Source organism: Podarcis melisellensis, assembly GCF_964234715.1.
Source record: "Podarcis melisellensis genome assembly, chromosome: 3".
NCBI classification, from domain to species: Eukaryota; Metazoa; Chordata; class Lepidosauria; order Squamata; family Lacertidae; genus Podarcis; species Podarcis melisellensis.
This window is the reverse complement of record NC_138530.1, coordinates 60,335,389-60,467,887: the sequence shown is the minus strand read 5'-3', so window position 1 is coordinate 60,467,887 and position 132,499 is coordinate 60,335,389. Positions and strand designations below refer to the sequence as shown.

The 132,499-nt window shown below is 43.0% G+C and overlaps 4 protein-coding genes across 4 annotated transcripts; 2 read left to right on the top strand and 2 right to left on the bottom strand.

Moving 5' to 3' along the window:
- Nucleotides 1-600: 600 nt before the first annotated feature.
- On the top strand, nt 601-8,205 carry ABRACL (ABRA C-terminal like). Its single transcript, XM_081907237.1, has 3 exons — nt 601-810; nt 4,781-4,847; nt 6,230-8,205. Exons 2-3 carry the CDS (start codon nt 4,787-4,789, stop codon nt 6,412-6,414), a joined length of 246 nt encoding a protein of 81 aa, XP_081763363.1. The 5' UTR covers nt 601-810; nt 4,781-4,786; the 3' UTR covers nt 6,415-8,205.
- Nucleotides 8,206-20,719: 12,514 nt separating this feature from the next.
- Nucleotides 20,720-47,679, top strand: HECA (hdc homolog, cell cycle regulator). Its single transcript, XM_081905407.1, has 4 exons — nt 20,720-21,354; nt 35,491-36,531; nt 41,026-41,180; nt 42,105-47,679. Exons 1-4 carry the CDS (start codon nt 21,123-21,125, stop codon nt 42,267-42,269), a joined length of 1,593 nt encoding a protein of 530 aa, XP_081761533.1. The 5' UTR covers nt 20,720-21,122; the 3' UTR covers nt 42,270-47,679.
- A 10,139-nt stretch (nt 47,680-57,818) lies between these two features.
- On the bottom strand, nt 57,819-84,427 carry TXLNB (taxilin beta). The gene is made up of 10 exons (XM_081905177.1): nt 84,233-84,427; nt 79,955-80,410; nt 78,730-78,821; nt 75,223-75,393; nt 70,020-70,214; nt 68,392-68,511; nt 65,212-65,286; nt 63,223-63,315; nt 61,160-61,255; nt 57,819-59,509 (listed from the first exon to the last, which is right to left on the bottom strand). Exons 2-10 carry the CDS (start codon nt 80,394-80,396, stop codon nt 58,904-58,906), a joined length of 1,890 nt encoding a protein of 629 aa, XP_081761303.1. The 5' UTR covers nt 80,397-80,410; nt 84,233-84,427; the 3' UTR covers nt 57,819-58,903.
- Nucleotides 84,428-95,146: 10,719 nt separating this feature from the next.
- Nucleotides 95,147-98,159, bottom strand: CITED2 (Cbp/p300 interacting transactivator with Glu/Asp rich carboxy-terminal domain 2). The gene is made up of 2 exons (XM_081905307.1): nt 97,826-98,159; nt 95,147-97,157 (listed from the first exon to the last, which is right to left on the bottom strand). Exon 2 carries the CDS (start codon nt 97,148-97,150, stop codon nt 96,437-96,439), a length of 714 nt encoding a protein of 237 aa, XP_081761433.1. The 5' UTR covers nt 97,151-97,157; nt 97,826-98,159; the 3' UTR covers nt 95,147-96,436.
- Nucleotides 98,160-132,499: the final 34,340 nt, after the last annotated feature.

Here is a 132,499-nt window from a genome sequence, read left to right as displayed (position 1 = left end):
CCAACACCCTCCTCCCATGTTGCTGAACTACAGCTCCCATCATCCCTGGCCACTGACCAGGCTTACTGGGGCTAACGCAGTTGTAGTTCAGTAACATCTACAGGATCTATGGTTCCCCACCTTACCTAAAGTAGCTCTACACCTCACTTGTGAAAACTCCACAAACCCTTTCCCCAGGAGAACTCTGCAGAAGTGAATCCTGTAGAAGAAGCTTTTCTGCTGAAATCCCCTCTTTTACATTGGGCAGAAGGCAGATCTGGATCAACTGGTAGATCTCTGTGTGATTCCCACCAGTTTAACGACGGCAGCAACAAGATGAGTTCCCCCTGCCTTACACTATATAGAGAAAATATATATATTCTCTCTCTCTCTCTAGGTTAAGCAGGAGTGGAAGGACTGTGGACGTAGTTCAGTTCTGGTATTCAAAATGAATTCCTGGGCTTACAATTCTTTAAATTCTTTTGAATCAGGTTGGGGCATCTCCAGGTTCTGGCGGGGCCAAAACAGATCCCGCAGGTATGGCGTCTGCCCACGCAACACTAGCAACAGAGGACAGGGCTTCTGTACCTGTTTCTCTCCCCCCACCTTCTCTCTCTCCCTCTCCCAAGAGAGCTTCTGTTCCTTTCTGTGGGCGGCACCTACCCTATTCTCGTGCCTTTTTTTGGCAGCAGCTTCCCTCCTTCTGACACTCCCTCCGAACACCACACTTCCTCCTGTACTTTGCTTCCGAAGGCGGCTCCTTTCTAACCATTCAAAGAAACCGGAGGAGGAGGAGGAGAAGGAATCCTGCCGTAGGGGAATCTGATCAAGGTGAGCGTGGAGATGGGGGCGCACCACGAGGGTGGGCAACCGGTGGTGGGCGGCGGCGGAGGCATGGAGGGGCTCGGTGGTTGGCCAGCCCGACTCAGAGCTGGGGCTCATGGATGGGGGGACGGGGCTTGTGGGGGGCAGGCGAATGCATGCAGCCATTAAGTAAAACCTGCGTTTTTGGCGCTGAGATCCAAGCCGGTGGCGATTTGGGGGAGCCCGGGGATCTCCCGCCCTGGCCCTGCTTAGGAAGGAGGCGGCGTGTCAACCTGCAGTACTTCCGCACCGGGGTCCCCCACGTGACCTGCTGCACGCGGTTGGGGACTGAAAGGAAGAAGCCGCCGGTGTGCGTCACGTATTATTTTTTATTTTAAGAAAAAGGGGTGGGGAAGGGGTCTAAAGACTCCTTCCCTCCTTTTCTTAAATTAAATAATAATAAAAATCCGGATTCTTTGCTACTGCTAAGGGTTTGTGATGGGCTCTCACCCCTATAAGGCAACAGCAGCGCTCGGAAGGGCGCCCTGGTTTCATATGGAATCAGGGCTGATCTTCTCCCTAGTAAAATAAAATAAATCAACATGCTTTGCGGGACTTAACGCTCGGCATAATGGCAGCACCAGGGTGGCATTCCTAAGCAAGCTTATTTTGGGTGGGCGGAGTGGGGCCGGCTTCCAAGCAAAAAAGCCTGGGGTCGGGGCTGCAAGGCTCGCTCCCGGGGCGGCACGTGCGCCGCCGTCTGCTTTCCTCCAATCGGCGCCTGCGAGTTGTTTCCACGCCAACAGTTCCCACTTCCCCGTGTCCGCCCCGCCTCCGTCTCCTCATTGAGTCTCCAGCGCAGGTTTCCTCACGGAAGAGCTGACGCGCGGCGCGCCTTCTGGGCTTGCTGCTGCTGCTGCTCTTGGAAGCAGATGACGAAGAAAGCAGAGTGTGACCTGTGGGGTGGGGGAGGCAAAGAGCTGTTTTGGCGAGGTAGCCTGGGAAAGGAGGGTTTGTGAGAGACCAGGGAAGCAGCAGCAGCAGCAGCAGCGAGGAAGGCTCCCTTGGTGTGATCTGAACCCAGAGGCAACATGGCCAAATTAGGGTGTGCAAAGCATCAGGAAGGAAGTTACTCAGCGGCTGGTTTGCAGAGCGCTGAACCCACACGAAAGCAATCTGTGGTCCTAAACACAACCAACCCATTTCCTGCCTCTCCTGCACTCCTAAGACCAGCATCCTAAGTCAGCTCCCCCACTAACATTTAGCTGTTGCAGGGGTGAGGAATCTCTGGTTCCCCAGGCTCCAGTTTCCACTTTTCCCAGATAGCATGGCCACTGGTAAGGGGAGATAGGAGTTGCAATTCTACAGCCTCCTGATCTATTGGGATCCAACTTCATGCCTGTGAAAATTTTCAGATAAATATATCCTTTCAACACCTTGGGATAATGTGTGAACAGAAACATATTCAAGTAGACATTGGCCACTTCCCGCCACATTTATGCTATTTCAAGTATTCCAGTCTTCAGCCGGGAATATACTTGTTCCAAGTTGTTATTGCATTTCATGTAATTGTGGAAGCAGGATCATGACAGGGATACATGTGTGTGTAGCGGCTACAGTCATTTACTCACTTGCTGGGCAGTAAGTCTCATTGAACTCAATGGCTCTTCTGAGTAGACATGTTTAGGGTTCTACTTCTTAACTGAAAATATGGCAGTTTCTTAGCCATTGTGGTTATGGTGAACAGACAGGAAATTAAGAGACAGTCTGCTAATGTCTCCGTCCTGCTTCTAATACGTTCTGTGTTCAGTGTTAAAGTGATAAGGTGAATGTCTCTATTGAAACATTATCTGGGGGCAGTAATAGTTTGTGGACTGATTCTTGAAGAACTTGCATGTCTGTCAACTCCTGTTAAAGGGTTTAATTCTGGACATTCTGTGGGAGATATCCAACTAATTTGTTCCATCAGCACAAGGATTTCTGCTGGCACAATGAAACTCAACCCCCCAGCCCCTAAATCAGTTTTGGGATTTCCACCAGTTCTCCAGTACAGATTTTGGATGGGTGTGGGGTATGTGGGCAGGAGAGAAGACAGGGAAAGTTCTGTTTTGTAAGCAGAAATCCTTGTGCTGACTGGACATGTTAGGGCCGTATCCAGATATGCAGTTCATATACACAAACAACAATTTTATCCAGTAAAAATGCCATTGGTTGGCCTAAGAAGTAATTTGCTTCAGCGGGTCAGTATCATTGGAGTGCAACACAGCACATTTTGAAGAGGTGGTGATGTTACAGCATACATTGTCAGGATGCTGTGGTCTGCAACCACCTGCCTATCTGTGATAAAATCATGTTTTTGGTGTTTGGCCATTTTACTCTTCCACTTTTTTTCAGAGGAACTGTGAAACCACTTCGTGTGCAATGTTTCTTTTTAAAATGTACACCTAATGAGACAAATATGTATGGAAACACTTATATTCCACAAGTATACAAAATCAGAGAGACAGCATTGATTGCAGTTCTTTGCTGATTGTACTCTCAGTGGCAAATCCTAGTTTACTGCTGTGAAATGTGTGGCATAATCCTCATGGCACGCTACCAGCTTACACAATTCCACCATCAACTGTAACTTCATTGTTTTTGGAAAAACAACAACTTCTCTTTTCCTACCAGAGGAACAAAAAAAGATAAAACTAATGGCTGGCCTCCACATGTTCACTTTGCATTGCTTCATGTGACTGCCGTTACTATATAATGAAACACTTGTGTTCAGGGCTTACTACACAGATTGGGTCATTTCTCTAATGCAGAGCAAATTATCATCAAAGTTTGATGTGGTAGCATGATAAGCACTGCCTGATGCACATGGTAAGCTCCTCTAGTGCTGTTTTATGTGCTGTGTGGAGCACGTTAAAGTGACAATAATGTGTCAGCAGCAACGCTTAAACCTTTTCTCAGCCTATGGGCAGATATTCTGTTACAGCTATTCTGTTCTATGTATTACAACCTGTTGCACTTTGGGTGCCACACATGCATGTTCACACACACATGCCGTTTCTGAAAGCATATGGAATACAATCGTTTAATTAGCCATGCTGGAATTAAATATAGCACTTCTCTCCATTTTAGACCAGAGCTGAAGGAATAAACCACCTGTGGTCTCAAAATTAACAATGCTTATTCCAATATCATGAGCACAAAATGCACATGGGCCATAAAATATCTAGAACCAGTAATCAGAGAAGACTGCCAGTTTTTCCTTGTGTTTTGTCTAGGAAAGTAGTGATTTACATCCTGTGGGTTGTATCCAGCTCAAGTCATACTCCAAGTAGACCCACTGATATTAATGGATCTAAGTGAGTTAATGGTGGCCAATTTTAAAAAATAATAATGTAAAAAGATGGCGAATCACAGAATCATAGCATTGGAAGGGACCTTGAGGATCAACTACTCCAGGGTTCCTGAACCTCGGCCCTCCAGATGTGTTGAGACTACAATTCCCATCATCCCTGACCACTGGTCCTGCTAGCTAGGGATCATGGGATCCCCAGCTATAGGGAGTTCCTACAATCCCTAGTTGTAGGCCAAAAACATTGAGGAAGCCTGAACTAGTCCACCCCCCTGCAATGCAGAAATATGCAGCTGTAATTGAGGCTGTGCATGAGACTGGGATCGAGGGAAGCATGGCTGCTGCATTCCCACACTGCCCTCTCCAAGAAGCCTTGCAAAGCTCGGATCCACAGAGGGTGCCATGAAGAGGGCACAGCAGCCATGCCACTCAGCACTGTTGTTTCTCCAGTGGTGGTAGGGGCTGGGCGGGCACAGTGGACTCTGTTTGTGAACACACGCACCCATGCACACATGCACCCTCGTGGCATGGAGACACTCTCCGCCGCTGGCACTGAGTCCACAATAATCCAGTGTGGTGTGATCTGGAAAAGAAAAGAAAGAAAACTGAATGGAACAAGTTGTAACTCATTAAATAATTCATTTGTAGGCAACAATGAACATTGAACATGAAATCGGCCTTTTAGTTGAAGAGATTCGGAGACTGGGGACCAAAAGTAAGTACCTGGAACTTAGTGGTTAAGAAAGAAAGAAAGAAAGAAAGAAAGAAAGAAAGAAAGAAAGAAAGAAAGAAAGAAAGAAAGACGGTAACGGTTTAGGCATCTCAAACCGTGGGAGACTGGATGCACATCAGTCAAGATTTCTGCACTTAACTTTTTGAGAACAACTCAAATGTGATAGGATACGGTTACAAAATTTGTTCCAGTCTGGAGAATTCTCTTTAGCACCTCTGTTTTGGGGTTCACCTATGAAGTGTCTTTAGGAAGTGTCTTCAGAACTCCCATTTCCAGTAAATGTTTATCCAGTTGCCATTTTCCTGGGTTCTGATCTAGCAAATTCCTAGCTAGCTATTCTAACAAGACGAGCACAGTATGTGTGTTTGGCTTTCACTGCTCTGCATTTGGCTTCTGTGCTACCTAAATGTGGAGTTTACAGTGAGAGGAAAAAGTATTTTATCCCCTGCTAAATTTGCCCATTTGCCCTCTGACGAAGAAATGACCAGTCCATAATTTTAATGGTAGGTTTATTGTAGCTGTGAGAGACAGAATAACAACAGGAAAACCCCCATAAACCCAGAAGACAAAAGTCCTTCAACTCTGATTGATGATATACACCAGGCACCCTCAACCTTCGGCCCTCCTGATGTTTTGGACTACAATTCCCATCATCCCTGACCACTGGTCCTGTTAGCTAGGGATGATGGGAGTTGTAGTCCCAAAACATCTGGAGGGCCAAGTTTGGCCATGCCTGCTTTATGCCATAATAACTTCTTTTTAGTTTTTAAGGTGTCACAAGAGTTTTAACAGTTACTCCTGAGTTACTTTAGCTTAACTAGGCCTAAATTTTGGGTTGTATTAATAGTACTCAATATAGAATCATAGAATTGAAGTGTTGGAAGGGACCATGAGTTCGAATCTGCTTTTATCCTTCTAACTTCCTGTGAGTTGAGGGGGGAAAGGCTTCACCAATTTGCCATCTCACACAGATCCACTTTTTTTGTTCCCCTTAATGGCCCATCACCCAGGTGATCACCTCATCAGGAGGCTGGACTGACTATTCCAATAATTAGAAGCCTTGATTGGGTTTTAACACTTGCTGTATCCTTAGAAAGGTCTCTGTATGTAGTGTAACATCCCAAAGTCATAAAAGTATTTTTCAGATCTGCTTTTAAATGAAAACTGTTCACAAGGCACTTTATAGCAATTCCAAAAATGTAAGTAAAAGCAATTCATCCAAAGCACAAAAAACCAGGACAACTAAAATAATAAGACCAAAAGTGTAAAATCATGTATGAAAATCATGTAAAACACAATGAATTAATGCCTGATGAAATAAAAATATTGTCTATAATCACAATGTAAATATTTCTTTTGTCTAGATCCTGATGGAACACTGAGTGTGAAGTTTGGTGTGCTCTTTGCTGATGACAAATGTGCCAACCTTTTTGAAGCTTTGGTGGGGACTCTTAAAGCTGCAAAACGAAGGAAGATTGTTAGTTACCCTGGAGAGCTGCTTCTGCAAGGTGTTCATGACAATGTTGACATTTTGTTACTGCAAGAATAGCATAGCTTTCTACGTTCGTTATTTTTTCAGACAAATGAATATACAGAATTCTCAGACCAAGGCCAAGTTTGCATGAACGTGTATTTTGTTATATATCTTTATAATGAAAATGAATGTACTTCTTTGGGGACTTAAGCCTTTCCTTTCCCTTCTATCATTTTGTGAATGCATTACTGCAAATGAGTGTTGGATAAAATGATATAATGATCTCCCTTTTTCTTTTGTCTCAGGTATTGCATTTTTGAGCTGTCCAAATGGTTATTAATGTTTGAACAGGAGATTTTACAAATAATTTAGCTGTGTTTACTAGCTAAAGGCACGAATCCTCAGTGGCCATGCTTTTGTTGGTTTCTTTTTTTGTTTTGCTTTTATTTTTTTATCTTTGTAACTAGGGTAGCCACTAAGATATTGTCCCCCCCCCCCCAGGACACAGATGTGTATGAGCAAGTAAATAAATAAAGCTGCAGATTTAGAAATAATTACTGTAATTTAAGTAGAAATACAATACCTCTCGCCATAGTGGGGAGTGAAGACTGCTCAGTCTGTTATCTAGGTGCTAAGCCCTGAAGGGCAACTTCAGGGCACTTACTGTTCTTTATCTTGAAGCCAGGCTTGGACAAGGCAACCCTTTAAATGGAGGAGGCCTTCAAACCAGCATCAATTACTCTAGGCAAAACAAAGTAATAGAGCAGAAGGACAGACACACACAAAGAAGCTTGAAAAAGTCTGTATTTAATAGACTCTTCCCATGTGACATTTGAGAGGCACAACATAGTAGTCTTATGTGATGTATCTCACATTTCAGAGGGATTGTGCAAGGGATAGAAAATGTCTTAGAGGCCCGATAAACAAAATAACTGCACAACGCTTTCATTTTGAATGACCGCAGTGTAGGACAATTATTAGAGAGCCTGATTCCTCTATAGAACTTGAGGGTGCTGCCCATCTGGGAAAATGGGCAACTCACACCTGTTTTGCCCCAGGGAAATTGAGTGGACTCCTATAGGCTGGAGGCTGCTGGAGGTCCAGCCCTTGGTCCGTTTGAGAACACCAATGAGTGTATAAGGGAGAAAGGGCTCCCTCTTTCTAACCTGAAGCCTCTGTGGAGATTGTAGTTTCTTAAGGTGCATAGAATTGTAGATCTGAGAGGGATGTGTGATGTGATTCTTGGGGACGGTGTGTGCGCTTTAAATGTGCTTTGAATGATGGGAGGAGCATCTCATGAAAGAAGAAAGTGTTGTACTGGAGAATCAGCCAAAACAAACAAACCAAACCAAACTGTTCTATAAGCACATTCCATGATCTTCCACTTCTCTGCTCAGGATAACTGAACTGTTCTTCAAACATGTGTCATTTGTTCAGAGAACTAATATGACATTTCTGTCCCAATAAACATTCAGGGGGAATATCCAATAGTTTTAAGGAAGTGGCAGTACAATAACCACCCATATTTTGCTACTTACCTTCTAAGTCTGTGGTGAACTTCTCTCCATAGTTCAGTCACGAACTTGAAATGCACTGATGAGTCTGTTGGTTTTGCACTTTCTTTCTCTACTGAATCAGTGGCAAAGTGGTCTTCTGTGAAAGCTTGCCAACAGTCCTGAAAGCTCCAGCTAAAATAGTAAAAAAACAAAACAAACATGATAGTTATTTTTGCCATCCTTTCTCTGTGTAAATAAATTAGCTTTGACTCAAGAGACTTTACTTTGTATGTTTGCACCAGCAGAATTTGGTTCAATAAAAGTTTCAACTTTCCCCCTGCTCTACGATAAATATTTTCAAGTCTACAAATCTCAGCAGTATTCATGTATTTCTTTCAGTACTGGAAGACACTTGCGCACAGGAACCTTGTTCTGTTTTATATAGATCCTCCTCTCCTATTCTACACAGATATTAACAGCCTCAGGGCTGATTCACACATGCAGTTGAAAATGGCGTTTCCTTCCTTTGAGGAATATTGTCTCTCCATGTTAGGTGACGTGAGTGGAGCAGCGGAAAAAATAAGGGGGAGAGAAATGGAGCTACCAAGGGTGGCAGGTAGAGGGAAGAAAAAGGGCTGCTTCAGGAGTCGGGGGAGATAGAGCATATGGAAGTGTCAGAGACAGGGAGGGGCTGGAGCACCAGAGTGAAGGCTGAATCTGGTAAAACATTCACATAAAAATATTTTTTAAAAAAGTGTCACCCTCCAATTAAATTACAAGTCACATGAGTTTTCATTAACTGAACTGTAAAAACCACAGATCTAGTATGTTACAACACTGGGATGGCGGCGGGGGGGGGGGAGGATCCCTGGTGTGGCTTGTTGTAGTTGTTATAAGAAATACCCTCAAAACCATAATTTGATCATAGGCTACCTCCATGGCCTACATGTTTCCTCTGATTTGTTGGTGCGTTTGTTGCCATCCTGTGTAAGAATAATGAAGATCCATGAGGACCTGTGCCTTGGGTCAGTGTTTTTTGTGGTGCTTCCAGCCCCAGATCTGTACTGTGGGTACCTGCCCACAGGTGGGAATGAGATCTCAAGTCTGGAACGCAAGAAAGGCTAGACCTGTGGCTGGCAGGAACTTGAGCTGGTCACTGGGAGCTAGCAAGTACTCCCAAATAGCAGATCTACACCACACTGTTGAATACAACCCCAGTCTCTGAGCAGTACAAGAGTCCAGGGATTCTAGGCATTTTCTGGTATATACATTACTCGGGGTTTGTGTTTCTTTTGGAAATGAGGCACAACAGAGACTGTGGTGTCTTTAGGATATATGGTTTATTTATGTATATATAGTATATATAATATATACAAACTGAGCCTAAGATGGAGGCGTTCACAGCATTAACACCCCAAGGGGGCCTTGCTTCCCCCACAGCCACAGCCTTGGATTCAAACATCAGTCAAACTTTGCTCTATCTCTCTCTTTCTTCCCAGTTTTATGCTTTGCTTTTAGCTCACATCACTCCAATTCTCTGCTTCCAACTCTGCCGTTGTCCTTCCAACTACCTGCAAATTGAGGGAGAGGAGCCGCACCCATTTGTTGTCTCACACAGACCTTTGTTGACCTTTATTTTGTTCACTCAGGCTATCAACTCACCAGGAAGTTAGCCTGAGTAGTCCAATAATGAGAAGGGGGCCCAGGCATCCAGCCTAATCCCCCCAAACTCATAACAATACATTTAAAGCACATCCAGTGCACACTTCAAGCCCATGACTTCCCCCAAAGCATCCTAGGAACTGTAGTTTCCCACCCACAGAGCTACAATTCTCAGCCCCCACAACAAACTACAGCTTCCAGGAGTCTTTGGGGGAAGTCATGGGTGTCAAACATGTGTTGGATGTGCTTTGAATGTATGGTGTGGATCTGCCCTGAGTTTCATCTGATCTGTTACAGACTTTCAAAGGCTCCTTCTCTCTGCTGAGAAAGAGAAATAAGAAGAGAAGGAAAAAGGGAAAGGTGCATGGTGGTAAGGATGACATGAGCAGGGTAACAAGGATATGTATGTCCTATGAATAGCAGTTTTTAATCAGCTATTGCCTTCTGGATTTAATAAACATGTGCAATGGAAGTGGAACACATAGACAATGTTCCATCCTTGAGAAACAGGCAGAAAGTATAGATACTGCGAAGGTGTAATTGCAGGGGTGGGGAAGGCTATGGTGTTAGTCATGTGTTTGTCAGAGTTGCTCTAAAGAAGCCTTCATAAATTCAAGTTCCCGATTCCATAAATAAACAATAACTTGACTTCAAATCTTGTTGAGCTGAACCTTGCTAGTAGAAAACCCGCGGGAGCAAATAAGAAGAACTGCCAGAAAGCAAGGAGCTATCGGTGCGCATGTAGGGTAAATCAATTGCAGTCCCTTGAGAGGCCTTTAGTTGTCTGAAACATCTTGTTTTAGCTGGTATATGCAATGTTTGTTCCCCCATCCCTGTGTTCTCTTATTGTTTCACTGCTAGCAGTCTTGTGGGTTGGCAGGTAGTCTCTGGAGAACATAAATGCAATGAAATTACTGAAGGAAGTAGGCACAGTGGAGACTTGGGGTGTTTTCACACATGAGGCTAAAGCCGTGCTCATTTCAATCGATTCAAGCCTCAGCTAAGATGTGAAAAATGCTCTTGGAGGTCTGCTGAAATCTGTTTGGAAAAATTCCGAGCACAGGAAATGTGGTTAATAGAATCTATTTGGAAAATTTCTGAGCAAGGGAAGGTTTTGTGTGTTTTAAAATAGTGGTTAACGAATAACCCCCTACATTCTTAAATGCTGCTTTGAAACCAGCCAAGAGCATTTATTCTGCCTCCCTCCCTCATTTTTGGCTAAGAAAAGCCCCCCTGTCAGTGCTGGGGATGACTCAAATGGAACAAAATTTACCTGCCTTAATCAAAGACTTCATGAAATATGCCTTTTACTTTATTTCAGCAGGGATTATAGGTAAATGTTTCTCATTTAAGAAATTTAATTTTAAGTGATTTTATTCTTTGTATCTCTTTTGTAACCACATTGTACATGGTTTCAGAAACTATGGTGTTAAATGGTATATACTTTGTTGAAATAAATAAATAAATAAAATATAAAATAAAATAAAATAAAATAAACCAGATGGTGCTGCTGCTGTAATGTCCTGTGCTCTGTAGTCTCTGCTTACATTTCCTGAATGGTGCTGTTTCACAGTTGACAATCCCAGGAAGTGTTTTATCTGGCCTTTTCACAGTTAGCTTCCAAGAATGATGATTTCCATTGTATTCACCTTATACTGTTTTGCCCATTATTCTGCCAAACCAATAATCCCTTCAGTTATTTCTGTCGTATTTCAGGGACACACAAGTCATTACACCAACAAACATACAGCCTCAACCCACATTTCTTTATATATTATGTTGTTGTTGTTGTTGTTAATGCAGGAGTAGGATGCTCTTCCAGGGTAACATTTGCAAGCAAGCAAGCAAGCAAGCAAGCAAGCAAGCAAGCAAGCAAGCAAGCAGTATGGCCACTGAACCCTGTCCATTCTTGAGCCACAAACAGGGTTTTTTCAGCCAGAACTCACAGGAACTCAGTTCCGGCATCTTTCAGGTGGGTGCCACGGCCATTATAAAAGAATAAGGAAGGCATTCATGGTGAGTTCTGGCACCTCTTTTTCTAGAAAAATAGCACTGGCCACAAACCACCTCCCACACCCCCACAACCAATGAGCTTGGCTCAGTTTCATCCCTGTAAATGCTCCCCAGCCTTTGCATGACATCATGAAAAGAGACACAGGGACCCCTTGTTTCCTTCCGCCAGGAGCTGCTGAATTTGTGTGCTCTCCTTGGTGTGGTGAACTACCAAACAGCAGGTGGCAGCTTGTTGGAGAAATACCTGCAGATTATGATCTGACTCTGTCCACCCAGGCTGGCCAAACGGATCATCCGGGGCAGGCAGGAAGTAGTATAAAGTGCTTCCTGTTCCAAGTTGAGCCTTGCTTGAGCCATGTGGTCTTCCTGAGCTTTGGTGTATCCCTGACTTCTGGTTTGCTCTTTGATTCTGCCTCTTGGTTTGCCTGTTGGTTCTGACTTACTCGTCATTCCTGACTCCTGGCTCAACCCATGGCTCCTAGTTTGCCTCAGACTGCTACCCACATCCAAGCCCTGATACCTTCATAGAATCTAGTTTTTCCCTCAGTGGTATCTGAACAGAAGCAGCTGGCAGGGAATGGCGACACCATGGACCTGTGCTCTGAGCAGAAGCATTGCTGCCCCAGACCGAGATGGTGCAGGGACGTGGCAGGGCACTGGTGAGGTTGGGACAGTTTGGGTACAGCAGTGGAAATTCTGGATTGGCTTGTTGCCCTGCTCTGCTCCTACACTGTCCTGATACGCAGCAGTGACACCACCATTGGGGTGCTAGATTGACTTTTCCCACACTAGATCTATAGCACCGCCCTTCCCTGCTACACAAGCCTGCACAATATGTGACACACCAACTATGTATTGTGACATGACAGGTGCTCTAAATTTCCCTGTGGTGCCAGTTTTGGGTGGGCAGAATAAATATTGAGCTCCTAGTAGGCGACTCTACATGACTGCTGAGAAACATTTGTGGGAGAGGTAAGTATCTCCAAAATCTCATCCAGCAATGTCGCCTGAAAAAATGTGCAAGGTTTCTCTATTGCTGTTTTGTTAACAAGAGGGATGCACAGTCTGGTGTTATAGAAAGCGGAAATAAACAGCCACATTAGGGAATGTTAAAAACAATCACTCTCTTGGAATTCAGAGGCTTATATTTCCTTCCACAGCAGGAAGGAAGTAAACTGAATTTTCAGGGACGCATACAATAAATATGGGAATTCCTCTTGAGAATACATTAGCCAAAATTAGACCAGAGGGGGGGAAAGGTTTTATCCCTTTCATCATCATTATTAACTGTAGTGACTAATATAATATAATTCTATGTTGTACAAGGTGTGTTTTTAATAGGCAGCTTTTAATTGGGAGTATGTCTAACAAATAGAAAGGAGGACATTTTAAGATCTGAAATTGATGTATGCAAGGACAAATATAATTACATTTTTATTTCTAATTTTGTTTATACTTAATATTTAATGTTTTTCCAGAATAAAACTTTACATTTTGCAACAGTATTGTTCCTTCGTGCAGGCCTGGATAGGATAGGATAGGATAGTTGTTGTTGTTGTTGTTGTTGTTGTTGTTGTTGTTGTTGTTGTTGTTGTAAGGGCATATGCTCTGGACAGCAGGTTAGGGGTGGTCTTTACTGCACTTTAATCATTACTGACCCTGTGCCAGGAAATGAAAAAAAAAAAGCCTTTTGATAAGAGAGGCCAAACTAGCCATGACCGTTCAATTTGATTATGACCCATTCATCTAATTTATAGACTGAGTGGGTGATTGTGGGACACCTGTTAAAGACCAGCTCCTCCACAACCTGTGTTAAACGTTCGGCCCTGAAATGTGTGATGTCAACATAGAAATAGTGCCTTTGAGCATGTGCAGAATGCCTCTTTCTTGCTGCTGAGGTAGCTGGGTTGGTTGATGGGAAAGAGATGAGCCTTCAGTAAGTCTTGACTTCGCTTTTCATCTTTTTTAAAAAAATTAAGCACTGGAGAGGCTTGTCTTTAAAAATGACTAGCCTGGAACCTTTCTTTTCCCTGCCTTCCACCAGGGAGAGACTACAGAGCATACACCAAAGTATCTTTTTTAAAAAACAAAAATCGAATTTATTTGATTGCTGAGATTTACAGGATACAGATGTTGCAGAACTTTCATATACATTGCAGGATGACAGATCAAAATGTGAAAGGAGATACAAAGGCAACTTCACCACTGGGTGGAAGTTTTCACAAAATCGTTCCTTGCTGGTTTGATTAGGGTGAGACCTACTCCAAATGACGAAGGCAGGCGGCTCGGTTCTCCAGGTGCTTTTCAACACAGCCCACTCGCACCAGCCTGCAAATGGCAAAACTATTTTCCAGGTAATCATCTTTATTTACTCCTCAGCCCTTGGACTGAATTGACCAGGTTCAGTAGGATTCTTTAATGTCTTTCTCCTTTGAAACATTTTTGCAACTTGTCAAGGATCATTTTGTTCATGTGTGTGTTCATCCTCAAAATCCCCGTTCTTTTCCATCATTCCTGACATGGCTAACTTGCTGCTGGTGCTTGGATGGTTTGTGAATGGGAGAGAAGGAGTTGGGAACAAGCAACCTGCTATTGATATATTTTACAGATTATAAATATTCAGATAAATAGAAAGACTAGACCCTTGGCGTTCATAAAGAGAGGTGGTTTGTGTGTGTTGGAAGTGCAGACTTTTGCCCCCTATGGCAATTCTTTTTTAGATCTGGAACTGCTTTCACACATCCCATTCTTGGGAGTTGAAATCTAACATTTAGAGCAGTGTTTCCCAACCGGTGTTCCGCAGCACACTGGTGTGCCGTGAGACCTTGCCTGGTGTGCCGTGGGAAGAGCGAGAGAAGGCGCCTGCGCGGAAAGAGGAGCGAGCAGTGCGCCTGCATGCCGCGGCGCCCGAGATCGCTTCTCCCCACCGCCCCTTGCTTCAAAAGAGGTCCGGGGACAGCGGGAAGCGCTGCCCCCGGACCTCTTTTGAAGCAAGGCTTTGCGGGGAGAAGCGATCTCCCCGCAGCCCCTTGCTTCAAAAGAGGTCCGGGGGCAGCGGGAAGCGCAGCACTTCTTCCCCGCTGCCCCCGGACCTCTTTTGAAGCAAGGGGCTGCGGGGAGATCGCTTCTCCCAGTGCTCCGAAGCGGGGCGGGGGGGGGGCGGGAACACCTGCCCCAGCCGCCCCGCTTCGGAACGCTGCTCCGAAGCGGGGCGGGGGGGCGGGAACACCTGCCCCAGCCGCCCCGCTTCGGAACGCTGCTCCGAAGCGGGGCGGGGGGGCGGGAACCTCGCACCCCGCCGCCGGGCATCGGAACGATGCCCCGATGCCGGGCGGTGGGGCGGGAACCTCTCCCCCCGCCGCCCGGCATCGGAACGATGCCCCGATGCCGGGCGGTGGGGCGGGAACCTCTCCCCCCGCCGCCCGGCATCGGAACGATGCCCCGATGCCGGGCGGTGGGGCGGGAACCTCTCCCCCCGCCGCCCGGCATCGGAACGATGCCCCGATGCCGGGCGGTGGGGCGGGAACCTCTCCCCCCGCCGCCCGGCATCGGAACGATGCCCCGATGCTGGGCGGTGGGGCGGGAACCTCGCACCCTGCCGCCGGGCATCGGAACGAGGTCCTGGACCTCTTCTGAAGGCAGGCGGGGGCAAAAGTCTTTGCTCCCCCCGCCTGCCTTCCCGGGACAGCGGAGACTTCTCCGCTGCCCCGGGCGATCTTAAAATGCTGGCGGGCGGGAGTGAAGCGTTCGCTGCCGACCCCCAGCATTTTAAAATCTCCTCGGGGCAGCGGAGACTTCGCTCCCGCCCGCCAGCATTTTAAAATCGCCCCGGGACAGCAGGGGCTTTTAAAATGCTGGCGGTCGGCAGCAAAGCCCTCCTGTCCCCGGAGCTTGCGGGGCGGGAGGTGGGAAGAAGGGCTTTTCTTCCCACCGCCAGCCTTCAGAACAGCCTTCTGAAGGCTGGCAGTGGGAAGAAAAGCCCTTGTCCCCGTCCCCCCCAGCCTTCAGAAGAGGTCGGGGGACAGACTGTCCCCGGACCTGGTCTGAAGGCGGTTTCCCTAGGATCGCATTAATTGATTTTCAATGCATTCCTATGGGAAACCGTGCATTGCAAGACGAAAAACTCGCAAGACGAAGAGACTTGCGGAACGAATTAATTTCGTCTTGCGAGGCACCACTGTACTTTTTATATAGTCAATATAGGCACAGAGTTAATTTTTTTAACATTTTCTAATGGTGGTGTGCCTCGAGATTTTTTTCATGAAAGAAGTGTGCCTTTGCCCAAAAAAGGTTGGGAAACACTGATTTAGAGGACCACCCGTGAGCCATTCCCTGCTGTGTCTACTCAGATGTAAGCCCTGGCGAGTTTAGTGAAATAAAAGCCTGCTTCAAAGGATTAGTGCTTCCACATCTCTAGAAAGATAAGATTTGTACAAGCCCTAACAGTGGATATACAGCTGAAGTAGATTCACAGGATCAGGGACGCAAGGATTTATTTTAAACTCAATTATTGTATGCTCACAATAATGCAAGTCTCTGCCACTGCATAAACACAGTAAAGAACGGGCCTCTATCTTCTAGATCTCTTCCCTGGTCTTCTAATATGGAAATATGTCAAAAATGCTTCGCAAGCTTGTCTGCAACAGATTTAAGGCTTTAGCTGAGTATCTGCACAGACATGTAGGCCCCTAAATGTGTTGTGCATTTTCAGAAAGATTAGCCTGGATTAGCTCTCAAAGATCATTTCTCAGCAGCAGCTAGAACGGCTTTTTTCCTGCCATCGATAGGGTACAGGTGGTGTTGTTTGGATATAAAAAAGAGAGTAGCAGTGCTAAAGAAATAAAACTTCTTTATTGGCATTACAACTGGGCAGCGGTTTTAAACAGATAATTGAAAAAAGACAATCGCAGGGGTAAACAAGAGTAGGTTGTTGTTTAATACCTGCACATAAAACGAATTATTCTAGCTGAAAACCACAGTACATATATTTTAAGGTGTAATGAAAAATATATTGAGCTGTATTGTGCAACCAACTCCTCTACTAATTTCAAAAGATTTTGAGTCCACGTATGGCTCAGGTGAAACAGCAAAAAGAATCTTTTATTGAAAAAGCAAATTATAAACATGTAGATCAAAGAGAAGACATAGAATCTTCTTGCATTTCAGGTTATAACACATTTTGAGCTGCATATTTTATTGGCTTCAGGATCATTGTGTTTTGTTCACTGCCTTTGCCAGCAAGCACCAATAAGAACAACAGCAACAACAAACAGAGACCCGTTTACCGGTATTTGCAAGAGAAAGTGAAAAAATAATAAATACAGACAGTGAAGCCAAAGATCTACAAGGAAAGGCAAGAGATGCAAAATTTAAGTGTTATACTAATTCTAAACAAAAAGTAATCCTATGCTCCCTGAGAGGGCAGATGGGGGCCACATAGGAAGTAGTGGAAGGGTTGCCCCACCCTCAAAGAGGGAGGCCAGCTACTGGAGAAACCTCCTAGCATGGTGGTGGAAAGCTCCTTCTCCATTCCTCTCCTGCTAGTGGTGTTCTGCAGGTTGTGGAGCTGAAATAGAGTCTCTCACTAGGACATGACAGAGTCTGTGGAACTGCAGAATCCTTTGATCCCCTCCAAACAGGGCCCAAACTATGCCAGCCTTGGAACTGTCTCAGTTCATTCCCTATGGCTTTTGGACATAGCTAAGATGGACAGGGTGTCAGGCTTCAAGACTGCTGCCACTACATGCTCCAGTGAAACAATGGGAATCAACAAAAATGCCATGCTCATGACTTCATATTAGCTTTTCATGCCCCTTCCAAGGGTAGACCTTCTTGATTGTTGTTGACTCATACTTAAAATGGTTGGAAGTGGTTTCTGTTTCATCAATGACATCCTGTGTTGTTGTCAAGGCATTATGCAGACTCTTCATAATACACAGGCTGCCAAACACCATTGTTGCAGTCAACGGGGCCTAGTTCACATTTGTGGAATTCTGTCCATTGGACTGATCCAACAGGTCACTTCAGCAGCCCCTTTTCATTCAGCATTGAATCGCCAGTCTGAGCAGATGGTCAGGACAACAAAGGATGCATTCAAGCTGATTTTTTAGGGTGACTGAGACTGTTGCCTTGCAAGTTTTCTCCTGACAGAACACATCACACCGCATTCCACAACTGGAAGGAAATTTGCCGAGCTATTAAAGAACAGGAGGCTAACAACTCTGCGTGATTGTAGGGCCCTGACAATCAGCGTCAGGTGCAGTCCAAAGACCTGCGCATATGTTTGCCCCGGACGACCTTCTGGATGTCCGAAACTATGGCCCTTATGTTACATGGATTCCTGCAACTGTGACCCAAGCTACGGACTCAAAACACCAGATGGCCATGTGTTATTGGCATGTAGGCAAGATGACAGGGTGCTTTCTAGATCTACCAGTTAGCTCTGAACATGCTGGGGATGCTCAAATGGAAAGAAACAGCAAGACATCGGCTACTTATAGGGTTGCCATATTTTGAAGAGCAAAAAATAGCACACATTTGTTGACTTCTACTTTTAACTATGGATTGCTATGACAACTCTCATTTTACATACGCATGAAAAAGAGGATGTGTCCTGGAAAAGGAGGACGTATCCTGGAAAAAGAGGATGTATGGCATCCCTAGAAGAGCTCTTGTGCTTGGACAGTGGCAAATATCCAAATGAAGGGTTGAGCAGCATGTCAGCAGCACCATTTCACAGCTGGCATCAATCAACCCACACAACAGCTTGCTCACATTATCTTCAGGACTATGTGAGCTTAGCGGTCAGGGTGTGGTGTACGTGAAGCACTGTCTTTTTCTGCATCACAATCAATTGCCTGTTGCATGATTTTTTTACCTCCATAAACTGTTTGTATTTACACTGGTTTTGTTGATGCATTATGTGTGTGACTGGCAAACTCTTCACAATTTCCCCCCAAAAGATTGCACTATGAGCCTCCACCACTGGGTGGCTTCTGCTTTCCTTCACAGTTTTTTACACAAGGTGGTATCCTTGTGTAAGCAACAGCACTCTCCCGCTGAAGGTTGGAAACAGAGGGAATGACTGGGCCATTTAATCATTCCTAGTGCAAAGAAATGACAGAGTCACCCCCTCTAGAAGGAACTGCTGTGTCTCTCTGCATGACTCACTACTCTGGGCTTGCCTCTTTCTAGACAGCCCAGACCAGTGATTCACTTGGCATCACTGAGGTTTAGCAGCAGCAAATAGCTGGTCGTCCATAGAACCGGTCCAAGATATTTTGTCAGGTTTACTGGGATCAGTTTCTTGACTATTTGCCTTCCTGATCCTTGTATTTCTTGAACAAGAACTAGCCAGTGATACTTGGCTGCTTGGGTCTGGAGGTTAGTAGAGACCTCTTTGTGTGAGGGGTTGAGATGCAACCTTTATGAAAGCGATGGTGGTACAGTTCCTTCTCAAGACATCCTCCTCTGAACCCTAAGGTGTTTGACAACTCCTGGCTAGCAGTGAAATGGCTGTGGTCATCCTGGTTGGTTACCTATACCGAGTGGGGGATGAGGTGAGTGCAACTCTATTCATTTTCATTTATATCTGTGGCTTTTGATACCATCAACCATGGTATCCTCCTGGAACAGCTCTTCAGATTGAGAATTGGAGGTATAAAGTTATATTGTTTCTCCTTCTATCTGCAGGTCTGCTGCTAAACAGTGGCATTAAGGAATTTCTGCTTGGCCATTAGCTTCTGGCCTGGTGGATACCAGAGTTTTCCATTCTGTGCCCCACACTACTTAACATTTATATGAAAGTGGGTGTTGCTTTCTGGGGATTTGGAGAACTATGACATCTGTATGCAGATGACAGCCAGCTCTCTTTACCGATAACACTGGCCATGTGGCTTTTTGTCTCTTTGTAGCATGACAAGTCACTGAACACTGAGATATCAGAATGAAATCTGGAACACATGTTGATTCTACATTTGAAGTCTGAATGCCAGCTAGACTACCATACCAGGTTTTTTGAAAGACGATAAAGCAAAACACAACTCAAGCCCTACCCCTCCTCCCAAGACTGGTATCAGATTGTAAGATTGGAATGCACAGTTTGGGTTACAAGAGTGGAAACCCATCTCAACCCTTGCCTTAACACGCAGCACATCAAGAGATCTGCCCAGATATTCCAAAGGTTGAAATACCGGAAGCAAAGTTGAGATAAAGATCCAGGAAAAGGTTTTGCATATTTCTGAGAAAACCCACCTCAGTCCCCACAACAAATTCCCAGAGGGCTAGGAACAAGCAACGCCTCTGAAATGCTATGATTATGGCAAGCAATCCTAACATCTTCAAAAATAATAAATTTGTGGGAATAGAAACTGACTTGGCAGCGGGCTTTCTAACCAGTTATTTTGAAGAATAGACAACATTTTGAACTTCAGGCTCTCTATCCTACTAATTTTAAAGCATTTGAATGAACAGTTAGGAGGACTCTTCCTTCTATCAATGTTCAATCCCACTGTTAACACGTCTTACTTGTCCTGCTTTCAGTGTGCCCATGTCACCTCCGTCTAGGCATCCATGTAGCGGAGACATTGACACACGTGCTTCCCTAGATGCTGGCACATTCTGCCTTGGTTGCTTCCAGCTGGGCTTGGGGCAATCCCTGACATATTCTGTTGGTATTCACCTGTGCAGGGGGAAGAAAACGCCTCTTTCGCACACCTAAGATCGCACTTCTAAAGCCCTCCGCTAATCTGGACTGACGCCTCCTGGTCCTGTTCTCACAAAGCAATCAGAATCTCCACCCGATTGGGGGTCCCTGTGAGAGCAGAGGACGCGGGACTAGATAGGCCTTTGGACTGATCCCGCAGGGCTCTAGTTCTGCTTTTACCCCAAAATGTGAACTGGGGGTCGGGGTGGAGGCATCCGGAGTGAGCATCAAGTCCACACCACGAAGGGTGCCCACAACCAAACCTATCCCCACAATGATCACGAGACCTTGGCGTCCCGACTCGAGGGACGGATCCGGCCGCGTAGCTGGAGGAACCCCTTTCCCCGCGGGCAGTGAGCACAACCCTCAAGTCAGCTCCGGGCTTTGGAGAGGAGGGGAGGAAAGCCGAAGCGCCTCCCCGCTGCCGCTAAGCCCGGCCTCTGAGCCGCGCCTTCCTCCGTGCCTCCCTCCCTCCCCTTTCACTTGCTCTTTGCTTTCCCCTGTCACCAAGGCCTGGCGGGCGAGAGAGAAGCAGGAGGAGGAGGAGAAAGAGGAGGCAGCGGCGGGCGGGGAAAGGAGCGCCGCGGAGCAGGCGGGGGGGAGCAGCAGAATCAAAACAAGCGAGACACGCCTTTCCCGCTCGCTCGCTCGCTCCCTCGCTCGCGCGTCTTCCCGCGGCCCGGCGGCTGGGGTGGGTGTGCATGCGGCGGGGCCGTGGAGAGCGCGCGGGAGGGCGCCTTTGCTCCTCCGCCTGACAATGGAGCTGCAATAAGCCGCGGTCGGTGGCGGAGCCCAGCAGCCGAGCAGCAGCAACAGCGAGAGAGGAAGCAGCCGCCTCCGCCACCGCCGCCTTCTCCGCCTTCCCGCTGCCGCGACCCGCTCCTCCTCCTCCTCCTCCTCCCTCGGCGATGCCGAACCAGAAGAGTAGCAAGGGCAAGAAGAACAAGCGCGCCAACAGCAGCGGGGACGAGCAGGAAAATGGAGCCCTGGCGGCGGCGGGGGCGGCGGGCGGAGGAGCAGCGCTGGCCGCCGTGGTGGCGGCGGGGGGAGCCAGCGGGCCGGCGGCGGCCGCGGGCAGCGCCGGAGGCTCGGGAGGAGCGGCGGCCGCCGCGGGCTCGGCGCCGGGAGACTCCAAGAACGGTAGGCACCCGGGGAGGCCGAGAGGGGGGCGGCCAGGCGGCGAGGGCGGCCGCGCAACTTCTCCCACTCTCTCGCTCTCTCTCTTGCGCGCACCATCTCGCTCGCTTCCTTCCTGCTCCTGCGGATGGGCAGGGCGGGCAGACTCTGACTGGCGGCGCCCTAGTAGTTGCGAAGCTGCCCGGGCCTTCGATGGCGCAGCAGTCCGAGGATGTTTAAAAAAGAAATAAAGAAAGACCGGGGGGGGGGCGAGCGAAAGGAAAGCGCGGGCCGTGCTCCGAGGGCGGCCGCAAGTGCGTGCGCGGCCTGCCCGCCCGCGCTCGCCTCGCTTGCAAATGCACATGGCACCGAAGCGTGCACTGGGAGACCCTGCCTCCCTCCCTTAATTGCAAGGGTCCCTATCTCGGCCACCCTCCGCCGCTCTTTATTTTCAAAAGCTTGCGATTGACGCTTGGAACCGAAAGCAGGGTGGTCTGCCTTTTCGGCTCCCATGCCCGGTGTGGCATATTGAGACACTGCTGGGCCTGAGGTGTCGGACTCACCATGAATGGATTTGAGTCATCCTCGTGCAAGGCTGTGTGTGTGTGTGTGTGAAGTCGGGAGATGCGGGGAAGTGGCCTAACATCTACTAGCATGCTGCACACGTGCGCACCCCGCTTCTGAGGCCTGCAGTTTTCGGCAGCTGGCCTTTGTTTTAACACAGCCGGAATCGTTTGATTCTGTTGAAAGAAATGTGCAAATGCTGGGGTGCTGTTTGTTTATAAGACTGGTCGGTAGATAGTCCCGTGTCCATACGTTTAGTCCTGACTCTCCCATTATGGGCGTCCCTGCCCATCAGTATCTGTTACCTGAGGCCCCACTCATCTGCATGCCGTGCAGCGCTCCCCTTACTTTTATTAAATATATTAGGTGCCGAGTAACAAGGTTAAACAGTGAATGCTGAATAAGCATTAGAAGGGCAGAATAGAAATTATTTGTATTAATAGGGCAGCGTAGAAATTTTTGTATAAAGATCCTGTCCATGATTATCAAATGTGCATACCTAGCTGACCACTTTGAACATGCCCTCGATTCTGAGCAATTGGTGTTGATCCTCAAGCTTTAGCCAGGTTGCTGAGCCTTTTTGGCCAGCTGACCTCATTGTACCATAGTTTAAATTGCTGGGAACAAGAGATTGATTAAATAACTCCTATATATGCAGCAGGACTGATGTGTGGCCCAGCTGCCACTGTGCCATTGATCTCTCTATACTTACCTACCACCATCTGTAATGAACAGGAACTATTGCTTTCTCTTCTCCCTGACCCTTCCCTGTAGGTCCTGGGTGGAGGGGGGTGGGAATGGTTGTGCCCATAATAATATTGCATTGTGAGTCCTTCAGGTTTGAGTGGAATGGGATGCCTATTTTGTAGGTGAATTTTCTTCTTTGGAAAGGTACTGGTGGGTGCTTGGATTGCTTTGGTCCAAGGGTGTGTGTAAATAGAAACAGAACTATTGGACCCATGAATAAAAGTTTGGAAATTAGCGATGTAAAACTTCTGCACCTAGACATGGTTATTGGCATGCTTTAAACATTAAGAATAGGGTTGGTATTCAACGCTGGTTTTATTTTAGAGTAGAGCCACTGAAATCAATGGACATAATTAACTGCATTTCAGTGGGTCTTCTCTGAGCTGGACCAGTGTTGAATAGATCTCTAGGAGTTTGAAGGAAATTGGAAGAATTTGTGCTTTGCTTCTCCTGCCTACTACAGTGATGTGCACAATAACTGCTGTCTCCTGTCATTATTAGTGTCCTTTCCAGCAAAACAAAATCAGAAAATTTGCAGTCACCAGGAGTAGCTTTTGGCACAATGCCTGCTAGTGATGAAATATAGCAATCCGATAGTTTGTGCTAAATATAGGACAGATTTGGATGAGGTTTGATAGTGCATGTGTGTAAGGATGGCTATTTTTGCATCTCAATAAGGATATGTTCCCAGACTTTGGCTCCTCTTCCTTAAGCTGGCATGTTTCGAAAAGAGTGTGTAGAGAGAGTGGGTGAGTGGGCGAGCATGAGAGGAGCAGGAGTGGGATTTGCTCCCTTTGCAACTTGTACACTATTGAAGCTTCTAAAAATTAGGGAGGTACTGTGGTCCTTTCCCCCATCCTCCACCTCCTATCTATTGCACTACTTGGGGCACAAATCCATTTGTTTTTCAAACAGTACTTAGTTTGTTGTGGAGCATCTATATCCTACAATAGTATTAGCTCTCATGTTAATAGGATTTCTTTTCTGATTTATTTTCTTACAGTTTTTGTAGCAAAATTATATTGGGACATGGCCCAGAGGCTCCCTGGTAGTCATCAAAACACTGGTGTGATGCTTGCTGTATGCTTCTGGGTTCCTGACAATTCCAGTGTGCAGATTCTACAAGGCTTGCTGTCTGTTGTAGTGGCTTAGATAAATTTGAAATGTTTAAATGGCACAGAAAGTTTCAAGAGAAACACACCCACCCACCATGAATCAGAAAGCATTTCCTAAAGTTACAGTGTTTAAAAAAATAGATTGTGGTTTGGAATCCTATAAAAAAGTAAATAAAAACATGTGTGCAGATTTCTCCTATCATGGTGTAGAAAAATCTCCTATTAAGTTTTAAAACAACTGGCTCAAATTTGCAGGTAAGAATTTCAGAGTTAAGTGTACAGTGCAGTATGAAAATAAGTATCTGATGGAAGATTAGAAACAGGTGAATGCAAATTGTCTGGAACCCTTCAGGCCCTGATATATTTTCAGCTGAGTCCTGAGGTCAAAGAACCTGTTAACCTCTGCCTGGCATTGTATTCCTCGCTACATCATCCTCACTCACCTTGAATATTTTTTGCATTGTTAAAGCACTTGTGGGTATTCTGATCTGCCAAGATTAATGAGACTATGGGGGAATCCAGACATGCATATCAGTGGAGCACAGAACACTAGGTAACTCACAAATGAATGTGTTCACTGATGCTATTTAAAAGAGAAATCATGGTGTCTTGGATTATATGGAAGTTCTACCTGTTGTGTGTGATCACTGATGGGTCATTCACACGTGCACATTATAACGATTGTTTACCACCATCAAGTGGTGAGCATACTGTGTGAACTAGCCCTGTATTTGCCTTAGTGGTCTTCTCAGCAACAAACCGAGCCAAAGTTACTATACACTACAGCAGGCTTAATTGTAATGTGTACTATACATGTGTACTTTTCTATGATTCTATAGGAGTGCTCTGATGGTGTTTCCTGCTTGGCAGGGGGTTGGACTTGATGGCCCTTGTGGTCTCTTCCAACTCTGTGATTCTATGATTCTATACTGTATTACACTTAACAAAAGATTGCTGTTTAAAATAGGTTTGCAATGAGCTTTAGTCCCTGTTTTATGAGCCATTAACTTGTTAAGTTATAAATGGGAAGGTACATGTTTGTACATAATGATAAATCAAGAACCTTGGCTTAATAAACCATACTTAATATGCAGTCTATGCTCCCACTTTGCTCTTTCAGGAAAAAGAATCATGGTTTGTTTTCCATTAACAACCCAAGATTTGTAAGCCAACAATAAACCTTGGTGCAAGGCTGGCTACCCCCGCCTCCAGCTTGTTAGGGAGAAACAAACTAGGATCCCATATTTGGATGTAACACTAAATTATACCCTTCCTGGTTTGTTTACCCACACATTCAAAAGAAGGGAAGTGGGAGCAATTGTGCTGCATGCATTAGCCTGCAACTCAAGTCCAGTAAGGTTTTTAAAAGCCAAGATTCTTGGTTTATCACAGGGGTGGCAAGCCCATGGATAATATCTGGCCGGTGACCTGCTACCCCTCCAAAAATTGGCTCTCTTTTCTGTTTACTGAGCTGTAATATCTTGCAATGATGTTGCACCAGAGGGAAAAGAAGAAGGAAAGAGTAAATGGAGGGCTTTCTTCCTAATGCAACAGTAAGCTGGGAGGAGAGGTTAAACTGTAATGGGGAGGAACAACAGTGTTGCCTGCCTGCCTTAGTGTTTGTGTGTGTCATGAGGACGTGCATGCACATGTGTGTGTACATGAGTGACTGTGTGTGTGTGTGCATATGTATATGTATGAACAAGCGTGATTGCGTGTTTGGGCTGCTTTGGCCATGGCCACGGCTGGCATATCACACTTGGAGTGTTGACAATCCTCAGTGTGGCCCTCGGACCAAAAAAAGATAGTCACCTCTGGTTCATTGTTACATACAAATGCAGCCAGCATCTCATACTTTTGCACAACCTGTTTTCTATAACTTGTCACTGCTGTTGTCTTAAGCTTTTAGATCTTCATGAAATGTTCATGGCTGCTGTAGAAGTATATTGTGTTGTCAACTTCTTTTGCTAAAACCCTCTCGACTGGAGTTGAATCTCCTTTTAAAATATACATGTTGGGTAGATTTCTTTTTTAAAAAATAATGACTTTGTGGATTGTCCGTATGTGAGGGATGAGGAAGTCCAGATGTTCCTGGACTACAACTTCCATCACCCTTGCTCACTGGTTATGCTGGCTGGGGTTGATGGGAGTTGGTGTCTGATTATATTTAGAGCAGGCTTCCTCAGCCTCGGTCTTCCAGATGTGTTGAGGCTACAATTCCCACCATCCCTGACCACTGGTCCTGCTAGCTAGGGATCATGGGATTTGTAGGCCAAAAACATCTGGAGGGCTAAGGTTGAGGAATCCTTATCTAGAGCAGTGTTTCCCAACCTTGTGCCTCCAGATGTTTTTGGCCTACAACTCCCATCATCCCTAGCTAGCAAGACCAGTGGTCAGGGATGATGGGAATTGTAGTTCAAAAACAGCTGGAGGCCCAAGGTTGGGAAACACTGATCTAGAGGGTCACATAGCCCATGTCCTGCCATATATATCATACAGTACCTAGGTATATACGCAACTGCCTTATACTAAGTCAGACCAGTGATCCATCAAGCTTCAATGTTCTCTTCATTAACTGGCAGTAGCTGTCTAGAATTTTGGACAGGGATCTTTCCAAGCCCTACCTGGAGAGGCTGAGAACTGAATCTGGGACCTTCTGCCTGCAAAGCAGATGCTCCATCACTCAGTTGCAGCCCTTGCCTTTTTTAAAAAAGCCCTTAATTAGCCCCTACTAAAAGAAACGTGAAATTGTAGAGTAGTTGGACTCCTTTTGTTTTGAAATTACGATTTGTTCTTACACCTATTCTACTGGCTGAGAGCTAATTCAAACACGCAACTTTTAGCACGTAATACTGTCTTCTCAAGGCTTTCTACCAGCTCAGTATTCAGGTACTGGGTGTTTGAAAACACCCCACATCACTTTATAAGCTTCTGTATGTATAAAGGTAGCATGCCACCTTGATTTCCACATGAATGGAGGTTTTGATGTTTTTCAGGGGTGGTATAGGCACATGAGAGGGCTCTACCAGTGTGTTGGGCCAATGTCTTAGACCAATTTGGAATGAATGCTAGCAGAGACTTGCTTTATTTCTTCATAGTTGTACAGAAGCTGCCATTTTTAGCTGATATTAATCAGCATTGCAAAATGTTACAAATCCCTGACAAGTACGGTTTGTTTGTTCAGCTAGTCAACAAAACAACCCCAGACCTGCAAGGTTTGCCTTATATAGGCTGCATTCAAGGTTGTCCTGAAATGCCATTCAGTGCTATCTTACAGTTCTCTGACTTAATTATTGTTACTGTTTCTCTGCTTTTGAGCAAGGGTGGAAAACATGCAGCCTTTGACCCAATTTCAAAAGTCTTCTACAAGCACTCAGATCAGATCTCCTGGTTGCTTCCTCAGCAGCCTGCTGGGCTTTAAGGAGTAGAAAGAGATGGGGTGACCTGATTCACTTTTGGTTCTGGTTCACCCACTGCTGGCTTTCATCCTGCCCGTAGCATGTGGTCCCCAACATACTACTCCTGAAGAAAGGCAGCCATCAACAGACGAAAGGTTGCCTATTGCTGCTTCAATTCGGAGTGAAGGCTCCTGATTGTCCCTCTGCAAGTGTGGGGCTCTCACTCTTGATTGTTCCTTAGCAAGCGTGGTTTGCCTTTGGTACTGTTAAATTGGGTGCTGAATGCAAGCTGCTTTGGTTTGCTTGGGTTTGGAGCCCCCTGATGTCATATGATGTCATATGATTAACAGCTGGGCAGCCATGGAGGGTTGGCCGTGATTGCTTAGACATTGGGCCATACGTGGGCTGATTTCTGCAATGTATGAAACAGTATCTTTTGTTCCATTCCTGTAAGTGACTGAAAAAATGTTGTATTCATTATACAGTACTTCCCAGAATTGCCTCCAGAGGCTGTTGTACTATGGGGATAGAAATGAACTTTCAAAGTTGAGTGGCAGAAAATGAAAGCACAGAGCAATTCTAAATCATGGTTTGCTTGTTCATACACGAGAAGGTTCAAGCTGAGGTGGTGTTTGAGTTGAGTATATGCCGGCTTGTTGAATCCATCCACTGTACCTTGTCACTTAGAGAAAAGAAGCTCATGCAGCTTTTAATCCTTCTCTCTCAATATATGGGTAATAAGGAACGTGCTAAGGATGCACCAAAATTCCCTGTTGCAGTTCATGCTCTGGCTGGGATGCTAAGAAGCAGTATGGGTTAATTATGGGTGCGTGTGTATAAGTGCACATGCTTGCCTGTTTGCAAGGTGGAAAGACTTGGAACCATTTCCTGCTCAAGATACAGCTATCATTGGGTCACTATCTTAGAGGAGAGGGCAGCAGGAAGTTAATGTGGATTTGAGTTGAAGATCAGCGATAAAGCAGCGCTGGTAGCAAAGCTTATGTGGGCATCTAAGAAGTGCTTGGTCCAAATCAAAAGCTGGAAATTGGGATCTGCTCCATTCTTGGCAGTAGGACTTTTTGTTGATAAAATGTAAAGGGGGAAAGTGTATATCTTGAGCTCTTTGGAGGAAAGGCTGGATATAACTGTAATAATAATAATAATAATAATAATAATAATAATAATAATAATAATTAATAATAATAGATTAACCCTCCTCAACTGCATTGCCCATTTGGAGATTTTGCTGATGGGGTGTGTGTGAGGGTGTGTGCAGATGTGCGAGTGTCTGCCTATGGTTCATCTGTGTGGCAAACTTTGGTCCCAACCAACTTTTGGACCCCACCCATCACTGGCCTTCTTCTCTTGGATTGATGGAGACAATAGAATCTGACCTTCAGGATCAAAAAAAGGTTCCCTACCCCTGGCCTGGAGAAGAGAGGGTTTGATTTCTACCTGAAAAATGAGAGAGGCACGTGGGTGAACCAAATACTTGTCATTGACAGCAGTACTTGGTTTAACCTGAATATACCCCATTTAGAACTGTTTTCTTTTTACTGTTGTAAATGGAATACATTTGCATTCATCCTTCTTTCTATAGAAGCTTGATTGCTTTTAGAGCTCCTGTGCAAGCACTAACCTGTTTTGAGTTTTTTGAGTGATCTGATTGAAGGGGATTTGGCTAATGCAACATTTAAAAACTTGCTTGTCACTTTATAGTTACTAAAAGCTCCACTGTTGCAAGTTGTAATGTACGGTATGTGTTACCTAATTAGGCCTGTACTTAGCTGCTCCTTTTACTATGTCTCTTTTAAGAGCTCGTGTACGTACTATATTTCACCTTATAGCTGTCGTACAAAGATGTAATTGCTGTTGTGGTTATAAAAGCTGAGCTGACTGTTTCTCATTTCTAATCTCAAAAGTAGTGATTTGGGAGACCCTGAAAATCTATCGTTTTTACCTTTAGCCTCCATGACTGGGTCGGTATTTGCAGTTTATCAGCCTTTTGCTGCCTCAGTAGCTACCCCCCTTTCACTCTCCTCATGTGATCCCACCTAATCAGATCACTGGATGTGATGATGCTACAATCCTGTGCATCCATTCAGACTTGGCTGCTTACTGCACTAAGAGCAGATCAAGTCCATTTACAGAGAGGCAAGGCTTCCTATTCAGGTCACAATCATGGATCACAGAACTAATATTTCTGCTGTCCTTTTGACACAATTCCTGAAAAAACTGCCCAAATGTGGTGTGCTTTTTTAACATTCTGATTAAAGTTTTAGCAAGACATTTGGGCACAATTCTATTACTTATCTTTGAACGATTACAAACTACTTTAGAAGCAGTAGCTGGTGGTAAGAGATAAGCAAGAATCTGATCAGGCCGCTGCTGTGGTTTGGGAACAGCAGCATTCTTTGGGAACATGGCAGTTTCGACTAAGTCTAATTTATTGAGTCATACAGTATAAACCTAACACCACAAAGAGCAGATGACAACAGTTTAAAATATCTAACATTAAAGGTACCAAGTGAAGTGAAAACAGCAATGTTCTTACACTTGAACACACACACTTTTTATACTGTCTAATAATCTCCCTCCCCTTACGCTAGATGGGCAACTGCTACCTTTTTGCAAGCTATATCTGATCATTAAGGTATGTGGAGTATTGCTTTGTGTAAGACTTGGTTGTTTATGAACAAAGGTGGTAAAGAGAATTCTTAGAATATTTACTTCAATCTTCAGATCACCTATTTTGGAAGTTCTGAGATAGATTTGGGAAGCAGGAGTTCAAGACAAGAATAGTGTAATGTTAAATTCCAGAGCTCACTGCTTTCTTGTCTTCAGAGAGCTGCATGTTTTCTGAATTCCATGTTACAAAATTGCTTCCAACATATATGCCAATCTAAAGCTATTTTTTCTGTTGAATATCACTTCATATTATCTACAAATCCTTTCGGAATAACTCTTGTAAGAAGATTGCTTGACTTACATCATCATCTAGCCTCTTGTATTGCTACTGCATAGTTGACATGTAAAATCAATCTCTATTCACCTTTCTTACAGGATGCTACAGATACATACTAGGCTTTCTTCATAATTTTGTAAGAACACATCTTTGTGTAGTTTTCTGGCCCCATTCCACCCCAGTACTTGGCAGTTTTTTAAGTAGATCAGATGTCAGGGCTATGTGTAAAGAAACTATGACCTTATTGTGTTCCCAGTGGTTAATGTCCAAAACATAGTCTTGAACAGAGTCTCCCACCATTCCACACACTAGAAGGAAGTGTATCCTCATACTGAGTGTTAATAATATGCATAGATGCAAGAAACATGACTTATCTGAATCTGTTTCCCTTCTTACAGGCAAATTATGTCATAGTCCCTTTGCCACCAGGTATGATAAATGGGGATTATAGACCCCTCCAGCGGTCTATACAATTTAGAATGTGATGTTGGTGAGGTAAAGGTAAACCACTGAGTCCCTTGGGCTTACCAATCAGAAGGTCGGCAGTTCAAATCCCTGCGATGGGGTGAGCTCCCATTGCTCTGTCCCAGCTCCTGCAATCTAGCAGTTCGAAAGCACACCAGTGCAAGTAGATAAATAGGCACCGCTGCGGTGGGAAGGTAAACGGTGTTTCTGTGCACTCTGGTTTCCATCATGGTGTCCCATTGTGCCAGAAGTGGTTTAGTCATGCTGGCCACATGACCCGGAAAGCTGTCTGCAGACAGATGCCGGTTTCCTCAGCCTGAAAGTGAGATGAGTGCCGCAACCCCATAGTCACATTTGACTTAACCATCCAGGGATCATTTACCTTTACCTTTTTTTTTTTGCCTTGGTGTTGATTTTTTCTGAACAGGACATGTACTTGGGTTTGGTGCTGAATCTGGAGTGAGAAATGGTTTAAAGTGAATACCTTTTAAAATATCACTGAAGAACAGTTTAAATGTGGTCCTAGGCAGGCTAAAATTGTTTACCTAGGAGGTGAACTCCTAGTTCATAGTGCATAGTGCATAGTGACTGAGGTCTTGATTTAAACATGAATCTGGCAGCTTGGAGTTCTACACTAGTAAGCATTTTAAACTTATTTGGCTTCATGTTTTAATCAGATTTCATAGTTCATGGCTTATGTTTATTTGCATGCTAGGCAGTTTTCAGTGGTTTTAACAGATTCTGGAGTGGCCAGTTGCTAATGTGGCTTCTTTTTGAAATACAATTTTCCAACAAAAATCTGCATATGTAATTTTGATGTTGCATGTATTTTGTACCTTAGGACTACTCGTATCTTGATAACATTTAAAACGCCTCTTCCGAGCCCCTTCTTCCCTTTTCTACTGAATTTGTTATGAACAATTTAAAATAAAATATTTTTTTAAAAATACACATAATAAAATAACAGTGTTCAACACCTTATAGACAATATTTTATTAAAACCATGGGGGGGTGGCATAGGAATAAATTAGTGAGATTACAGTACAATCACTGCTCCCCCAGCCCTACTTCATAGGGACTCCATGGGAAGTCAGCTGTGTCCTGCTGGTCCCGATTGTGGAGATGAAAGGATACTGATTTTGCACACACAATGATGCTGTTGTCGAATAGCAAAAGCAGCCTTTCCTGCACCAGGGGAAATGTATGAGGCAGCCACACCCCACACTCTTGCATGCACATGCAGTTCACACATGCATCTCTCTGTGTATATGTCTGTCTCTCACACCAAGCAATTTCAGATACACACAACCACACAAATATGTCTCTATTTCCTCAGGTACATGTCTTCCTCTCTCACACACACCGCCCATGCACATAAACCTCCTCTTCCTCTTTCTCTCAAACAAACACACTCCCTCTTTGCCCAACTACATCTGACTGCATTAGACCACACCCCTTTGTTTCACATGCACACAGAAAACATATATATCCTTCCCTCCATCAAACATCTTCTACAGCATCTCACCTGTATATTTGGGTATACACCTCTTCAAGTTGTTTCCAGTTCTCTCTGTTGTTTGCTTGCTGCATCCACACAAACCCTGCTGTTAGTTTTAATAGTCCATCTATCACATATATTTCCGTCCATATGGTCTGTTAATATTGCAGGGTTTCCACACCAGCACTGCTTTTGCTCCATCAACCTGCATGTGACTGTTTCAACTTTGCAGTCTTTCCCACTTGCTCTGTAACTTTTTATCTTGGTTGGGTCCAATTATTAGTTTTTCTTTATTTTAATGATGCGCCTAACATTCCTCATTCCGGGGCATGTTTCATTGCTCTTAACCTTTTCATGTTCCTTTGTGTCATGGTCCAGTTCTCTGCTCCATAACACACTAGGGGTAATATACATGTAATGAATGTGTGCATAGCTTTCAGATCTGAGGAGACATTTTCATTTTTCATTATGAAGCTGAGTTTTCCAAAGGTGGCCCATTATTATTTCCTCCTCCCCCCTGCTTTATTCTTCAGTTTGATATTCTCTCCCCAGTATATATATTGTCCTAAATAGATGTACAGTGGTGCCTCGGGTTACAGGTGCTTCAGGTTACAGACTCCACTAACCCAGAAATAGTACCTTGGGTTAAGAACTTTGCTTCAGGATGAGAACAGAAATCGCGCAGCAGCAGCGCAGTGGCAGTGGTAGGCCGCATAAGCTAAAGTGGTACCTCAGGTTAAGAAGAGTTTCGAGTTAAGAACTGACTTCCAGAACGAATTAAGTTCTTAACCTGAGGTACCACTGTATTCTTTAACTTGCTCTGTTTCCATCCAACATAAACACCACAAATCTCTCCCGACTCTCTATCACAAATTACACGTATGTATCTCTCAGTCACAGATGCATAGAAAACAAACTGTGAGAGAAGAGGAACAGGAGAGGCAAAAAGGAATGTGAGTAAATAATGAATGTGAGCAAATGTAGTTACTTGCTTTTGTTTCAAGTTGAGATGAGGACAGCTTACAGGGGTTCAGAACATGGCAGTCTGATCCATTAGGGGTTTGTTGTTGTTTAGTTGTTTAGTTGTGTCTGACTTCGTGATCCCATGGACCAAAGTACGCCGGGCACTCCTGCCTCCTGCAGTTTGGTCAAACTCATGTTAGTACTCCATTAGGGGTAGCTAACCTTTTCTGGGATGCGTTCCACATTAACCCATGGTCAGTGTGCCGAGGCCCATGGTGCAAAAGTGGGTGTGACTAGTCTTTATTGAATAGTATACGTACTCAACCTGGGAGTTCCATTGAACTAAATGTAACATGTATAGAAATGCATTTGTAAAAAGTTTACAGAATAATACAGTGGTACCTCGTTCTGGAGGTCCGTTCTTAACCTGAAACTGTTCTTAACCTGAAGCACCACTTTAGCTAATGTGGCCTCCTGCTGCTGCCATGCCGCCGGAGCACGATTTCTGTTCTTATCCTGAAGCAAAGTTCTTAACCCAAGGTAATATTTCTGGGTTAGTGGAGTCTGCAACCTGAAGCGTATGTAACCTGAAGCGTATGTAACCCGAGGTACCACTGTATATTATCTGCTGTGCCTTCCTAGTAGGTCTGAGATTAATTAATTAATTATATCAAATGGATCGCTTTAAATGACTTGAAAGTTTGAGCCATTTAATTTAACTTATAGTATGTAACTAATCAGGAAATGCTGCTTTTTAAAATTAAAAAAACCCTTTTTTGTATACAAATGCTTCTAAAATTGCAAGTTGTAGGGATAATCTTAGAAGAGGCATTTCCTCTTTTTATCTCGCATAGGAAAGTATATATCTTCTGGGGCACCTATGCAAAACTAGGTTTGAGCCATATGCAAATTTAATTGATTTGGATTTCTTTAATTGCCAACTTTGCAATGGTTCACTAGTTTCAAGAACTGTATAAAAAGGGGTGTTTCCTCTCTGAGCACTTCTTTTACTTGGGTGCTAATGGATTTTATGGTCTCGGTCTGGAAGAATTGGTAGAACCTTAGCTAGCCACCTTATGTTTTTATGCAAGATATTTAACTCAAATTATTTCCTCATACCTCTTAGTCTTCCTAAGGTACAATTTTCTTCACACCAGGAGGTCTAATTTCTGAAAGTGAAATTGCAAAGACTTTTACTGTTGGAAATCTGTGTTTTATTAGAACAGCTGGTTGAAGTTCATCAAGTGTATTAAAGGCCATGGGAAATTCAGACATTGGAATGCACAAGCTTTTAGTATTGTAGAGCTTGAAAACATCTTCTCCCTCTTAGGCTTGTCTTTGCTTAGTCGTAGGCACAATTTTTTAAAAGGTGGATTTAACCCATATGGCTTGATTGAATAAGTTCTTTATGACATGCACAGTTTGGAGAAGATAGCAATCAGAGTTTAATTTTGTTTCTGATTAATTTTGGGCTCTAAAATAAAAACATTTAGGATGAAGGCCGATCTGGAAATAATGAGCTGTGGGTCCTTTTATAAAGGATGCCTTATGTTTAGGCAGCAATGCAACATAGAACTTGTTAAATTATTTTGTTACTAATTCAATGAACATGGTGTTGCAATTGATAATGTTACTTAACGTTGTGAGTCACATTGAGAATTTTGTTATGGAGTGGGTTGTATAAACACCCTAAGTAAAATAAATAATTGTTGAACCTGGTATCTTAAACAAGACATTCCTGGTGTCTTCTGGAGGAATTTTCACTTAGCCACTGTTGACAGCAAAACATACTGTATTTTTCCATGTATAAGACGCCCCCATGTATAAGATGACCCCTATTTTTTAAAACCCAAAATTAAGAAATTAAGTTGTTTAGCTTTTTTGGGGGGTGGGGGAGGTCACTTCCACCAATTGCTCACCCGCCTGCCCCCCACTGTTGAATGCTTGCCACAGCCACTGCCGATCGTACACCTAGCCGCAGCCGCCAATTGTTTGCCCACCTTTGCCATAGCTGCCAATTGCCACAGCCAAAGCCAGTCGCCAGCAGGTCTTGCCGCATGCACCATTCACTCACCCAATTGCTGCTGCCGATCGCCTGCTTGCTGCAGCCGTTAATCACACACCCCCTCTCTGCATTCACTATCTGTGTCTAAGACGACACCCAATTTTTGCCTTCTTTTTTTTTTTTAAGCAAAAAGCATTGTCTTATACACGGAAAAATATGTTAAGTGGCTTGATATCTCCCTTCCTTGAAACGATATGGATCCCTCCATTACACATTCCTCAGTTTGTAGAATAGTACCAGTGTGTTCATGCAGCTTCATTTGTGTACCAGAAGCCCTGGATTGTCTCAGGATAACTTGTTCTTGAACCCTTTGAATAACAATGGCAGATACTGATTGCATACAATACAATTGATACCTTTATCTGTTCTTTGTCCTGCAGAAGCTGCTTGTGCTACCCCACTGATATGTAGCTTTGGACGGCCTGTTGACCTCGAAAAAGACGACTACCAGAAAGTGGTATGCAACAATGAACATTGTCCCTACAGCACTTGGATGCATCTTCAGTGTTTTTATGAATGGGAGAGCAGCATTCTGGCCCAGTTCAATTGCATCGGGAGAGCAAGGAGTTGGAATGAGAAGCAGTGTCGACAAAACATGTGGACCAAGAAGGGATATGATCTCGCCTTTCGTTTTTGCTCTTGCCGGTGTGGACAAGGCCACTTAAAGAAAGACACCGATTGGTACCAAGTAAAACGGATGCAAGACGAGAAGAAGAAGAAGTCTGTGTCCGAAAAGAGCACTGGGAGGTCAACCTCGGAGTCCTCGGAAGATGTTAAGAAGTGCAGACCTGCCAACAAACCCCAGAAAGGTTTAAACCACGATATCCAGCGGCGGCATTCGATGGATCGGCAGAACTCTCAAGAGAAAGGCACCGCTAGCAGTAGCTACCCAGTCCGTTCTCCCTGTGGTTCTCCAGGCCAGTCCCCTCCCGCCGGCTACTCTGTCCTTGCCCCCACACATTTCAGTGGGCCTCGCTCTTCACGATACTTAGGAGAATTTCTGAAGAACGCCATTCATCTAGAACCTCACAGGAAGAACATGGCCAATAGCGGCATGTTCCGGAATGCCCACTTTGATTATGGGGCATCTGGGCTACAAGCACACAGGTCGGGACATTTTGATGCCCCTGTCCAGTTTTTGAGGAGGCTTGACCTATCAGAACTTCTTGCTCACATCCCCCGGCATAAATTGAACACTTTCCATGTTCGGATGGAAGATGATGCCCAGGTTGGTCAAGGAGAAGATCTACGGAAATTCATTCTTGCAGCGCTCAGTGCCAGTCACCGAAATGTTGTCAACTGTGCATTATGCCACAGGGCATTGCCAGTATTTGAACAGTTTCCTTTGGTGGATGGAACCTTGTTTCTTAGCCCATCAAGACATGATGAAATTGAATATGATGTTCCCTGTCACCTTCAAGGTATGGGTTGCTTCATTTCTTAATGAAAACTTTGCAATTTGTATCTCATTTACTGTGCTGCGTTTTCTGGCAGAAATATACTGTATTTTTCGCTCTATAAGACGCACTTCCCCCCTCCAAAAATTAAGGGGAAATGTGTGTACGTCTTATGGAGCAAATGCAGGCTCCAACGCTTCAGCGATAGCAATGTGAAGCCTCCAAAGCGCAGTGGGAGCGCTCCCACAGCACTCCGGAGGCTTTGCTTTGCTTTTGCTGAAGCCTGGAGAGCAAGAGGGGTCGGTACACACCGATCCCTCTTGCTCGCCTGGCTTTGCTTTGCTGGAGAGGCGCTGCACAGAGAGGGAGAGAATTTTTTTTCCTTGTTCTCCCCCTCTAAAACAAGGTGCGTCCTATGGTTGGGTGCATCCTATAGAGCGAAAAATACGGTACCTAACCATGGAACTGTGTTTAACTGCAGAGAAGCTCTATATTTGTTCAGGTGTAAGAGAAATGGAGGAATATTAACACAGGAGTGGGAACACGGGGATGAAGATGTTAGATCCACCTCTATCACCGTCAGTCCATGCTAGTTACAAGTCTGAAGTGGGCAAGCTGCTTCTACTTGTGAAAGTCCTTGTTACAGAGCGGGGCTTCAAGATTCAACATCACATGGGTTGTCTCCTTGAGAGGCTCCTCTGCTTCATACAGTTGAGGACAACAGGGATTACAGGGGTGGAAAGAAAGTGGATCTAGTGTTGTGACAGTGGCCTTTTCATGTGCCATATTCTCCGATTTCTCTTAACACCTGAGTCGGGCTAGTACGTGAAAGGAATATGGGTTGCTTTGCTCTTTCTCTGCCTACTGTTAGGCCTCAGCCCTCAATTACAGACTTTTATTTACTCTCACAAACATGTGGATCTCTGCCAGGGATGAAGTGATATGGGTAGAAGAGTTGCTGGGGGTGGGGTGGAATGTCCCTGCAAAAGAAGTGAAAAATGACATGGTTAGGGACAGGAGAAGAAGAATGAAGTTGTATGCCATGATGGATATATGAATGTTCAGAGAATATTCCAACTACATGTTTCTAGAGAGGAGGAAGGTAGAGGTTGTGGTTTTTAGTTCATTGTGCCTCTGGTTCCCTGTATCTACATTGAGCAGTGTTCAAACCAGAGTTTGAAAACTACTTCAGATCATAGTTTGAAGTTGCGTGTTAATCATAGTTCACCCACTTCATATGTCATGAAATCTGCTCACAAGGATTACTCTTGCAGCATGCTTCCAATCCTGGTTTAGAGGATTGCAAAATAGTTCGTGAATTGGACCAGTCTGGAGTGGTGAGAGTGGTGGGGCACACTGGCAGCCTCCAGAAGGAAGATAGGGTTTGAGTAACCTGGGTATTCTGAATTGGGTAGAATTGTATAGACATTGCACCACTTTCCTGCTTTCACATTTGAATCTTCTCTATATTTACACACCCAGCCCATGTACAGATTGATTCATTTCTTGTGGTCTGAGCTTTTCTTTTATTTCCTGGAACTGAGTTAAAGCAGTGACTTTGTGGTATGGAGAAATGGCATACTTTTTGGTCAGTGGGATACTTTTTGCGTTTCCTGAATACTTCTCTTCTCTAAGGGCTTATATGATTTTCTGTTCTGCCCAACCAGGACATCTGTGTAAGACCTTTATTTCATTAATTCATACTAACCTAACTTGGCAGATGTTCATGGCAGCTAAATAATAATAATAATAATAATAATAATAATAATAATAGTTGTAGTAGTAGCAGTAGTAGCAGCAGCAGCAGCAGCAGCAATAGCAGCTTGGAAGAAATTACATTTCTCTTCCATGATTTTGTTCTTCAAGGGGCTCAAGGTGATGAACATAATTAGTTTTAAAAGTTTGGTTAGCTAAAAAAGCCAGCTTAATAATCCATGGATTGAACTTGGCTTGTTTCAAAACTTAGTAAAGTTTCTAGTAAGTCAGGATTCCTGGTTTGTACTACAAGAGGAGCTGCTCTTCCTTCAAATGGAAGCTAATCTCCACAGAAGTCCTTTTCCTGGCCATGCGGGAGGAGGAGAACAAGGGGAGGGTACATCATGTCCATGTACAACTCTGGTTTGAATCGATATGTGTAGAAAGGTCAAAGGTCATGCAATGCATTTGATGCTTGAGTGGGAATTCAGACTCTGGTCTCTTAGATCGTAGTCTGGCATACATGCTAGCTACTACACCTGATTTCCTCAATCTCAGCCCTCCAGATGTTTTGAGACTACAATTCCCATCATCCCTGACCACTGGTCCTGCTAGCTAGGGATCATGGGAGTTGTAGGCCAAAAAATCTGGAGGGCCGAGCTTGAGGAAGCCTGTACTACACCATGCTCACTTGTTGGTTCTTAGTGCTGTTGATCTACATGATTTACTTTTGTAGCATAAATGCTAAACATATTTTCTGCAGAGTTAATTTTAGACAACTTCAATGCTTGCATTTTTCAAATGTTTAATCATAAATTAATATTCTAATATTAAATGTTTAGATCTGAACATTCACATTACTGTTTTTAGAGAGTAACCTCTGCTGAACAATCCACAGTGGGTAGTGAAGTCAGGAATTGCCGATTAATAGCAAAGCAAGGAAGTGACTGCTGCTGGTGGGATTGGCGGTAGAGGAACTGGCAGGTAGAGAACTACAATCCTACAAAGCCCAGTTCATGAGAATATTCTGAGAAATCTCCTTTTTTTTTTTTTTAACTTCACCGGTACATTCTGGCCATTGTTTTAAGACTGTTGCTTACTAACAGTCAGAGTGTGAGCTACTCTTTGAATAGTTTATAGTCCACTGTGTAAAAGGCTTATATGTAGGTTTCAAGCTTTGGATGCACTCAATGGGTTTTAGCCAAGGAAATCATTTTGTTCACAGAAGGCGTTCCACTTTTGCAGTACAACGTCCCCTCCCTCTTCTCCCAAATCCGTTCTGTTATTTTCTTCACTTGGTGAATTTTTTGTAAGACAGAAAGGCAACTGACCTACCAAATTAGGCCAGTCATGGAAATTCTCAATGTATATATTGCATAATCAGATCAGAATAGCCATGCTAAATCATGGCAAAGCTACATTTAGGCAAGCATCCTGTCTTCAGCAGGTCCAACCAGAGGGCCTTAGGAAGCTCAGACTGAGGACATGCTCAGGGTAGACACCCCCTGTTTGTTTAGAGTAGGGCTGAGGCATCTGTGGCCTGCCAGTTACGGTTGGATCCTGTTAGCCCCAGCCAGCATGGCCAGTGGCCAGCGGCCAGCCATCATGGAATTGGAGGCTACTTCAGAGGCATGTCTATTCCCTGTTTCTAGTCTAGAGCTGCTGGTATCAGAGGTAAACCTGCCTGGCTATATCAATTTCTCTGTGGGCTACCATGACTGGACACTTTTAAAACTCTGCAATAAACTTTTAACTTTCTTGTATGCTAATAGCCACCAGGGTACACAGTGATGAATTCCACCTATTCTGCAAGTTACTGTTGATTGTTAACTTCCTGCCTTCTTTACAGGATGAGCTCCACTGTTTCAAAACAGAAAATCATTTCTCTCTCTGCCTTTACAGGCCATTTATAATCTTGCAAAGTTTTATTACTATACGACCTAGTTTCTCTCCCATCCACACTTTAACAATTCTCAACCTCTTGAAGTGGCCCCCCTATAGCCAAAGATACTGCATTTCCCTTGTTAACTTCAGTGGCTGTCGTTAATATTCTAGAATAAAAAGTGGGATGTGAGAATAACATTTCATGTTATGGTTATGTTTTTGGAAGAGTAGCGTGTGAGATTTCATGTGCCCCTTATTTAACATGCCAAATGGGAGCACAGAGGGGTTCCTTTATGTGTGCCAAAAGCTGGGTATTTCCCAGTAATTTTATATGTATATAATTATTGCAGTACCTCAGTAGATACATCTAAGTAGACACATGCCTTGAGGTACAATTTCCAGAAATTATTAAGGTACTTCCAGAGCACAGACCTGAAATTTGGTAAACCTGTTGTGTAACATACCTGTTGTATAACATACACAGTTTAAAAGGGCAGTTCTGCATTATATTTTTTTAGATATTATATACGGCACAAAAATGAACTTCAGGGAAGTGATCACAAAAGTATAAAATCCACAATACAATATTAAAACAGCAAAAAAATGATAGGACATTCTAGAGTTCAGGATGCCACCACATTCTCATTTGTACACACACAGCGTACGTCTCTTACAAGTAGAAGATGGGATCTTTCTCGGTCTCTCTCAAAAATTTCCTAAGATCTGCCCCTATAAAATGGCCAAACTAACCATGGATGGATGAAATACTTCGCTGTTGCAGTTCCAAAGTACTTTGGGAGCGGTAGCTGGAAATGTCTGGAAAATGGAACTTCCCCTTTTTCGTTTATTGTACCCAGGAACATACCTAACATTTTCAGAATGCATTTCCTTACCAATAATGTCTTTCAGAGTACCAAATCTTTGTTTTCCTCTTTACAGGAAGGCTCATGCACCTCTATGCTGTTTGTGTAGACTGTTTAGAAGGAGTTCACAAAATTATCTGCATAAAGTGCAAGTCCCGGTGGGATGGAAGCTGGCATCAACTGGGAACCATGTACACGTATGATATTCTAGCAGCGTCTCCCTGTTGTCAGGTTAGTATACAGAATTACAGTTTCTATCTTATCTTTAACTAAGCAGAAAAGAAGAAGAGTTAGATTTCTGATCGGTAAAGTAAGACAGTTGAGATTTTCATTCAATTTATCTAGATAAAATGCATCGGGGGTGGAGGAGAGGGGAGGGCGGCAATAATTAGAAAAGATGCAAGGAACCACTATATATATGTTACGCATGGGGATTTCCTGTAAGCCTTCTGATGAGGGAGAGGCAGAGTCTGTTCCATCAGTGGTCCCTCCTCCTTGCCTTGTTCCTTTTTATACAGTTGAATGCTTGAAAAGGGCCCATAGATTTATTATCTTGGTAACAAGAAGGTCAGAGACCAAGACAGAATACATAAAAAGGCACTTCCAATCCCTCCCTACTCAGGACTTATTCTTACTTTATTTCTTTGTATTTCGGCACATGTACCTGAAAACAAAATATATGCACAGCCTTTCAAGTACGAAAGGTGGGCATATGTAGAAAGCAGTGTGTAACTTGTTGGAAAACCCCCGCAAAACAAATCCTGACAGTTTCTCTTTCGGTGTTTCTGGGCTGCATCCAGCACTGCTTGCGCAGATTTCTGCTTGCACAGCAGAACTTCTTTTTCCTCTCTTATCCCTGTGCCCCTCCCCAAACCTGCCCTGGAGGGTCCCCCCCACCCCCTGGAGCAGAGTTTGAGGGTGTGCTGGGGGCTGCAGGGGAGAGGAAAGGAGGAGGAAGTTCTGTTGTGCAAGCAGAAGTCTGTTGCAGAAGCAGAAGTCTATTCACACTTACTGGGGCACATATGTCTGCCCGAGTGCAAAGAATTAAGTGAGAATCTGTATCAAGTTCCTGGCTGAATCGCATGCGAGTAAATGATTTTTGAGACATCTCTTGTTTTGTCTCCCTGTCTCCCCACACCCCACACCCTCTTCCAGGCTCGACTGAACTGTAAACACTGTGGGAAACCTGTTATAGATGTACGTATTGGAATGCAGTATTTCTCTGAATACAGCAATGTTCAGCAGTGCCCACACTGCGGAAACTTGGACTACCATTTTGTGAAGCCATTTTCGTCGTTTAAAGTTCTGGAGGCTTATTGACAAAAGCTTTGCCATAGTAATAGCTATTTTATGAGTATTGTTCCTTTATTTTACATATCTTTTATAAGATCTGTTCTGTGAGGGGGAGGGGAGGGGGCTAATTTTTTTTTTCTAACTGAAAGAAAGTGCAGCAGCTTTGTGTGATTGTGTACATGTGTTCCTAATGTAGATATGTGTCATCAAAACCGTGGTCCTCTTGCCATGATCTCAGTTGAAGGCAAGGGATGGGGCAACAGATTGTCTCTCGCTCTCCGCACTCATCTAAGCAAGGGGGGGGGGAAACACCACTCTCTTCTAATTAGGGCAGAGTAACTTCAAGACATGGAGAGAAGTTATGGAAACCAGCGACTGGTTCCAAATAGATTTCTTTTCTTGTTGTACGTGTAGATTTGGAGGGAAGGGGGAGGATCTTCATAAATGGCTCAAAGAAGTGGATGGAAAATCCTATGACTGTCCTTACAGATGGATGGAATATTATCTATGGAACAGGGTGATAGGACCTCCTAGCTAAGGAGCTCTTGGTCGTTATTTCTGCCCTGGCCCCATGCACTCAAATACACTCCACATCCCAGTATGATGTGTGGGCCGCTGAGAAGAGAAAGAGGCATTCTGAAGGGTCTCAAGTTGGCATAATCTCTCCATGGGTTAAACCACAAAGGCTCACATCTTACCCTTAGATCCACTCTGTGCATTTGCTGTGTCTGCATGAGGTTGGTGGTTAGGCTGGATGAGATCCCAGTGTTTGCCTCTTTCGTAAGAGAAACTCCCACGTTGTTCCCTGCTGAATTTGCCATCGTCATCCCTGGGAGCAAGATCTTGTCTTGATAGTATAAGTAGTGCTAGCTCATATACTTTGAGGTTCTGTCTGACGAGGTGAATTTAAAACGTTGACAAATGAATGTAATGCTATGTCAGAAAATGCACTGTTTAAAACAAAAAACCAACCCCCCTTATTTTTGCATAGTGTCTTCCTGGAGTATATATTTGATAATCGGAGCTACTCTCACTGACAGATCATACTGTTTCCGCTAACATTGTAATTCTAGTAGTCAGGGAAGTTGCTTCTACCAAAACAAACACTGAGATCTTAATTAGTTGCATTAGTTCAGCTTCTTTGAAAGCATTAAAAAAAATTCTTGTGGTTCTCAGAAGAATTATTGAGCTCAGTGCAAAACCTGTTATTAAGAGGTTCCGTGCATCGGTTGGTTTGACCCTTTTGTCTCTTACTGCACAAATGTAGGAAATGAGGTACAAACCAAATGGATTGTGTTGCTTAAAGTGGTCAACTCGGATGCCTGAATTTTCCTGTAGGGTAGATAAACTAAATGAAATACTACATTTTAAAAAACATAACCCTTCACTCGAGCCAAGCTGGTATGCACCAGTAGTACAGGGTTTGTCCAAACATCCCATCTTAAAAAATAACTAGTAATGGTGTAAGCATGCCCTAAGATTGTGTGTAGGCTCATGTGTAAATGGGAATTGTGGAATCAGCTGGGATGCCTTGGAATGGCAGGCTAAAGGTTCCGAAGAGCATCTTTGGATCACAGAATGGGCTTCTGTTTTAACAGGTCTTTGTGCCATATAACAAACTGCAGCACTTTGTCATGTAGTAGTGGCCTGAAGACCCCTTGGGTGCATGGAATTAAATTCCATCTTTCTTTCTTTGTTTTGTTTTATTGCTTGTTTGTTTACCCTGGCCATGATCTAGGTGGTGCTAAAATATGAAGGTAGGTGCTACCTTATTTTAAACCAGTTGACTTCTACTTTTGGATACCTATTTTGAAAAGGCATTTTTACTTAACTTGTAAAACCTGTAATTTAGCGTTGGGTTGAGGAATCCAAAGTGAAATTAATGAAATGATTGATTTTTGCATTCCCAGTAGATTCAGAATCAAAACCAGTGAGATTTATGAACAAAATTTTCCCATGATGTTTGTATTTTTATTCTTATCATAGGCTCCTTATGATTTTGTGCAAGATGTTTGGTTTTTAAAGGAGGGAATATGTTATCTTTTAAATTGTGATAGTCTGGAGTATTTTGTTTTTTGGAACAGATATTGAAAATGGGTGATCTGCTTGAAAACTTTATGGGACTATTATTCATAAAATAATTTCCTAAGAGAAGTAGCTTAAATTACTTTCTGTAAATTAGCAGAAATGTCCTTGTAGCCGGTGGAACACATAGGCCACTACATTGTTGCCTGGGTGTTTTATTTGGATGGAGTGGGGTTAGCCATCCCCCTTGTACACTGCAGCTCTGATCAGATCTACCCCCAAGCTGTTTTTAGGTGCAGAAAATGACATGGGAAGAGCGAATCACAGTTCATCAATATAAGGTTGATCCTAAGTTATTGACACAACCTCAGTGCATGAGAATACACACTTAAGCTCCATGAAATTTAAGTGGATCTAATCAGCCCAAACTTCCTACTGCATAATAGACACTGTGTAGCTTGGCAAAATATAGTTTTGCAAAGATGTGACTCCTCCATTGTACTTAAGGCAATTATGGATTTAAAATGAGTCACACAGTCTCAAAAGAATGCAAAAACCTAATAAAGTGAATATATAACACACAGTACGCTGCCTCGTAAACTAAGGCTTCTGCTTAATATTAAAATGTCCAGTCCTTGCAACAGCTCTGACTGCTTGAACAGCTGATGTAGTCTTTGGATCAAAATAATGCTACTTAGAATTCTCACTTCCCAAAATACTCACTTTCATATATATTTTTCTTAGTTAATCAAGAGGTCAGAACAACTGCAATCAAGGCAGGTCAGCTGCAATTAAGCTTTTGTTTGTTTTCAGCTGAACTGGATATAAGCATTTTCAGATTTTATCTTCCAGTTTGTATACTGCATACAGCTAGGCATTTTGCATGGATTTCAAATCATGTGGCACTGACTGACCGTTCTGCATCCGAAGGGAAGAATGGTGGCAGTTCTGTCATTGTATGCCTCACTATTTGAGGCCTGAAGCTCCTTCCAAATTTGCATTTTTGATTAGGTTGCCCTCAAGAAATCTGTGTGCGGCTCACAGAGGCCCTGAGCTCACACTTAATGTGCATGTTTTATATGCATGCTTAAGCCCACACCTCTGCAAACTGTTCTGCAGTTTGTACACAGAAGGCTATGCTCAGTAAGTAGCTTCACAGAACGGCCCTTGTGAGGAGGGGACAGAGGGTGTGCCAGACCTCCACTTCCCCTGCTTCCTCAACAGGAACTGCCAGGAGGCCCTGTTGCCATGGCTCCTAGGCCTTCCATGCACCTATATTGCCAAGTGACACTCCATGGGGAGCCAGATTGTACTCTCATGTTGCTGATTCCTAGAGTTTAAGGTAATGGTGGCACAAGAGTGGTAGGACTTGGTATCTGAAACTACAGATGACCATGACAAGGGAGATTCAGGCTAAGTTTTAATGTTCCAGACCGGAAAGTGGTAAAGCAGCTCATAGACTACCAGATTTATTTTGCCTTTTAAAGAGGAGGAAAAATTTATGGGTCAAGCCCATCCAAGGCTAGGCAAGGTTTTTAACTCCTTGTTGTTTTAAATCAGTGGCTTTCTTACGGACACTTCGATTGCACTGACGAAAACGTAACAGTCCCTGTTCAAATGCATCTTCCCGTGTGCACTGGAAAGTGGCACTTGAGACCCTCAAAAATGGAATTTCAGTGTCTTCTGAGATACCGCTGCATTACTGTGTGTGTCACCATCTAAAAAACCAGTATTTGCAGGATTTAAATTGCAAGGATACAGTGTTAATCAGATGAAAGGTTAGGAGCTAAACCAAGAGGGCTGTGTGAAAAAGGATATTAAATTTTGCCAGCAAAAAGTATCAGTGGCTTTATGTGCAACAAATGTGAGTAGCATGTTGCATATAAAAGGTGCAAGCAGTTTTATATTAACAGCGTGCATAATTGTACACTGTATTTTAGTACAATCAGAGTATTTTTGTTTTGAAACCAACTTAGCTATGAAATTCTGTATTTTAAAGCAATTGTCCTTGAGTTAATATGGGCCTGGCTGTCTTGTTCTGTTGCTTAATAATGTAATACTTCCAGGCAGCGATGGCCAACTTGGTGGTTTGCAGAAGGTGCCTGGACTGCTCTCCAGGTTACAGCCAGAGTGCAAGGCATGATGGCATCACTTCTCACCTGCCTCCTCATGCCACTCTGCTCACACATCCTGATGCTCACACTGCCAGGTAAGCAGTGGCTCTTTACCTGCTCTATTTTGGCCTGGCCAGCCTCACATAGGAAGCAGCACTAATCTGGCAAAAGAAGCCTGCAAGGAAGATGCACACGGTTCCGTACCTGGTAAGCAGACCTTTCTTCAGAAGCTGAGAGTTACTGTGAATCCTCTGCTACGATTCTCACACTGTGCGGCCAAGCTGCCTTGTGGGGTAAGACAGTTTCATGGTGAGGGAGCAGCAAAGGCCTCTCTGGGAACTCCTGGGTTATATTGCATCTGGGAACTCTATTTTTCATCCATTATTTGTTTTAGTGAGAAAACACCCCTAAATTCCATGCCCATATAGTTTCTCCGCAAAATATCAGGATGCTTTTATTTACCAAGGCAATCACGATGATAAAGCTGTGCCAGAAACATGACAGAAAGCTTCGTATATCACACACCTCTTCACACGTTGAAAATGGGTGGATTTTGGGTTTTTTGGCACTTGCAGATATAAACTAAGTTTTGTTCCTACTATTGCTATAAAAAAGGCATTGGGAATCAGATGTTGTTGGAGTCTCTGATCACTGCCATGATCTCTGATCACTGCCAAAACTGGGACTAATGGGAATTTGAGTTGGGCAACAGGTGCCCCCATCCCTGTTGTAAAAGTACATTTAAAATGGTATGAGGGAAAAGCGCAGCAAATCTACATGCAGTCCTAAGATGTTTAGCACCAGTAGAGCCCTAAAGTGTAGAGCTTGACTTCATCTAGTATGATTCTGTGGCAACAATCAAACAAGGCCCTGCTAATCCGTTAAGTGTACCTAAGACAGTGTCAGATTGTGGCTTTTGTCTGTTAATAACTAACACATGAAATGGGTGGATTTCTGAGAGCAAGGTTTGAGGCAACATGTGATTCTGTCAGTGTGTTCTGTTGATGGGAAGACATGTCGCAAGTTTATGTTCATTTCTCTCTGATTTTATTGTACGAGGTATTCAAGGACAAAGTTGTGAGGTTACAAAGCCAGCCCCGCTACGTTTGTCAAAAAAGCCTTTTTTTTCCAAAAGGGGAAAAAAAACAACAGTTTTGGATTGCACTTTTGCAGAGGAAAGAATATGTACATAGCAAATGAATGTTGATGAAATTTAAAATAATTGGTTATGATGCCATTTTTGTGTGGTGTTAAGTTTTTTTGGTTGTGATTTATCTGTAATAAAAGAATAAATTGCAGTGAATTGTGTTCATGATTACTGTGGTGTCATTATGCCTTGGCCCAGTATACCTGAAGGAGCGTCTCTATCCCCATCGCTCAGCCCGGACTGTTGGTTTCTGCTTTCTTCTCTGTGCAGCGAAGGGCTTGTCACAAGACAATGTTTACATTCCACAGGATGTACTGTTGGAGGTTTTCCCACGGGAATGGGAGACTGGATGTGACGTACACTGGTTTCCTGTTTTTCACTGTTCTTTGCAGTTTCAGTTTGTGATTCTCTCCGTGCTTCAGAGGAGAGATGACGCTTTCTCTGCTCTGGCAGAGGGAAGATGTTTTTCTGTAACTTACCAGCTTTGAACTGTAAATAAAGTAGTATAGAGCACGTTGGCTCATACTTTTCATCATTCCGCTGTGCACTGGACACTGCTTATCTCCAACATTTGGTTATGGGCCCAGAAATATGCAGTGTTTTGAGACTGGACTCCAAAAGTCGGGCTCCTGGCAGGAGAACAAAGGAGCAAAGAAACGGAGGATCGGAACAGCGGCAGAGGAACAGAGGGACGGTATCTGCTCTGCGCGTCAAAATGATTGATGAAGGTATGTGCTACTGCTCCGGGTAGCCTGCCAGCTTCTAATTAATGGCTTTATGGCTGGACTTTGAACTTTTAATAGCCGGTTTTTGCCGTGCCACAGGCAAAAGGCTAGAAGGCTAAAAAGGGACGCTATGCTGGGGGAAATCGAAAGTAAACAGCTGCAGCTCTATGACGCAGCAAGAATTTAGCAGCTCAGGCAAGGCAGAGGCTGTTTTGAAATTGCCTTTGGATTAAAGCAGTCTGATTTAAAGCAGCAGACATGACGCAGAAGGCGAATGCCAGAGTCATGATGGCCCTTCAGGATGCTTGTGGGATTCCTAAGCTCAATAAGAAAAATTACGCGGACTGGGTTTTGTATGCAGAGGCAATTCTGCGGAAAGAGGGTCTGTTTAAGGTAATTTCAGAAACCCCCCCCAGCTCCAGTTACAGATGAATGGAAAGCTAAGGATTCCAAGGCAAGGGGAACTCTTACGTTGATAGTATCCCCAGAAGAGCTCTGTCTATTGCGTGATAAGACCTCAGCCAAAGAAATTTGGGATGCTTTGAAAGAGGCTCACTTAAGGACAGAAGCTGGGTCCACTATGTTTTACTTCAACAAGCTGCATAATATGGCTCTTGCTGAAGGTGGAGATGTGCGTATACATCTGATGGAGATGCAGAATCTGAGACATGAGCTGCAACAGAGAGGACTCAACTTTCCAGAGGCTGTGTATTCCTTCATGATACTACAATCTTTGGGTTCAGGTTGGGAGTCTGTTGCGACTCAGATTGCTATACAGCCAACTGCTCAGCTCACAGTGAACTATGTTACTGCCGTGATATTGAATGAAGCGGATCGGCGCGGTGCTAGCTGCATCAACAAGGGGGAGACTTCACAGTCGTCATCCCATAGTGCAGTGGAACCACCAGATGGCGCCAAAGCTTTGAAGGCAGTGAAATGCTACTTGTGTGGACGTCTAGGCCATATGAAGAGGGAATGCAAATATCCCAGGGCCAAGACAGAGCAGCGCAGCGGAAGCTCATCGCGTGGAAAAGGCCAGAGCAAAGGCAAAGGTCCGGTGTCCAGGACAACGCAGCACATGGCAATGGTCTCACGCTACGCTCCAAAGGTTACAAAGGTTGCAGAGGTTGCAGAGGTCCAGAAGACGTCTAGATCTTTCTTCGTTGTTGATTCAGCTGCAACGCATCACATGTGCAACGATAAGCGACTGTTCGTGTCTTTTACACCGCAGGAAGGTGCGATTCACCAGGCGGATGACCACACAATCCCCAGTAAAGGCTACGGAACCGTTGTTCTTCACAGTTTGGACTTATCGATACAGGACGTGCTTTATGTGCCGGACGCGAAACATAATCTGCTTAGCGTTGGACAGCTGATGGAGCGGAAAATAGACGTTTCCTTTAAGAACAATAGATGCATCATCACCAAGAAAAATGATTATCAATTGTATGCTGAATTTGTTGATCGTTTGTTTGTTTTGTATTATGATGATGTTGTGCAGGATGACACTTGTTGCACTGCAGGTTCTAACAAAAGTTTGCATGCAGAATGTATTCACGATTTTCACAGGAAATTTGCTCATTTGCATTTTGAGGCAGTATCTAAAATGCCTGCCTTGGTTGAAGGTATGACTATTAAACCCTGCAGGTACCACATGAAGTGCAAGGCATGCGCAGCAAACAAGGTGAAAATGGCTGCGAAAGGTAAGGTGTCTAGTAGGCAAGCTACAGAACCATACCAAATTATTCATGCTGATTTAGTTGGACCACTAGCGCCCTCTTTGGGTGGGAATAGGTACTTCATGGTTCTCATTGATGCATTTTCCAGATATATTTATGTGTATAATCTCAAGCAGAAATCAGAGGCTTTTCCTAGGTTCAAGGAATTCTGTGCTTGGTTGGGAAATGTGCATGGTAAGAAGATAAAGATTCTTTTCACCGACCGGGGGGGAGAATTCACTTCTCAGCAGTTTGAAGCTTTTCTGGCTGAGAAAGGAATTCAACACGATTTGTCTAGTCCTCGCTCGCCATGGCAGAATGGACTTGCGGAACGAGCAAATCAGACATTGCTTCAAGGGTTAAAAACCTTGCTGCATGATGCAAATCTTCCAGAGAGTTATTGGGCCGAAGCTCTCTCATGTTTCACTTACAGTTATAATCGCAGGTTATCTTCAGCGATTGGTTGCACCCCCTATGAGAAGATGTTTGGCAAGAAGCCATACATCAAACACATGAAAATTTTTGGTTCTGACATGTGGGTTCACTCACCACAAAACTCCAAGTTAGACAAGCGTGGATTGCATGGTATCTTTCTAGGTTATCAGAAAGGGTCTTACAGAATAATGATGACTGACTCTAAGGAAATTAAGCTCACAAGAAGTGTTGAGTACAATGCCAAGTGGGGGGAGAATGTGGGAATTTTCCAATGTTATCCTGATGACAGTGATGAGACTGAGGATAGTCAAAAGCAACCACAACAACCCACACCCACTGATGAAGGTTCTGATTCTGAAACTGAAACTGAATCGGATGATTCAGAGGATTTCAAGAGTGCGAAAGCCTCTATGCGACCCTCTGAAAGCTCTGATCAAGAATTGGAGGAACCATTGTTCACAATAGGTCGCCTTTCTCCCAAGAAGGAAGAGGAGAGTGTTGAAGACCTAAGGCTAATTCGTAGGTCACAGAGAGCCACAAAAGGCAGACCTCCAAAGAGATTTGCTGATGAGTTTGCTAAGATAGCAGTAACAGCTGTTAAAAGCTCCAAGAAGGTTTTTGAACCTTCAAGTTTCCAAGAAATCCAGGATTTGGATTCAAAGGAAGCTGAGCCATGGTTAAATGCCATGAAGGCTGAGCTTGATTCCTTGGAAAGGAACAAAACATGGGAACTTGTTCCAGTAGTTCCAGGAATGAAATTGCTTGGAAGCAAATGGGTCTTCAAAGCGAAGACTGATCAAAATGGCAAGATAGTCAGACACAAAGCCAGATTGGTAGCCAGAGGATTTGCACAGGTACCAGGTGAAGACTATCACGAGACCTACTCACCCACAGTGAGGTATGAGAGCATTAGGCTTATGCTCAAGCTAGCTGCAGAAGAAAATCTACACATTAGTCACCATGATGTGAATACAGCTTTTCTGTACGGATCTCTAGGTGAATCACTTTATATGCTTCCACCTGATGGCGTACAGGTAAAACAGGGATTTGTTTGTGCTCTGAAAAAGTCACTTTATGGTCTCAAACAAAGTGCACGGTGTTGGCACACAAAACTCACTGAAGTATTGTTTTCTTTAGGTTTTAAGCAAGGGAAATCTGATCCATGTGTATTTGTCAAAGAGGAGGGGCAAAAGAAACTGTATTGTTTGTTTTATGTTGATGATCTTTTATTCTTTTGGAAAGATGTCACAATGTACAATAACGCCCTAGCTCAACTGAAAGAGCACTTTGACATGAAAGATCTTGGTGAGGTAAACAACTACCTATCTCTGGAAATAGAGAGAGATCAAGATGGTAACATTCTAGTACACCAGTCACGGAAAATTGCTGATGTGTTAAGCAAACTAAACCTGATGGATGCTAACCCTGTGGACACACCGATGATAACAGGTTATCAGGTAGATGACACTGAAGAAGCATTTTCTGACACTACACTGTACAGAAGTGTGCTAGGCAAGCTAAACTTCATTGCCAGATGTTCAAGACCAGACATTGCTGTTAGCTGTAATTTGCTAAGCAGACAAGTCAACAATCCTACTGTTAAGGATTGGAAAGCTCTGAAACGCATAGCGCGGTATTTGAAAGGCACTATGCATTACAGACTGAGATTTAACAATCAGAAGTCTGGTGGTCTTGAGATATTTGCAGATGCAAGTTTTGGAAGTGACACTACAGACAGGAAAAGTACGTCTGGAGTTTGCTATAAGTACAATCAGGGTCTATTTGATTGGTCATGCAAGAAGCAAACAACAGTTAGCTTAAGTACTTGTGAAGCTGAACTGAATGCACTGTCTTATTCACTTAAAGATTGTGAATGGTTGTTACAATTGTGCAAAGACATGAAAATTCCTGTCAAATGTCCAATCCAGGTTTACCAGGACAACAAAGCATGTTTGGCTTTGCTGAATTCTGAAGGTTGTAAGCAAAGCACGAAGCACTTGCAATTGAAGGTGCAACATGCTAGGGAATGTATTCAGAAGGGACTCGTAACGGTGTCCTATATGCCAGGTAATGAAATTCCTGCTGATGTATTGTCCAAGATTGTTTCAAGGGATCAACACTGTACCTATGTGCAGAAGTTGGGTTTGTACTGATATTGTACGAACACGCTGCCCAGAGATGTTCACAGAAAGGGGGAGGATGTTGGTTTCTGCTTTCTTCTCTGTGCAGCGAAGGGCTTGTCACAAGACAATGTTTACATTCCACAGGATGTACTGTTGGAGGTTTTCCCACGGGAATGGGAGACTGGATGTGACGTACACTGGTTTCCTGTTTTTCACTGTTCTTTGCAGTTTCAGTTTGTGATTCTCTCCGTGCTTCAGAGGAGAGATGACGCTTTCTCTGCTCCGGCAGAGGGAAGATGTTTTTCTGTAACTTACCAGCTTTGAACTGTAAATAAAGTAGTATAGAGCACGTTGGCTCATACTTTTCATCATTCCGCTGTGCACTGGACACTGCTTATCTCCAACACGGACTTCCTCCGAGGGTCTTCTGCTGGTTTCCTTACTGTGAGAAGCGAAGTTACAGGGAACCAAGCAGAGGGCCTTCTTGCTAGTGGTGCCCTCCCTGTGGAACACCCTCCCTTCAGATGTCAAGGAGACAAAGAGCTACAGTGGTACCTCGGGTTACAGACGCTTCAGGTTACAGACTCCGCTAACCCAGAAATAGTACCTCGGGTTAAGAACTGCTTCAGGATGAGAACAGAAATTGCGCAGCGGCAGCAGAAGGCCCCATTCGCTAAAGTGGTACCTCAGGTTAAGAACAGTTTCAGGTTAAGAGCAGACGTCCAGAATGAATTAAGTTCTTAACCTGATGTACCACTGTACATAACTTTTAGAAGACATCTGAAGGCAGCCCTGTATTGGGAAGTTTTTAATGTTTGATGTTTTACTATGTTTTATATATGCTGTAAGCCACCCAGAGTGGCTGGGGAAACCCAACCAGATGGGTGGGGTATAAATAATGAAACAACAGTAATAATAATTCCAGATTCACCATGTTGTGCACTAGCCCTTGATAATGTGTCACAATCACTGCTTGCTTTTTAAAATTTTATTTTCGTATTTGTTTTGCACTCTTCCTTCAAGGGGCTGAGGAAGCATACACAGGGCTGATCCATTTTGTCCTCACAACAACTCTGTGAGTTACTTCAGGGTGAGAGAGGGCAAGTAGCCCAGTGAGCTGCATTGCTGAGATAAACTGATCTCGCAAGCCTTCCTGTTGAAGCCAGTTGCCACTGCCAGGATTTTGGTAATGGCTGAATGAACCATCTACTGCATCTTAATCTGGAATGCCTAAAGCAGGGCTGTGATATTGTTCGGCTACACCTCCCACCTTCCCTGATGATCAGCCACAGGCAATTAAAATCAAAAGCCAAGTCTCCTTAATAATCTGTTTGATTTTTCGCCATCGCATCGGATCCCTGCCAGTTCCTGCAATTCCAAGGAAAAGGGAGGGTGTTTGTGGTTAAAGATTTACAGTCTGATCTACAACAATTCTTCTCAGGAAGACTGTTCATGTGGCAGCGCAGATGCATCTTTTGTAGTGGTAACCAAAGAACAGATGAGAACAGATCAGTACAAATTGCAGCAAGTGACTGTGCACTGGCACACAACGGATGCACAGCTGACCTGTTGTTTTTAGTAACATGGGCACAGCTTAAGTCTAAGGGGGCCAAAGAACAAGTTATTTGCACATCCCACTGTGCTTCCCCCCGAATTTCCTGTTGCGTGCATAGTGGCCTTACACCTATGCAAACATCTTTGTTGAAGGGCAGCTTAAGACGTGAATTTCCATTCTGCTTTATCCCTGTGACTGTCTCCTCTTGCCAAGCAAATTAGTTCATTTGCTGATAGTACACTTTGAGCCCCCTTACTCTGGAAGTAGTGTGTTATGATTGCTTGCTACCCAGGGAATTGCATGACCACAGAAATAAGGTCCCAGACAAGATGTGGGAGTCTATGATTAGAGTCTTCCAAATTTTTTTTGTGTGTGTGTGTTGGTTTGTTTTAATAACTGCATGGTACTTGGGTGTGGAGATTGGAGAACTGTTGTCCACTAAGCTTTTTTTTCTGATTAAACTCCTACCACAGAAGTTGTTGTGGAGAAAACTTGTGTATCGTGTGCATGCTTGCAAACTTTCTCTGTCAGGGCTAATAGCTTCAGCAACAAATGCAAAAACCCACAATGATGGTGTTTACATCAGCTCCCATATAATGGCCATAATCTCCAGCTCTGAATGGGCAGAGGTTTCCTATGACTACAAGTGCTCAGTACCTTTAGTCTGTGCACACATTTAAAGCACCCTCTCCCTGAATCCTGGGAACTGTAGTTTGCTCTTCACAGAGAGACTATTCCTTGCAAACTAGGTTCCCAGGATTCTTTGGGTGTGTGTGTGTGTGCTTTAAATCTACTTTAAATGTATAGCCTGTATGGAGCATCTTAGAGATTTCCTATTCTACATATTGAGAAAAGAATGGGCTAACACTGCACAAGGAACAGTTCTTGCTCATGTTCCAGCATTTATGTTTGACTGTGGTAGATCAGCATCCTGGAATGTTTTGAATAGCACCCAAATGTGCTTCTAGTCTTTCATCACAGTAGAGAGTCTATGTATGGGCAGGCTGCAGAAAAGGAACAGGTGTGTCAGTCAGTCTGAATGTTGGTAACATAATGGCAAGGTGCCAAGGAAAGGGAGTGTTTGCAAATGCAAAAATACATTTGGCAGACTCTTTAGAGTGCTATCTGGACACAAAGTAAAAAGACAGGCACCACTTTCATCTTGCTGTGTGAAGCCAGTTTGGGGCAGAATGAAGCATCAGGCTGGTGCCCCCTAACAAAAATTTACCAGAGTACAGTGGTACCTCAGGTTACAAACTTAATTCATTCCGGGGGTCTGTTCTTAACCTGAAACTGTTCTTACCCTGAGGTGCACTTTCTCTAATGGGACCTCCTGCTACCGCGGTCGCAATTTCTGTTCTCATCCTGGGGCAAAGTTTGTAACCCGAGGTACTACTTCCGGGTTAGCGGACTTTCTAACCCAAAGTGTTTGTAACCCGAGGTGTTTGTAACCCGAGGTACCACTTGTATTATGAAGAGAAGGAACAGCAAGTTAAACTAATGGCAGATGTTGGTCTCATATGTCAGTAACTAGTTTTATTGTTTTGGCTAGGAATATAGGAATATCTACCTCAGTTTTCATGATCTTCACTTGCTCATTTACAAGTTCTGCAGATGAAATTTCCTCTCACTTAAGCCATTTTGGGGGGGGGGGTGTCAGAAGGAATAGCTTTTGAAAACAGAACAATAAAAGTTAACCTGCTTTTTAAAATAATGCTGGAAAGTCTTTTAGCTGTGTGGACAGGGGCTTGCTATTTTTGAACCTTAGCCGTGGGCACATTCTGCTCCTTTCCATTTTTGTCAATCTGTCTTGGCTGTTGAGCTTAATTTTGTTTCGCGTAAGGGCTGTGTATGCTGGGATGTCCCTGCCCAACAGCCAACAATAGTGTCAGCTAACACCAGTAATGATACACCCTTCTGCTGACATCAGGAAAATGCAGCTTTCTGGAATCAAGGGTGTGACTCACTTGACCTGCTGAGATCAAAATATAAGATGTGCTTCTACTGTCGATTTGTTCTTTACATAAAGGTAAGCTATTTCGGTCTCACCGTGTGGGTGGGTCACTAGCTCTCAACAAGTGTTAGAAGCACAAAGGCACAAGCCGCTGGTGTTGCAAGGTCAGAGATTCGAAATGATCTGCAAGTTGGACCTGCATGAAGATATTGTTCTAGCTCCAGTTGGTCATTAATAATATTGGTCATTTCTGGTTTATTTTAAGATGGCTCTACGTTTTGTTAAAAAATGCATTCCTTCATTAAAGTTTTGTTTAAATCTGCCTGCACAAAGCATGGCAGTTAACGGTGAAAAGGGGTCAAGGGGGACAGCGGAAAACTCTGACACCACAGACTTAAAATTGGTCTAACAGTCATTTCCTCTCCCAGAACACCTGGTATTTTGAAGTTTTCAGGTACGTGACTTTGTTGTTTTCTTCTAGGTACACTTCACAATGCAGGCCAAGATGGTTCATGAGAGATGGTGTGTAGGACAAGAAAGGCACCTAGGAAACCTCAAAAATCATTCACAGGTGCAGTCTCTTCCATTTGCAATAGTACACACGAGCATCTAGCTATTGTTCTGGACCTGTGCCCAGTTTTCAAAACCTGCAAGCTTACTACTTGCTGCCTTTCATTAATTCTGCATCACAGGTGTGGCTGCTGAATCACAGACTTCACGTATAGACTTGCAGGCCATTAATTATTCCTTGGGCTGGTTTGTGTGGACTCTTCCCGGATATTATGTGAGAAGGATCAAAAGGTTTGATGTTACTCTGCCTACATGAAACTTTTTCCTTTTTTTTTTTTTTTGGCTTTGTAGTCTTTTATAGCCTTTGTAATCTGTCTTGGAGACTTGCCAAATCTCACACACCCAGAAATGCCCTCTGAAATAAATTAGTCATTCGGATACATTTGCTCAGAGAAACTTTCAGGTTTATTCATTGCCCAATGCTAAGGACAAGTCTACTCCAGTTTAGGCCTACAAAGGAGACATGTCCTCAAACGTATTTATAGCTGCTGGGCTTCTCCCAGGAGTCCCAAATCCAGCCAGCAGCACTGAAAGGTGAATTGGTGTAGTTTAATGGCTAAGGATTTGTGCTGTGAGGCAGGGAGGGGTCGCTGGTTCAAATCCCTCTGCAGTTCTGGCCTAAATGGATAAGCCTCCATCAGGGTGAGATCCGGCAGGTACCATGAGTCCTAAACTCAGTTGACTTCAAAGGAGCTGACCCTGGCACTGACAGAAAGTGTCTTTGAAGGTGTGTTGTCAGCTGATAGGTCCTGGCAGCAGCCCCACTGGCTGCACTAGGGAGTTCCTGATGGGGAACTTCCCTAGTGTATTAGATGCTAGCCAAGTCTTTACCTGCCCAGCGCCTGATGTCACCTGTGACATTAGGTGTTGTGCAGGCCTATGTGGTTTGAGGAAAATGGTCTTGTGGGCCTAATTAGGACCCCTGCTGGGCTTAATGACGCCTATATGCTGGTGATTCCCAATCATTGCCACCCCCCCCCCCACAATGCAAAGGGAAAAAAATACCAACCCGCCTTAACAGGTTGGTTTTTCTCCTTACTGAATGTATCATACGGCTTGTCCATTCTAAGCCACTTAATCAAGGTTGATCATTAGGAGGCCTACAGCAAATGTGTGTTTGGAACCCCCGTATATAATACAAGTTTTGTAGGAATGTTAGAAAATGGTCAATCAGGCAATAAAAGAGGAAACAAGGAAAGCAGAAAAGTAGTAGGTATTGAAACTGTATTAATTCAGTGTTTAAACTACTGATAAGCAAGCAAAACAGTTAAATTATCAAATTCAGGATAGAATTCTACAGATTTAATCAATCCAATCCTACAAGGGAAAAAAGCACCCCTTCAATTTTTATGTTATGCAGTCCACCAAGGGCACAGTTACAAGTTTAATTCAATGAGACTTAATGACCAATTGATCAACTGTGACCAAACTTGTTGAAATAGTGACACTGTAAGTGACGTAGGGTAAAGTATTAAAGCAAGGCACATAGGTAAATAGTTCAGTTGAGGCAGCTAACCTATAGTCTTCCAGATACTGTAGGACTCCCAACTCCCATCAGCTCCAACCAGTAAGGCCAGTGGTCAAGTCTGATGGACGTTGGGAGTCCAACAACACTGAGAGGCCTGTAGGCTAGCCTACAGTAAAAGAAAAAGTATAATCTCATTAACTATTTTTCATATCACTCTGTATCCATTAGTGACTCATAGACAACTATTCTTCCTTGTGAGAAGGATTGTGTAGGGGGTAAAGAAAAGAATCAGGGTCCCAGGGATACACACAATTGCTTGAAGTCAGGGGAATCTGTTCAATCAAAAATGTTTTGAAGATCATAGACTAATTAGTAGTTACTTTGGAATAAGATTTGACCCTCACACTACTGCTTTTCCAGCTTCTACTTCCCCAAGTACGCTTCTCCCATGTAACATTTATTCCTGTATTTAGAAGTGACATTGTGGCACCTCAGACCAAACTAACGCGCTCAGGTGTTTGTGAGAGCATGTTGAATTAAAGTGCTGTAGTTCTTAAAGTAGGGAGTCTTACGGATTTTCAAAATGGGTTGATGGGACCAAACACCATGCATTTTGTGACACTTTAGGAAAGCACTTTTTTGGCTTTGATTTGATGAAAAAGTGGGCAAACTGAAAATGCATCGCTACCGACGGGGCTCGATGTCACAGACACAAGACACGTCCCACGATTATGAGGAGCAAATCTGTGAACATTTTAAAGCCGCATAATTAGAACAAAAATATATGAAAGGATGGCAGTTGGGAAAGAAATATAATCACATTAATACTAATCGACCCCTTCCATGTCAGCATCAAGCAACTGCAGAACCGGATGACCCTGAGCAAGTTGTTTTGCCGTGTCACCTTCATGTTTTTCTGCTGTGGGCGTGGATGCTGCTGGCTGTATGGAGAGATTCTCTGTGTCTTGTGGCATCGGGAGCAATAGCTCTGGGGGAGAAACTGGACCACATGCTTGCAGATTACATGGTTCTTCAGACATTTCTACATTAGTGGCTACCAGGGCTTCAGGTGTGTCCACATTAGCGGCTATTGGGAGCATTCCCTCATGATGGGTCACCATGAAAGCTGCAGCCAGATCCTTCAGAATATTCTCATCAGTGGCAGGTAGCTCAGCAGCAGCAGCCTGGTCTGCAACAGAGGAGCTCACACTAGCCTCATTTTTCAGACCATCATCCTGTCCAGTCAGTTGTGGTGGAGGTGGTGGTTCCTCCTCCTCCTCTTCCTCCTCCTCTTCCTCCTTCTCCTCAGGGAATTTTGCATCTTTTATTTTTTTGTACAGCACATTCCTTTCATCCTGAAGAGCTCTGCACAGATTCTCCAGCCTTTGAATTTTCACTACAAAGCACTCGTACTCCTTGGCTTGCATGGCTTTCTGTGATAGAGCAAACAAAGCGTTTGAAGGCTGCTGCGTTGACAAATTGCACAGGACAACCAGTTTAACAGATCAAGCAAAAATCAGGAAGATGGTTAAAGAACGTGGCTTGAAAAGTGACCTCCCCAATCAAGAAGTGGTCTGGCCACTTCTGCAAAGTGTTTTTCCTGCTGACACAGTCTTATTTCTTGCAACCTCTGCAGGTGTTACAGTTCTCTGGGGTGGTTCTACAGGCTCTGGGGTCTTTATAATAGTTTATGTAAATCTTTGGAGCTGGCCAAATGTTACAGAAGTAAACATTTACTGGCAGAATGGGGGGGGGGGAGGGAGTCAAGTCAGGAAGTTACAAACTACACGTAGCATATGCTGTTAGACTTTCACTTCTGCAATGTGAAGTTCACATTGGAGTAGAATGTCATGTTAAAACATCTCTGTATATATATTTTTAATTCCCTGCCCGAACCATCTTGCTCAGAGAAAATGTTATAGCTTTCTCCACACCCGACATCATCCATGCAAAGAAAGGTGATACTTTATTTTTAATTACTTCCACAGCCCAGAGGCCACAAAACAGTCAAGAAAGCACCCTGCCCATTCATACTGGCAGCATCCCCATCTCAGAACTAGGACCAATCTGCTTCCTCTTGAAAGCCTTACATTTCTATGTTAGTCATTCAGGTGCTTAAGCATCCCACATACAATAAACTACTCCCCCCCCCCCCGTTTATTAGCTGCCACTAATTAGCCAATAACTATGTTAGAATTTAGGGACACGGGTGGTGCTGTGGGTTAAACCACAGAACCTAGGACTTGCCAATCAGAAGGTCGGCGTTTCGAATCCCTGTGACGGGGTGAGCTCCCGTTGCTCGGTCCCTGCTCCTGTCCACCTAGCAGTTTGAACTTTGACGCCCACCTTGCACGTCAAAGTGCAAGTAGATAAATAGATCTGGCGGGAAGGTAAATGGTGTTTCCGTGCACTGCTCTGGTTCGCCAGAAGCGGCTTAGTCATGCTGGCCACATGACCCGGAAGCTGTACGCTGGCTCCCTCAGCCTATAAAGCGAGATGAGCGCCGCAACCCCAGAGTCGGCCACGACTGTACCTAATGGTCAGGGATCCCTTTACCTTTTTTAAGTTAGAATTTAATTTCCCAAAACATTCTGCAAGAAGGTGACCATCTTTTTAAAACCACTCTTAAAAACACCCACCCCAACCCTCTGTTGCTATATTTAAAAATGTAACATTCCTGACACCTGCAAAACTTTTAGGAAGACCCCAAAATTGTCTAGTTTTTTGGGGGAAACCTCCCCCAAAATAGTGATTTTAAGCTTTTGGAGCTGTTTCCCACTGCTTTTTCCATTGCCATACATCAAGTCAGACTGAATTGATCAATCTAGCTCAGTATTGTCTGCACTGACAGGTACAAGCTCTTCAGAGTTTCGGGCAAGCATGGAGATGCTGGGTATTAGACCTGAGACTGTTTCCATGCAAAGCTGATGCTGTACCACTGAACTATGGCCCCTTTGTGATTGTGAATGCTTTATGAACTTTACAATGGAAGCTGTATCAGAGACGTGTTATTCAGAACAATTTATGAGATTGCATCATTGATGCTTAATTAATTTAAAATTGTTCAAGGAATGGTTTCTCACCTCTTCAATCATGTCCAACAAAGCTTTATTGCAGTTCTCAAACCTTGCTTTCCACGTAGCTGTATCCTTTTCCAACTTTTTCATTTTCTTGGTCATCTAAGAAGGGGAAAATCCAGTTGGCATCAGGAACAAGCCAGCATTTACACATATCCCATGTGAACAAGTGCTGATCCCAGCCTTGGCAATAGTCAAGGGTTCTAGTTTGACTTATGGCAGTACGGTTGTACCTTGGAAGTCAAATGGAATCTGTTCCAGAAGCCCATTTGACTTCCAGAGCGTTTGGAAACCAAAGTGCAGCTTCTGATTGGCTTCCTGCAGCCAATTGGAAGTCACGGAAGCCCTGTTGGATGTTCGGCTTCCAAAAATAGTTCCCAAACCGGAACAGTCACTTCTGGGTTTGTGGTGGTCGGGAGCTGATTTGTTTGGGAGCCAAGGCACGACTAATCACTTATCATAACATGAAAATGGGAGAACATCAATTTGGGATCAGCTCACAAAAATCTCTGGCTATACTCTGCCCATGTTAAAATACATTTGATGGTGGAAAATAAAGGCCTTAGAATAAAAAGACAGTGTCAACTAGATCCCCAAGTGCTACTTGCCTGTCAGATTTACTGTTTCCTTTTCTTCAGAGATCAACTGAAAGCCCACACATCAAGGTGTGCACACAGCAATATCATGTATGTGGAACACATTCTTGCCTCAAAGCAGTAACAAGTCAGTGATTTCACAAAATGTTTGTTGCAAGAGCAACCCGCATCTATAATAGCACTGCCAATCCATTATAGTTCTTTTACTCTATTAGTTCTTGCTTTCAATGAATTAGTCACTTAATTCAAATGAATAACACAAACATTACAGCACCTTAATGGCAGTGTGGTTTTGTGGATAATTAACACAGGAAATAATTTACTGCTTGGAAATCAATCTTTAAGTGCTTTGCACAAATTACAAGCTGCCTCATGATAGTCTGCAACAGTGTCAGCACTGAACACTTTCTTAAAAAAAATAAAAGGGTCAGTTCTGATGCATATTTATAATCTCTGAATGAATGATAGCTGACAGAACAACTAAGTCATATGGAGCCATGGACACTCTGACAGTGCAAGCAGGTACTGGCAGAGGATGCAAGGCAGCTCATAAAATGCTCAATTTATGCAGCGGGAGATATCTGTGCTGCTGTTTTAGGAAGGACAGCCTGATCAGAATGACAAGTAAATACCTGTGGAAAAGTTAGTATGTCAAGAAAGTTGATCTAAATCTCTTCTCCCTAGCACACTTTCCATACACAGCAGAGCATTCAAAAAGTAGCTACCCTCTCTTACCTATTGCTAAATAATAATAGATTATCATACAGCAGGACTGACCTGCTGGGAGCCTGAAGGGCCCTGCCCTGCTTCTCTCCACCTGGCTTAAGGCGGGGCCTGACAGGCTCCATAAAGGACTGTTGCTGCTGCTGCTGGGCAGAGAGGGCTCCGTTTTTGTTTTGTTTTTAAATTGCTTTTATTTTTTATCTATGTCATTTTACATTGTGACTGACACTAATGCTGTATTCTTAGTTTTGGATTTTATGATTTATGTGGAAATCATTTTCCATTTGGTTGTGTACTTTTTGATGTGTTTAATTATTGCTTATGACTTTTGTTATGTTGGCAATTACGTAAATCTTGTCATGTTGTAAGCCGCCTTGAGCATTGTTTTAATTATGGAAAGGTGGCATACAAATTGATGATGCTGATGATTAAATGTCTTATTCATATTTGGGCCGCTAAATGCAGTTTCTGTGCTCCAACAATGTTTAATGGTGATAAGGTATACACACCTGTGTGACAGCAATGCAGGGTTAATTATTATTATTTATTAAATATCAATACTGCCCTGCATCCAATTGTTTGAGTTTGATAATTGTATCCATTGCACCTTACAGGAAAATGTCAACGTGTTTCTGATTGATTCCATAACAGAAAAAGTCTTATGTGAACCTGAAGAAAATTCACTGGCCTCCGCTACCAAAATGGCAAGCCCCCCAGAACAGATTTGAGAGACAAAATGTATTAACTGACCTTATCCATCTCTTGCTTGAAGCTGGCAAACACCTCATTGCTTTTTGTCAAGGTTTTCTGAAACTCCTCAAATCGTTCAGAATAGAGCGCAAGCTGCATTCAGAGAAAGGAAACATAAGTCACTTCCACAAATTCCGTTCATAGTTCCACAACAAGAAAGGTGAACCCCCCTGCCCAAACCTTCAAATTATTGCAGGAAGAGAGCAAGATGAAAGAGACTATGATTTTTAGCAAATAATTTATTTTATACTTAGAGAATATTTTAATCTATCTGGGGCAAATGATCTTTTGAGAGGAGGTTATCAAAAACTAAAAATAGGAAAAAGGCACTTGGAAGCAAAAAACAACAACACATATGTTACTAGGTTAAAACACCAGCATCACTCAAAGTAGGTAAATAAGATATGCTGGATGCTCTGAAGCTTGATAAGGTCTGGGAGGGACCTCTAGTGGTCAGGGCAAAAGACTTTTGCATTTCTTTAATGTGTTCTTTCCTCCCTTTGGACAGATTATGTCTTCTTTCCCTTATGTCTTTCAATCTCTCATAAATCCAGTTCTTCTCTTACTTCTGCTATTTTGTCATAAGGGCACAGTACATAACAGGGGTGGCTCTCTCTTAATTAATTAATCCAGTAACAAATTTATTTAAGGGGGGGGGCCTTTAGTAGCATTTGCATGATTTCACCTATTTTTTGTAAACATGAAAACAAGTTATGGAATTGTGTTACTACTTTGCTGCCCATTAAAACCTTGAAATGCCTTCCCCCATCTAGGAAAACTTCCAAGTCTGAGAGCATTAATAAGAATAGTACTAAGACTATCCCTGCACTCAAATCTTCCACTTATTGTTACTTGTTCTATAGCTGACAGGTCATGGTACACAAGAGTAACTGACTCGAAAACAGGAAGTAGGAACATCTCATATCCATTACAACAACAACAAATCCGTTTATTGTGAGGACCATGCCTGTACACAAAAATCAACACTACAATAGTTAAAAATATTAAAATTCTTTACATACTATACCAACAGAAGGTTTTGTTGGCATATCCATGAAAAAACAACAACTCTTATCTTGCCATATGATCTGCCTCATGTCTGCCTCCATTTTTGAGGTATGTGGTATTACAGTCTGTTTCAAGCTGCCTTGAGAATCATTTGATAAAAAAGCAGAATATATAATCTTATAAAACAAGGGAGACTTAACTTTTTCTGGCTGGGGGGCTGCACTGACAAAGGATGAACTCTCCAGGGGATACATGTCAAAGTGGACTTGTCCAAAGTATAAAAGGAAGTATAGCTGATTTTTAGTTTGCTTTAAAGGGCACATTTGGAGGGGCGGGTCATAAATATTTTTGCATTTTCAATTTAAAAAAACTACTTTTCTAAAACACATGGGTGAAAGGGTGGGTTGGAAACCACAAAAAAAAATGATTGAGGGGGCTGGATATGGCCCGTAGACTAACCACCCATTAGAAATAAAACTATCATGAAGTGAAACGTACCTAAAGTAGCTTGCAAAAATAATAAAAAAGAGAACAAATAATTAATAGCCTCTGACATGGGACAATGGAAGAAAGCACCAAAGCGGGGGCGGGGACCACTGGGCATGCTGGCTGGGTCTGAAGGAAGCTGGTGTCCAATAAAATCTGGAAGGCCATAGGTTCCTCACTCTGCACCAAATAAATAATTGCTGGTGTAAAGTTAAAGAGAAAATGATCCAATACAGTAAAATAATAATACTCCTCTGACCCCGGTCATCATATGTTTTGATTCTTTCTGCCCCTTGAGATGTGACATAGATTATGGACAGATCAATGCAAATACTTCCCAAGTGTGCGCTCATCTGACCTTTGCTTGCAGAGAATATGCTTTAATGAAGCGTGAAGTGCAACCATATATTAAACTCTCCCCAGTCTTTAGTACATTCATTTCCCCCCTCCCTTCAAATAAAGAGGCACATCATACAGTCAGCAGCTGTTCTTCACCTGGGCCTGGAGAACTGTCTCTTGCTCCTTCAGCATTTTTGCTTGCAGTTTCGACTCTGCAGCTTGGTTCAGTAGCTGTGTTTGACACAAAAGGAATAGCAGTGGAATACTTGGACTTTTCATTTCAGTCAAAAGTCTTTAGAATCCAGCATTCATCTACTTGCAAAGCGCTCTCTCTCTCTCTCTCTCTCTCTCTCTCTCTCTCACACACACACACACACACACACAGTGCTTTTTTTCTGAGGGTGCGCATACCCCTAAACATGTTGTGAATCTAAGTTTGGCCTCACTGAGGGGCAGTATTTCAATATAAGCAGGAAAATGAGAGTACCCCTAAACATTTTTTTAAAAAGAAAAAAAAAGCACTGCACACATTACTATCTTGGAGGTGCCACAACTATGATGTAGAACAGAAGGAAAGAGGCAGGGGCCACCAAATTTTGGCACTGCTGAAATTTGAGACCCCAAGGTCTGCCATTGTTAGCATTCTAACTTTCCAGACAACTGCTGCAAAACTTAAGAGCAATAAAGTTAAGCAATATACACAAGGGCTGTTTTGTGTCGCTTTCAAAATGATAGGTGAGTGTGGGTTTTTTTTACCCCCTTCACCAGAGTTTTTTTAAAAAAGCGAGATAAAAATAAAATCTTTTGGGAGAATTACAGGTTGGTTGTGTTTAACGGTATGAAACAAAATGCTGGATAGCCTGAGGGCCAAGTCGGGCTTCAGGATAGTCATTTATCCTGCAAACTGTCTGGGTTTTGACACTGCTTAAAAATTTCATCAGGCCTTCACTGTCACATATTCCAGCTGGGATGCTGAAGAAGTCCAGCATAACTGATGAGGCAGAAATCATTTTCCCCAGTAATCTGTTGTGGCTCACTAAACAGTTCCCCCCTTCTCTGGTCTTATTGATGTCCTGTAGCAAATGTATTTTAAGTTATTCTTAAATATTTATTTTTAAAAAACACCCAAGAGTTACCCTGCAATAAAAGCAAATGTTCAAAGCAGTGTTTTAAATTAGCATGATTTTTTTTTTAAAAAAATCAAAATAGAAAATGCAGCCTGAGGTAAACTTCAGAAGCCAACCTGCTCAGCCAGACACAAATATTGGTATTTTTTTATTAATAAAACATGAAGCAGAAACGAGGAAGGACTCAAAGCAGAAACCAATTCGTAAAGAATATAGTACAGTGCTACTGAATGCGGTTTACACCCATAAAGCTTGTTCTTCAGCTCTTGCCCACTCCTAGAATTATAGAAACGTCCGAAGAATCTTGTTAAAGTTGAACTGCTCTAGGCTAGGCTTAGCGCAGCCTCAGTGGGACTGCTCTGATTCCCTTCAGCCTGAACTTTCCTGTCTAAACTGGCATTCTAATTAAAAGACAGGGATGTAGTAAATAACTCTTTCAGAGAAGAATTTCTCCAAACTTCTTATGACCACAGACAATTTTCATTGCTCCAGAAAGGCGCTCTGGCCTAATTTCAGTAAGTGGGAATTCACAAGACATGGACAGAGGGAAGTTGCCAATTAGTCAATGGAACCTGGAGTTCATCTGCAATTCTAATAAGCTGATAGCACTGGTGTTGAGAGCAAATGTTGCTGTGGCTGTGGGTAGCAATGGGTCATGCAGAGCCTCTCGATCCCAAGGCTGCCCAAAGAGCCTGGAACTTTGAACTGTGGCAACTATCTAGCACCTTTGAGCCTCAGGGAAAAATATGTAATATTATAATCAACATGGGGAGGGGGGAAACCTACAGTTTCTCTTCTCACAATGCAAGTCTGCTTTGGGGAGCTAGATGCGGTCATGGCCTCCACTTAAATCTAGACCTGATCTTGGGGATGAAGTATGATGCTGATGGTAACTGGTTGCCTGCTGTATCAGTGCTAGATCAAGCCTCTCTTTATGAATACTAAGCTGGTTATCTTAGGGAAATTTGGGTATATATTGGGGCGAGGGTGTCTTTCTCTCAGCAGCTAAGAGTAGTTGCCAGTTTTGTAATGATAAAATGTCTAGGGAGCTTTTGAAATTCATGATAACTAGGAAAAGGAGTGTGGATCCCTGGAAAATGTTTCCTAAGGCATGTTTTAAGTTGTAAGGATAAGATTACTGCATTGAACATTTAAGTTTTTAATAATATGACGAACACGACTAGTTGTACAAACAGCCAGTATGCCACATGAGTGAGTACAGCTTCCCCTATGCCACAGGGAGGCAGCAGAGCTATTCCATTGTCTGATGGCGCTTGCTTTCAGCTTTGCTTTTTGCTTTCAATTTGTCCTCTGAAAAGAAGGCTGCTTCCAGATCACCTGTTTATTGAGCAGTCATCAGGATTTATTTGCCAAAAAAACCCCACAAAAAACCGTGGAGAGGTTAGACACAGCTGGCTACTGACCATTCACTCCGATTTGTTTGTAGGTAGGTTATAATTCAGTTGGGGAGTACTTGACTGCACAGAAGCAGAGACGTTAAAGGAGTCTTGTGTTTGGTAAGCTTCATGCTTAGATAGCTATAATTTCCAAGTGCCCTAGTGCACAAAAACATAACACAGCCAGTGTAGCCTAGTGTGAAGAATGCTGGGACTGGGAAGATCTGGATTCAGAATTGTCTCTTGGTCATGGATCTCACTGGGTGCCTTCAGGCTAGTTCCTGTCTCGGTCTAATAGACATCACAAGACTGAAGTAAGCAGAAGCATGGATAACAGCATGTGTACCCAGAGAGCTGTAGGATATCGCTATGGCAAACAAACATAATTTCTCATGGGTGCATCAGATGCTTGAGCAAACTGTAGGCTTGTTTGCACTGGCTTCAGTCTGTCCTGAGCCTACCTGCCTGCTCTCAAAATTACAACCACTCCAGTGGTGAAACTGCTTGTCAGCTTCCCCTTCAGTGTCAACTTTGTAGAACAGGGAAGAGAATGGAAGCAAAACTAGAGTTAGCTGCCTCTGCCTGCCATTGGCTCAGGCGCCCCCTACTCCCTGCCTTCTGCCCTATCAGGCCCAGTGGCACCGGCTTGTGTATTGTTACAGATTTTAAACCAGGGTGGATCCCACTCAGTGCTGAGATAGGAGGCCACTTGTCTCTGTTCAGCCCAGGAACAACTACTTAAAATGGGAAGGTGGCATTCCAGACCTTTGCTTGGCCTAAAGGGAAAAATAAAGCTAAAGGCAAGTACTTACATATTCCTTCTCTCGCTGATGTCGTTCCTCGGCTTCTTTCATCACTTCCTGCGACTGCTCCAGCTTGGCATCCACCAGTTTCTGCTGAAGCTCCCTGTGCTTAAATATCTTATCTAGGTGCTGGAAGAAAACACATTGCAATGCATTTTGTTTGCAGATGTAGTGATTTTCCTGCCTATAGAAATAATGGATTTTTAGATTTTAAAAATTCCATATAAAATTGCAGTCCTTATGCACATTTATCTAAGGTTGGCCTAACTGAATATAGCAGGGTTAACAGTCAAGTAAGCATGACATATTTATATGTTGGGGCTTCTGCTCCTGTTCACTTTGCTCGCCAACTCTGCTTACCCACCATACCCTGAACTCCTCCCCACACAACATCTTAAACTCCAACTGTAATGGCTGCTGAGATGGTGCAGATGGAGCTCTTTGTTACAACAACAATAATAATAATTTATTATTTATACCCCATCCATCTGGCTGGGTTTCCCCAGCCACTCTGGGCGGCTTCCAACAGAATATAAAAATACAACAATCTATTAAACATTTAAAACTTCCCTAAACAAGGCTGCCTTCAGATGTCTTCTAAAAGTCTGGTAGTTGTTTTTCTCTTTGACATCTGGTGGGAGGGCGTTCCACAGGGCGGGTGCCACTACCGAGAAGGCCCTCTGCCTGGTTCCCTGTAACTGTTGCTTGACTGACTTCTTGGGTCACTGACACTTACTGAAAGGGGAGGAGTGAGTCATGGGAGTACAGTGGTGGAGGCAATCTGATGCTCCTGCTGCCATTTACTGCACCAACCTCCCTTCGCCCTTGGTTAGGGGCAGCAGCCAGTGATATTGGGAAGGGAATGCTCCCTTTCTCCACCCACTCAGTCCTCCTGCATGCCTGGGCCTGGCTCACTTCCTCTGCTTGCCTCTTCACTCGCTCTTCCTGTTTGGACTCTGGGCCATAAGCTGCCAGGGTGGGAATGAAGGGCAGAAAGGCTTTCTTCCCTTCAGTCCCTACCACCTTCTTCTGGGGCTTCTCTCAGCAGCGGCAACAACAAGGACATTTCCCCCCTTTATTCCACCAGTGGCAGCAATGACAACAGGAAGATCATTGGCTTCCCAGGCTTCCCTCACCCTGTTTAAACTTAGCTGCCACATGTGCACTCAGTCACCAGCGTGACAGCAGCCAAAGGCAAATATTTTATAGTAAGTTAAAGTTATTTCAAAATTATTAATGTCTTGCATACAGTCAGTGCCAGCAGAAATGAAACCTAGTGGTTTAATTTTTAAAAACAAGATATCTAATTTAGATATTTAAAATTTAATTTTAGATGCCCTGTATATACTCAGTATGGAGCATACTCCAATAAATAATCAAATTAATAAGCTACTAATTTGTGCTCCAAAGCTGGGCATGTAAGGGGAGAAGGATTCTTGGTTTGCATATTTCTTTAGAGATGCTTTTTGAAACTTACCTGCAGTGAATGGGTGGGTGAGCATATACACTAAATAGCTATGCTGCTTTTTGCCAAAAGCTGAATGCACTTGCAAGAGGAATGAACAGAGAAGACTAGAAATTACAGCAACAGATCTGGCACAAGTTAGCCTCGTGCAGTATTTGCATGTTGTTCTCACCTCCTCTCTGACTTCATACTGATCTATGATACTTTTCAATTTCTCTGCCAGCTCACTGTTCTCCTGGCACAACTTCATGTTCCTTTCACTTTGCTGCTCAATCTGCCCCTGGATATCGTTCAAGGTGCCTTGGAAATGATTAGTGATCTCCTTCCTTTTTTCCTCATCCTCTCTTGCTCGCTGAAGGGTCTCCTCCTGTAATGCAATATTCCAATAAAAGCAAATGATATTATTTCCATAGGAGATGCTATTGTAGTGAATGAGTGAGAGATGCATCCTTTTGCAGGTGGGGGGATTTGGGTGCCCTTCAAACAGGAATGAGGGCAGACAAAATAATGACTTTTGGGGGCACATTAATTATTGTGCCTCATTTACGATATTGAGATTGAAATGTTTCTTGCTCCGATTTGAGGGCTTAGAATTTGCAACAGCAATTAAATAAACATTACAAACTGGTTTCCCTCCCTTGTTGTCTCTGTATATGTAAAAATGAAGGGGAAAGCTTTCTTAAATTTTATTTCTTTCATTGGGAATAAGCACCACAGAACACAGTGGGATTTCTTTCCAAGGAAACCTGCACAGGATTGTACCACTATGCAAGTTTTCCAGTTGTGTTTTGTTGAGTTTAAAATACTGATGGTTTTATTTTATGGTAAGTGTGGTAAATCTTTGAAGGCGACCTTCAGGACGAAGATCAAAAAATGGGGTGAACATATGTGAACACATGCATAAAAGACAACATTTGTCTTCCTTTCTTCTTTCCCCCTCTTTCCCCCCGCACCCATCCCTTTCCTGGTCCATGAAGTCAACTTTGTAGACACACAGGAGGGATGGAGAACTTGTGGCGCTCCAGATGTTGCTGCAGTTCCAGCTACCTTCACCTCTAGGCAGCACAATGATGGGAGTTGGAGTCAACAGCATCTAGAGGGCCACAGGTTCCCCATTCCTACCTCAGAGACTGTAGAGATATGACAAGCACCCACCCTTTGTACAGGTGTGCACTACTTATACTTTCTAGAAACAAGACACTTTTGTTTCTACAAACTGTTCCAGCTATATGAAAAAATGGGTTTTTATTTGTAGTGCTTTTAGTCCCACCTCCAGTTGTTTTGCATAGTTTAAAAATCTTTTTTAGTTGATTCTTATTGTTGGATTGCAAATCACTTGGAGAGTTATATAAAAGGCAATTCACAAATTAATAAAACCACCACTGCCATATACTAGACCAATGGACCCTCCTTGCCCGGTCACAAAAATGAGGTGATAAAGCTGACAAGTTCATTTATAGCAGATTTGGAAAATTCAATCAATCAATCAATCAATCAATCAATCAATCAAAGAGAGGCTGGATAGTTCTGTCCTCTGATGGGCTTCATGCTAACAATTTCAGCAGGAATACTTCTTAGCAAGATCTTTTGCATTTCTCAAGAAAAGGAATACTTCTTAGCAAGATCTTTTGCATTTCTCAAGAAAAAGCCAAAGGCTTCATTTCAACAGCTGGTGATCTTTTGTTAAGACTCACTGTGTCTTCCAAGCTGAATGCAAGCAGTCAGAATCACTGAGTTCAGTGGAAACCACGCCCTGGATATTTTATATAGGATTGTTCTTCTGGTGTTCCTAATAATTTGGGTACTATGAGAATGCCTGTTACTGTTCTTGGGAACATGGCTTTGAGAGCTTTCTTGATGAGCTCCTGCACTTCATATTTTAACACTACACCATTGTACACCACTAGCTCCTGTATTTAAGAGGTTTGGGAGTGTGTGGGTGTATCAGTTCTATTCCACTAGATTTTGTGTGTGCGGGCGCATGTGTGTATCTATGTGGGTGTATGTCTTTCAGGGATTCTCCTGTTAAGCAGCAGCCCTTTCATGTTATGCAGCCTCCCTGGCCCTATTCTGGAAGCAAGGTGGAGGCACACAATTAATTTCAGTCACATTCTGCCAAAAATCAGGCAAAAGCTGACAGTACATTGAGCAAGAAGGCAGTAACTAAGAGCCCAGGTCTGTAGCTGGCATTTTATTCTCAGGATTCATGGGGTTTGGGAACAAAGGATTTCCTACCAAAACTGCTGGCCGTGTGCTGGTGGGTTGAATCTGAGCAATGAACTTGTACCACGGTGCCTAGCAGGACTCCTGGCCATTGATATAATACTGGTAGGGTTGTGGAGCTGGGCCCTGTATTGTACTCAAGACAACAGTTGGCCAGTAGACAGGGATAGAGCTGCATGGCTCCATCTCACTTGTCAGACTTAAGATGCCACTTTAATTCAGATTACAAGATCAAAAACAGCAGGGCAGCTGCTTATACGGTTCACTTTTGCTGCAGAACAAATGGGAGTTGTCACCAGCGTATCCTGCAAAAAAAGAGTGCACTGTAGATGCCAGATAATGAGCATCAAAACATCCACTAATGAGATAGCAGCTTTGAAAAGAGCAAGGAGTTACATCTGGGCAGACCAACACAAACAAAGATTTATTGTTACAGAAGATATAGTAACTGAATTAAGACTAAGGTTTCTAGCAGAGTACTTTTAAGCTGTGGTGCTGGAGGAGACTCTTGAGAGTCCCATGGACTGCAAGAAGATCAAACCTCTCCATTCTTAAGGAAATAAGCCCTGAGTGCTCACTGGAAGGACAGATTGTGAAGCTGAGGCTCCAATACTTTGGCCACCTCATGAGAAGAGAAGACTCCCTGGAAAAGACCCTGATGTTGGGAAAGATGGCGGACACAAGGAGAAGGGGACGACAGAGGAGGAGATGGTTGGACAGTGTACTCGAAGCTACCAGCATGAGTTTGACCAAACTACGGGAGGCAGTGGAAGACAGGAGTGCCTGGCGTGCTCTGGTCCATGGGGTCACGGAGTCGGACACGACTAAATGACTAAACAACAAACTTTTAAGCTGAAGGTAGTCCCCATGCCACGGTATCAGGTACTCTCAACGGACAAAAAATACATTAAGAAAGTATTTGGCTGCAATTCATTTAATCCAAAAGGCACAAACATGAATGTGTAGACTGCAATAATGTTGCTGAGACTCCAATTCTATGCATACTTAATTGGGATGAAGTTCTATTGAATTTAGCAGCCCTTCCTTTGTAGTAAGCACACATAGGATTCGGAATGATTACCTCCCCATTTCCACTGCTGCAACACACTCGAAGGATTGTTGATATAATACGTTGAAGCTACAGTGGTACCTCGGTTTAAGAACTTACTTCGTTCTGGAGGTCTGTTCTTAACCTGAAACTGTTCTTAACCTGAAGTACCACTTTAGCTAATGGGGCTTCCCGCTGTCGCTGTGCTGCCGCCATGCAATTTCTGTTCTCATCCTGAAGTAAAGTTCTTAACCCGAGGTACTATTTCTGGGTTAGCCCCATTCTGTAACCTGAAGCATCTGTAACCCGAGGTACCACTGTATTTCATTTGTTTGTTTTCTAGCTAGGATTGGGAGCAGTTATCAGACTATGCACTCATGTGCTTCCTGGCCGTTTAAAACATTACAGTGGCAGCATAGCATAAATTCATTGCATATAGGTCCCCATTGCCACTGTTTCAACATCTTCCCATTTGAACATGTGCAATGTTATGCCAGAGACACACACATGGGAAATACAAACAAAAACAACAACAACAACAACCCCCAGAGGTGGGTCAAGTAAAAGGTCTTTCCCAGTGCCAAATTGGTTTATCAAAATTAAATGTATTGGCTACACTTATTAGATCCCAGTTAGCATGGTGAGGCAGGCATGCAGTCTTACTGAATGACTGGATATACATTCTGTGGCTTGTGTTGCAATAGATATTTGCAGAAGTGCCTCAGTGCTAAAACGCTGCTGGCAAGAAGGACACAAATATCTAAAAAGCACTTTGGCCTGGCAATACAAATAACTCTGTCATTTGCTTCATTGGTGCAACCCAACTGAGCAAAGCACAAAGCGCCCACCTCAACGCCTTGCAATTTGTTTCCTTAACAGGGAGCAAAGCTGTCTTCTTTCACTTCAGGTGCAATCAAAAGCACTGTTAACATGACACTGGTTTCCATACAATAACGGATGGGCACCTGTGATACTGTTGGACTATAATTCCTATCAATCCCAGGCAGCATAGCCAATGATTGATGATGACAGAGTTGTGGTCCATCAACATCTGGAAGGTCCCTCACATCTGTCATACATAAATCATCAGGAATCTCATAATGCAATCCAGAGAGATGCTGGGTAAATTTACCATATGCTCAGTCTGGGCCATATCCCTATACTTACGGTTCAGTCATTTTAGCACAAAACTGTAAATACTGGAAACAACAGCACAGCCCAAAAATTGCAATTATGGCACAGCATTAATAACTAACTAGGTGATGGTCATTGTTCCTAATGTGAGAAGTGGGAATAAGGTAAGGTTACCAGACGTCCCCGTTTCCCGGGGACAGGCCCCAGATTTACAAATCAGTCCCCTGACAAAATCCATCCATTCTGACTGAAGTTGAAAAGTGTCCCCGGATTCATAGAAAAAAATCTGGTAACCTTAGAATAAGGTGCACTCCAATCAGCATGCTTGTCACTCAAAAAACCATTAATGAGGGAGCACATCTACCTTATACTATTGTAAAATTGCCTGGGCAGCACAAAATGGGTTTGGAGCAATGGAAACCCACATTTATTTTGCTTACAAATGTACAAATATGAGCAAAAATTGAGGCAGTGTGCCGCTACCAGGCTATTCAAAAAGCGGTCCTGTACTTTCAAGCATTTCCAGACTTGAGCTAATTCACAGCCCTCTTTTCTCTCCATTCTAATAATATAAAAAACAGCCATTTCTCCACACAGACACACTCCAAACCTGTCAGAGTTTGCCAGTTGACTCCCAAACATTGACCGCCATTGAAAAACTAATCTACTGCACAAGAGAATCCTTGGCCACCAGCCACAATATATTTAAACTGATTTGAAATAGTGTCATGGCATCTTCCGAAGACCATTGAACTGGGATTTGAGAATACTTAAAATTCCTTGCTAAAGACAGTTCACTTATCCACAGGACTACAAATTGCCAGACTTTCCGGATTGGGAATAGACAAGTTAGTGCAGTTGTCAGTGTGTTCTTCTCAGGCCTTGTTCCATGCCTATAAAGCACGGCTCTGAGTGGTTTAAGAGTGGCTTTCCAGGAGAAGAGGAAGTATGGATAAACCCTCTGCTTTACCTTCAGGGTTTTGTTGTGTCTTTGTAGCTCTCTGCAGAGACTTTCCAGTTTGCTTCGGGCAAGGACGGCTCTACTGTGTTCACTCTGCAAGTGGTCCTTCTCCTTTGTGAGCTGTGCCTGCCTTTTCTGCAGATACTTTAGTTTCTTCTGTTCAGTACGATGTTCCTCCAGCTAAAAAATAAAAGGGAGGAGGGTAAAGGGAGGACAGAAACAGAAACTAATATTTATTTGAGTGGGAGTCCTGGTTTGCTGCAGGGAACCATTAAATCATCTGCCTCCCATGACTGCTGGAAAACCTTTCTCATTTTGTTTTTACAGCGAAGAGATAAAATGAGAGTTGTGCTTAATTGATTGATAAGTTGCTAGGACAACAATCCTGTTCCTAATAAACCACTTTCCCAGCAAATCAGGCCGCTAGCTGTATAGTGGTTTTTACCTTTGGAAAGCAGAACTCTTGGATGGTGGCCATGACCGGCTTTTGCATCTGTCCTGGGAGTGGAGGGAATTGTCCTGGCTGCCTGAGCTTGCACCTTTTAACAGCAGTTTACTATGCAGAAATCACCAGGCAAAGCTTTTTATAGAACTGAGATAAGCATCACCACCTACTAATGGCTTCACAGCTGGTAAAGAGGCACAAGACTAAAATTCACTTTAAAAGTTTACAATTTTACCCATGACATCACTGCAAGACCTTTCAGCAGCTTCCTTGACCTCACTCATCTCAGCCCAGGCATAGATTTTGCTAAGCTGTCATCTCCCTTGGGCACAGCACAAGACAATGATAAAAGAAAGCGGCTGAAAAACCAAGGTTTCAATAAGCATTACTTAAAGGTGGACAGCTCCAAAAGAAATTGTTCCAAATTAAATAGATGCTGGCCAAAGGAAATATGAGGTCAGACCAAAGTCTGGTTCCTGTAACCTGAAGCTCTAACTGTTCATTTCAGAATAGGTGGTTTGAGGTTTGTAGCAGGCTTTTTTCATTTTTAAAAAAATGATAAAGTAATTTTAACACTTGCTAAAACAATTATCTGACTTGTGGTCGCCCCTTTCCCCCCTGGAGAAGCTGGAAGGCTTTGCATTGGTGGTCAAAACAGGCTTTCTTCAGTCATTCCTGTCCAAGTTTATCAAACAAGGGTGGACATGCATCACTTCAACAGCAAATGTTCTGCCTTATCAACTTTTACAGTCTCCTTTAAAAACATTTCTAACCAAAATGCTGTTTCCCCTCCCTCAGCCCAATTTACTCCTGAAAAATATTCTGGATAATGCTTTTTTTAAGTTTCGATTTTAATATCTTATGGCTATAATAATATCAGACTCTTTGTATTATATGGTGTCTGTTGAACCTGATCTCTGCTTTTATAATGTTCTGAGCGGTGTGAGATTCTGGGGGTGCCAGGTACACTTACCAGGGCCTGTGTTTCCTTTTGGACAATGAGGCACAGTGGAGACTGTGGTGTCTTTATGATATATGGTTTATTTGCACATATATACAACCTGAGTGTAGATTTGAGAGGTTCTGCAGCACCAGTTTCTGTTCCTCTCACAACAACTGCAGCCTTGCAGCCAGCAGCAACCAGTCATGCCTCTCTCTGACCCCTAACTTCCTCCTGTCAAACAGTTCCCCCTTAGCATTTATTGCCTTTTCTGCCTTTTCTAACTTAGGGAGAGTTCCTGCCCCTTTGATGTGCTAGCGGCTCATTATTCCCAGGCCATCCCCTCAAAGGAAATTAGGCTGACTCCATTACCTTTCAACGCCTGTTGATTTCCAAGGATTAAGAACCACCTAAGACACAACTTAGGAAGTTTGCCCAGCATAATTAATTAATGTTAATGACTAGAAGTGTCTAGCACACAGGTGAAATACACACATGAATCTATCTTAAAACGCACAGAGTCCAGCATTCCCCGGTTGTAACACACAAGCTCTAATTAAATTCCAACTACTAAACCAAGGCATTCAGCACCCACAAACCTCTAACAATATAAATGTCTCAGAACTAAGCTTGTGTGATGGCCTGGGAATCTGATTCAGAGGCTGAACTGGAGGAATCCCAGCCTGCACAGGAGTCCCCGCCTCCAGGGCCGGCTGAACTGGGGCAGGGCCTTGATTCTGAAGCGCCTGCACCTGTGCCGGATCCTCAGGAGCAGGCACCAGGTGAATCCACTCTGGCTCCGGAGGGGGTTGAGGACACAGTGCCTACAGGTGTGCCTCTCCCAGCACTGTCAGGGGAAGGTGAGTCTCCCCCTGGGTCCAGTAACCCTCCAGCCTCTCCTGAGCTGCAGAGGCTCAGGCAGAGAGGCGGAGGGAACTGGCTTCTCCCAGGAGGAGTGCTCACCTTAAGCCCAGGAGAGGCGGGTCTCCTGGGGGCCGGGACCGCCCCTGGCCTCAGAGAAGGCCAGTCAGCCGGGTCCCAGGTTGCGGTAGCAACGTCGTTGAAGAGCTGTTTCGGCCAGCACCCAGTCCTGTTCCCCCAGAGTTCCTGTCCTTGTCCGGCTTCTCGCTTTGGACCCCGCTTCCCCTGTGGAGGACTGTCTGCCGACCCTCGACTCAGGTCCTGGACCTCGCCCCACAGTAACCTCCCCCGGGACCAGCACAGCTTGCCAAGTTGCAACCCTGATAAAGCAAGATAAACCCTGATAAAGGACATGATGGAGCTTAAGCTATGCTGGTCTATTCATTATATATGTCCTGCTCCTTCATCCTCACCTCTCACCTCTACTTGCTGCCTAAAGCAGGACCCCAACATCAGACCTTAGAGGGGTCAAATGAGAGGTCCAAGGGAAAACCATATGTGTGTGTGTGTGTGTGGGAATTCTCTCTTATTGCTTCAGCAGGGCTCTTAGAAGCATAATATCAGCCCCCAGGTTGTAACCCAAGAACCCAACATTACATCACATATAAGAGCACACAAAGTGCCCTGCCTGCTGGATAAGACCAAGTCCAGGAATATGCTAGAACATATAAAGGCATATTGTTCCAAATCAGACCACTGGCCCATCTAGCTCAATAGTGGCTCTCCAGGGTTTTGGCCAGGTGCTTTTCCCAGCCCCACCTGGAGATTGAACCTGGGATCTTCTGCCACGGTGCTATGGCCCTTCCTAATATTCCCACAATGGCCAACCAGGTCCTAAAGGAAGTTCTCAAGTAGGACATGAGGACAAGTTGCACCCCAGCAACTGGTATTCTGTGAATAATATATTGCCTAATTCCCTTTTATAGCTGTCTGTGCTGCTGCCATCGCTACATCTCATCCTCACTGGATGACCCTCGACTGTATTCTATGAGAGATGGAGAGAACTTCTTTCCATCTACTTTCTTCACACCATGCATCATTTCAAACACTTATCATGTCCTTCCTTGCTTGCTAAAAAGCCCCCAGGGGAGGAAAAGTTGTTTTAGCTGTCTCCTTTCTGCACTTTCACCAGCTCTACAGTATTATTTTTAGATGTATACACTTTAAAGTGGGGCTGTCTCTATCCTTTCTCCGTAGCTGCTATACTCACCAGTTCAGCATACTTCTTAAATAGGATCTCCAGCTTCTCTTCTGGGGTATTCAGCTTGTTCAAATGTTGCATCAGCAGGGTAGCTTCTTTTCCTGAAGTAATTTTTATAAAGGACATTCTCAGAGAGCACTTCATGCAAAATACAAGAATTTGTAACAACTGGGGGTTGCATTTTAGATTGGTTTTGGCTTCTATATTCGGAAATGTGTGGAACATTTCTCTTTAGATTTCTGCCAGGTGCTTCTGGAGCAACTTTAGGTGACCTTCTTTTAAGTATGGTAGTAGCGTAGGGGTAGTAACTGTAGCACCCTTGTGCTACACTGGTTGTGGCTACCCATACGTTACCCATGTGCTACACGTGCTTTCTGGCTGGCTAATGGGCTCATGGGCTCCAAAAGGCTGGTGATCCTTGTTGCAGTGGTTCTGTTTCCACATTTTTGGCAGACAGCCAGACTGATTTTTAGTATTTTGTTTAGTGCAAGTTCAAGACGGATGAAACACTCACTGAAGAAGACACTTTAGCAATTAAGTGGTATATAAATCCAATACAGTCGTAACTTGGTTTCCTAACAGCCTAGTTCTCGAATGTTTTGGCTCCCAAATAAGTGAAACCCGGAAGTGACTGTTCTGGTTTTCGAACGTTCTTTTGGAAGCTGAACATCTAATGGGGCTTCCGATATGGCTGCAGGAAGCTCCTGCAATCAGAAGCCGCGCTTTGGTTTTCGAACGCTGTGGAAGCCGAACGGACTTCTGGGCAGATTCCGTTCAACTTCCAAGTTATGACTGTAATAATAATAATAATAGCCTAAATCAGCCTTTCTCAACCGATGGGTCCCCAGATGTTGTTGGACTACAACTCCCATCACCCCTAGCTAGCAAGGCCAGAACTCAAGGATGATGGGAGTTGTAGTCCAACAACATCTGAGGACCCACAGGTTGAGAACTGCTGGTAAATGCTGCTTTGCATTATTGCACCCACAAAATATACAAGTCTAGGTGTGATGCACAGAATTGTACCATCAGTTAATTGCCATGTATGTCCATTATTGCATCACATATTAAAAATAAAAATAAAATCTGGTTTCTTGCCAGAGCCAAGAAGAAAATGTGTACTTTTGGTACCAAACAATTAAATGTTATGGATACGACCACTGCGGCGCCTTTTCCAACATAGCCAATGAGTCCTATTAAGTTCTGCATTTCAGTTACGCAAGGAGCTACTTGCCTAGTCCCTTCAGGATTTTCTTTTCCAGCTTCTGTTCTTTCTGGCTGCTGGATTCCTTTGATCCAGACGCATCCCCAGAAGCTGCCTGTTCCTTCTCAGCCTCGTCATGGGCATCCTCATATTCTCCATCCTCATTATTAAAGGAGTCTCCTTTCTCAGGTCTGTCTGTTGTCGCTTTAGCATTCCTTTCCTCCACCAGGCTGGCAGCTGACCCGTAGGTTTTAATAATGTCCTCCAGCTGTCGGCTCAGCTCCTCAGATATATCGCACAGCTTTATTTCAGGCTGAGAATGCGCTGCGTTCTCAGGGGACAGAGGCCTCGGAGGCGACTTTTCACTTTGTTTCTCTAGACCATTCTCAGTAGGCAGCGCTTCAGAGCTGCTTATGGGAGGTGGGGGTTGCTGGTCAGGCTGAGGGCCAGCTCCATTTTGGTCATGCTCCATTCTTGGGATGTTACCTGGGTGTGAGACAAAGTTAGGCTTTTAGCTACACCAGCAATCAAGAAATAGAGTAAAAACTGCCAAAGAAGGCCATGCCTGTTGATAGTAGAAAAGATTATATTTAGCACAAACTTAACCGGCATCTTAGACAACCTAGATATTTATTTATTTAGCCCTTTCATGTATCTTCCTTCCGCACACATTCAAACAGTTTTGCCATTCACTGCAGCCCTCTGGAAAAACTGTAGGTTTTGTGCATTTGTCCCAATTAATGGCGATTAATCAGAAACTACTTGGCCATAGTCTTTCTTTTAGCACCAATAGATTTATCTAAACAAGATTAATTGGTCATAGTCATGGTATTCATTGTTTCGTTTCAGCTTTGCCTAAAGGCTGTTCAGAGGACTGTTTCATTGTACAAGAAATGGGAAGCTGAGTTATTTCCTTAATCAATAAATCACAATATTTTCTTGCAAAAAAGAGAGAAAATTTCCTTCAGGCAGCACATTTATTCTTATTACAGCTAATTCTCTATGTTCTGGCGTAGCCAAACTTTCAATAGTTCAACAAGAACAAAGGATGAAGAGGAATTTCACACCTTAAGATTTTTTAAATTGTCTCATTCTTTTTCCCTGAGATATATTTTTGTTACATCATATATGAAAGTAATCTCCTCTTTCCTTTTGGTAGTTCCAATGTGTGGGAGGCTAATTTTTATTTATATATTTTGTATTTGAACCAGGGTGATAAAGGAATTTCCTCTTATTCCCATATCTAAGGAGAACCAATGTGCCTTTTACCACAGAATATCCCAGGTAACGAGTGGTATGTTTTCTCCAATATTTTGAGCCCATTTTGTCATCTAGTCTTTTATTTGCTCTGGTTCTGTGTCATCTCTATTAAGCAGGCAATGTATTTTTGCAGACATACATTTCTTGATCTTCATAATTACTGTGGTTCTGTCACATGTCTTGTCTGCCAATTTGATCCAACGTATTACTGTATGCATGATCTAACTTGAAAGTACTCAAACCAAGGGGAATTTCTTCCCAGTAATTTGCTGTGAATTGCTATGTAAGAAATCACTTCCCATTAGTAAACCAAACCCTTAATCCCCAAAAGATTATTTTTTTGCAGAACAAAAAGTCATGCCCCATTATTTTGCCCAGTGTTGACTCTCTCTATCTCTTTTTAGCACACGTTAGTAAAAAACTCCTCTTTGATTTACTGTGGCAATTTTATCTTTGACAGAGGGCATCATCAAGAAATTGCTGGTAGAAAATCACAGGCTTTGTGATTGGAACATAAGGAAGGAGAGAGAAACTGGGATCAACATATCATAGAGCAGCTTCCCCCAATCTTCTTGTTAGACTACAACTCCCATTATTCTCAACTATTTTCAATGCTGCCTTGGGCTGATGGGACATGTAAGCCAAAACATCTAGAGGGCACCAGGCTTATGGTATAGTGGGCCCAAGTCACTACAAAGAAGACAGTCCCCCATGTGCTAAAACAGATGTAAATACAGTGGAACCTCTACTCACAACCACAATCTGTTCTGGAGGCCTGTCCAGAAGTTGAAATGGGTTGCTGAGAGAGGCGCCGTTGTGCGCAGGCAGCAATTGCTCGCTTCTGCGCATGTGTGAACGGCGATCTCCACTCCTGCGCATGTGTGAACAGTGGCAAACCTGCCGGTTACTTCCAGGTTTGCCGCAGACATTGGGCACAATGGACGCAAGCGGAGGAAGACGTAAGAAGAGGTTGACTGCACCAAGCAGCCTTTGAGGGCAGCTCAATGCAGAAGAAGAATCCTCGTATTGTTATTTAGTCTCATTATCAATGGTGGCTGTCAGGGCTGAAGCTGAAATAAAAGGCTGCAGGCTCCTTACTAAGTGGAGGGCCCATGTAGGGCCCATGCATGCAATAAATAAATAAAATGCCATTTTAGACATGATAGACTGCAGAACTGCAACCCACACCAGTCATGGGCATAATCTTTGTATCTGCCTCAAGACCTGCTGACCATTCACAGTTAGCTAGTAGACAAAGACTGAGTTTTGTAATCTAGAAGTAAAGTAGTAAGCTAGAGAGAGAGTCAGCGCAATGTTTGAGAGCGATTCTTGATTTCTGTTTGAAACAAGACACTTTTGGGGTGTTAATGCTGCGAACACCTCCATCGTAGGCTCAGGTTGTATAAATGTGTAAATAAACCATATATCGTAAAGACACCACAGTCTCTGCTGTGCCTCATTTCCAAAAGGAAAAATGAACTCTGAGTATGTGCCTGGAATCCCTGGAATCTCATGCTGCTCGGAGATTGGGGTAGCATGCAAGAATATATTCCTTTTGTGGCAGAAAGGAAACTGATCTAGTTTATAAAATAAGCAAGCCATGTGCAGCTTTAACCTATGCACCTATGTCCACTTGCTAACCATAGCTTGATAGTAGGTATACTGATGTGGAAAGAGTACGTTTATACAGAGGGAAGCTCTGTGCTGTTAGCCTATATTTGACCCACTTCAGGAGGTTGTGGCTGAACCCAGTTTGTTTACCACTAAAAACACCTTTCCAATGGTGTTCTTGTTAACAGTCGGAGCAAAAGTTTTTTCCCTTTCTAAGAGGAAGCTCCCTTTCTAAGCTTCTCTTACCAATTCATTACACTTGGCACTCATGTTAAAATAGATTCTGAACAACTGATCAACCAACCAAAGCAAGCTGCCTTAAAAATGTGTTTTGGGTCTTCCTCTTTATTGCAGGGATGAATTGCAGAAAGTGCCACTTTCCTTGTCACAAGGTCTTTTTCTCCCAGTAGAGGAGTTCAGAAGTTTGCAGGACTTGCCTATTTTTAGCTTCCTGCCCCCCTCCCCTCAAATCCAACAGAAAGACACATGGCACCTGCTCTGAAGTCATGAGTTATTTTAAGCCCGTCTAAAAAAAGGATGACAGTGATGATCCTTGATAACTGCCTTTATTCCTCACATTCACCCAACAAAACAAATAAAGAATTCTACCATGCCAGCTCACCATAGGTATATTTCACAGCCCAAATCCTAGGCCTATGTGCTTGGAAACAGGTCCCACTATGTTCTGTGAGAATTACTCCCTAAGTTAGCAGGTATAGGCTTACACTGTCAGCCACTGAGTGCAGATTATTTAAAAGTTAAGCATCACAGAGAAAAGCAAACAGTGCGCCTCTATTATTGTTTGTTGTCAAAAGCTAAACAACACACCTGTCAAGTGTCCAGTGCTGCTTTTGCTGCATGGTTCTTCTGTATACAGAATTACAGTTGTGCAATTTCTGTAAGGCTTTAAGCACTGTAGTTTGTCAAAACAGACGTCGGAAAGGCACTCTGATGCACAATGAATTCACAGAGATGTGAAATCCATAGCGTCAGAGTTTCAAAACAGCCCCCAAGCCAAAACTGTTCTAGAAACACATATAGGTTGCTTTGCTTTGTGCTTAAATCTTAACCACCATTATTTATTTTTGCAACGAAAACACAAGAGTTTCCTCATACCGCACAGTCTTAGCCTAATCCTGCTTTAAATTTCCCTCCTCCAAAAACATCAACTTCACATTGGTCTCCTTCACTGGAAGCTCTGGTAAGGCTATTTACCTTACAATGCAATTCTATATGTGACTACTCAAATGTAAGGCCCGCTGAATTGAGTGGGGCTTATTCCCAGGTTAGTGAATACGGGCTTGCAGCTGTAGTTTCTTCTCCCATAGTCGCAATCACATGCCCACACTATTTAAAGCTCGTGCACCAAAATTTGTTTGAAAACTTCCATAGTTGTCTCTCAACCATGCTGCCAGCTATCGACTTTGTCAAACTTACCTGGGGAGAGAAAAAGGAGCAGAAGAGAAGAAGATGGCAGGAGGAGGCCCAAAAGAACGACAAGAGAGGAAGAACCAACAGCAATAGGAAACTTTCCCTCTGTTCCTGCCACAGAGGGCGGGAGGAGTGGATGACACAGCAGGCAAGAATACTCCTCTCCAGAGTTTGGCTGCGAGCTCCCAAGACCAAATGCCAAATAGAACAGAGCTCTTGGGCCTTTAACAGCCGTGTGGAATGATGAAGGAATTTCAGCAGGTGCAGCTCAACACACAGGCAGGGAAAAGTTGCACTCTGCACACACCGTACATTGAAAGCATGCTGCCCTGCTCCCAAGAATTGTGATGATTGCCTTCTTCCTGGCAACCAAGGGAGAAGCCCCTCGTCCTCCGCTTGCCCTTTCTCCAGAATGCTGTTCCCAAATGGCAGCAGGAAGTTAAGGGTGCTGAGACTGCTTAGGAGCACTGGCAGGGGAAGAGGGGTGCGAGAGGTGCGGTCTGCCCCACGTGTCATCCCTGAGGGGCTGTGTATGTGACATCGCTGCGCTGCCCCCCTGGGATGCCCGGCCCACCAACCGTGGGCAGCTAGCCCTGCCCCCAGGTGCACAGCATGTGCGCCGCTCCAGGGGCCGGAGCAGCTAGCTCCGCCTCTGCTTAGGAGACCCCTATTTCTCCCCACAGAGCTGCTAATCTTTGAATGCTTTCACCATCCCTCTTTCCCAGGGAACTCTGGAAACTGTAGCCCTGTTAGGTGATTAAGGGGGTTTCCTGACAGCTCTCAGCCCCCTTAAGGAACTAAAGTTCCCATGATTCTTTGGGGGAAGTGACCACTGTTTAAAGTAGTATGGTGCTTTAAAAGCATAGTGCCGACTGGGGATGTTGGGGAGAGGATCCGATTTGTGGATAAGCCTCCACTGATGCTTTCTCCTTGTAAATAAGATGAGAAATCTAGGAAATAAGCCGTGAACTAACTAAGGATTGACCAAGAGTTACTATGGCTTTTATGCTATATACCATACTTTTTCACCTATAAGATGCCCCCTTGTATAAGGACCCCCCCCAATTTTGGGGGGCTAAATTTTAGGAAAATGAGGTGAGATGGGCCAAAGTTGTTGACCCTCTCCCCCCACGTAGCTGCGGGCAGGAAGCACTTCCTAGATCATTTCCAGCATGCAGCGGCATCAGGTGAATTTGTGCTCCCTCCAGCTATCTGGTTTGCAGGAGCACAACCTCCCCCGATGCCGCCATGCACAGGAAACAATCGAGGAAGTGCTTCCTGTGCGCAGCGGCATCAGGTGAATTTGCACTCCCGCCAAAGAGCTGGCTGGCGGTGCGCAGCTTCCCCCCCCATGCAGTTGCGGGCAGGAAACACCCCCCAGATCACTCCCTGCTTGATGCGGCATCTGGGGAAACCGTGTTCCTGCCAACCGAATTGCTGGTGGTGTGGTGCTCCCCCCCCCCCCCGCTGTGCTACTATTGGATGATCCCAGTTTTTTGATGTGATTTTTGAGTCAAAAAACCTCATCCAATACACAGAAAAATATGGTAAATAAAATCAAAACACGAGTTTTAAAATGTAATCCTATACTCTTTTACCTGTTAGTAATGGTTGGTTTCCACTAGGGTTGCCATATTTCGGTGAAAATCTGGACACAAAAGTTGTTGAGCTTTGCCCAAAGTTGTTGAACATTTTTTTCCAAAATCTAAAAAACCCCTACATTAAATCGACCTTTTCTAAAGGAAATTCACCAGATATAGACTTCCGACATGGGTTTGCGTCTGGATTTTCATGGAAATTTTGGCAATTTTTGCCTGGACACTGTTTCCGACTGCCATATTTCCGGGAAATTCTGGACATATGGTAACCCTATCTTCACCAGCCTGCCTACTGACCAGGGGGTGGTGCTGTCTGTCAGCTTCCTTCTCCTTAGCATCACTGTTACTCTCTCTTCTTCTTCGCCAAACCTTTATTAGGTATTATAAGTATAAAGGTAAAGGGACCTCTGACCATTAGGTCCAGTCGTGGATGACTCTGGGGTTGCGGCGCTCATCTCACTTTATTGGCCAAGGGAGCTGGCGTACAGCTTCTGGGTCATGTGGCCAGCATGACTAAGCCACTTCTGGCGAACCAGAGCAGCGCATGGAAATGCCGCTTACCTTCCCGCCGGAGCGGTACCTATTTATCTACTTGCACTTTGACGTGCTTTCGAACTGCTAGGTTGGCAGGAGCAGGGACCGAGCAACGGGAGCTCACCCCATTGCGGGTATTCGAACCGCCGACCTTCTGATTGGCAAGCCCTAGGCTCTGTGGTTTAACCCACAGCACCACCCATGTCCCTATTATAAGTATAATATTGCCTATTATAAGTATAGGCAATCATAAAACATCCATATAAAATGTTAAAATATATACAAATAAACAGCCATGTAAAATATGTAATAATGAGGATTTTCATTGGAATTTCTTCCCAATAAATAGTGCCATTCACCACTCTGAGAGATACTATTGACAAAAACTCAGCTACCCTTGCAGTTACTCTTATAGAACAGAGCAATAGGAAGATGGGGACAAAAGTAGAATTGGTTGGCTCCACCAGCCATAGCCTCTGACTCCACTTATTGTTGGGGTCCCTGCCTTCTCACCTGTCCAAATGGGCACCAGTCCCTTCTCGAAAACACCACAGGAAAGAGAAAATGGGATACTACCAAGGATCTTCCAGCCCAGAAGCTCTGGAGGACAAGACAACATCACGAGGTTGTCCCATATCAAGGGACACAGATCTTATCCTACAAAGTTCTGAACATAGTGTTAATCTGACTTGGTCATCAATAGGAACCAGTACATTTTGCTAAGTGAGCTTTTGATAATGTACATCTTTTGAACGTTCCAATCAGGTTTCTTTTATAACAGCTATTTCCCCAGTTTTCCACCATCAAATTACTGAAAAGGTTTTATTGGGCTGAACAGTTTCTTTGGCTTGTTGGCCGCCTTCTTCAGTACCCAGGTGGTGAAGGCCAACTATTGCAGAACCAATTAGGTGACACAGAAAACCTTTTAAATATGGCAGATTTATTGCAAATAATGTTATTCTAAACCCATGTATAAAGTTGGATTTGTGTAAGAAAGCTGCTCCAAGGATCTGGAGGAATTCCCCACTGGTTCTGGATTTAAGAGTTCTGAAATTTCCCAAGTCTTTCAAGGTGGGTGGGAATTAATTATTACGGTTTCATTTATGGAGCACTCTGCGCTATTCAAGTAAGTTAGCGAGTGAGTCTGTAGGAGGTTAGTGAGTGAATATGTGAGTGTATCCCTTGGGTAAGGCATGTAATCAGACATTAAGTCACATATACAACCCACAGATGCACTGATATTATTATGAAAGATCTAGGAAATAAGCCTTGAACTGACTAAGGATTGACCAAGAGGCTTTATACTATGTAAATAAATCAAAACATGACTTTTAAATTGTAATCCTTTTAACCTGTTAGCAATCCTTAGTGAGCTCAGTTGGGCTTTCTTCTGAGTAGATACACTTATTGAGGGTAATTTCAGTTTATATCAGGCATCCCCAACCTGCAGCCCTCCAGATGTTTTGGCCTACAACTCCCATGATCCCTAGCTAACAGGACCAGTGGTCAGGGATGATGGGGATTGTAGTCCAAAACATCTGGAGGGCTGAAGGTAAGGGGTGCCTGGTATGTATCATCAGTCAAAGCTGAAGGAGCCGGATTCAGACCCAGTGAAAGCAAATCCATCCACCCCCGTTTCTAGTGCAACCTTTCTCAGCGTGGCGTATGCAGGATTATTCGATTTTTAAGTATCTCAAAACAGCCATGTGAGTTGGGCAAACTGAAAGGTTGCTTGATAACCTTCATGAATTCGCAGGGATTTGAAACTAGATTTCCAAGCCTATTCCAAGCCATAACCTATGATAATTACCGATACAAGAGACACTGTAGATTGTATTTTATTCAGAATTAGGAATAATTTTGCGCCCTAAATGCAGCAGAGGTTTTCGAAAGAAATCAGATAATAGAAGGGTTGTATAACTGTCACCTACATTTTTCGAGACATTTATTGAATTATGTGGTTTAAAATGCGGAATTATTTTTATGATGGTTACTAGTATAGTTAGATTCTGAATGTGGAATTTCTCTCCTCCTTAACCCTGATCTGCAGCCAAGAACAAACCTGGGCTATAGACTATGGTGAAGGAGCGAAATTTTCCAACTTTTAAAAGAGAAGGACTTCTAATATTTATTTATTTGTTAAATTTATAACCCGTCTTTCCTCCCAAAGCAGCTCAGGGGGGCAAATGCACAGGAGATAAAGTGAAACATCTAAAAGTGATTCTGATACAGATGCAAAGTGGGAAAGATCTTTACTTAGAAGGCTTTTTGGAAAAGGAAGGTCTTCAGGAAGGTGCTGAAAAGGCAACAGAAACGGCACCTGTCTAATATTTAAGGGGAAGGGATCCCTACACTAAAAACCCAATTCCAATCTTGCGTAGAATGGATGTCCTGATAAGGCGCTCACCTGCAGTGCATAGGGATGGATTCGCCGTATAAGAGGCGAGACAAGCTTTTAGGTATCCTGGTTCAAAGCAGTATAGGGCTTTATACACCAGAACCAGACCTTGAACTTAGCCCTGTAGCTAACTGGGAGCCAGTGCATTCTTGCAGGAGCAGCAGCAGCAGTAGAACATGGTGGTAATACCCTGCTCTGGTGAGCGGTCAAGTCCCTGCATTTTGCACTAGCTGAAGTTTCTGGATCACCCTCAAGGACAGCCCCACACAGCCCCACATTGCAGTAATCCAACCTGGAGGTTACCCATGTATGGCTACCCTGGTCCAGAAACGGCTGTATTACCGGTCAAAGCTGATAAAAGGCACTCTTAGCCACTGAAGCCCTGCCCTGTGTACAAGGGCAACAGCTCCTGGGGACCCAGACACTAGGGGCTCCCCAATTTATTTTTTGAGGGGGCTGGGCACTTTAATATTCAGAGGTCTCCACACAAGAGGATGTTGTGTTCAGTCCCCTCACTCAACCGGAGAAGCTGGTGCCTCTGCCTGTGTGTCAGACCAGCGACAACTTGAGGCAGCCCCATGGCCATCATGGATGCCTTGAAGCCCCGAGCTTGAACACTAAAGGCAGCCTCAGAATGGCTGTTGAAATCATCCAGAACCATTGTTCTGGGCACTTCCAATAGCACACCTGTCACCAAAGAGTCATTTCTATGCAGAGAGGAAAGGTTAAAATGTTTGTGGGTTTCTTTTAAAGCCATTCCCAAATGAGGGGTGTGTGTGTGGAATTACTGGCGGAAGACTAAATTTGATTGCGGATCTACCTGCTTTTCTGACCATCAGTTCATTTTAGAAACCTGACACAAAAGCGTCTGCCTTCCACACAGGTGCGTTAACAGTGGAAGAGGCTGAAAAGCATTTTTAAATAGCACAGGTAAAATTGGGCAGAGCAGGACATTGCAGCACAAATTGAGGCTTGTACAGTGGTACCTCAGGTTACAGATGCTTCAGGTTACAGACGCTTCAGGTAACAGACTCCGCTAACCCAGAAATAGTACCTCGGGTTAAGAACTTTGCTTCAGGATGAGAACAGAAATCGTGCTCTGGCAGCGCGGCAGCAGCTAAAGTGGTGCTTCAGGTTAAGAACTGTTTCAGGTTAAGAACGGACCTCCAGAACGAATTAAGTTCTTAACCCGAGGTACCACTGTATTAGAAATCAATCTACAACCAAGTTAGAATCCAAAGTGCACAGAGTGCCAGCTACATCTAGTGGCTGCAGGTAGGTTACTGCAAATTTCCCACAGGCACGGCCATGGCCTGTCATCTATCATGTTAAATTACTCCTATTTCATTTGAAATATGTAAAACTCGACTTGAGATCAAAGATACTCTGGATTTAATGTCCCAAGAACTCATGAAATCTCCTCGACATATCTGTATGATGCTTTAGACTCTATTTTAAAAGGGGTCACGCTTGACTGACAGTCTTGGCAACTGTTGGGAAAAGCCGCAGCTTTTAATGAACATCCACTGCAGTGAGAGAAAACCAGCCACGGAATGGTTAATATACCAATGAACAAAAAGCTAAGTGGCATCCCGAGTTGCCTGCTTAGTTTCTCTTTCCCTTGCTTGTTTTTGTTATATCTACAAACTCCTGGTACTGCTAAGTAAAATATCCTGTTTAAAATATGCTGTTGTGTCTGTCTTTGATGTGGTGAAACAAAAAGCTAAACTGCAGCAATAGGATTCGTCTTTCAAAAATGACAGGTGTTAAGAAAAGCAGTTGTAGCCACTAAGAACTGAGCTAACCCTTATAAGTCATACCCCTTCATTAACATACGCTTGCCCCTTGGCCATGGAAGTGTTCGGCATTACACGGAAAAGGATGGTTGGTTCAACAGGTGAATCAATATAAGAGATAAATTTAATGAACCCAATGTGCGTAAACTTGGTTAGCTTTAACACTAACAAAAGAACAATCACATGGGACCCCCAATCCAAAACATGCTCCTTACTTAAATGGAGCCCTCACATTGGTTTCCTGCTGAAAATCTCTTCCCCAGTTGACATTTGCCTCAGAGGTGCCCTTTGAGGCCAGATAGCGGTGGGGAAAGTTGTTTCTCAGCAAGAAACAGATGTGGGCCTCCAACACGGGCCATTCTGGAGCGGGTCCCCACTTGGCTCATTTCCCATCAGTATAAAGCCCTAGAGGCCAAATGACATGAACAGCACGTTTAGGACTGGCCACACCTCTTAAGAGCATACGAAGGGCTTGCTGGATGAAGCCAATGACCCGTCTACTCCAGCATCACAGGGGTCAGTCAGATGCCTGGGAGAAACTCGCAAGCAAAAGGGCTCTCTCCCCTCCTGCAGTTTCCAGCAACTGGTATTCAGAAGAATTACTGCCTCCGACCATGGAGACAGAGCATTGCCTTCATCGTGGCTAGTAGCCATTGATTGACACATCCTCCCTGGATTTGCCTAATCCTTTTTTAAAGTTATCAAAGTTGGTGACTATCACTGCCTCTTGTGTGAACAAGCACCATCATTTAACTATGCAAGAGCTGAGGGATGTCACTGGTGGTGGGGGCAGGCGGAGGGAGGGATGGAAGGGGGGAAAGGGGGGGAAAATAATGTATGTGATTATATGGTTTGATAATTTGTTATGTTGAAATTGCTTAATAAAATGACTTAAAAAAATACTTAAAAAAAAACAACTATGCAAAGGGCATACTGTCCTGAAACTTCCAACATTTAGCTTCTATGGACAACCACGGATTCTAGCCTTATGTGTGTGGGGGGGACTTTTCTCTGTCTGCTTTCTCCATGCCATGCATCATTTTATAAACTTATATCACCTTACCTGCAACTCACCATTTCTCTAAACTGAAAAGTCCCAAATGTTGTCACCTTTCCTCGGGGGGGGGGGGGGTTTGATCCATCCACTTGATTGTTTCATTGACCCATTGCTCGACTTTTTCTCCAACTTTACAACATGCTTTTCGATGTGAGGCAACCAGAACTATAAATGGTATTCCAAATGAGGTCACGTCATAGATTTGCATAACGGCAGTATGATATTGGCAGTTTTATTTTCAATTCCTTTTCTGATAATCCCTAGCATGGGGACCTTGATGCAGATTGGGAGCCTGGCCCAGGGAGAAAGGGTTTTAAAAAACAACAACCCTGCTTCTGTGCTGCAGTCCCAAATCTAGATCACAGCTGCTTTTGTTAAAAAAAGAAAGAAAGAAGCATGGTCACTCCTAAGCATGCTATTATTGCACTGGGTCATTTGGCTTTGAGTGAGTATATAAACCCCAATTTCCAGATTCAAAGTGCTATGGGCTAAATCTACGGCACCAAAAGAGCTGAAACTTTTAAAAAATTTAGTATAGGGATCAACTAATCCAGGAGTACACTGAAAGGTAAATGTCACATTGGCCAGAATCATTTCTTCTCTCTCAGGCCCAGTTTTCCACACAATTACTATAGTCTAGTTAGGTATTTGCCTAACATCTCTATATGGCTCCTTTTGCGTGGAGGATGGGGAGAAAGGAATTCTTTTCATTGAATTCCGATCTACATTCCACAAGGTGGCACCAACGCCTAATATATTCAGGCATGAAGAAGAGTGTTTACATTTCAAAGCTGACCACCCATAACAGATTAGGGGATTAATATTTTGCTCTAAAGGATCTGGCCTTTACTGTTGACATCAATTTATGTGCCGCGTAGGCTTTTGCAGTTGTAAAAGTCATCCAGACTATAAACTGCACAATAGATGTCACCTTCTTCTTAGTGTGCCTCCCTTGAGCACCTCATAAACAGCTGTGAGGAGCTAACTGTTCTTGCCAGATGCATGGCAGCAGCGAGACGTCTTTCTCAGCACCAGCAAAAGTGGCTGTCACCGCTCGCCGCAAGAGAGCGACGCTGTTTTATTATTCATCAGCACCTATTTTCTTAACAAGTGTCTCTTGTGCTGCTTCTGCGCATGGCTTATCGTTGATCTCCATTGCAAATAAAGAGCCGTGTCTATTTATGGCCAAGGCTTAAAGAACAGTAGAGCTCATGTACCATATGAGAACTTTTTGAATAAGAGCCAAAGTACAGAGGTCAAGTTTCCTGTGCTATAAGCAACTTAAACAGGAACGTAACACTCTTTCCCCTAGCCTAGTTTGCAAAATAATCTGGCAATGGCTGGCAAACTAGGTCACTGCTCACATCATAATTATACACTTTGGTCTAGTGTAAATAAGTGGTTTAAAGTTATTATTATTTTTATTATTCGAGAAAGTTACAGAAAATATTATGGAACAGCTTGGATCTGATCTGTTCTGCCAGAAGTTGAGGAGTCAAGCTTTGACGCTTTGCAAACTTCAGCTCAGAGACAGGGTTCATGAAAATGTTTGCAAAACGTTGCTTTTCAGCTGTATGTGAACCTGTGTTGTGACTTTATATACTGTTACAAAACAAACACTAGAGTAATCCAACTCCCAGTATATTTTAAGCTTCTCTAGGAGCTTAGGGTTGCTTTATATGGAAAGATCTGTGAAGGTTGCAATTCTAAAAGCAGTGAATGGAATTTACTACCAAGTAATTGTACACAGGATTCTGCTGTAGGTGTACCTTTGAACTGTCATATATCATATGGAAACTCAAAAGAGCCAATATTGGCTATAACTGCCTATCAAATGTACACTCACTGGAAAAATCTGAGCTTGTGGCCATGTAATACGTGAAATTGCTCTCCCTTTAAATAAATTTACAGAAACCCTAAATATTTTTTGGAAAAAAACACACTTGATAGCAGAGTTTGACAGCTTTTTATGCAGTTTGGTGCATGTAAACAAGAAGTTTTTCCTTGTCCGATCAAGAGATGCCAATTATTGAAGGATTTCCTACCTAAAGAAATACCTAGACAAGACTTTATAGTTCTTTGCTCTATCAGTCACCAAAGAAAGCAGAACTATCCCATGAAGTTTACGCAGAGTATTTAAATTCCAATATTACGCCTTCTAGTTTAAAAACATGTTGTTAAGTAATGTTAGGCCCCTCAGTTGCTTTATTAGCCAGGCAACTATTTTTTAGAAGTATAGAATGTCAGCCATCTTGGATCCACACACTTTCCTAGCCAAATACCCCAAGCCATCCAGGTCAAAACTTGACCTCTGTTAAGTCTAAGTCAAAGATGCAGATTAGAGAGCCTTAAAATAAACTGATGCAAGGTTTCAACACAGCTATACCTGTATTCCTGTAAATAGCACATGCAGACAAAAATATAAAATCCTAATGTAATGGTAAGATTGCTGGAAGCAATTACTGCTTGAAACCAAGCATGCACAACCCCAAATATTGATTATTTGCTTATGTCAATGCCCTTGTTCTCAGCTGCCCTTGCCATTCCATATTCAATGATTTTGTTGATGCACAAGCATAAACCATGGGGAAATTTTTGAATTATCTTCATATGGAAAACTTAGAAGAACCAAAATAAGTTTTAGTCCAGTTGTTCTCTCTCTCAAGGCACAACCACCTGAACTTTCCCCACCACCTCCCCCCTCTATAGGAACCTATCCCAAGGCCACATGGCAGAGAACAGGTGCAGGGCACCTGGAAAGAAAAAAATGTTGATGGGCGACAAAGGCAAGCCTTGTGTTACAACAGTATGGAAACCAAGACACACCCCCAAGCTGACTGCCACAGATCTAGATGCAGTAATAAGAATGGTTGGCCAGCTAACCTTTTTCTATTTTATAAATACAGTACAAGAGAGTTCAAACCCAAGAATTCTTGTTCCCAGGTTTTCCCACATGGAGTCTTGAATCATGACATGCCACCACATCTGTATTGGAAGTTACTATGAGACAGGTCTAAACTTGTTGCATGTATTTCAGTTTTATTCTACAAGAGAGTTGGGTGAATGAGGGGTCAGGTCAGCACATTCAATTGCTGTGACCTTGTAAAAAAAATGTGATTAAATCCATTGTCAAAGACACCACCTCCTTTACTCTGATTGCTATTGAAATGGCATTTCACCTCATCCTAGTTATTGTTGGGGGGAAAATAGGGCCTACTCTTGCCTTAATGTATATACACAGTTTCTGCTCTTCTATGCCAAAATGTGGAAGTTATTCATTTTTGGTGTCAGGATTCACCTTCTAGACAGTAAGACTCGTTTAACTTTGCCCGATGAAAACATTTCCCACCAAAGTTCTCCTTCTCTTCTTTCTGCCCAATGAAAACTCATGGAATGCAAGGGGTTTTTTTGGTTATCATTTGCTAACAGTGTTAGATGCTAAAGAGGGAACAAAACCTGTCTTTTGTTGAACCCTTCTGCATGACAGCAAATATATTTACGTGAAGAATCAAGTCTTATGGATAAGATAAGTGAGAGTATTTATAAAATTAAAGTTTAATAGATAAATAGAATAAATACTTTTATGCATCATAATTCTGGACGACTACATTTAAAGCAAGTAAATTGGCAAATCACAAAGTTGTTGCCTCTTGGCAATTTCACTTTAGATAAAATCACACAGGCATGTTACAATGTTACTTATGAGACTGATGTCATAATTAGGCTTAAATCCTTTTTTAAAAAAACTTTCTGCACTGATCATGACATATAGCATACAATGGTGTCATGTAGATTTTCTTTCAGAATGTTTCACACAACCCAACAGCTCGACAAGTTAAATGGGTTATATGTATCAAACATTTGTGAGGTGGAGAGGAGAAAAAAACAAAATTCTAAAGAAAAAAATTTGGTAACTGGTGTCTAGAAAAAATTAAAGCAGGTAACTTTTTTTATTGACATTGGCAAATTAAAATAGAATAAATTAACAAGTATGTTCTCAAAAAAATTGTACAAAAATACTGTCAAATTTCCTAAAAAGCTTTCAACACAGTAGTTTGCCCCCCCTGTACTGAATAAACTATGTAAGCACAATGCCAAAATGAAAATATGCTGACGATAGAACCAGAATAAAATAAAATCCTATGAAATGCTTTCCCCAACAACTAGACACCATTCCATTCACACTATATTATTGTCTGTACAGATTGGGGGGTAGGGAGGAAAGAAAGAAAGGGAGTAGACAGCAGAGTTTAAGTAACAGTACTATTTTTCCTGATCAGAGAAGGTTTGGCCCACATTTGTTAAGCTTCCAGTTCAGCAGACTAAAAAAAAATTAGTTTCACTGCAAATGCATAGTTAAAAACAAAGCAAGAGGGCAGTATTTGTGCAGGAATCTACCCTGAAGTTCATGCAACCAACTAATGCAATATTTTTGTCCTTCAACTCAGAATTTGAATGCAGTTTTCAGTCATCTGAAATGATAGCCTATAGAAAATCCACAATATTAAGCACTTTGCCAATATTCATATCTAACAGTTGAAATAATTGGTATGTTGCCAGTGAAGAAATTATAGCTGAGGAATTACTAAAAAAGACTGAATCAGTTAAAAATTATTATAGGGAAGGGGGAGGGCATAATGGAGTGTCCACGTTTAAGAAGAAGAAAAAAGTGGCAGCAAATTTAAAAGGGGGAAAACAATTATACAAGCTTATAGTTTACTCTGCTTCCCAGATACTTGAGCTCCTAAAAGCCTTTGAAATACTGTGTCTAGAGGGAATGTTTTCATTCATACAGATAAAAAAAGTCAAATCTTGTTTGGCAAGAAGTCAGCAGCTCACTCTGCTGGACTGCTGTTTGCAAACGAAGTCCGTCATGAAATCAAACTCGTTCTGTCCCAACCACAGCTCGGGAAGCTCCTTGATGCGATCCAAGCCCATTTCTATGACTAAGGACATAAGCACCTCCTCGTCGATGAAGTCAGTGTCTATGACATTGGGAGGCAGCATTGCTGCAGGGACGTGGGGCACAGAGGCCGGCACACCGCTGCCTCCGCCGCCGCTGCCTCCACCGTGCTTTGGGTTGCAGTCTCTGAAATGCTGGGTGGCTCCGTTGAGCTGGTGGCTGGCAGGGTGCAAGTCCGGCATGTAGTGGTTGTGAGGGTACGGGTGGTGGCTGAAGTACTGGTTGTTGAGCTTCTGCAGCTGCATGCTAGCCGTCAAGGGCCCCCCCTGGGTGGCAACCGTAGGAGCCATGAACTGGGAATTGTTAAACCTCGCCGTCGGAGGCAGGGTGCTGGGAGGGTGCCCCCCGTTCACGTTCCCCGGCCCCATGGCGTGCCGGATCCCACTGTTTGCATTCATATTTCCACCTCCGTAATGTATATGGTCGCTCATCAAGGCACTGAAGGCATGTTGCTGCTGCTGCTGGTGGTGGTGGGTGGGAAACTGACCCATTCCCATTCGATGCGCTGGGTGGTGATGAAGCCCATTGGTTCCGTCGGGGAAGCGCCCGTGGTTCATGGCCATCATGTGGTCTGCCATTTCCAGCCTTTAAAAGTTAATGTTTACAGAGAGAGAGAGAAAGAAAGAGATAAACATTGTGTGTGCGTGCGCGCTTGCCAGCAACCAGCGCCGCTTTTCTCACTAAACTGTCTTTCTCCTTAGGAAACCGTCCGCAGGGTAATCACGCCTCGCGGCACGAATTCTACCCCGGACAGGTCCTTCCCTCTTGACAGCAATGTTTCCTTACAGTTCTCAGGCGGCTCTGGGTTTCTTTTCTCCAGCCTGCAATAGGCAGGAAGGCACCTTGTGCAAAGGGGAAGGATACAGCCGCCTATCCCTCCCACCGCAACTCGTGCACACCCCGGAGCTAAATGAGCGTGCACACCATCAACAATCCCCCTTCCTCCCAACCCGAATTCATTTGCCTCCAACCGCGTACGTTTCTTTTATTTAATTTTTTTTTTAGCATGCCCTTGCACAAAACGGCTTACATAAGGCAGGCAGAGCGGCGCGCGACCTTCTCCCTTTCTCCTTGTCAAGAACAACTTTGGGAATTTAAAGTCTGCAAGGGTTGTTTGCAATCCGAGAAGAAGTGGATTGAGGGGTCCTGCTGAAAATGCACTCCCCTCTCCCCTCCAAACATCCCCATTGATCGCATTGCAGGAAGAAGCCCCCCCCGTCAAAAAAGAGACCCCCACTTTGCGCGCCACTCACCTCACGCCCTCTCTCTTGTTTGCTCCAAACGTGTTGCTAAAATCAGTCAGTAAAGATCTCCCAGCATAGAGCAAGCGGTTGTCTTTTCCCCTCCTCTGTGCTCGCGTAAGTGGAGTATAATCTTTATATTATTGCTATTCCTGTTGCTGCTGCTGCATAAACCAGTCTCAGAGCCGCTGCTTTCCCTCCTCGGCGCGTTTCTCATCAGCACTTGCCAACAATGAGCTGTATTTCCTACCCAGCTTTGGCCACAGCTAATATAGGATTTCAAAAGGGAGGAGCGAAAGCCTTCACAGGCAACCAGAAGTAAAACCTGGAGCAGGCGAAGAAGGGGGGGGGGGGAGAAAACCCAACAAGCCAGGCGGAACTGGAAGGAATCCAAAGAATCCTGTTCCTTCTGCCTGAGTGACACGTGGGTTTGCTGATGTCCTCCGGTCGGCGCGCTTTGCTAAGGACCTCCATTTCACAGATCTCGGAAATGGATCGGGGGCTGCCGGGGGGCAAGAGCGATGAGAGGGAACAGGAACCCTGGCCGCGGCGAGAGCCATCGCTCACCATTATGGCTGGAGCGGCACTTCGTGTTCAGCCGCGATCTGTTTACATCCCTTCCCTCGCCCTGATCTATCACGCTATTAGGGTGCTGGCTGTCGTACATTCCCAGCGTGGACATTTATCGCAGGGTTATTCGATATGGATATTATTATTATTATTATTATTATTATTATTATTATTATTATTATTATTATTATTATTGGCAGCCATCTGTATATAATGTCACCGTCCTTCCCCAGTCCTGGAGAGAGGCAACTCTGAAGCCCTTGCATTTTCACAGAAAGCTGGCCCCCTTCTTTATCTTCCCACAATGGCTGCGCTCCCTTCCAGCACGTGGTAACGGAGGGCTCTTCAATAGGGCTACTTTGGAGCAAGGGCTAACTTATTCCCAGCCTCTCCCCTTTGCCGACTGCACACGCACACTGGTGTGGCGTGTTGCGCGCGCGCGCAATCACACCCGCACAAAAAGAGCCTGGAGGAGCGCGTCCTCCCGGGCACGCACACCCAGATCCAAGCCACGCTTTCGAGGTGGCGCGCGGCTTCTCCGTGCACATTTTGCTGGTAGCTTTGGCACTCAAACGGAGGCGTCTCTGCTCTGCAAACAAATCCAGCGATCCTCGGCCCAGGCATCCCCCTCCCTCTCCCCGCTTTTTTTTTTTTTAGTAAACAAACATGAGCCACAGCAGTGTATACTTGCCCTTACTTCGGGGCTAAAGGCGGCTCTGCAGGATTGACCGGCCTCCCGGTATCTACGGAGGCAATCGGTTTTGCAGTAAGCAAACACCCATGGCAGGTTTATATGGCTGTAAAAAGGAGGCTACGCGATAATTGCTCTGTGAATAAAGCACGTCCCACCCGCCCGCATGTTTTCTACATCTGTGGTGCTCGCGCCCTCTTGGAAGCGTTGCTTAGCAGGGTCAAGACAGTTGATAATACAGGGACGGAAGCCCATCTCTGCCAGCCAACCTTGCGCATCTCTCTGTCTCATACACAACACACCCACACCCCAGTGAACTTAAAATATTAACCCGCAAGTTTGAAACTTTACCACTTTTCCCCATGGGCAGTATGTCTGCACACTACCCCACAAAAACAACTGTAGAGCTGAGGATGGCTCACACTAAATGATCTGGGTTCGTTTGGGTCAGATCCATGATAGGGTAGTATTGACTTCGACCTAAAGTATTGGTACAGACAATCCATAGTGTACTGATGTTTTTGTAGCTTCTTGAATACTAAGTAGAAGGTCAGAATGGGGAGCAAAGTCCACTATTCCCTTTGGATTATCCAAAAGTAATGAGGTGCACAATCATTCATCCACAATAGTATTGGAATATTCTCATTCTGAGTACTTTTTTGGGGTGTGTGTGTGTTATTGGTTTGTTTCATTCTTGATTTTATTATGCATTTTGCATTTTTATCTCATGTTTTAATGCTGTGAACTGCCCTGAGATCTATGGATGAAGGTTGGTATACAAATTTAATAAATAATAATAAATAAATGCATCCTCAAGTATTGTAGCAGTTAGCAAAGGACGTGCTTGAAGGCACCATGCACCTTCCTATTTAATACTGCATTTGTTTGTTTAATGCAACTGCCGCACATCCTGCCTATTTCCTCCCCATTGTATCCTCACAATAAGCCTGTGGAGTAGGTTAGGCTGGGAGGCAGTAACTGAGCCAGCTTCATGTTTGAGTAGGGATTTGAAGCCAGATGGACTCCTAAGGTTGTCCAACCTAGGCATGTTGCCTTCTTGGGCTGTAATCTTATATACAAGGGTCAGCTAACACTAACACCCTCCCCCCCACACATTCAAGCAAATAGACCAGCCAGGGGTGGCGGTAGGCTTCCAGCATTTTGCTTCCCATTACAGTGTTGTAATTTTTCCCAAGCCAAGGAGCCTCATCTTCTGGTGCTGTGCAGCCGCAAAACAGTCTTAGGAATAAGTGTTATTTCCTGTTTCCTGTGCCCTATGGCCTTCAAAGCAGTGTGGCCAAATGGTTAGAGTGCTGGACAAGGACTTGGGAGACCATGGTTCAAGCTCACTGGGCGACTGTCTTTCAGCCTCACCTACCTAGCAGGGGTGTTTTAAGGATGACATAGGGAAAGGGAGAATGAAAAGGGGGGGATATAAATGTAATAAAGAAAATATAATATGATATAATATAATATGTGCTGCTGCAAGGTGACTCAAGGCAGAGGCACCTGATTTTTGGAGGGCTGGTGAGTTCTTCACAACAACCCGGCAGAACAGTTTTTTAAAAAATAAATAATGTGTTTCTTTAATTGCCAAATTATTGGGGTCTTGGAGAGCCCAAATCTAGCCTGCGAGGTAGCCATTCTTGATATACACACAAAGGTGACAGTTAAGTCTCATTGAATTCTGCGAGGCTTACTTGTGAGTAGACATGCATAGGATTGCTCTGTTAATGCTCTACATTGCTACATCAGGCATAGCAAAAGTTGTACCCTCCAGATGTTGACAGTCTACAGCTCCCACCAACCCTGACCATCAGCCATTGATGGCTGGGAGTGATGAGAGTTGAAGTGTAACAACAAATGTTGGGTATCGCATTGGCTGCCCCGATCTACTTGGCCGCTGGAATGAGAAGATTCTGATGAGAACAGAGACTATGCTGTCAGTACCATTATCACTAAATTAGAGTTGGGGAAGCAGAGAAAGCTATGCTAACTACAAAAAAGTACCTTATTCGCTAAAGTAAGGAAGTCGACTTGTCTTTACAGCTACAAAGTAATAGAACAGAATGACACAGTCAGCCAGCTAAAATAATTGCTGGAGTAATTTATCTTGCATAATTGCCAGATCAAAGTTATAGACTCAGGTCTCTGATATGAGGTGTGTATACTTTCCTCCATCCTTTCCATCTTTAGAGGAAAATGCCATGCGTGAAGCAGTCCTGAGTGCAGGGAGTCTCCAAATGTGGAGCTTTGTTTGCCAAGACCAGAGTGAAGCTGACAGCGTGGAGTTTTGTCCTGGAAGAAGGCTTATTATTATTTGACCTTCCTTTTTTCTGTTATGCGTATGGGAATTCATCTGAACACACCGTGAGTTGCGGGGGATTAAACTGCAGTGAAACGGGACGCTTGGTCCCAGGGGATGCTGAGAACTAAATTATGTGGGTGGTTATTTGGTATTATTACTGCTGCTAAACAGGAAAACAATGGGCCCTCCGGAATTTAATCTTGGATCAGTATGCTGACCTTGCATGAATCACTGAGGGAGGAGGGCAGGAGGGTGTGTAGTTTAACTCTTCCAGTTACATTAGCTGGCTTTTTGGGTTTTTCTTTTGGCAACGGTATCATAGATCCAGTGGGGTCTATCATGATTCCACCTTTCTTTTCAGGTATTGTGCCCAACAATCCACCAATTTTGGGTATATGTTATCTGGTCTTGGGTGTACCAGACAGGAATTCTGTCACATTGCTTAACAGTCTCCTTGCACAAGAGGTGGTTTGGGGTATGGTGTTGGGGACATCCAGGTTGGTGATCCTATGAGAAATCAACATTGATGCTTAGTTACTGGCAGCAGGAAACATAATCTGACCAAGAAACTGTGGTTCTTTCTGTGAGGTTGGTCTCTTGATATAAAGGTTGCACCAGCAGGGAGCCACTTCAGAAACAGGATGGGAAAGGTGGTGCTGCTTTCAACAGTTTGGGTCTCCTGGTTTCCTAGTCACTCATGTCTTGACTTAGGTATTTACTAGGGACCCGGGGACAAATCCCTCCAAGTGAATTCACCTGATTTGATCCACTCATGAACGAGATCGGTTCCTCAGAATTATTAGTTCTGCAGATCCTTTTACAGAGCAGACCCGACAACTGCATTGCTAACTGGTCTCTTCTTGTAATTTTTAAAAAAGACAATCCAGCTGTGTTATGGCGCATCATCCTGTTGCTTCTATGGCAGTGGTGTCCAAACTTTTTTCAAAGAGGGCCAGATTTGATGAAGTGAAGGGCTGTGGGGGCTGACCAAAGTTGTTGACCTTTCTTTAGGAGCTTCTTTTAGGGCTAGAGTTGTTGAGTTTCTTTTAGGATTGAAATTGTTGAGGTTTGTTTTCGGATTTTACCCCAGGAAAGAAACTGCCACAGAGTCCAGATTAAACCGACTGGCGGGCCGGATTAGGCCCCTGAAACGGACTTTGGACATGCCTGTTCTATGGGGACTTGCAGTGTTTCATTACAACGGGTGGTGGGAAGGGAGCCCCATGTGCCAGCTACCTCAGATACCTGGACTAAAGCACATTCAAAGAACATTTCATCCCCTCAGAGAATTCTGGGCACAGGATTTTGTTTAGGGTTGCTGGGCACTGTAACTCTGTAACCACAGTGCCCAGAATTATTTTGAGGGTGAAAATGTGCTTCAAATATGCTTGAAAGGTACCATGTCTACATGGAGCTCAAGTAACCCAGAGCTGCAAGGCAATGTAATGCATGGGGCCATAGTGGACAGAAACTCATGATAAATCTAATTCAGCATGATCTAGAGTCCATTTGAGGGTGGCAAAGAATATTAATTGTTCATCACTATTGCATCTGCTCAGTTCAGAACAGTGGAGTTATTTATGTTTAAAGTGGTGAGGGGCAGGGAGTCCAACCACTGATTATTTTGAAGTTCATTGTTATGTTGTTGATATTATTATTGAAATGCTCATTGGTGTCTGTCAATGCATTGTTGTTGTTTTCTATACTGTAAACCAACTTTAACATGACTCTTGTGTAGGAAGATTGCATATAAATTAAAAATTCAATTGAAAGTTTAAAATATGAATTTAGTTCTGGTTCTTATTAAATATTTTTTAACACATGTGGTAACTGATCCAGACACAACTGATCCAGACACTTTGAATCACTTTAGACCCATCTTGTGCAGAACAAAATCAAACTTGTAGTAAATATAATAACTATTTAACTTGAGAATTTTAAAAAACTGCTTATTTTTTAAGAGCTTTCACAAACAAAATACACACAACAGAACAACACACACACACACACACACACACACGAAAAGAAACCATTAACCATATTGTTGAAAGTAAAATGGGATTAGAGGGTAAATATATTTTTAAAAACGTACAGGTGGTGACCATTTTGTGCGTATTCAGTTGACGCACGACCACCCACGTGGGGATCCTTTTGGACCTGGAAGATGGTGGAAATGGGGCAGGGCCATAATGGGCTATGTGCACTCCACTGACACGCACAGAGACCAGGAACGCAACTCCAGCACAAATCGGGGGTTGCCTGCATTTACTTACACGGATGCTACATTCTCTGGAATTCTGCCAGTCACATTGGATAACTGATGTTGCAGAATGAATTTAAGGCCAAGACAGGCTCTTTCCACCCTTTTGTAACAGGAGCTGCAAATACTTATATTGCTAACTAGTGCAATTCAGGGTTTGGTTTTCTCTGAAGACTGAATATTTTGTGTGTTGCTGTTGGTTTAGAAGAAGCCTGTTAACAAATCGATTCCAGGAAAGAATCAATATGCTGGAGACTTTTTTGATCAAGGGCTGAACCAACTTAGCTACCAATTGCACTATACATTTACAGCCAGATCATTTCACTTTAAACAATCACGGTCTCCCCCAAAGAGTACCCGGGGCTGCAGTTTTGTCAGGGGTGCTAAGAGATCCCCATTCTCCTCACAGAGCTCTGGGAATTGTAGCTGGGGTCCCCTAACAATTCTCAGCACCGACCGTTAAGAAACTACACTTCCCAGGATGCTTTGAGGGAAGTCTTGACTATATAAAGTGGCATGATACTGCTTTAAATGTGTAATGCAGATGCACCCTTCGACATACACAGATTGGATACTTTGAAGTCAATGGACTTAAGGTCCATTGATTTTGCTGTGTCTACTACTCTTACTACTTTGTTGGATTCAACCCTGAATGTTGCTTCCTTCTTAGTCTTCTCACATGCTTTGAGGAGAAGAGGGGTCTAACTTTTATTTCAAGGAGCCAAGAACATTTCTGAGCAAAATCAGAACAAAAGTGATAGAATGGCAGCAGTCACAGGGAAACATGGACACTTCCAGCATCACTTCAGGAATCCTCTTCACAGAGGACTTCTTTGATGGACAGCAGCCTGAGAGTGGCTGGTAGGGCAAAGCTCTACTTGAGCAACAAGAGGATGACCAGGCCTAGGTATGTCCACCAATCTTTCCTATTCTTCCTTTTTACAGATGACTCACTGGGAGCTATCATTTCTCAAAATATAGTTGGAACAGAGAAGAGCCTTCACTGTCACTCAAAAAACCTTCTGACTGTCAATGCACAAACATTGTTTTGGGAGCTGGATAAATTCTAATAAATGATCCATCTTTTCCCAATTGCTTCCCTGTTATATCCTCATATATGCATACATTTATTCTAGGGATCTGTACCACAGTTTCTCTTCAAAAAGAACTCAAAGCAGCTCCCGACAATAAAATTAATAAGTGGAATAGCATCAATGGAAAACAGGAAAACATTATTAAAATATCAAAAGCAGCATGAATGAAAAAAGAGCTGGCTCACCATACATATACATTGCCTGCAATGAAAAATACTGTGTATGAGCTGATGTGAAAGTTGTATGTACTGTTGCACAGTGAGGGCTCTTTCACAGCTACAAGTGCCTATGTGATATTGTCACTGAGAGATGAACAAGAATGTGTTGTGTGTGACTGCATCCTTAAACTAGGGGCAAAACTGCACATCTATGACTGCATCTCCCAATGTTTGTAATCTTTGCTAAAAAGCAACTGTTGTTGTTGTTGTTTAGTCGTGTCCGACTCTTCGTGACCCCATGGACCAGAGCACGCCAGGCACTCCTGTCTTCCACTGCCTCCCGTAGTTTGGTCAAACTCATGCTGGTAGCTTTGAGAACACTATCCAACCATCTCGTCCTCTGTCGCCCCCTTCTCCTTGTGCCCTCCATCTTTCCCAGCATCAGAGTCTTTTCCAGGGAGTCTTCTCTTCTCATGAGGTGGCCAAAGTATTGGAGCCTCAGCTTCACAATCTGTCCTTCCAGTGAGCACTCAAGGCTGATTTCCTTAAGAATGGATAGGTTTGATCTTCTTGCAGTCCATGGGACTCTCAAGAGTCTCCTCCAGCACCATAATCAAAAGCATCAATTCTTCGGCAACCAGCCTTCATGTTCCAGCTCTCAAAAAGCAACTGTAGGGTCCACAAATTGGATTGCGGGGTACTGGTGGACTTGGCATTCTTCATTCACAGCATTTCCCTGACTAAAATTTTCTTCATCATAAAGCAGGGAGATAGATACCTGTATTGTACTCACCTTCTCTCCGCCTGTCCCTGTGGTGATTAGGGTGTGCGTGTGATGTCAGCCAGCCAATTGACACACCAAAAAGGGCTTCCCTTTTCTTCTCCATTACTGTGGCCCAGATACAATTGTCCCCACCCCTCAGCAGCTGTTTTTAAACCACAAAAAAGGCAGGAAGAGCAGAAATGCCATGTTATGTTTAGTTTGGACCTAACCTGAACCAAATTAAAGCAGATATCTGGCCTAAGATAAAAACGTAAGTAAACAGTCATGCACTGGAAGGAGAATGAATCTGAATTATAATTTTTGTTAAGCATAGCACACATTTGATTTTAAACCACAGAGTGAACGTTGCTGTTTGCACCATTTGTTTCCTTCGGTTTTGTTCCAGCACACTTAAAATGCTTCATCTTCCTTTAAAGTTAAAAGGATTAATTTCATGCCTCTGGAGGTTAGCCATCATTACCCTATTCCAGAGCTTCTCCCGTATGAAATTGGAGACTGGGAACAGCTTTTCTCACAGTGAAGGAGATTTGAAAGAAAGATCACTGTTTATGAGTTGTCTATCCAACCAACTTTAGAACTAGCAAACAAAAGACCCCAACAACGGCCAGTCATATTTCTAACTGCAATCAAAATTAAAATGGGAAAATAATAAAAAAGCTCATCCAGTTTTATTTAACACGTTTGACATATACATGGGCAGAACATCTAGGACTATATAAAGCATACAAGCTAGAACAAGCAAAATGGAATCCATAGCATATATTATTTATTTACTCTTTTCAGGTATTTATGTGTATGCACTATCATTACTTTTTAAGGCCTGAATGAAATGAAGGGCACCACAGTTTAAGAAGCATATTGACAAGCTGGAATGTGTGCAGAGGAGAGTGAACAAGATGAGAATGGGTCTGGAAACCAAGCCTTATGAGGAATGGTTGAGGGAGTTTGGTATATTTAGTCTAGAAAAGTGGAGACTGAGAGGAGATATAAGAGTGATCTTCCAATATCTAAAGGGCTGTCACATAGAAGCAAGCTTGTTTTCACCTGCTCCTGAGGACAGGACCCAAACCAGTGGCTTCAAGTTACAAGAAAGGAGATTCTGACTAAACATCAGGAAGAACTTTCTGCTTGATGGTGAAATGAACTCCCTCGGAAGGTGGTGGACTCTCATTCCTTTTAAGCAGAGGTTGGATGGTCATATGCTATGGATGCTTTAGTTGAGATTCCTGCACTGCAGTGGGGATTGGCTAGATGACCCCCAGGGTCTCTTCCAACTCCATGATTCTATGAATTTCTTGCAGACAGTCATACTGGTTGAGGAGGATAGAATGCAAGAGATTGAAGCTAACATCCAAACAAGGCCAATATGTGTTTCTGTCAGAGGTGGTGTATTAGTCACATGCTTGTGTGTCCCCCGTCCCCGTCCCTATGCTTTCATGCAGCCCATTATTTTTATACTACTAGTTTTCTGGTGTAGAGCTTATGCATTGTGACCAAGTAACATACCAAGCATCCTATTTGTACTGTTACTTAGCCTTAGTGCAACCATAGGCAAACTCGGCCCTCCAGCTGTTTTGGGACTACAACTCCCATCATCACTAAGTAACAGGACCAGTGGTCAGGGATGATGGGAACTGTAGTCTCAAAACATTTGGAGGGCTGAGTTTGCCTATGCCTGGCTTAGTGTTTGTAGCTGAGAAAATATACCAATTTCTGGGCTGTTCAAGTTCAAATGTGGCAGCCAACCTTTTCTATACAAAAGTTTTGTAGACAGCTAGATGTCAAGGTGAAGGTTTCTATTACGGTAGCTTTTTCCCTGATGTGCTAGTTTTTCACATGAAGGCTTGTTTGATGAGTCATTCAGTGATGTCATCACCAGCCAGTAGTCTGAAGTGGTGTAGCCCAGAAACAGATGTATCTCTATATCTGCTTTTTGTGCAATGTTGGCCTTTGTGAACATTCTCTATACTCTCTTATCTCAGTGAACATATTTGTTCTTGTACATCCTCGCTTTGACTTGTATATTCAGTATAATCCGGAGAAAATTAAGAGTAACAGAGTGCTACATACAGGGGGCATTCTATGGGTTTTACCTCCCTTATATAGCTCCTGTTAGCTTCTTTTAAATTGTATATATTTTTATAAGTTCAAATTACAACTAAAAATGATCATTGTAATAAATACAGCTTGCAATATTTTGAGTACTGCTGCTATTTTTGGATGAAAGATACATTAGTTTAATGTAAATCTTCTCCATGATCATTTGACATACAGGAGTGTATATCTTAAGTTAACGAAATGCAGTAGATGTTAATAATAATTAGCAGCAGGAGGTGCAAAAGTATTAAGACTATATTGGTCTTCTGGTTTTATTGAAGATTAGTTGGTTAAATACTTTCTACAATTAATTTATCATTTCCAAACCCTTGCCAGTAATTCCTCCCCACACTAACTCTCTCCTATTCTCTGTTTTCAGATACTTGACACCCAGATTCTTCTTAAATTATCTGTGCTGTTAGCCCTTGAGGCCCCCTGCTTCCCTTTAAGTTTCCAGAATCAATTATCCCTGCCAGCACTGACTGCAGTGTCCTCAGGTTTTACCTAGAAAGCTCTCACTGAAAATGTCTCCCTAAATTGCCAGTTTACTATGGCTTACTTGCAGTACTATCAGAGAAACCACAAATAATAAAAAATAGGCCATGTCTTCCATTATTACAAGTTTTAGACAAGAAAAAATGCCGTTATCATGCTGAAATCACCCAAATATATTATGAAGTAATTATGTTGTATACGTAGAGTGACAGAAATTTATATCGGGGTCATTTTTGGCTTAAATCAATTGGCAATGGCCATGTTCAGATGCCATGCTAAACAACAGTTCAGCATGATGAAAGCAAGCCTTGGACTGTGCCCTCCCTCTGCCCTCCAGTAGGACTGGGAGCTGCTTCACACGTAACACTAAGTCAAAGAATGACATAGCAGAAAAATGTGAGGTTAAGGGTTCCTGTGGAGAAAATGGCTGCCACTGCACTCTTTGCCTTTGGTTCTTCTACCGCTGCTCTGCTGTGACCTAAGTGATGAATTGGCTTAGTGTGTTGTCCAAACCTGGGCCTGCAGCTTGTCAAAAACTGTAAATCCAAGATCAGATGTTGGTTGTAGCTTGCGGTTCATCTGGAAGGAGAGAAACTGTGAGTCCAAGTTCAGAGAACATTTTAAGTCAAACTATAACTTTGCTCAGAGGAGCTCAGTAGTAGGGCCAGGGCAGCAAAGTGAGTGTGATTTTCTTTCCTGGAACACACACATTTACATATTTGTGTTATGTCACAGAATCACAGAATTGTAGAGTTGGAAGGGACGCCATGGGTCATCTAGTCCAACCCCCTGTCATGCAGGAATCTCAACGAAAGCATCCAAGACAGATGGATCCAAGGAAGGAGCGTCCACAACCTCCCAAGGGAGTTGGTTCCATTGATGAACAGCTCTTTAGTCTGTTCATACTAGTCCTAGTTAGCATTATGTGTGACCAGCTCTGTGAATAGTACTTCAAAAGCTGTTCTTCTGGTTGAGATTAAATGCAGATGGTTGTGTCATTGGAACACAACAAAATATGGTTAATATTTGCTATGGTTTGTCTGAAACAAGCAGAATTCCCACCATACATTATGATGCTGGCTTGTTTAAAGCAAACCATAATTAACTTTAACTACAGTTTGCAGTCCACACAATTTATGAAACGGTGGTTAATGAAAATCAGAAGCAATAACTTCTGCATTAGTCCTCATGGCTGCACTGAAGGAAGAGGGGACATACACAAATCCAAAACATGCTGTGGCTCAGTAATAACGTAACACAGTTAGTCTGTCATCACACTGGATATGGATACTTTGGCCTGCTTTTGTTTAAGGTAAAGGTAAAGGGACCCCTGACCATTAGGTCCAGTCGTGGCCAACTCTGGGGTTGTGGCACTCATTTCGCTTTACCTGCCGAGGGAGCCGGTATACAGCTTCCAGGTCATGTGGCCAGCATTACTAAGCCGCTTCTGGTGAACCAGAGCAGCACACAGAAATGCTGTTTACCTTCCCGCCGGAGCGGTACCTATTTATCTACTTGCACTTTGATGTGCTTTTGAACTGCTAGGTTGGCAGGAGCAGGGACCGAGCAACGGGAGCTCACCCCATCATGGGGATTCAAACTGCCTACCTTCTGATCAGCAAGTCCTAGGCTCTGTGGTTTAACCCACAGCGCCCCCTGCGCCCCCTGCTTTTGTTTATTCATGCAATAAATTTTATTTAGGATATCTTATATTCAATAGAATATGAATGAAAGTTTTTAAACACTGCATGACTGGTGGAGTTTTTTGGGTTATATCCAACTAAGTCATACTGAAGCCATACCCAACGAAATCAACGAACACGACTGAGAATCCCACTGATTTCAATGTATCTACACTGAATTGGACGTACTTGGACAGAAACTTTTCTTAAATATTGACTATGGATTCAAAACCTATGTGTAATTTAAATAGCTCTCACCCAATGTTTGATTTGAATCTATTTGTCTTCTTGAAATCTTATCTAACATTTTGGTAGATTTATTTCTTGCCTTATCATCTCTCTGTATTGTCCTATTCTGCTGCAGCCACAAGATTTCATTGCCTCATTATTCACTTTGTCTTGAAGTTCTTTAATAAGCCTATCAAACAAATTATTCTCATTGATCCTCAGGGTATTTCCTGTTAAATTCTGTTTAGTGTGTGGTTTGAACATTATTTGTATTCTTTTTTTCCTTACCTCTGTCTACGCTCCCTGCCCCCCAGTTTGGTGGGGATTTTTACGCAGCTTTTCATTTTCGTTAGGCTGCTTTTCATTTTTAAAAATCCCGCTGAAGAGAGACACTGGATTCCATGTCATTCCACTGACCTTGGCCCCCAGACGTTTAAAAAAAACTTGATACAGGTTTAACTAACATGAGCCAGTTCATTTCTGGCATCTGGATGTCAAGTGAAATCGTGTTATTATGGTACTCATTCTGGTATTGAGCAGGCTGACCTTGTTTATAGAAAATCTTCAGGGCTGCAATCTTAACTCCTCACCAAGAGCATCAGGGTTTAATGGAGAGGAGGAGCCACAGCTGCATCTTCGAAGCCCTGCCACTCATGGCAGGCCAAGGCCAAGGAGCATAAAAACTGTCAATATTTGCTGTGCCAGGTCCACATTGGAGTCATGGCTGGTAGATAGACTGGCATAGGATCCTTGTCCTCTAACCCCTGCCCTCTGCCTTGTTTTAGGGGTTTTTGTTTTGCAGGTGGGATTATCACCAGCAATAGCTTCCACCTACGCGTTTAGCAGCTGCATTAAATACTGCTGCTTCTCTGGCAGAAGAGGACTTATCCCGCTCCTCATTGCCAATGGAGCCTAAACATTTCCAGCACAGTAGATTGGGCTTAGGGCTCTTCTATAAATTGCTGATTTGGCCAATATTCATTCATTCATTCATTCATTCATTCATTCATTCATTCATTTATTCATTCAACATTTCTATACTGCCCTTCATTGGAGGGTAACAAGGGGGTTTACAATATAAAACACAAAAATACATAACCAACAAAAGCAATACTCACCCACCCCCAGTTTAAAAGGTCATACATTCCTGACAGAACAGGAATGTTACTGTAATGTCTAGCACTCTAAGGTGGGACTTTGGGGTAGAAAGTTTGAGAACGCTTGGACTATCAGAAACCCTGAATTGCTTATTTCTGTTAATACATTACTGAGGATGAGGCTAATACTACTTTATTCCAAACTTAAAAATGGAAAGCATAATGCTGGTGGTCAACAAATAGGTTTAAAGTCTCTTTCAAAGCAAATCTAAAAAAATGTTGTATAAACACTGACAACTGGGAAACACTGGCCTGCGAGTGCTCCAATTGGAGAACAGCCTTTACCAAAGGTGTCCTGGGATTTGAAGATAGTAGAACTCAGGACGAAATGTGCTACGAGAAAAGCACTCTTGGCCAACCCTCACCGTGATCAACTCCCGCCCGGAAATCTATGTCCCACTGTGGAAGGATGTGTGGATCCAAAATTGGCCTCCACAGTCACTTACGGACTCACTGTTAAAACCGTGTTCATGGAAGACAATCTTACTCAGCTACGAGTGATCGCCAAAGAAGCAGCAGAAGCTGTGATACCATGCTGGATTCCTTTGGGAAGAAGGGTGGGATGGAATGTAATAAATAAACAATAATAAAATGATGAAGAGGAGCCAGTGTGGTGTAGTGGTTAGGAGCGGTAGTCTCATAATCTGGGGAGCCGGGTTCGCGTCTCCGCTCCTCCACATGCAGCTGCTGGGTGACCTTGGGCCAGTCACACTTTGAAGTCTCTCAGCCCCACTCACCTCACAGAGTGTTTGTTGTGGGGGAGGAAGGGAAAGGAGAATGTTAGCCGCTTTGAGACTCCTGAAGGGGAGTGAAAGGCGGGATATCAAATCCAAACTCTTCTTCTTCTTCTTCTAAGCCCCTGCAAAATCCAGAAATTATTTTATGTGAGAAAACACATTAATTGCAAAATATATCATCCCTGAGATCCAGGAATAATGAGCCTGCTTCCTCCTGGCTTTGCAACTGAAATAACCTCTAGTTCAATCTTGCCCTTCCCTCTATGCCTCAAAGACTACCTGCCTTTGCTTTTTATAAACTTTAACCTTAATTTATAAAGGTTTATATATTTGTTCATCATATTAACAGCTAAGAAAGGAAACTTTTTAGAACTGCAAGCCTGCTATGAGGATTGGGTGGTGGGTTACTGCTACATCTGGAGTGAGGAAGGAAAGTCAGTTAGAACTATGCGCTGCTAGTATCTCCTTGATATTTTAGAATATACATTTCCTCCCCAAGCTCAGATCTGGAATGAAATAGGTACATTTGGATGGGACACAGAGAATCTTTGCTGCTCTAAAAATGTTACATCTTCATGCAAAAGCTAATGGATCTTAACAGAGTCCCTACCTGACACATTATATCACAAGCCTTTATGATAATGTTTGCTTATGATGTGGAAAAAGAATATGTACATCTTCTCCTTTCCACACTCAGAGTCTCGTGTTAAAGGGAAATTTGTGTATCTCCCCCACTGGGGAGATAAATGAGCTGCATCCATTCTAGGCATGAGTTTTTCCTTCACATGACACTACAAAAACAAGGAAATAACATGCACAACTCACTTGCACATCCTTTATGTGTACCAAGTGGTTCTCAGTGAGCATGAATTAATTGTGTATCTGTCCCAGAGATAATGTTCACAAGTGTCATTCAATTAAGAAGTGGAAAAAGATAGGATTCACCATTTAGAATTTACAAGAGCTACTCATGTGATCGATTTTTGCTCTTGCCTGGAAGCAAACATTAAGAGATGAACAAGCATTTTAATTTCTCCATCATCAGTGAGAGGTGGGCAATTAGCTCTGCTTGTTCTAGTGAGAAGCAAATTGCATTTGAGATGCTCTCAATGCAACACACTACCCTAATTTTTGACTTCGCCACCTTGTCTCTTTCTTTAACCACTGGACAGTTTGTCTTTAATAAGAAAGCTTACCCAATTATTTAAGAATTGCCATTCATCTCTTTTAACGCTAGAATGTTTACTGAGAACATTCAACTACATAATTAAAGTAAATAGGTTAATATTTTTGCAACAGGTAACAGGCTAACATTTCTGAACTTTAACAAGATTTTATTCAGGCAAACTTGACAAGTAAGTTAATTAATTTCACCCTTTTTAAATTTCCTCATTCCCTTTCTCATCTCTCTTCTTTTTTTACATCCCCCCCCCCTTCTGTTTGAATAACTGGTAGGAAGAAAAAGGAATGGGAAATTGAGTAGGGAAGGATGGGCATGACTGGAATCCTTGCTTACTTCATAGTTAAGATTTATCACTGTAGCTGCATTGTTGTAATTGTTTTGTTTGGCATACCACTCTACTGAAATCCCTTCAATAAAATTAAAATTAAAAAGTAACACAAAAGATGCTTCTCTTGGTGACACAAATGTTTTTTTAAAGCAAGAGTATAGTTTTCTGAGTATATAACGAGGGAAACACTTCTTTTAAATTTAAATGCAAATCCCTAGAATTATCACACTGTTTATGTGAATGAGTTCTCATGAAGGCATATTTAAATTATTGCTAAAAATCAACAGGTTTATGTTATTTAGGATTAGGATGTAAGAAAGAATGAAAACTTGGTCTTATGGCTAAAGAGGTGGGCTGAAAACCAACAATTAAATGCCATTTATTTATTTAAGATTGTACACTAATGTAGCTTCCCAATACTAAAAAATAGTGGTGACTTAGGAATATGAATATACTGTATCTTGGAAACACACAATAAAAACAATGTGATACCACCATCAAGATGTGTAAAATTTAAAAAGCCATCAACAGTAGCAAGAAGGGCCAACTTAGTATATGGCAGGTTCTTGCAGTATGACAAATACATGGCATTTAAGCGCATCAGTTTATATAGCAATTTCTTTCTCTCCTTTATCCACCATACTTTCCTACATCTTTCCCCTAGATACTGCAAACGTTTTTCAACGGTGCTTGATTTTCATGTAGGCAGATACAGTGGTACCTCAGGTTACATACGCTTCAGGTTACATACACTTCAGGTTACAGACTCCGCTAACACAGAAATAGTACCACGGTTAAGAACTTTGCTCCAGGATGAGAACAGAAATCGTGCTCTGGTGGCGCAGCAGCAGTGGGAGGCCCCATTAGCTAAAGTGGTGCTTCAGGTTAAGAACGGACCTCCGGAACGAATTAAGTACTTAACCCGAGGTACCCCTGTACTCCTACTTCGAGTCCTACTGAATTCAGTTGGACTATTTTGCTAGGGAACCCCAATGGTTTTTTTTAACTTTGCATTTGTTTCAAATTAACAGGCACTTAAAAAAAAAATGATCCTGATCGGCAAAGTGAAGATTGGCACTGAATGTTTCTAAAATACACCTTGGATTAGGGCCAAACGAGATGCTATGTTTTGATGCTACAACATCCCATGTCACGTTAAATAGGAAGAGCTGCTGCTTCCCCTTAAGGTTCAAGCATTAAAATGGTCTGAGAATTCTTATCTAATAAGAAATGATAGTTCTTTTGGGCAGAAATGCCTTTCCTATACCCAGGGTGGGATTTAGGTTAGATGAAGCCCTAAGCTACTGAAGGTAAAGGGGCCCTTTATATGTCCAGCTGTCCTTTGTCAACAACAAATTGTCACTGTTTTTGTGTGTTGAATATATGCTATATGGTAATTTATGGACCTAATAGGTATCTAAAGCCATTTGCACATAACAAAACATGTATTTTATCAAAGTAATTTTTGAATTGAAATACAATTAAGAAGAAGTATTATATTTTGGAAATGCACATCCAGTTTCCCCCTTTTTGGGGGGGGGGGCAAGAGAGTGGGGCCCTAAACTATAGCTTGTTTAGCTTATATGTAAATCCGGCACTGCATACCCTTTTTAACTTTAATTTATTTAATCATTTTTTCAATAATAACACTAAAAACACAATTTAACATTTCAGATTAGAGTACTGATATACCTATGACTACTGGCACTGCATACCCTTAAAAACCTGCAGCTAATCTCTCCCTCTTTCAACTGCAGCTCTGCCAAGAGTTCCTATACACTGTTTCCTTCCCTCAGAAAAACTGAGGTTTTTACCCCCATTAGCCTCCCTTCCCCAACTGCACAGCTCCTTTACCCTGAGTGTGAAAGTGGCCACTGCTATGCTCTTCCCATAATCCCTCGAGGCCTCCCATTCCTCCTGCTGCTTTTCTTGCCTTCACTAGAAGGCTCCCTGTCCTATATGTGAGTAGGGTGGGATTTGCCCCATGTTACATTTTGGGGGGCGCTTTCCTTTTTATTTAAACTAGCTCTCTCTCTCTCTCTCTGCCGAGAAAGATATCAGCAAGAACTGTGAGCAACTGCTCCTGGGCGGCAATGCAATTGCCACCCGCCCTTTGCTCGCTCCCTTGTTGACTCGTTGTGTAACAGTAGCAGATGTTCGCGGTTGCAGCAGCAGCAGCAGCAGCAGCGGCGGCGGCAATCAGCATCCTTGCTAATGGCAGGAGGAAAGCACCGCTGTGCAGAGGACACGTAGGACACGTCGAGTCTGCAGGCGACCGCAGTCGAAGAGCGCTTGCTTGAGGAAGGGGTGGCAGGCCAAATGGTCTGTAAGCAAAAAGAGAAAAGCTGCTCACTTCTCCTTCCTGCACAGGGCTTGTTTCTGGGCAAAAAGGGGGGCGGGGAAAAGAAAAGTTCCCCATGATTTACTGGAGTGTGTGTGGAGCAGGGAAGAACAGGTCGTTAATCCGATTCAGGCACACATGTAATATATGCAAAGTGTGTGTGTTTTGGTCCTCATTTGCCAAATTCACGAATCCTGAATATAGTTTGCATTCACAGCCTCGATTGCTGTGTGCCCCTTCTTACGATAATTCTCCGCCCGCGTTTGAAGTAGAGGGGGAGCACCCGCTTTTAAGCAAGGCTCCTCTTGCCTTTTATTAATACACTGCAGGCAGGAATTCCCAATGGGAATCTTTTTTCCTGCTGGGAAAAGGCTCAGTTGTTGAATTTCTCATGAAGACACCAAAAAGCTGCTCTGACCTGCAGGACAGGCAGCAATTCAACATCTTGCACACCTGGCCTGACTCATGATATGGCCAGGCTGTTCAGAATACTTGTTTGGGGTAGAAAGTGAGTGATTAAAGACTGTTTTCCCATCAGATGACCTCTCTGCTTGTGTCTGTGGGATGGGAAGTTACTGTAATGTCCTGGGGAGACCCTCAAATCAGTTCTGCCCACAGGCTGGCATCTTCTTCAGTCTTGCACTGCCTATGCTACTGTTTACAGTATGCCAGCAGTGGCATGAATTTGCTAGGGAAGGATGTCCAGTTCTATACCAACTTATCTAAGAATAAGCTCCATTGAACCCAATGTGATATGATTTCTAAGCAGATAGGATTATACAGTTAAGGAGTCCATCATAGATCAGGGTTTAGGAAGCCTTTACAATGCAAAACAAAGGTGAAAATCTCCAAATTTGACTTTGCTCCTGTAAAATAAATACATTTTTTTCTTGTAGTTTCCCAAAGATGTTGCATGTTGAGTTCTGTGGAAGTGAACAGATTTCTTGACATATATCTTGGAGGCAGGCAGAGACCACATTTCAGTTAGTCCAGTAAGAAGTGTGTGAAGATATTCTGTATCTCAAGGACCTCTCTGTGCTCAGACACATTTTACAGTATATTCCTTGTGGGGTACCTGCCACTCAGGGACAGGCCACTCAGTCTGATGGGTAGTAGATGGGGTTATGTCACGGTGCAACACTGTCATCCATTTTAATTTGCCCTATAGGAATGAATTAGAGCAACTGGGGGGCAGGATTTTTTTTCAGCTCAAGACCTTCATTTACTTCTGGGCAACTTTCTGTGAACCACAGTGGTGGATGGAGCCAAAGACAAATGTGGGCAGAGCAATTAATGTAATTTATGTTTATACAGTGGGTTGATTTCCAAACATACACTTTCATGCCCCCCTTCCATCAGAGCACCATCAGAGCAGGGTACAAATGTTTGAAACAAACTACAACACAGAGCAAGTAAAATTATTAAAATGCCTTGTATTGCATAAAATAAAGACATTGAGCTGGTTTAAGTGATTATATCTCACCTTACTCAACTGTTGTTTTTTCTTCAAACCCCTTTTCTCTCTTCACATGAACCAAGATTAAGCCAGGAAGCTTTTTATTGCCTATAGTTTCCAGTTTCATCAGCACCCAGTAAACTATGGTTACCAAACTCTGGAACAAAGTAGGCTATGAAAACAACTGGATGAAGTGGGAAGCTATAGTTAATAGGAGTGTGTCCATTTTAATTTCTTGTGCTGCATTGGGTCTGCATTCATGGGCAAAATTCTTGTCTGATCACCTGAATATCCCCATGCAGTGGGAATAAATGCTTTCACTGTAGTTATCTCCTAATGCTAATATTCTATCTTGCTTCATTCTGAGCTCTTATCTTCCCCTTTTGCTCCTAGAGTTTTGTGTGCGGTATGTGTGTCTTTCAGAGGAGGGGAAAAAGTCTCACAAGGAACATATTCTTTATGAAGGACAAAAGGGGGGAAAAGATAATACCATCTTTTCTGAGTGACTAGAGGGTTTCTGACTTTGAAATATTTGATTTAGTTTCCTGCCATACAAAAGGTGATTGTATTTTTCATCATGAATGGGTGGAAGGGAAAAGAGTTGGGTTTACTATGCAGAAAATGTAATGTTACTTTTGAAATTAATATAATATTTACTAGGTGCTGTGCCCCTGCTCACTTTACTCACCAATCCCACATACTGTACTCCCCTCCTGATTCCCACCTCCTCACTCTCTGTTTATCTCTCCCCCACAGTAACCCATTAGATCTTCTCCTTTTTCTCCTGCTGCTATTGGTACAGATTCCAAAGCTGCTGGCTGAGGCAGAGAACAGGAGAGTTTCCATTAACAGAGTGCTGTTACCTGGATGAGGGAAAGACTGGAAAGGCATGATGAGGCTTCCCTCCTGCTGAACCTAGACCTTTTCCCAGGAGGAAGTGGGAGGCCCATGCAGCCTGTAGAGGAACACCTGACTCTCTTTGAACCTTTTGAGAGGAGGAGGCAGGTGGCAGAAGCCCGGACGAGCTGTGAAGAAACCACCTCACTCCCTTCTCCAGTAAGAAAGAGGAAGGTAGTGGTGGGTGGCCTGGTGAACAGGCTGGGGTGGCTCCTCAGCAACTGTTCTCCTTGTGGGGGAAATTTGAAACAACACCATCAGTGAGACATGTAGTCATGGTGGCTGCAGCAGAGCAGGATGATTGCTGAAGAACTACCCTGACTGTTCTTTCATGGGTTGCCTGGGCTGCCTGCTTCTGTCCTCCATTGTAGCTGAGATGGCCCAGCAGCTCTCCCAAGACTGTCGTCACACTGTAGTTTACAGCAGCCCCTCTCTGTGGTCAAGCAAGCTGCAGCGTGACATACCTCTTATGTTTTTATTATATATTAAGAAATTATTGCATTTTTAGTTCCTTGATATAACCCATTGTTTACCTATAAAGTAGTCCTATAAAGTTTTACATATAAAGTAATCCCATTGAAGGAGAGTGCTTATTTGGGGTGAATATGTTGAAGATTGCTGCCTTAATATATATAGATTCAAATTTTTTTTGCATTATATTCCTATTAAAATTATTTTGCAGGTTGATTGCCCTGAGACCCCTGGGTATAGGGCAGTATATAAATTCAATTAATAATAATAATAATAATAATAATAATAATAATAATAATAATAATTGCTAGAGCACAATGCAGACTAGCACCTCTCGGTAAACACTGTTAGAAGAAGACACTCCTCATTTGTACAAACGTTGACAATATCTGATTTACCAACTAAGGGCAAAATATTTTGTTAGTCTCATATCACTCTTGCTTCTGAAGATGAAGTATGTAAGTATAACTTGCTGTGGGTCAATTTGCTCCATAGCAAACAATTCCACGTTTGAGTGAAAGTTATTTTTTCCCTTAGAAGCAATTATGAAATTAAACTATAGCTTCTCCAGTTACACAATCTATTGCAGCAGCAGGGATGTAATGAGATGTTAATGAGACACTTTACCTTGCTGCCCATTGCTAATGTTGATGTGAACAAGTCCTTGAGTGTCCTATTGGCCTCAGTGGGGAATATATTTTATGACCATGATCAATAAATACTTAAATTGTTGATAAAAGAAAGCTCGGAGGAATCAAGTTCCTGAAGGCAAGCTGTGGTTTTGTTGTTGTTGTCCCACCTTTTCTCCAGAACCAGGACTCAAGGGAGCTCAGAAAAATTAAAGCAAATATGGATAAAACACAGATAGCTAAAAACATGTAGTTAAAAAGTAATTAAACTATAATAGAATTAAGATAATGTAGAAACAAATTTATTAAGATGCAGATAGTGAAAACAGCACAGAACTATTAAATGCCCTTGTTAGTAGTCAGTTCTCCAAAGCCTGCCAGAATAAAACAGTCTTCCTCTGATGGCAGAGTGACAACAATGAGGGAGGCAGGCTAGTTTCTCTAGGAAGGGAGCTCCAAAGCCACCCAGAAGGCCCTGTCCTGCGTCCCTACCCAATGTCCCTGTGAGGGTGGTGGGACTGGCTTGAAGATCTCAGAGCACAGGCAGGTTCATAATGGGAGAATATGGTCCTTTAGATAGCCTGGGCCTAAGCCATATTATATGGGGAAAGGTTAAAGGAACAAGTATATATTCTGTATGCTTAACTGGGTTGCTGCTTAGAAACTACTTCGGCATGACAAAACTAGCACACTAGTTCTATGTTTAAGAGACTAGGCACATGGATTGGTACTACAGTGTAGAAGATTGTCACACCAGTGCATCCCCTTCCATGGGGCTATTGGAGTCACCATTGGAATATGTTATGGGAAGCACCTAGATATTGCTTTTGTCAGCACTTTATCGTGAGAATTATTGTGCTAATTATCTGATTTGCAGTGCTGATCTAATATCCCAATATAAGGGCCAATTTATATGATATTTTAGTGGGCTAGTTGCTGCCACTGCACTATTGCACTATGGTTGGCTCTCACATTGTTTTGATAATTGGGTATAATATGAATGAAAGACTCTGGGCAAGGTTTTTGTGCACTATTTAGCTGCTTAGAAGCAATGTATGTCAAAGGAATGCTGTGTTAATAATTACAGAAGTAATTTAATGAGTAAATTAGTGTTGACTCCTATTGAAGACAACCCAGTGGGATGTTTCCTAAGGTCAGGATTGTGCCTGTTCATGTCTGCTACACATTTCATTTTTAAAAAACCACCCATTGTGTGTTCAAAAAATACTGGATTTTGAATAGTGATATTTCAGTTCTGAGCAAGTAATGACTATAAAGAGTAATGTTCAAAATGCAAGTTTTGTTGGATCAATCAATAGACGTGAATGTGACCTTATCCGAACGAAAGGGTGATATATTATTTCTTTTCCATGAAAATAAGGGAAGTGGGGAATAATAGCTTATATAATACAGGCTGAATTTTTATTATGTGCAAAACAGAGCTGCTGGTTTGTTTCTCTCAAACAAACCATTGATTGGGAAGTCAAGGTTTGTTGACTTAGAAACTAAGGTGCTAAGTCAGTCGTGGCCAAACTGAGCCCTCCAGATGTTTTGTTACTACAACTCCCATGATCCCTAGCTAACAGGACCAGTGGTCAGGGTTGGTGGGAATTGTAGTCCCAAAACATCTGGAGGGCCGAGTTTGGCCACCAGTGTGCTAAGTAGTATATAAATTATGGAAGTAATAAATAAACTCATCAAAGGTGTCTAGCCTTGTCACATGACATCTGGGGTGGGATCAGTGTCACAGTCCCACTCCTTCTATGCTTGATCGCCCTACACATTAGACTTCATGGATAGGGATCTAGTCGTGCTTGATATGATACATAAGTCAGTGCAATTACATGTGTGCCATTTACATAATCCTGAGGGGATCCTCTTAGCAAACAAGCAAACTTTGTTTCCCTTTGACACTCTGAACAGAGTTTTGGGACCCTTTGGTGTTTACATCAAGGCAGGAAAAATCAGCCCGCCCAGCAAATGTGGACAAGTGTGATGACTTGAGCTAGAGTCCTCCACACTTTAACGAAGAGGTAAGTATGATGTAGTGAGTGAAATGATAAAATGACAAATGTCTGCTTCATCTTCATTCCAAATTTTGTGCTGTCTTTGAACATACTGGCTTAATCTGTAACACCCTCTAACAATGTTTGTTTCATATGCATGTCCTTCATAAGTATGCCATGAATTTTAGGGAACATAACTTTACTTGTGTGTGTTGCATACACAGGCTCCAGTGACTTTACTAGAAGTAATGTGCATTCATGTGGACAAAAATAGAAATGACTATGGGGTAGGTTGACACATGTGTCTACATTATTATGAGCAGGATTCTAATGCATCCTGCCAGTGCAAGGATTTCTCCCTGTGCAATGGGACTTCCTCCCTGTCCCCATGCCTATTCATGCCCTCACCAAATCTGCTCCAGAGGGTTGGGGAAACCCTCGAATAAATTTAGAGGGCATGCAGCAGGAGGAGAGGGGGGAAATGTTTTGTTGAGCCAAGCACTGACAGAATGATTGCCTTAGTGCTCTGTTGCATTTTGCCCTAGATGTCTAACCACTAGATGTTAGCAGCTGAACACATGAATTACTTCTCGTGGAAAGAAAAGGGCTCCTGGTGATGTGAAACTTTTTGAGTCAACCCTTGAAGCCCCGCCCTATGGTAGGGACTGTAGCTTTGCATGTAGAAGGTCCCTCATTGAAACCCCAAATTATGTCCAATTTAAAGATAGCAGGGGATCAGATAGCAGGGGATGGGAAACAGCTCTGCCAAATACCCTGCTGCTACTCAGCACACCAGGCTAGATGGACAAATTGTTTGACCTTTCCTGAGTATCATGGGAGAAGTAGGAAACATGGGGAATCACCCTTTTTATAGCTTTTGCAACAGGAGTGAGGGAACATGAAGCCCTTCAGATGTTCTTAGACTCCAGTTCCCATCAGTCCCATTTAGCTTGGTTCATGGTCAGGGTTGATGGGACTTGTAGACCAGCAACATATGGAGGTCCACAGATTCTCCACATGTTTTAAAAGATACAACCAGCTAAAACAGGAGTAGAGATGCCACCTTTGCAGAATATTATTAAATGCTTGGAGATCAGTTTGGTTTTTTTTAAGTAGAACATAAAGCATGACATTTTCCACTAAGCTAGAAAAAGTCCATGTTCAAAATAAGGGAAGGAACAAAAACATGCTTTAGCCTACTATTGAAGAAAGTATGCTCAGTGCCTAAGGCAATTGTTCAAGAACATTGCATGCTTATCTCTTGACTGATTGCTCTAGAATGCTGCCAAGGTCAGTGGAATCTTGGGTTATCTGTCATATGAATTCCAGTTCCTTAATGATAAAAAATATAGCAATGTAAGTATGTGACGTTTTAAAAAAGTTGCTGCATTTCTTGATTTGGAAGTACAGAAAATCAAAATGTATCTGTCCCAACATCCATGTGCCTCTATTTTTAATATTCATAAATCAGTTATAACCACTCCTGTATTGTTCTGCCTGAATACAAAAATACTAGTAGTCTCAATAATGAAAGACACACACTCTCTTTTTAAACACCCTTTTGAAAATAATCCTCTCATATATATCTTGTCTAGAACAGATAGTCTGGCGTGGAAAACAACAGTTCATAACTATCACAAATTGAAGGCTTTAATAAAAGATTGCCTTTCTTAGAACTATTCTTTCTGGTTAATCAAGAGGCTACAACATCAAAATGCTTTCCCTCTAAAATATTCAGTCTGCTACAGTTGCACAGCTAGGTTAGTTCAAGAGCTGATTCTCACATTGCATTGTTTTAAATTATCAGATCTATGGTCACATACGAAGGCATGTATTAGAAGGAGATTGCTGTACCAGAGTTTTTCAGGGTTTTCTTCCCTGATAGATCTGTTAAAAATGTTATATATATATATATGTGTGTGTGTGTGTGTGTGTGTGTGTGTGTGTGTGTCAGTCATTTTCCTACCCTGTGAAGCTGTGACTGATTTGGAATCTGAGCCTGAATTGCCCACATCCAAATCCAATATTTTGTATTCAATGGACAACACATTACATAAGGTTAACTAAAATGAACTTTAACTCCCTTGACCAATTTGCCCTTCTCACACTGTTTGCTTCCATTTCATAAAGCTGCCTGTGTGCCAGTACTAGTAAGTGATGACCTAGAAAGAAAGGAGGCAGCTGTATTGTGGTCAGAGGCTATACGGCTAAGCATGTCATTACAGTTGGTATTGGTTCTTCATTCCCAGTGTAGAAGAGGATTTCTGGTCCTGTGTAGGGGTGGGCAAATCTGTCACTTTCAGCTTCTGTCAGTCTCATTTTTCCAATCATAAACTCAGTTGTGCACATTTCCACTTCAGCTTGCAATGCTTTTTTAAAAAACAAAGTCTTCATGAAAATGCACCAGCATTTTAGTGAAAATTTCTCCCAACACCAGTACGATGTTTAAAACTGATACAATACAGATGAGAAGCTGCCAAATTATAAAACCAATCCCTCTACTCACTCTCCAACATAAACTCAGGCACCCCTGAAATACCTTCACATGCCTGGGAGAAGAAGAATTTTGCATGACACCAAAAATACGTCCAGGTCAACTGCAGGAGAGCTTCTATAGACAGGAGGGCCACTCCTGAAAAGGCTCTTGTCTAATAGCCATCTTTTGGATTGCTGGACATAGGAGATGATCAGATCTCATATGGGGAAAGGTGTTCTGCAAGGTTCTGTTTCTATGGACACCACAGGGATTGCACATCTTATCTGCTGATTAAGAGTTTGTTGTTGAGGTGAAATTTGAACTAGGGCCTTTCCTGACCCACAGCTCACACTGTCTTGTTAAGTTAATATGCTGGGAAGATGTGGAGCAGATTCTACTCTGGCAACATTCACATGAATAAAAAGTTCAGAAGCAGGACATCTATTTCTCTTTGAGAAGGAGCCACTGTCTGGCTCCTTCTTGACCTTCACCTCTCCCAGCAACAGTCCTTATCCAGAGCTTTTTAAAAAGTGTAATTTCCACATAAACAGAGCTATAGAAAAGATTGATAAATCAGAAGGTATGGGCAACAGTAGCTTTAGGTGCTGTATTTCTATTTTGGTACAATGTAAGTTCTGTCTGTTATTCAGATGAAAAAGCATCTTCAAGATGTTGTTTAATGAGATGTTCAAATAGCTAGATTTTTCACTTGAATTCATTTCATTTAACATTCTCAGTTTAAACACCTATTAACATGACACAAAGAAACAACAGAGAACCAGTTCTCATTGAAATAGACTTTTGTATTAATATTTTTACAACAGCTTATTTAACTTCATTTATTTATTCTAACGTCTAGTGAGCAGTGATTTGTAGAGTACTTTTAAGAACATAGATTAAACTAGGGTCTGGTTTAAACATATGACAGGTAAGTATTGTTTTTAAAAAAGCATATCCATGCACTTCAGTTCACATTGAAGCAGAATTGTTGACAACTGCTGATCATGCCACATAAGAATACCAGGCAGCTGTGTCGTGGGAACACTCTGGGTTGATGTATTCATATTCATAGAATCATAGAATCATAGAGTTGGAAGGGACTCTGAGGATCATCTAGTCCAATGCCCTCCAATGCAGGAATCTCAACTAAAGCATCTATGACACATGGTCATCCAACTTCTGCTCAGAAACCTCCAATGAAGAAAAATCCACCATCTTCCAATGGAGTCCATTCCACCGTTGGACAGCTCTTACTGTGAGAAAGTTCTTCTTGATGTTTAGTTGGAATCTCCTTTCTTGTAACTTGAAGCCATTGGTTCGGGTCCAACCCTTTGGAGCAGGAGAAAGCAAGCTTTTCCCCTCTTCCATGTGATAGCCTTTTAGATATTTGAAGATCTGCGCATTCTCATCTTTTCCATGCTAAAACATACCCAACTTCCTCAACTGATCCTCACATGTTCCAGCTTGTCAATATCCTTAAATTGTGGCACCCAGAACTGGACACTTTAAACAGAGCAGTGAACACATCGAACCCTTCATGGGTAAGGTTTTAAGAAAGCAGCTTTGCCATATTTAGACTAAACCTATCTAGCATATGACAACAGTTTTATATACAGACAGTACCACCTGACTGCCTGGTTTCTATAATGAGACATGGGTTATCCCAAATAGACCGTGTTGTTAGAAATAGGCTAGATGTCAAACTTTTTTTTTTTTACAGAGTAGACCATGTCTGATGGATATTTCACGGTCTGAAGGCTACTTCTTGTCCCATTGATAATCATCTATTCTATTCCATGCAGTTTGAACCAGTATTCAGTCTGCAATACTATAAATGTGCATATGTAAGTGCGTAAATGCTATTGAACTTAATTGGACTGAGTAGACATCCTTTGGTTCACACTGTCAGGGAGATATTCCAATATCAATATTGTTTGGATTGGACTGTAAGGCTAAAAAGCAGTAGGAAGCATGTTGATCAAGCAAAAAGGGCCCTAAAGAGTAGCAATGTAGCTTTGTTCCCAGTTTGTTTATCATGCAGAAAACCAACATTACTTCCACTCTTTAGAAGACTGTACCTTTTTTCTTTTCAGCACAATTGCATTCTGCAAGCTATCGTCTATTCTGTTGCTTTTAAAAATGTGCTTTCTAAAGGTTTTTCCCCAAACTACAGAACTGTCTTGATGCTCTAGTGAATTTTCATGGTCAGCTATTCTTAGTAAATATTTCCACTCTATAAACCTTTCCTTGAGAAGTGCACTGCTTAGTGCATACTGGCACCTATTTTCTTTTCTTTTTCTAGAAAAATCACTCATGGGAAACAGAAAGCACCAGGGCCCATTGTATCAGTATATATGCAATGCTGATGGGTTGGTGTGCACTTCACTCTTTTGATGAGCATCTGTTTTGGTCTTCGCTTCCTTTCAGAGGTGATCTGTGATCTCTTCAAAGGGAACACAACCTATCCACAGAGAAGTAAAGAGTGATTCCTGGTAACATTTTGCCTTTGTCTTCCTGCACCTTGCATGGAATATAAGGATGTTGGATAATTTTCAAGGGAGTGGAAATTGCTGGGGTCCGCTTATTTGTCCCATGTCTGGAAAGGAAATCAATCCAGTGAATATGATCGGAATTCGCCGTGGTTGTTGCTTTCAGTCTGCAAACACTATGTAATTGATTATTATTGTCATCCGTTTACATTGCTTCCTTTGCATTGAAATGAATGAGGTGAATGAAAGATGGTAGCGTAACTTACATGGTGTAATTTTGCCACAGTGGACATTGGGATGAATAATGTTGTTTCCCCCCCAAACTGCAGTGGAATGGAAACAGTGCTGCAAGAGATAAATACAGGGCGAAACAAAACGATGCCTTCTAATATTCCTACTGGCATGACAGGAGGGTTGCAAAAGTTGAGCAACCAGACCAGACAAATACATGCACAAATCCGTCTGTTTAAACTTTGTGGAAAATGATGTGAAGTCTTTCTGAAGGAAGGATATAAAGAAGGGTCTTCAGGAGTTATGAAAAAAGTGGGTAGGTGAGTTTGGGAAGCAAGAAGATACGTAGGAGAAGGGGACTCTGAGGAGAGAAGGGAAGCTGGGAGAAATGGACAGCAAGGTCAATGACTGAATCTCAGCTGGTCAATGGGCTCATACAGGGAGAGATATTTCTCAGTTGTATCATTGTTCATTACTTCCATGAATTTTTATCCTTGAGATATAACTGTAAGTGTAGCATCCTCACTGTTATACAGCCAAGCAGCTGTGCTATCAGAAAATAAGTTGGGATTTTAGCTTCTCCCTAACCATGAATAGTTAAACCTTCTCAATTAAACAACACACTGCCATAGAGTTAATACATATTCCACAGTATGACATAGCCAAGCAATAAAGTTACAACAATTCATATCGTGCTCAGTTAATCAGACTTAACAAAAGTAAACAAACTCCCATCAATCTGTTAAATACTCCAAAAAAGTTAATATAACTATATCTAACTATACATACACACATAATATTCTGTTGTCAGAATGTTCTAATAAGTTGCTGAAGAGGTAAGTATAGAAACAAATTTGCCAAATGACAACATGTCAATCTACCTCTTCCTTGGAACCACTGGGGACCACATGAGAAGGGCAATATGAGTATCACATGGCCTCTCACAACAGAAATATTTGAATATTATGATCTGGTAAAAGGTGGAGGCATTGCTCAAAACATAATCCTATCAGTCCTGTTGTTATTCAGTAGAAAAACTCAAAAGGCTTGTCAGCAACAGCTAAAGCAGCTTAGACCCCAAATGCTAGTAAATAGTGTAGGAGGCATTGTTAAAATAGGGAGGCATTCAACTTCCTTGAGATAAACCAGACAGTAGATCTTCCACTCTCTGCTCAGCTTTATAATGGGCAAAGGAGTTCACTCAGGGCAAAGGAGAACATTCAGAACTCCTCTGAGCAAATTTCAGGACAAACAAAAGACCCAGTGATGCAGACCGTGCCAGCAGCAGATGAACCTGAAAATTCCTTGTGATGCATCCTTTATTTGATTTATTATATTTCTATTCTGCTTTTCATTCAGATGAATCCCAAAGTGGCTTACAAACAATGATAACATGATACAACATAATAGATGATCACAAATACAGCAAGAATCACATAGAATAATTCTAAGGTGCTACTGGAAGGAATTTTTTTAATAGAATAATTCAGTTACAGATAGGTAGCCGTGTTGGTCTGCCATAGTCAAAACAAAACAAAAAATTCCTTCCAGTAGCACCTTAAAGACCAACTAAGTTAGTTCTTGGTATGAGCTTTCGTGTGCATGCACACTTCTTCAGATACACTGAAACAGAAGTCACCAGACCCTTCTATATAGTGAGAAGGTGGGGAGGGGTATTACTCAGAAGGGTGGTGGTTAAAGCAGAAGTTCTATTATATAATTAACAAATCAATACAGCATTTATAATCTATAAAGCAATATTAACAACATTAACAAAATAGCAACCAAAAAATAAACCAAGCATTGTTAAGTTCACACTCTCCACACCCCCATGACTCATAATCTTCCACTCTATTCAGGTCATTAAAATAGACATTCCCATAATGTCCATGGCAGCCACCCCATCCTGAAAGTTCCTCTGGCTGGAGTGAAGGTGAATGGAGAGAACCTGGAATTCCCATTGCGCAAGTGGATTTCTGTTGTGCAGGTGGGTGGACATAATTGGATGTCACTCAGTGTCAAGGGCTGGCTCTTCCCAAATGAAGCGATCTGCACCCTGCAATCATCACCTGTGATCATCACCGGAGGCCCTTCTTTGTGTGCCTCCTCCACAAGAGGTCCAAAGTGTAGCAACACAAGTGCAGGCCTTTTCTGCAGTGGCTCTCCACTTGTGGAAAGCTTTCCCCAGGGAGGCTTACCTGGTGCCGGGCAGAAACATTCTCCTCCTCCTAGCCCTTTGGCTAATGAAACAACCTATGACCTTTTAAACTGGTGTGTGTCTGTGATTCTTGGACAAAGGGTGGTATGGAAACAACATCAGCAGCAACAATTGATAGGTTATTCTGCAGTTGATCAAAGATCAAGTCTTTAGATCAGTAAGGTGGAAATGAAATGAGAAAACTGAAAAAATAAATTGCATGCTTTAGAAAACAAGCTTAGCTATAAGATTCTGAAGAATGGGAGTGGAAGAAAATGAAGAATGTGTTGACAACTTAAACGTGCAAATTGAAGAACTGAAAAATAAAGCAAAGAAAAACAATTTGTTAATATGAGGTGTCCCAGAGTGGCTCTAGCAGTCTGCTTACACTTCCTGGATTTCCTCAATTTACTAATTTCTAATGCCGTACAAAAAAACACAAAGCATATTTGTCAAACAAGTGAAATGAAGAGTGACTCATCAGCAGACAAGAAGAGATCTCTGTAGCACCTGAAAATGTTCTAGGTGGCAGATCTTTCAGATGTATCTGTGTACTGTAGATGATCATACCACTGTGATTCCTGATCTTGCAACGTGCTTCCCAGGGGGGCTAGCCTGGTGGCAAGTCTTATGTCTTTTCACCACCAGGTGAATTACTCTTTTTTGCTCAGGTGCTTTAGCTGTTGACTTCTAATGCTCTTTTAAACTGATTTCTTTGTTTTCTCCTCCTGCTGCTACTGTTTTATGCTGCTTTTACATAACTGATTGCTATTTCATGTTTTAATCCATTAGCCACTCTGCAAGGTTTAAAAAAACCCTGAACAGCAGGATAAAGTGATAATAAAAGTAAACTGGCAGTCCTTTTGTCCTTTCCTTTCCTTTTTTTCCCTTATAGGGTTTATAGATGGAAAAGAAAAGAACATTACCATTTGAAAATATGCAACCATTTGTGGAATCTACCTCCAAGAATATCTTTCTGATGAACTATGAACAACTGGTGGATCCCGAACTTTGTCCAGCAGCCCTGCCTCTTGATCCCACCTTGTTCAGTCACTTTCTTTCAAGCCCTGAACCGCTTAAATTTACACCCAGAGTTCATTCCTGTATTCCTGAGTACTTCTATTTTATTGTACCCATATTCCTACTTGACTCTTCTCACAAGGCTATGTGCGTTCTTATCCTGCACATTCATGTATGCAAAAGTGATCGCTTCTAAACTCTTATCAGGGGAACCATGCACACAAAACTGAAGCATCCGGAGGCCATCTGCATTCTTCAGCTTCCATATTGTGTATGTGGCTCCACTGATAAAAGCAAGAAGTTGTCACTCTGCATAAATTAATACACAGGAACGAGAATCGTTTGTGTGAGTAAGCTAAGTAAGCTTATTGTTGGCAACTGAACAGCCAACAAGTTTGTTGGCTTGGTCTGCAGTTAAGTAATGTTGGTTTACTGGATTACACTGAAGGGCAATAGTAATGGGTTGTAGTCAGTTCACTTTACTCTGAGTAGAGTCACTGAAATTAATAACCATGGCCATATTAGGCCCAGTAAAGGTTAACTGAATACAGCCCAATGTGTATGACTCAGATTGCAATCCTAAGCACATCCAGTAGGATGTTGTGGGGATTCAGTGAGGAAGGGAAAACCTAGAGCTCCTTGGAGAAAAAGGTAGGATAGAAATGCAATCCATCCATCCATCAAAATGCATACAGGACTCTCTTGCAAAAGCCACCCAGAGTTTCAGTGATTTTCTATCCCTTGGTCAAGATTTCTACTGCTTTCTATTTCAGCTGGTATACGCAATATACTTCAAGTCAACATGTCCTTCATCTATAGTCCTATGGCTCTTCTTTAACACATGTGTTTTCTCATATTTCTGGCTTGGCAGAATAACTGGTAGATGTTCCTATTTCAGTTTTTTAAAAGTAGAATCCAGAAGCACTGAGTATAAATGAAGATGTTTCACTAGGCCTATAAAAGATTACATGGTGATACCAATTAAACATTGTTGAATGCACTTGAAATTTCACATTGCATTTTCTCTCTCTCCAGCAATCAGAAACCACATCACTGTAGGAAAATTAGTGCTCCTAAGTGATTTTCCAAGCCAAATAATTTCTAAAGAAGTGGTGATGAATGGGCCTATTAGTATCCCTTGCCTCACTGGAAGTGACAGTACCTGCAAGAAGAAAAAAGTTATTTCCTAATCACTCAGTGAAATGTAGGTATCACATGTAATCTTCCTTTAATAACCTACATCCAGATAAATATAAACTTAATCATCACTGGGCTTATTCATGCACTATTATTATTCATTAACATTGGGCAGATGCCTTAATAATGATCAAGGGTAGATCTTTAGTGCTCATAAAATGAATTTGATTTCGTATGGGAAGAATAGAGCATTGGCCACTTGTATATTGCAGCAAAAGCAAGCAGAGAGAAGCAAAACAAAACACACCACTGGCCAGGAACTCAAGAAGCATCAGGTATAACCATGGGATTAAAGATGCCCCATGGCATTTTACTTCCACAGGCAGACAACCACTATGTATCTATCACAAATCACTTTTGAAATAGTTTCAAAAGAGGTTTGCCACATGGCAAAGTCCGAAGTTCCTGGAGTGCGGGGAGGGGGGCGCATGGAATTAGACACATGGAACCACAAATAAGCAAAGAGAAACTCCAACCCTGAACAAAACAACATTTAGAGGCTTTTGCACAAAACCTGGTAAACAAGTAAGAATTGTACCCAAGTTACATGGCTTGTAAAATACAGTGGTACTTCTGGTTAAGAACTTATTTCGTTCCGGAGGTCCGTTCTTAACCTGAAACTGTTCTTAACCTGAGATACCACTTTAGCTAATGGGGCCTCCTGCTGCTGCTGCGCCGCCAGAGACCGATTTCTGTTCTCATCCTGAAGCAAAGTTCTTAACCCAAGGTACTACTTCCGGGTTAGTGGAGTCTGTAACCTGAAGCGTTTGTAACCCGAAGCATTTGTAACCCAAGGTACCACTGTATCTGCATAATTTTAATTGGTTCCCCCCTCCTATCAAACTATTCTGGCACTCCATCTTCTCTTCTTTTTTTCTCCACTGTCTCTTTCTGTTTTCCCCTAACTCTTGTGGTCTCCCACTTTCTCAATGCTGGCTGCTCTATCTAGTTTTCTCCAGTCTCTTGGATTACTCAATTTTCACTCCTACCTCCCCCCTCCTATTCCTTTTGTAGCTTAGCTTTTTGTTCAGCTGCCCAGATGCCACTTGGGGCCTTGAAAAACAGAGCTTAAACAGGAAGCAGGAAAGAGTGTCACTCCTCAAATTTCCTCCTTTGGCTCTATAGAGTTTTCAGTGGGGAGGGGGAAGTTACCATCCTTGCCACCACATGATGAAGGAAGCAAGGGGGTGGGGTCACCAGAGGAAGTCCTTAAAGGCATTGCGTCCATGGGAACTATGCTGACAACCTCAGTGTTAAATGTTGGAAATTAATTTGTGAACCAGCTCTATGCTACTTAGTAGTACAAGGCATTCTTTGCTGAATTTTGTTTTTGATTTTGGCTTGAGGGCTAGCAGAATTTCCAGGAATATCATCTGGATCCCCTTCCACAAAAAAAGGAAAAAATTGGCATTTCCTGTGAAAAAACACAGCACATTTTGGAAAGCCCCAATTAGAATGATAGAAGAATGCAGATGTGAAACCAGCTAATGAGACATACACTTCC

Bases quoted from the DNA above. Each gene is read 5' to 3' on its own strand.
- CITED2 (XM_081905307.1), bottom strand. From the start codon at position 97,150: ATGGCAGACCACATGATGGCCATGAACCACGGGCGCTTCCCCGACGGA.
- HECA (XM_081905407.1), top strand. From the start codon at position 21,123: ATGCCGAACCAGAAGAGTAGCAAGGGCAAGAAGAACAAGCGCGCCAAC. The intron at 36,532-41,025 runs GTATGGGTTGCT...TCCTCTTTACAG, and splicing joins TGTTCCCTGTCACCTTCAAG to GAAGGCTCATGCACCTCTAT. The intron at 41,181-42,104 runs GTTAGTATACAG...ACCCTCTTCCAG, and splicing joins CAGCGTCTCCCTGTTGTCAG to GCTCGACTGAACTGTAAACA.
- TXLNB (XM_081905177.1), bottom strand. From the start codon at position 80,396: ATGGAGCATGACCAAAATGGAGCTGGCCCTCAGCCTGACCAGCAACCC. The intron at 70,215-75,222 runs GTAAAGCAGAGG...ATTGCATTACAG, and splicing joins GACACAACAAAACCCTGAAG to GAGGAGACCCTTCAGCGAGC. The intron at 68,512-70,019 runs GTGAGAACAACA...GTTTTCTTCCAG, and splicing joins AGTATGAAGTCAGAGAGGAG to CACCTAGATAAGATATTTAA.
- ABRACL (XM_081907237.1), top strand. From the start codon at position 4,787: ATGAACATTGAACATGAAATCGGCCTTTTAGTTGAAGAGATTCGGAGA. The intron at 4,848-6,229 runs GTAAGTACCTGG...TCTTTTGTCTAG, and splicing joins TCGGAGACTGGGGACCAAAA to ATCCTGATGGAACACTGAGT.